Here is a 139,362-nt window from a genome sequence, read left to right as displayed (position 1 = left end):
TCTTGTTGCCCAGCCTGGAGCGCAATGGTGTGATCTCAGCTCACTACAACCTCTGCCTCCTGGGTTCAAGCGATTCTCCTGCCTCAGCCTCCCAAGTAGCTGGGATTATAGGCGTGCACCACCACACCTGGCTAATTTTGTATTTTTAGTAGAGACAGAGTTTCACCGTGTTGATCAGGCTAGTTCCCAACTCCTGACCTCAAGTGATCCACCTGCCTCAGCCTCCCAAAGTGCTGGGATTACAGGTGTGAGCCACAGTGCCCAGCCTGGTCCATTATTTTAATAACTATTTACTAGATGTCTGCTGTATGGTTCATGGACTTAGAGGATTTTAGAGCTGGAAGGTGTCTTAGAGAACACCAAATATAATCCCCTCATTATATTATATAATATTATTTTTATTTTTTTATTTTTTTGAGACAGAGTCTCACTCCATTGCCCAGGCTGGAGTCCAGTGATGCAATTGCGGCTCACTGCAACCTCCGCTTCCCAGGTTCAAGTGATTCTTATGCCTCAGCCTCCCGAGTAGCTGGGACTAGACAGAATTTCATTGTTGTCGCCCAGGCTGGAGTGCAATGGTGCGATCTCGGCTCACTGCAACCTCCGCCTCTGGGGTTGAAGCAATTCGCCTCAGTGTTCTGAGTAGCTGGGATTACAGGCACCTGCCACTACACTAATTTTTGTATTTTTAGTAGAAATGAGACACCTGCCACTACACTAATTTTAGTAGAGACAGGCACCTGCCAGTACACCAATTTTTGTATTTTTAGTAGAGATGGCGTGGCGTGGGAGTGGGGTTCACTATGTTGACCAGGCTGGTCTCAAACTCCTGATCTCAGGTGATCCACCTGCCTCAGCCTCCCAAAGTGCTGGGAATACAGGCGTGAGCCACTGCACCTGGCCAAATCCCCTTACTTTATAATGAGGAAGCTGACAACTTGATGGGATCTGTAACAGTGCAGTGAACACATGTATGATATAATCATGCTCGGCAGAGATTTTTTTCTAATTGATTTTTTAATAGTATTTTTTAAAATATTAAAGCAATACAAGCTCAGTGTTAAGAAAATGAAAAACCAGAAATTAAAAATAACCCATAATACATATTCCAAAAGTGCTAACATGGTTTTAGACTTGATTTGCTTGTTCCTCATTTTAGTCCTTGCTAAGCAGATGTATTTATTAGGTGAATGGTCATATATTTATACATATGCACACTTATATACATACAAAATTAGTTGCTATTATATTCTTTTAAAAATATAGTGTTTTTTTTACTGCATATTGTGAATATTTTGTTTTATTAAAATTCTCTATAAATATTCTTTTTTTTTTTTTATTTTTTTTGAGACGGAGCTTCACTGTGTCACCCAGGCTGGAATGCAGTGGTGCAATCTTGGCTCACTGCAACCTCCACCTCCCGGGTTCACACGATTCTCCTGCCTTGGCCTCCTTGGTAGCTGGGATTACAGGCACCCGCCACTACACCTGACAAATTTTTGTATTTTTAGTAGAGATGGATTTTCACTATGTTGGCCAGTCTGGTCTGAAACTCCTGACCTCAGGTGATCCCTCCACCTTGGCTTCCCAAAGTGCTGGGATTACAGGCGTGAGCCACCGTGGCCGGCCTGTATAAATATTCTTCAGCGATGAAAATGACTATAATCAGTGAGTAATACTTTCTCACTGGGTATAAAATTTTTAGAAATATAATTCCAAAATAAAAACTACCTATTATCCCATCACCAAGAAATAACTATTATTAACACCTTGACTTGGCACGGGGTGGGGCATTTCTTTTAGCTCTGTTTGTGTGTGTGTGTATAATTGAGACAAATGGAATAGATGTTTTAAATTCTTGATACATTTTCCCAAATCGTTTTTGAGAAAGTTTGTTCTGATTTAAATTCACAGCATCAGTGAATGAAAATGGTTATCTCATGATATTCTCACCAACAATGTTTTTTAAATTTTTGCTAATTCAATAGTGGGAAAATGGCTGTGAATGTGAACTTATAAAAAATAAATATTGGTTGTTATGAAAATTATTGCTTCCTGCTGGGTGTGGTGGCTCACGCCTGTAATCCCAGCACTTTGGGAGGCCGAGGCCTTGATCACGAGGTCAGGAAATCGAGACCATCCTGGTTAACACAGTGAAACCTTGTCTCTACCAAAAACACAAAAAATTAGCCGGGTGTGGTGGCGGGCACCTGTAGTCCCAGCTACTCGGGAGGCTGAGGCAGGAGAATGGCATGAACCCAGGAGGCGGAGCTTGCAGTGAGCTGAGATCGCACCACTGCACTCCAGTCTGGTGACACAGTGAGACTCCATCTCAAAAAAAAAGAAAAAGAAAGAAAGAAAGAATATTGCTTCCTTATAATTATTTTATGGAGCAAATAAAATTAAGTATATAATACTTAGAAGTCTAGGTATCTAAGTTCTAGTTTATATCATGCATATCTTAAAAACAGTTCTGTAAGACTGAATTATATTACATGGAATCGAAAGAATAAGTAAAGGCAAGTCATAGAACCTCAAGTAAGACTTTTGTAGAGGACATGAAGCCACCATCTCTCTTGTAAGCTATTTGCTAATTTGTCTGTTTATTTCCTACTGTGTTCCAAAAAGGAAACAACTAATATTAATAGATTGATGTATACAGCACAATGCAAAACAGTCAGATCTTACCCGCAACTAGAATTTCTCAAATACTCTACTTGGGTATATTTTGAAACCTCAACTGATTTGGAGGGATACACATGAAAGGCATAATTCCTAGAACGCTAGAATTACAAAGCTAAGCAACTTCAGACAAAGTTTAATTACTACCTTCCTAAGGCGTCCCAATGCTGCTGTATGTACTCCTCCTGTTACTTTGCACCTAAAATTTAAAAAATAGATATTTATGCCTGTAAAGTTCCTAGTATGGATCATACACTACTGTTGAACTTAATACTGTGACTGCACTGTCTGCTGAAGGAAAAGGAAATCATATTTGTGGAATATACAGTGTTTGGGATAATTCCTAGTATTCTAGAGTTCCCAAGCTAAGCAACTTCAGATAAAGATTCCCTTTCTACCTACCTGAGAGGAGGCACACATGGTGCTGTATGTACTGCTCGGTGTGTAAGGCTACTGCTGGGATCTCTAGATAAATATATGAGACAATCTGGGAGAAGTAGAGCAAGAGTGTAGTAGAGATGTTTGGATTGGATTTAATAAACATTAAGACACATGGCAACAAATGCAAAATTCTGGACTCTATTACAGCTCGTGAATGCAATTTGATGCTGTCATTAGCGTTGCCCTCTGCAAAATGAAATCTTTTCTGACTGAATGTATTTTCTGGTCTGGGGCCATGACTTGTCAACAATTAATGCTATAATTGTTCTTGGGCCTTTGTGTTAAAAATGCACGATGATCTGGCTGGATGTGGTGGCTCACGCCTGTAATCCCAGCACTTTGGGAGGCCGAGGCGGGCAGATCACCTGAGGTCAGGAATTCGAGACCAGCCTGGCCAACATGGTGAAACCTCGTCTCTACTAAAAATAAAAAATTAGCCGGGTATGGTGGCACACGCCTATATTCCCAGCTACTCGGGAGGCTGAGGCAGGAGAATTGCTTGAACCCAGAGGGAAGAGGTTCAGTGAGCCGAGATGGTGCCACTGCACTCCAACCTGGGTGACAGAGTGAGACTCTGTCTCAAAAAAAAAAAAAAAAAAGCATAATGATCATGATAACGGGGGAATGGAATTAAAACTCTTTCCCTGCGTAGTCCCGGCTATTCCAGAGGCTGAGGCAGGAGAATGGCATGAACCCGGGAGGCGGGGCCTGCAGTGAGCTGAGATCGCACCACTGCACTCCAGCCTGGGCAACAGAGCAAGATTCCGTGTCAAAAAAAAACAAAACAAAAAACAAAACAAAGCACCTCTTTCCCTGACATTCAAGGCCTTAGCAGGGATCTAACTCACGTTTAAAGCTTAATCTCTTCCCTATGAAAAACTTTGCTGAGGAAAACTAGTTACTCAACATTCTCTCCCCACCACTATTGCTTTATTAGTGCTCACTGCTCCCTCTGGAATGCTGCTCTTACAAAGGTTGTCTGGCAGTTCTGTCAAGGATCATTTCAAATGCTACTTCCTCCATGATACCCCTCTTCTATGAACTCTTTTCTACTCTGATGAAGTTTCTTTTCTCTTTTTTTTTTAAATTAAAGATTTAAAAAAAAATAAATGCTTATTTTATGTACAGAGAACTGTCATGGTTTTTCATTAGGTAGATGCCTTGGATAATCCTTTGAAGGAACATCATTTAGTTTAACTTAATGAAACCGATATCCTTCACATACTGACAGAAACACTGGCGGCACATATTGAGGCCGTATTTCCAGATCAGACCATGCTGGTTTGAGCAGACGCGACAAGAGCCAGAACCCTGGCCAAATTTTTGCGGGTGGCTCCAGTACAGTTGTTGGTGACCCATCTTGCTCTTGCTCTCAGGAGTTTAATGAGGTAAAGGTAATTTTTTTTTTTTTTTTTTTTTTTTTTTGAGGTGGAGTTTCGCTCTTGTCGCCCAGGCTGGAGTGTGGTGGCACAATCTTGGCTCACCGCAACCTCTGCCTCCTGGGTTCAAGCCATTCTTCTGCCTCAGCCTCCCGAGTAGCTGGGATTACAGGCGCACGCCACCACACCTGGCTAATTTTGTATTCTTAATAGAGACGGGGTTTCTCCATGTTGGTCAGGCTGGTCTTGAATTCCTGACCTCAGGTGATCTGCCCGCGTTGGCCTCCCAAAGTGCTAGGATTACAGGCGTGAGCCACTGTGCCTGGCCTGAAATCTGATGTTTTATTCCTACAGAGCTAGAGCCATTTCCCTGACTAGTACAGCTTGGTCTCCTTTTAGTGCTTGGCTCATTTCATTTCATTTCATATGGCAGGTGCTCAAAAAGTATTTATTAAAAAAGAACTGAAAAGTCAGAGACAAACACAAAGAAAATATAAATTAGGTTATACTGTTAGAAAATAGTTTGAGATGTCTGATGACACAAAAATACTCTCTCAACCCTATTTTTCATTGAGAAAAATGCCTCTTCCCCCAAGTCATTTGTTTTATAGGTTAGGTGCTTACACTTTGAGATCAGTTGTCACTTGGTTCTTGGCAAAGAGAAAATAAGATGTTTTGAGAATTGACGGTCATTCCGGTTGAATATGGATGCCAAGTTTTCTTCTGGGTAGAAGAGCCAGATGGCATAACTGTGAACAGATAACAGCAGGATGAAAGCTATCCCTCTTTGATTGTCAGATACTTGGGTCAGATTTTCAGATGATACATAATTAGTGGACAGGGGCCCTTGGCCAATAGCACATCCATTCACATTTCAATTAGAGGTGTATGGTAAGGGTATGATATTATTGCTGGTATTATTTCTGTAGTTGAGCTAAGTACTGAAAAAGGGAGATAGCCCCAAGCCCAAAATGTCATCAGGCCAAAATGAGACTGGGTCACCAGCCTTCCAAATCAAACTTCAGGCTAATTCGATATGATTGGATGTGGTATTAGAAAGTCGGAATCTAAAGCTTGAAGAGTAAGAGAGGGGAGATGATCAGAATAGTGGAATACAGCTTTTGTTTTGTGTATTAAAGTTACGCTTCAGTCTCCTCTCAGAGTGCTTTTTTTTTTTTAACCTCTTTCACCCACTTTATTTGTCCTACATCTCAATAAGCAAACTTCCTGTGGAGCCATGTTTCTCTCTCCATTCAGAGACACGTTCCCATGATTTCTTTCTGCTTGGATTGTATGATTTACCTGGCTGGGCTCCTGTTCCACCAGATTGTTTCCCATAAAAATGCTGATAAACATTTATTTTTGAAAATATTTTCCAATTTTTTTTGTTTTTTCCTTAAACAAAAAGCCAAACACATACTTTCTCATAACAAGCAGACTAATTATGATTCAGACCTGTTTTGGGGGACCCATTAGTAGTCATAAAAATCAACTTACTGAGGCTGGGTGCAGTGGCTCACTCCTGTAATCCCAGCCCTTTGGGAGGCTGAGGCGGGTGGATCACTTGAGGTCAGGAGTTCAAGACCAGCCTTCCCAACATGGTGAAATTCTGTCTCTACTAAGAATACAAAATTAGCCAGGTGTGGTGGTGCATGCCTGTATTCCCAGCTACTTGGGAGGCTGAGGCAGGAGAATCACTTCAACCCGGGAGGCGGAAAATTGCCGTGAGCTGAGATCACACCATTGCACTCCAGCCTGGCAACAAGAGCAAAACTCCATCTAAAAAAACAAAAAAACAAAGAAAAGAAAATATCAGTGTGTTATAGTAATAGGTAAATATCAGTTCATGAAACGCCTGTTTTTGTCACTTATATGTTGTTATGTTCTATGAGGCAAAATAAAATTTTTTCTTTTTTTTTGGATGGAGTTTTGCTCTTGTTGCCCAGGCTAGAGTGCTGTGGCGTGATCTTAGCTCACTGACACCTCCACCTCCCAGGTTCAAGCAATTCTTCTGCCTCAGACTCCTGAGTACCTGGGATTACAGGCATGCACCACCATGCCCAGCTGATTTTCGTATTTTTAGTAGAGATGGGGTTTCACCATGTTGGCCAGGCTGGTCTCAAACTCCTGACCTCAAGTGATCTGCCCGCCTCAGCCTCCCAAAGTACTGGGAATACAGGTGTGAGCCACCATGCCTGGCCACTTTTGTCTTTTAAATTAGGTAGGAAAAGAGTTACACACACAAACACAAACCCATTTATAATGTTATTTATATTTACCTTTGCAGTTTTATTTTTACTTTTACTGGTGCTCTTTATTTCTTGGATTCTTTATTTCTTGGATTCAATTACTATCTAGTGTTCTTTCATGTAGCTGAAGGATTTCCTTCAGTATTTCTTTTTTTGTTGTTTTGAGATGGAGTCTCGCTCTGTCGCCCAGACTGGAGCGCAGTGGTGCGATCTCAGCTCACTGCAAGCTCCGCCTCTCAGGTTCATGCCATTCTCCTGCCTCAGCCTCCCGAGTAGCTGGGACTATAGGCGCCCACCACCACGCCCTGCTAATTTTTTGTATTTTTTAGTAGAGATGGGGTTTCACCATGTTAGCCAAGATGATCTCGATCTCCTGACCTTGTGATCTGCCCGTCTTGGCCTCCCAAAGTGCTGGGATCACAGGCGTGAGCCACTGTGCCCAGCCCAGGATTCCCTTTAGTATTTCTTATAGAGCAGGTCTACTAGTGATGAATTTTTTCAGTTTTTGATTATCTTTGTTTATTTGAATGTCTTAATGTCTCAATTTTCGAAAGCTATTTTGCTGGATGTAGAATTCTTGTATGATGGTCTTTGTTTCAGCACTTTGAGTATGTCATTCCACTGACTTCTGGCCCCTACAGTTTCAGATGAAAAGTAAGCTATTAATCTCTTTGAGAATCTGTTGTACATTATGTGTCATTTTTCTCTTGCTGTTCTCAAGATTCTCTCATTGTCTTTGACATTAGATAACTTGACTATAAGGTGTTTCAGTGTGCATATCTTTGAGTTTATCCCACTTGGAGTTTATTGAGTTTCTAGGATGTGTAAATTAATATTTTCCATTAAATTTGGAAAGGTTTTGGCAATCGTTTCTTCAAATATTATTTTTACCTGTTTTTTTCCCCTCCCTCTGTGGGACTCCCATTATGCATATGTTGCTTAATTTGATTACCTTAGTCAAAATTTTTATTACAGGCATAAGTACTCCTATAGGTGTATTCTTTAAGTGGAACTGCTATGTTATGGCAGTGACATTAAGAATTTTGATAAGGTTGGGTGTGGTGGCTCATGTCAGTCATCCCAGCACGTTGGGAGGCCAAGTCGGGTGGATTACTTGAGGTCAGGAGTTTGAGAACAGCCTGGCCAACATGGCAAAACCCAATCTCTACCAGAAATACAAAAATTAGCCAGGCATGCTTGTAATCCCAGGTACTAGGGAAGCTGAGGCACAAGAATTGCTTGAACCTGAGAGGCAGAGGTTGCAGTGAGCTGAGATTGCACCACTGCACTCCAGCCTGTGTTACAGAGTGAGACTCTGTCTCAAAAAAAAAAAAAAAAAAAAGAAAATAATTTTGATACATATTGTCAATTGTCAATTGCCTTCTCAAACCTTTATAACAATACATCTTCATACCAACAATGTATGAGCAAGCCCATTTTTCTTAGGAAATTTTTGGTTGATTACACTGAAGATGCTTTTTAAATACTAGATAAAGAACTTATTTTTAGTTGGCTAGAGTTCCTTAGATGTGGCTTACTTCCTCTCAGAATCTTCCATCAATGCTGCTGTTACCTACTCCTCTAGTTCCTTCTAGAATCATCCTTGAAAAACATTCATGAAGTAGGGGAACTACTGTTCAGTAAACTGAGCCCACTGCCCTCTCATGCAAACTGATACAATGAACAGCCAGAGAAGCACACAGTGCTGGCCGTCTTTCTCATTCTCCTCAATCTCCAATGCCTCAGAATTAGTAGTTAATCCTTTTATTCAAAAATTGCCATTGGAAAGACACAGTGCTCATGCTTGTAACTCCAGATCTTTGGGAGGCCCCAGCAGGAGGATTGCTTGAGGCCAGGAGTTTGAGATTGGCCTGGGCAACATAGTGAGACTCTGTCTCTATTTTTTTTTTTTTTTTTTAATTGACATTTGAGTAAAGGAAAGCAACAGGAGGAGACTTGGCAGGACCTATCCTATGCTGTTACAGTTTTTTTCCAATTATCCAATTGAGTAAAGTAGTATATCACATCATACTGTGTGATATGGTTTGGCTGTGTCCCCATCCAAATCTCATCTTGGCTTGTAGTTCCCATAATCCGCACAGTGGGCGGTAATTAAATCATGGGGGCGATTACCTCCATACTGTTTTCGTGATAGTGAGTGAGTTCTCACGAGATCTGATGGTTTTATGAGGGGATTTTCCTGCTTTTGCTCAGCACTTCTCCTTCCTACTGTCACATGAAGAAGGACATGTTTGCTTCCCCTTCTGCCATGATTGTAAGTTTCCTAATGTCTCTCCAACCCTGTGGAACTGTGAGTCAATTAAACCTCTTTCTTTTATAAATTACCCAGTCTTGGTCAGTTTATAGCAGTGTGAGACTGGACTAATACACTGTGTAAATATGTAAGGTCTCGATATGTATTAGACCATTCTTGCATTGCTAACAAGGAATACCTGAGACTGGGTAATTTACAAAGAAAACAGGTTTAACTGGCTCATGGTTCTGCAGGCTGTACAAGCATGGCACAGACATTGCTTGGCTTCTGAAGAGGACTCAGGGAGCTTTTATTCACAGCAGAAGGTGAAGTGGGGACAGGCACTTCACATTGCAAAAGCAGGAACAAGAGAGGGGGGCAGACAGTTGCCACACTTTATAACAACCAGCTCTTGCAATAACTCACTATTGAGAGGACAGCAGCAAAGGGATAGTGCTTAGCTATTCATTAGAAATCCACCCCTATGGGCTGGGCGCAGTGGCTCACACCTGTAATCCCAGCACTTTGGGAGGACAAGGCAGGAGGATCACCTGAGGTCAGGAGTTTGAGACCAGCCTGGCTAAATGATGAAACCCCATTTCTACTAAAAATACAAAAATTACCCACTGCATGTGTGCCAGGCTCCTCTCATAAATATGTATAGCTTTTCACCCAAACTTGCTCAATATGTATGATACTAGCCCTGTGAGTCATAAAACCTAATCTGTCCTTTCAAGAGGGAGCACCTTTATTTGACACTGGGGACTTTCTCTTCACGGCTTGGAAATCGATGTGGCCAATAAAGCTCTAAAATAACAATAGTAATATGGCTGGGTGTGGTGGCTCACGCCTATAATCTCAGCACTTTGGGAGGCTGAGGCGGGTGGACTACTTGAGGTCAGGAGTTTGAGACCAGCCTGGCCAACATGGTGAAACCCTGTCTCTACTAAAAATACAAAAAATTAGCCGGGCGTGATGGCGTGCACCTGTAATTCCAGATGCTCAGGAGGCTGAGGCAGGAGAATCACTTGAATCTGGGAGGCGGAGGTTGCTGTGAGCTGAGATGGTGTCACTGCACTCCAGCCTGGGTGACAGAGTGAGAGTCAGTCTCAAAATAAATAAATAAATACATAAATAAAATAGTAATAAAAGTAAACACACAAATAAAAGTTATGAAGGAATTTTTCACCCTCCCAGAGTTTTGGGATTATAGGCATGGGCCACTGCACTTGGCCCAGAATTTCTTTACAGAAAAATTTACTATCAAATGTTTTCATGGAAGTAGTTTTCCCTGAAGAAAGAAGGAAAATCAGCTGGGTGCACGGACTCATCCCTGTAATCCCAGCACCATGGTGGGAAATTGCTCGAGGCAAGGAGTTTGAGACCAGCTTGAGACACATAGCATGACCTCATGTCTTAGGAAAAAAAAAAAAAGAAAGAAAGAAAATCCTCCAATGGATTTTAGTTGAAAACTTGGCGGGGGCGGGAGGGGGAAATACGAACATCAGGACCAATGTCCACTGATGCCATCCTGAATAACCAGGCTGTATTTACCAGGGCAAAGGGCTTTGGCCCTAGACAGCTAGCTTTGAACTAGCTTTGGGCCCCAAGCCTGCCATCTACTAGCAGTGTGACCTTTGCAATTGAGATTTTTGGTCTATAAGGAAAGGATAATCATCCTGTTACCTTAGAGTTATGATATGGTTTGGATCTGTGTCCCCACCCAAATATCATGTCAAATTGTAATCCCCAGTGTTGGAGATGGGGCCTGGTGGGAGGTCATTGGATCATGCTGGAGGATTTCCCTTCAGTGCTGTTCTTGTGATAGTGAGTGAGTTCTTGCAAGATCTGGTTGTTTAAAAGTGTGTAGCACGTCCCCCCGCGATCCACCTTCCTTCTGCTCTGGGCATGTAAGGTGCCTGCTCCCATTTTGCATTCTGCCATGACTGTAAGTTTCCTGAGGCCTCTCCAGAAGCAGAAGCCACTATGCTTTCTGTACAGCCTGCAGAACTGTGGGCCAATTAAACCCCTTTTCTTTATAAATTATCCAGTCTTATCACAAGGTCAGGAGTTTGAGACCAGCCTGACCAACGTGGTGAAACCCCATCTCTATTAAAAATACAAAAATTAGCTGGGCGTGGTGGTGTGTGCCTGTAATCCCAGCTACTCAGGAGGCTGAGGCAGGAGAATCGCTTGAACCTGGGAGGAGGAGGTTGCAGTGAGCTGAGATAGCACCATTGCACCCCAGCTTGGGCGACAGAGTGAGACTCAGGCTCAAAAAAAAAAAAAAAAGAAAAATGTATCCAGTCTCAGGTATTTCTTTGTAGCAACGTGAGAACAGACTCATACAAGTTATATTATGAAACTCAAAGGAGAGAATGCCCACCAACCATCTTGCATGTGGTAGTTGCTCAATAAATGTTCATTCCTTTCTCACTTTTTTTTTTAAGCCATGGGAGTTTCCTTCATTCCTGCTAACTTTGTCACTCTTTTTTTTTTTTTTTTTTTTTTGAGATGGAATCTCACTCTGTCACCCAGGCTGGAGTGCAGTGCCGTGATCTCTGCTCACTGCAACCTCTGCCTCCCAGGTTCAAGCAATTTTCATGCTTCAGCCTCCAGAGTAGCTGGGACTTCTGGTGCCTGTCACCACGTCCAGCTAATTTTTTGTATTTTTGATAGAAACGGAGTTTCACCATGTTGGCCAGGCTGGTCTTGAACTCCTGACCTAAAGTGATCCACCCGCCTTGGCCTCCCAAAGTGCTGGGATTACAGGCATGAGCCACCAAGCCCGGCCCAAAGTTTGCCTCTTTTTGCTTTCAGCATTGGTAATGTAAAACATTTCTCCTAGGGTTACTTTAGTTAAAAAATAATCTTAAGCTTGAAACTTGTATTAGAACAATCTATGTTCTATTTGATCATCTCCACGTCTGTAATGCAACCAAATGGGTTTACTGCTGATAAAAGTTAATGGACAGAGGCCGGGCTTGGTGGCTCACGCCTGTAATCCCAGCACTTTGGGAGGCTGAGGTGGGCTGATTGCCTGAGCTCAGGAGTTCGAGACCAACCTGAGCAACAGGGTGAAATCCTGTCTCTACTAAAATACAAAAAATTAGCTGGGCATGGTGGCAGGTGCTTGTAAGTCGCAGCTACTCGGAAGGCTGATGCAGGAGAATGGCTTGAACCCAAGGGGCAGAAGTTGCAGTGAGCCGAGATAGCACCACTGCACTCCAGCCTGGGCAACAGGGCCAGACTCTGTCTCAAAAAAAAAAAGAAGTACCCAATTCTCTATCCCTTTATCCACTAACTTTCTTTCTTTCTTTTTTTTTTTGAGACAGAGTCTCGCTCTGTCACCCAGGCTGGAGTGCAGTGGCGCGATCTTGGCTCACTGCAAACTCTCCCGGGTTCACGCCATTCTCCTGCCTCAGCCTCCCGAGTAGCTGGGACTACAGGCGCCCGCCACCACGCCCGCCTAATTTTTTTGTATTTTTTAGTAGAGGCGGGGTTTCACCATGTTAGCCAGGATGGTCTCGATCTTCTGACATCGTGATCCGCCCGCCTCGGCCTCCCAAAGTGCTGGGATTACAGGCGTGAGCCACCGTGTCCGGCTGAGCCTTGGATACTTCTGTAATGTGACTGGCGTCAAAATTATTTTTGGCATCAGATTTTTTCCTTTTCTTTTTTTAACTGTAGGTAACACTGGTGTTCTAGAAATTCACATACACTGAACACATACACACACACACACACACACACACACAAAACCTGTCTTGAGAGAAAGCTTATCCATCCAGCTCTTTCTGTTTAAATTTTCTTTGCTCCTGATTCAGTTCTGTAAATATAGATTTATATTTAGCCACTTTTTGACTCTCCATATGTTCCTTCTAAAAACATTTCCTATTAAGGAAATTTACACAGTTGTTCTCTTAGAGAACTGCTGAGTGAACATGACTCTATACAGGTATGTGTTAGGTTTGTCTGCTGGTGGCATCGTGATTACTGAATCAGGAGTCAAGGAAGGCCCTGGAAGGAGGTTATCCTGCCACACAGCTCCCCAGCGCTTCTGGAAACCTTGTTGCTGATGTCTGGAGAGGGTCAGAAACGGTGTCTGTGGAGGCTGATTTCATACCCCTGCGTGTTCAGCTTTTTCCCACCTTCCTTCTTTGGCTAGATGTGCTCTGTGGTGTGGAGTGGGGACTGGACAGCCAGAGGAGGGGTCAGTCAGGTCACAGCACCACAAGGAAGAGGATGAACGGGAAGACGAAAACGAGCCCTCGTTAGCAGGGAGATGCGCCAATGCTTGGTCTCCCTGGGTAGGGAGAGCCTTGAGTTTCCAGCCCCAGCTGAGAGCCTTGGCTCCAGACCTGTCCTTCTTTTTATTTTATTTTATTTATTTTTTTGAAACGAGGTCTTGCTCTGTGCCCAGAATGGAGTGCAGTGGCATGATCATAGCTCACTGTAGCCTTGACCTCCCAGGCTCAAGTGATCCTCCCACCTCAGCCTCCAGAGTAGCCGGGACTACAGGCGTGTGCCACAATGCCTGGCTAATTTTGTTTATTTTTTGTAGAGACAGTGTCTCGCTGTGTTGCCCAGGCTGGTCTCAAACTCCTGAGCTCAAACAATCCTCCCACCTCTGCCTACCAAAGTGCTGGGATTACAGGCGTGAGCCACTGCACCCACCATGCCCTTCTTTAAAGGAGCCCATTCCAGCCACCCCAGAGGCCTCAGCTGCTCCTGCTCTCTATGAAGCCCCATTTGTTTGGCTGAAGCAGAGGCAAGGAGAGCGGAAAGGTTGCTTTCGGAGTCAGTGGGGCTGCCTGTGGAATCTCTCCGCCGGCCTTTCGGAATCACTCTCTGCTTCAGTTTCCTCATCTCTAAAGTGGGGTTCACATGCCCTTCTTTGCATCGTCACAAATGTGCATGGCACCAGCTAGTGCTCAATGAATATGGTGGTTATACCTCAGTCACTGGCCCCTGGGCCCCGCTTGGCCACCTGTCTGTGCCTGGGCCCTTTCTTGTTTTCCTCAATTTAGCATCATCTTAACAGCACATCTTGGATTCTCTTTTGATTCTTTTTTTTTTTTTTTCTTTTTTATTCTCTTGTCTCTCTTTGGTTTTTATTCTAGTTGATTTGCCCCAGTAGATGGTGAGTTCTGCTTCTTTCTTCCTAGAAACTTTGTGTTTCCATGGTAGCTGAATGTTACCATATTTACTTGAGCTAAAAACCCCTTGAAAAAAAAAAAATCAGCATGACCATGGGGAGGACATCAGGTATTCTTTGCTTGGGATGTTAAAGAAACCGTCCTGTAGCCTTCATCAGCTCCAGACCTGTGAGGCCCGGGTGAGTTGAGGAGTGCTGCTTCTCCTCAACGGGAGCTCTGTGAATGCCTCCGGGCCTCTCTGCCCTGGAGCATGCATTGGCAATAAATTCCCTATGTGTGGCTCAGTCCAGATCTTTCTGCCTCTAGGACCAGGCCTGTGGGCAGAACCTGCACTCTCCTCTGCTCCTCCATGCTATCGGAATTACATGGGAGGCCTGCCCTGATCCAGCGCTGGGTGAGTCACCTTAGCATTCTTCAGAGGTCCATCTGCCTGCAGATATAAGCCTAGCCCTCCAGCCTCTTCTCGCTCAGTAAATAGACGGAATGTTTCTGCCTTCAGCTTCAGTCGTTGTTTTATTTCTCAGCTTGTTTAGAACCCAGAGAAGATAAAATGAGAGGCTTTTTACAGGTGCTCCCTCACAGACCCTGCCAGTACCGTAAGTAAATGAATGAAGCTCGTGGGGACAAGACAACAAGGAGGGGAGGGGACAATGGCACACTGAGGGGAGACCATAATGTCCAAAGGGGGAAGAGCCGGCTTGGCTCTAGCTCATTGCCATCTTGTGGGCATTTGGACCCATGTTTGCCAGATATTTCAAAATTTTCAAAGAAAGCCATTTCAAATAATTATCTCAATTTTACTATCTTGATTTTTATCTGACGTCTTGCTCTAGTTTGAATGTGTTTCCCCAAAAGGCATGTATTGGAAACTTAATCCATAATGCAACAGTGTTGGGAAGTGGGGCCTAATGGAGGTGTTTAGGTCATGAGGCTCCACCCTCATGAATGGATTAATAATGATTATAAAAGGGCTGGAGGGTGCAAGTTTGAACTCTTGCTCTCTCTCACTCCTTCTTTGTCTTTCCTTCATGGAATGACGCAGCAAGAAGTTTCTCCCCAGATGCCAGCCCCTTGATCTTGGACATTCTAGCCTCCAGAACCAGAAGTCAATACATTTCTGCTCATTATAAATTACTCAGTCTCAGGTAATTCTTTTATAGCAGCGCAAAATGGACTACGATACATCTCCCTACTTTCAAATGTTGACGCTAAACTAAAAAACAAAACACCATGAGAGTCAAGTCTGCATGGGACACACAAAGCACATCTGTAGATCAAGGCTTTCTGGAGGCTGCCAGTTGGGGACACTGCCTCCATCCTGCCCTGGATCCTCAGCACTGCATCCTCCCTGGTCACATTAGCATGTAACTCCACTCCCACTCCTGTACATACCATCAGGAAAAGAGCTCCAAATGCCCTGTGTCACCTGGGAAGAGGCACTGCTATAAATACATGAGCTCTTGGAATTACAAGCTAGCATTTTCACTTGACTATTTACTATTCTCCCCTTGATATTGTCTTTTGGTTTGACTTACTTAAAATGTACCCTCTTTTCTAATTACACACAAATTAATCTATAAACTATGAAAAGGCAAATGGCTCCTTACCTTTTCTTGGAATCATCAAAAGATAAGACAGTCAACAGCTTCTTCCCCAGACATGTACTACACCTATGAATATTATTGAATTCTAGGTTAATGAAACACAAATAATGAAAGGAACTACAAATTCTTCAGCATCATTAACTCAAAGGTATCTAATAAGTCAAATTCGCATTTAAACACTTTTGGAGTGAGGTGGGCAATAATTTGATGTGATGTAACATTCATTCATTCATTCATTCATTTATTCATTCATTCAACAAATAGGTTTCCAGCTGTTTCCAGCTAAAAGCCACAGATGTGACTCTAAAACCCAACAGAACACAAGTCTGGAAACTTCTCCCCTAGCTGCTGCTTCTATTTTGTTGTAGAACAAGAGCATCAGGCAAGGCTGCAGTTGTCCAGGAGCTGTGATCAAAAATGTGATTTCATCAGCAAAATGAAGAATCCAAATGTAACTATTTATGCTGCACATTCCCCCAAGGTAGCTGAGCAGTTGTCTTGTTTTTTCTCTCTGCAGTCAGTTCTTACGGAAATACTGAGAAGCTAGAGAAGAACTTAAAAAAGATGGTGGTGAAAACAGTTATACCAAGACTCTGTCTATGGTTGTCTTTCTCTGGCACCAACTGGAGCTTTATTCCTTAAGGCTTTTTGAATATCCTTAAGCCAACTCCTCAGCTGTATGGTAATGTCTTCAGGGCAGCCAGCCTCATCCTTGAGGGCACCCAGGGTCTGTGACTCACACAGAGAGTTGGGTAGTGATGATGCAAAAATGGCTCTCCTGCAGGATGTAAGTTGTTAGTGGAGTTTGGGTAGTTCAAAGCTTTCATTCTTCTGTTTGACTTAATCTTAAGAGTTATCTTGTGCCCCTTCCCCCTTGCTCCTGGCCGGTCAGTTGACAGTTTCTCTCTTCTGCCTGGCGGCTTTTGCAGTTTCTGTTCCCTTGTTTGAAATGCCTTTCCCTTGACCCTTCAAGTGGCTGTTTTCTTCTACTTTTTAAAATTTCCATTTAAATGTCACCTCTTCAGAGCCCTCTCCTTTCCCCAGCTCAAATGGTCTGCCCTTGTGTATTAATGGAGACAGGCTATATGCTACAATAGTGAATAAACTCCAAATCTCAGTGGCTTAACATGACAAAGATTGATTTCTTGCTCATGTCACAATCCACTGTGAGTTGAGCAACTCTCCTCTAAGCAATGACTCAGGGATCCAGCTTCTCCAGTTTGCCCACCTCTGAGGGCATGCAGATGGGGAAGAAAGGGCTCTTAGGCAGGGGCATTACGGCCTACATCATACTGGCTAGGACCCAGGCATATGGGCAAATGGCCTCAAGTTATTTCAAAGGAGGGGTGAAAAACCAGTTTTCTTCTACATTGAATTTTTTTTTTTTTTTTTTTTTTTTTGAGATAGGGCCTGGCTCTGTCACCCAGGCTAGAGTGCAGTGGTGCGATCATAGCTCACTGCAGCCTCAAATTCCTAGGCTCCAGTGATCCGGCTACCTTGGTCTTCGAAATTGCTGGGATTAAAGGCGTGAGCCACTGCGCCCAGCCAGTTTTTGTTTTTTCTCCTAATAAAAATTTTACTTTATTTTCTTTCTCCACTTTTGAAGAATAGATTAATTCACTTAATTTTCACAGCAAAGATAAATAGTAATATAATGATCATTTTACAGATAGGACATTGAGGTTCAGAAGGTTAGGTGACTCACCCATGGTCACCCAGCTAAGAACTGGGATTAGAATCCAGGACACCAGCCTCCAAAGCCCACTTTGAACACACTCTCTATACTGCTTTCACGTTAAAGATAACAAGAAAACTGATAGCATGTCAGTTGTCTATTTACAGTCAGTGATAGGAAGTCAGTATTATAAGTATTCTTATTATTTAGTCCTTGAACAACAGTAACTTAGACAAGAGATAGTTTTGCTAAGAAGGCTAAGAAGCAGTGTAGACTAGTGGTTCTTAAAATATGGTCTGCAGCTTCTGGGGAACTCTAACACCTCTCTAGAGCATCTATGAGATTGCAACTATTTTTGTAATAATACTAAGATGTTATTTGCCCTTTTCATTCTCATTCTCCCGTGAGTATACTGTGAAGTTTTCCAGGGGCTCCCCGATATGTGATGATGTCACTGCTGTGATGTTAATCCATAATGGAGGTATGGCTGCTACCTTTATGTAAAATAACAAATAGTTTATTATTTTAAGTTTTAACTTCTAAAAACTTAACATTTCTAACACAATAAATATGAATGGTTCATATTTTTTTAAGGAGTGCAATAATTTTAAGGAGTGTAATAGATCCTGAGACCAAAACATGTGAGAACTGCTGCTGGGTTAGACAGTGCAAGGAAATGTGTTTTCTGATATCAGCTTAATCTCTACTGTATAGCAATTAAGGATCTCAGTTTAAAAAAAAAATCTTTAAAAATGTCTGTGTCTCAATTTCTTTCTTTCTTTCTTTTTTTTTTGAGATGGGGTCTTGCTTTGTTGCCCAAGATGGCATGCATGGGCGTGATCTCGCTCACTGCATTCTCCACCTCGTGGGTTCAAGCAATTCTCCTACCTGAGCATGCTGAGTAGCTGGGATTACAGGGGTGCACCACCACGCCTGGTTATTCTTTGCATTTTTAGTACAGATGGGGTTTCACCATGCTGGCCGGGCTGGTCTTCAACTCCTGACCTCAGGTGATCCACCCGCCTCAGCCTCCCAAAGTGCTGGGATTACAGATGTGAGTCACTGTGCCTGGCTTTCAATTTCTGTTTCCTTTTTTTTCCCTTTTTTTTTGTTTGAGACAGAGTCTCGCTCTGTTGCCCAGGGCTGTAAGTGCAGTGGTGCAATCTCGGCTCACTGCAAGCTCCGCCTCCTGGGTTCACGCCATTCTACCTTAGCCTCCCGAGTAGCTGGGACTACAGGAGCCCACAGCATGCCCAGCTAATTTTTTGTATTTTTAGTAGAGACGGGGTTTCACTGTGTTAGCCAGGATGGTCTTGATCTCCTGACCTTGTGCTCTGCCTGCCTCAGCCTCCCAAAGTGCTGGGATTACAGGTATGAGCCACCACGCCCGGCCTCAATTTCTTTAAAGTGAGATTATAGCACACTTTTAATACTACCTATATTATAACATTGAATAAAAGATTAATTTAAAACATCTCATAGTAACCTGGATTAGAATCAAGAACTCTAAAAAACTCACAGAGGAGCATTAATAATAAATTCAAAAATTTCCTCAATTTTCTGTCTCTTTTCCCTAATTCCATTCTTTCTCAAGAATATTAGGAAAATGGGTCCAATTTGTTATCAGCACAAGATTCAATCACTGAGGTCTTCTGTTTATTGGAGATTAGTAGTCTAATCAATTTACCTTCATTGATTTACTCAATTAATGAAAATTGGGTACAGGTGAAATTCCACAGCAACAAAACCCATTCTAACTGCCTGCTGTGTGAACGAATAGCTCTCAAACTTGGCTGATGGTTGAATGTGTTGTCCTATGTCGTTGTCATTATGGTAAACTTCAGTTTAAATAAAATCAAGTGGCCACTTTCTTCTAGTTCATTGCAATAGCTATATGTCATAATAACTTGATATTAATATTCATGTTACCTTATATAAAAAAATTGCTGTGTGGCACAAAGTAGCCCATTATCATGCATGATTAAAGGCTTGATAACAATGGATTCATTTAAATTATTCCAGCTTTTTGGAAACTTAAGATTCTAAATAGTAAATTAAAAAAACAGAGCCAGGCGCAGTGGCTCATGCCTGTAATCCCAGCACTGTGGGAGGCTGAGGCGGGTGGATCACCTGAGGTCAGGAATTTGAAACTAGCCTGACCAACTTGAAGAAACCCCTGTCTCTACTAAAAATACAAAATTAGCTGGGTGTGGTGGTGCGTGCCTGTAATCCCAGCTACTCCGGAGGCTGAGGCAGGAGAATCACTTGAACCCAGGAGGTGGAGGTTGCTGTGAGCTGAGATGGCGCCATTGCACTCCAGCCTGGGCAACAAGAGCAAATCTCTGTCTCACAAAAAACATAGTAATAAAATAAATAAATAAATAAACCAGGTGAAATTATCCCATACTCTTGTGGATTAATAGTGGCTAAGTGCTATTGAGTAAGTAATAACTCTGTGCAGGTGTACACATGGTGATTGGTATGTTTCAATGCATTCACTACCACTTCCCAATACTCCAAAGATGTAGGCATTATTATTATTCAATTTTTTTTTTTTTTTTTGAGAAGGAGTCTCCCTCTGTCACCAGGATGGAGTGCAGCGGCAGGATCTTGGCTCACTGCAACCTCCAATTCCCTGGTTCAAGCGATTCTCCTGCCTCAGCCTCTTGAGTAGCTGGGATTACAGGCATGTGCCACCACACCCAGCTAATTTTTGTATTTTTGGTAGAGACAGGGTTTCATCATGTTGGCCAGGATGGTCTTGATCTCCTGACCTCGTGATCCACCCACCTCAGCTTCCCAAAGTGCTGGAATTACAGGTGTGAGCCACTGCACCCGGCCCTATTATTCAGTTTTTTACAAAAGTGAAGAAATTGATCTTTGCAGGATTTAAACTCAGTATGAGTCAATAAACCCGGCTCTCAACCACTATCCTATGCTTTTTTTTTTTTTTTTTAAAGACTGTGTCTCACTTTGTCATCCAGGCTGGAGATCTCGGCTCACTGAAGTCTCCTCAACCTCCCAGGTTCAAGTGATCCTCCTGCTTCAGCCCCTCAAGTAGCTGGGACTATAGGTGCACACCATCACACCTGGCTAATTTTTGTATATTTTTGTAGAGACAGGGTTTGCCACGTTGCCCAGGTTGGTCTCGAACTCCTGGGCTCAAGCAATCCACCCCTCTTGGCCTTCCAAAGTGCCAGGATTACAGGCGAGAGCCACTGTGCCCAACCTATCCTATGCTTTTAAAACAAATCCCTAACAGTTATTTTATTTTATTTTACTTTATTTTATTTTATTTTATTTATTTTATTTAGAGATGGGGTCTTGCTATGTTGCCAGTCTGGACTCAAACTCCTTGGGCTCAGGTGATCCTCCTACCTCAGCCTCCTGAGTAGCTGGGACTGCAAGTGTGTGCCATCACACCGGATCAAATTCAGAGTTTTGAAATAGAAATCTCCTCATTACAAGTTTATCCTCATTTGCTTGTCTTTGCTGTTTTGGTTTCTGACTATTGCGGGTTGAATTGTTCCTCCCTCTGCCCCACTCCCTGAAAAGATACGTTGAAGTCCTAAACTCCGTCTCTGTGACTGTGACCTTATTTGCAAATACGCACATTTGCAGATGTAATCAGGTAAAGATGAGGTCATACAGGATTGCGGTGGATCCTAAACCCAGTGACTAGTGTTCTTCTACGGAGAGGGAGAACTGGTGACACAGACACATAGGGGTAGGACTGCCTTGTGAAGACGGAGGAAAATTGGGATTAACGTGACATCAGCTAAGGAACACCTAGGGCCACCAGAAGCTGCAAGAGGCAAGGACGGATTCTGTACCGGAACCTCTGGAGGGAGCATGGCCCTGCTGACACCTTGATCTTAGACTCCCAAAGCCTCTAGAACTGTGAGAGAATCATTTTTTTTTTTCCTAAGCCACCCAATTGGCAGTCCTTTTTATGGCAGCCATGGGAACTAATACAATGACTTTCTAGGCTGCGGTCCCACATGAACCTACAGTCCAAGAGAGACCTTGACTTTTGTATCCCCAGGGAGACAGCAATCAAATGAACAGATGACCTGAGCACACTGAGCTTATAATTTAGTCTGGGTTCTTGAGTTATTTTGGTGGTTAGTTTTGGAGTGAGATCACTGTGAGTCATAAAAACCATAATAATGAGACTGCCTGAAAGTTTCTGGAACAAGGTAGAATATTAAAAAAAAAAAACAGCAGGCTTTTGAATTGAATGTAATGATGACGACAGTAGGTTTTTAGGGGAGGGTGGTAGAGTGATCATCTGCAAAGGCTGGGCACTGACCAATGGGAGACATGGTAATATCTCCATTTTGCAGATGAGAAAGATGAGGCACAGAAATGCTAATTCATTGGTCAAGATGGTCCAGCTAGGAAAAGACACAGCCAGGAGTTACATCTAGTTCTTTGACTCCAGGCTGGTTTTCTTCATTCTTGTGCTATAGACTGTGTTACTCTATGGTATGTGCTGCAGTGTTCAAGGAGTGTGTGCATACATCATGAGTTAGGTATTATTACCAATTCCATTTTACACTTGAGGAAATGGAGGCTCAAGGAGTTTTAGTGCCTTGCCCACGGTCGAATGGTTAGAGAATAGCAGATGTGGGACTCAAGTTCAAGTCCTGCAATCTCAACCTCCCCACTCCTTCCACTACACTGTTGTGACTGCTGACCAGAGGACTTGGCTTGTGTGGAGTTGGTACTCTTGAACATGTTGAATCTGAAATCACAGTAAAATGGTTAAGTAGGCAAAAGTGCAGGAAAAAAGAAAAGCAAGCCTTCTGAGAAGCTGCACTAGCCTAGGAGAAACCTAGAGGTTGAGTGGAAGTAGTGGGAGCGGGGGAAGGGGGTAAGACTGGAAACTGGTGGCCCAATGTCATGGGAAGGAACCCTGCAGACAGAAGGGCCTCTCGGGTCTAGTGCCATAAAGAAGTCTGGGAGGTCCAAGACAGTGGCAAGACCTGGTGTTGGCCAGGAGTAGCTCATCTCAGTAGGGCGCAGAGAGCAGAGACAGACTCCAGGCAGCTGACTGAGCAGTGCAAACCCAGAGGCAGTAAGCTTGGATCACTCTTCAAATCCTGCTTGTGACGGAAGGAGCAAGTCAGCACGGTAGAGAGAATGAAAAGAGTTCGAGTCTTCAGCTAACAGGGGACTCTCATACACATGTAAAGGCAAAAAGGAGATGGTGGTGGGAACAAATTAAGGGGCAAATCTCCTCAGGACTGGAGAGGGGACAGAACACTCAGGGTCATTTGTGGTGGTGGTGGTGGTGGTGGCAGGGGCAGGCAGCGTCTGCTTTTTCGTCCTGGAATGGACAGAAGGATAGAGCCAGAGATCATGCTTCCATTTTACAAACATGCATTGATGTTTGTGCTAGCTCACTTCGCTTGCAGACGGCAAGTGTGGTGAGGGGACTGATGTCTTTGAAATACAAGCCATCTGTTAGGATCAGGTTGTTTGGCAAATAGGATGGAAGTCAGCCATTATCAAAGCAGGTCTGAGGAACTTATAGAATGTTTATATTCTGATTACATTACTTCCTAAAAACAAAAAACATCCTTTTCACTGGGACTCTGGTTGCGTGTCATAGGCACTCCAGCCAGCTTAAACAAGAAAGGAAAATGTCTTGTCAGGTTAACCTGGGTTCCCATGGGACCTGAGAGCCCGGGTGCAGTCAGCAAGGGCTCAGGACAAGAGAGGCATCAGGAAACTGGCAGCTGGCAGCTCAGCCCCAAGTTTCTGCTGGTGTCTCTGTAGAATGGTTTCTTCACCTATACTGCACAGTGAAGATGGCCCATACAGGCATGGCTTTATATCTGTCCTTTGCTCAAGGGACCAGCCCAGACTGGATTGTTTTTCTTCAGGAGACAAAAAAAAAAAAAAAAAAAAAAAAAAAAAAGGCTGCTCAAATGACAGCTTAAGCTAATTACAGAATTTAATGGCTCAAATAACTGAAAATTCCAGGACAGCTGGATCCAGGTGGTCAAACATCATCAGGAGGGAGCCTCTTTCCCCACCAGCTCCTTCGCTGGCCACATTTACTGCTGGTTTTGTTCTCTTGGGACCAGATGACCAATAGGACCTCTAAATTTCTATCCTTCCCCAACAGGCTGGTTCTCTGAGTCTCAAGCCTCAGAATGGGCTCTGGTTAGGCCCAGCTTTGGTTACCTGTTCATGTCTCACCTGCCTGTGGCCAGGTGGAAGGAATGTGTTCATATTGGCCAGGCCTGGGACATGTGCCTGATCAGGTAGTGAGGGCTGAGGATAGACCCAGTCCAAACACATCACAGTGTAAGCAAATGCTCTGCAAAACATGTTTGTTGGGTGCAGTTCTAAGTAGATAAGTTAACTCATTTTAATCTCAGGTTATCTTTTTACTAATAGAATAATATATTGTTGTTTACTAATATAATAATCATATTATCCCTATTTTATAGATGGGGACATTGAGACACAGGTTAATGCATTTCACCCAAGCCCTCATAGCTAATAAATTGCAGAGCTGAGTTGATGCAGAACTTAACTCCAGAAGCTGGGCTCCTGACCATCAGCAGAAGAGAACTGCTGCTGCCAGGAAAATGAGAAATAGATGCTGGGCAGGCAGTAACAACAGATGTCTGACAGCCACTCTGCATTCTCCTTCTGCAGAGAGAATTACGTACCCAGTGCAGAGTTGGGTATCCACCCTGGCCTAAAAAGGGAACACGCCTAGGGGGGACATAGGGATCAAGCTGTGCCAAGGTAGTAGCAAGGTGGCTGCTTCTACTATGACCTCGGACATGCACTAGTTCCAGAAGATAGGAGGGACAAAGGCCTAAGTGTCCTTCTACCATTATTTTTGCAGTCAGGAGTCATAGGATTGGGAAAAGTCCATTTCAGTCATTCAGATAAAAGTAAAAATCACCTTTTTTTTTTTTTGAGACAGAGTTTCACTCTTATTGCCCAGGCTGGACTGCAATGGCACGATCTTGGCTCACTGCAACCTCTGCCTCCCGGGTTCAAGGGATTCTCCTGCCTCAGCCTCCTGAGTAGCTGAGATTACAGGCATGCGCCATCACACCCGACTAATTTTGTACTTTTAGTAGAGATGGGGTTTCTCCATGTTGGTGAGGCCGGTCTCGAACGCCTGACCTCAGGGGATCCGTCCGCCTAGGCCTCCTAAAGTGCTAGGATTACAGGTGTCAGCCACCTCGCCCAGCCAAAGCACTATTTTATACACTGTTACATTACGATTAAACTGCACTTCAGAATTACAAATAATGCAGAAAGTAAATCTATCTTTTTGCATATTCCCAACAAGACTGTCAGGAGAGGCCAGGCTCAGTGGCTCATGCCTGTAATCCCAGCACTTTGGGAGGCTGAGGCAGGAGGTAGGGGGAATCACTTGAGGCTAGGAGTTCAAGTCCAGCCTGGGCATCATGTCAAGATTGTCTCTACACAAAAAATAAAATTAGCCAGGTGTGGTGGTGGACACCTGTAGTCCCAGCTACTTAAGAGGCTGAGATGGGAGGATTGCCTGAACCCAGGAGGTCCAGGCTGCAGTGAGCCGTGATTGCACCACTGGACTCCAGCCTGGATGACAGAGTGAGAAGACCCTGTGTCAAAAAATAAAAAAATAAAAAGACTGTCAGTGTTCTTTTTTTTTTTTTGTTAGACAGTTTCTTGCTGTGTCACCCAGAATAGAGTGCAGTGGTGTGACTTCAGGACTCATTGAAGCCTCCACCTCTGGGCTCACATGATCCTCCCACCTCAACCTCCCAAGTAGCTGGGACCACAGGTGTGCACCACCATGCTCAGCTATTTAAAAAAAAAATTTTTTTAGACATGGGGTCTTACTATGTTGGCCAGGCTGATCTTGAACTGGGCTCAAGTGATCCTCCCACCCTGGCTCCCAAAGAGTTAGGATTAGAGGTGTGAGGCACCACACTCAGCCGACTATTCTGAACAATACATAATCTGCCACATACCAACTTGTTTTTAGGATTAAAAACTTATTTTCAAATATTCACACTGGACCACTGGCTTATTTTGATAAAAACAGAGCTCTGCTTAATGGCTACACTGCTATGCAAGTTGCATAAGTTCCTCAGTATTCCTTTTGGTGCTTCCTGAGCCATCTGATACAACTTAGAACATTGGGAGGACAAGACGGTAAATGACAGCTCCTAGAGAACCCGTAAGTAAATATAATGAGGCACATGTTCTATGTTAGAGCGCTGGAGAGGTGGGGAAGGTTTTGCTTTATTTTTTGAGGTCATATGCATGATTTCGGCAGAAAGGATGGAGAATAGGAAGAAGAAACAGAAGCGGCCCAAGGTTCCAGGACAGGCTTCAGGGATGAGCAGCCTGGGGTCTAGGGAGGTTTAGTAATTTCCCAAGGTCATCCCACTTAAAGAGTCAGAGGAAGAATTTAAAGTTTCCATATTTGTCTGTCCCCAAAGCCCGTACATATTCTTTCTTGTGCCCAATGCTGGTTCTCCCTGCAAAAAGGGGCAGAGAGAGAGAAAATAAGGGCAAGAAAGGGAGGTCTTAGATAAAGTGAAAGCTGAGAGGCAAGCGCAGGAGGTAAGAGAGAAAGTAAATACTAACAGAGAAAGCGAGAGGACCAAAAAAGAAAACGAAAAAGGAGGTGAAGACCCTCATTGGTGGTCTTCCCTTGTTACCCTCGAAGCCGCAGTCTCCAGCCTTCCGATGGAAGATTAATCTGGAGGCCGGGGACGCCGCCTACAGGACGGAAGAGGCCGGGAGAGGGAGGTTCAGGCCCCCGCCAGGCTCCCACCGCGGGCAGCAGACGCGGGCCCCGGGGGAGCTCTTAAAAATATCTGCGCTCCGGGCGGTAGGGGTTGGGGAGGTGGCGGCGGCTCACGCCTGTAATCCCAGCACTTTGGGAGGCCGAGAAGAGCTATCACTGGAGGTCGGGAGTTTGAGGCCCGTCTGGGCAACATGGTGAAACCTCGTCTCTACTAAAAATACAAAAAAAGCCAATTAGCCGGCCGTGGTGGCGGGCGCCTGTAATCCCAGCTACTTCGGAGGCTGAGGCAGGAGAACTGCTTGAACCCGGGAGGTGGAGGTTTCAGTGAGCCGAGATCGCGCCACTGCACTCCAGCCTGGGCGACAGAGCAAGACTCCATCTCAAACAAACAAACAAACAAAAAATCCCACAAAAATTTCTGGTGTAGGCCATTTATCCCAGCTACTCGGGAGACTGAGGCAGGAGAATCGCTTGAACCCGGAAGGCGGAGAATGCAGTGAGCCGAGATCGCGCCCTTGCACTCCAGCCTGGGCGACAGAGACTCCGTCTCAAAAACAAACAAACAAACAAAAAATCAGCGCTCGGGGCCCCCTTCCATGGCCGGCTCTCGGGGCCGGGGCGCGGGTAAGGGAGTTTCCAGCTCGCTCTAATGTGCAGCCGCGCTGAGTGCGGCGGGCGACGTGGGGCCAGGGGGCCCTGGAGGAAAAGGAAGCCTGCCTCGGGAGGATGCCGGCCCCCGCGCGGTCCCACTCAAGGGGACCCACTTCAGCCGCGCTCTCTGCCAGGGCCTGCGGCCAGGGTGCCAGGCCCTCGACACCTTCCACGTCCAGCGTGGGTCGTCACGGGTAGGTGCGCCTCGGCATCGGGAGGAGGGAGACTGGGGCACTGGAGTCTGCAGCGCCGCCCGGGGCAGGGGCTGGGACCGAGCGCGCGCCCGCAGCTCCGCGCTCCCGACTGCAGCCGGAGCCCGCCGCGTTCCCCGACCCATTTAAAAAACTTAACACTCGGGCGCCACGTGTTCACTTCCCCCACCGCGCTTTAGTTGAGAAGGGTTTTGTGACTTTTCCACTCGACTGCCGCCAAGCAGGCTATTACGCCGCTTCGGACCCCATAGTGGAGACTCGGGGACCAGAGTGACCACGCATTCTTCGGAGGTAGCTTTCTTCATCACCCGCTAACCCGCCACCTTTAAAAAACAGGCACAAGGCGCAAGCGAGAAAGTCAGAGGCAGAGAGCGCCGGAGCACATGCTAGAAAGGTAAGGAGCACATTCAGCGCCAGGTGGGTGGCTTTTCCCTCCGGCTGGGAGAGCCCGGGGCACCCCACGCTCTCCCTGCGCACCCGCGGCTGCTCGGCACCCCGGTCTCGCTCTCGCTCCTGCCCCCACAGCGCTTCCCTCGGCGGCCGGGGAAACGGATTAGGTCGTCCGTGTACTTGGGGATGCACGCGGGAAAACCTCGGTCCCCCCTCCCCGCAACGTCACTCCTCCCCCGCGCCACGGCCCGGCTCCGCCCTAGGCTCCGGGGGCACCTGCAGGGGGCGGGGTGCCGGGAGACCGGAAACGCGTGGCTCCGGGCCGGGGCGGCCAGCCTCCGCCTCCGCCTCGCGGGCTCTTTAAGGCCGGCGGTTTCCGCAGCCAGCCCTGGGCGGGGAAAGCTGAGCGCGCGGGCCCCACTCGGGGCCGCCTCCCGAGCCGTAAGTACCGGCGTGGCGACGCCTCCGCCCGGCCTGGGCGAGTCCTGGGCGCTCCGCCGGGAAGCTCACGGCGCCCCGCATGGCTGGGGGGTCCTGAGAGGCCCTGTGCCCCGCCTCGCCTGGTCTCCCTCTCACCCCTGAAGGGATGCCGCAGCTCCGGGGCCCGCGGGCAGGAAGGGCGCACTGGTCGGCCCGGGGAGAGGGGTGAGTGGGGGGCAGCTCTAGGGGGACCTCGGGGAGGCCTCCGAGCTCCTGCTGACCCCGTGAGCCACTCGGAGGCCCCCAGTGTCGCTCCAGTCCCGGGAGGACGGAACTGCGGCGACCGTATATTTCTGGCTTATCAAACCGCTAACACCCAGTTTAAGGGCATGTTCGGTCCCATTGTTATCACTGTTGAAGCAGCCGATGGAGGAGGGGAGGTGGGTGGCGAAACCGTAACAAAAGAACCCGGGCCGCCCGGCTGGCTGCAGCTGCAGTCCCGACTCCCGGGTCTGGATTGGAAGCGCTGCGTTCTCCGCTGCCCTGGGGCCCTGGGCGGTCACCGCCAGTTCCACCGCCTGTGCAGCTCTGAATTCACGGAGTGGTAGCAGTGCAATGTGTAGGGTATTCTGCGGAAGTTGGAATGTTCTGGGCTTTTTTTTTTTCCTTCCCCGAAGACATCCGTTGACACAAATGCCGAGCCAAATCTCACTCAGGTTCGAAAGAACCTTGCAAAAGAAATTGGACAAAGGCTTCCTTCACCTGTTTCTTTTTTTTCTTTTAAACTTGTAAAACAACCGTAAAAGCATTTGGAGTTAGTTAAGAGATAATGTATCTTTTGGCCAGAGCGTCACCCAGGATTCTTTTGCACGACAGGTCTGAGCAGAGGGCAGGGTGCAGGCGGAATGGCCCTGGTGCCCTATGAGGAGACCACGGAATTGGGGCTGCAGAAATTCCACAAGCCTCTTGCAACCTTTTCCTTTGCAAACCACACGATCCAGATCCGGCAGGACTGGAGACACCTGGGAGTCGCAGCGGTGGTTTGGGATGCGGTAAGTAAGCCCTGTGGGACCTCTGAAAACGTCCACACTTGCTTGTAAGACTGACTTTTTAAATTTTTTTAAAACAGCCTTATTGAGATGTAATTCACATACCATACACTTCACCTTTTTTTTTTTTTTTTTTTTTGAGACAGAGTCTCGAGTCTCGCTCTGTCGCCCAGGCTGGAGTGCAGTGGCGCGATCTTGGCTCACTGCAAGCTCCGCCTTCCGGGTTCATGCCATTCTCTTGCCTCAGTCTCCTGAGTAGCTGGGACTACAGGCGCCCGCCACCACGCCAGGCTAATTTTTTGTATTTTTTTTTTTTTAGTAGAGACAGGGTTTCACAGTGTTGGCCAAGATGGTCTCGATCTTTTGACCTCGTGATCCGCCCGCCTCGGCCTCCCAAAGTGCTGGGATTACAGGCGTGAGCCACCGCGCCCGGCCAGCTTCACCTATTTAAAGTGCACAATTCAGTGCGGTTTTAAAAATTTAGCATATTCCCAGAGTAGTGCAACTATCACTGCTTCAATTTTAAAACGGTTTTACTATGACTGCCATTCCAAACCGGTATCCCTTACGTCACTCCTCTTGTCCCCCCACATAGATTACATTTTTAAGGTGAGTAAATGAAAGCTGAGGAAAGTTAATGACTTGCCAGTAATTACCCACTGGGTAAGAGAGGATCGGAAGGAAAGCTCCCAGCTGCTTTGGACACGAATTATCTCTCTCTCTCTCTCTCTCTTTTTTTTTTTTTGAGACGTAATCTCTCTGTGTTGCCCAGGTTGGAGTGTAGTGGCGCAATCCCGGCTCACAGCAGCCTCCTCTTCCTGGGGTCAAGTGATTCTCACACCTCAGCCTCTGGAGTAGCTGGGGCTACAGGTACGCGCCACCACACCCGGCTAATTTTTGTATTTTTTGGTAGAGATGGGGTTTCGACATGTTGGCCAGGCTGGTCTGGAACTCCTGACCTCAAGTGATCTGCCCGCCTCAGCCTCCCAAAGTACTGGGATTACAGGCGTGAGCCACTGCCCCCAGCCGAGTTAGTCTCTTTATTCACAGAGTATTGTAAAGTGGCAGAGCCCAAAATGAAGATTATGTGTTTTAAGTTTTCCATAGTTATAATCGTTAAAAAATTGTAACTGCTTTTTCACTTCTTCCTCTCGCAGCACTGTTCTGACTTGTGCCCCTAGCATCTAGCCCAAACCTAGGACTCAGTGGGAACTCAATGTTGAATGCATGATTGGCATAAATATAGTTTGACAGTTTTAACATTGTTAGGGATGTTAAACATGTAGGAATAAAAATCTCAATATCGTAGTAATACCACTTCTAGGAATCCAGTCCAGGTAATTACATGAAAATTACTCTGGTAATAATAAAGATATAGGCCTGGTGTGGTGGTTTGCACCTGTAATCCCAGCACTTCGGGAGGATGAGGTAGGTGGATCACTTGAAGTCAGGAGTTCGAAACCAGCCTAGCCAACATGGTGAAACCCCATCTCTACTGAAAATGCAAAAATTAGCTGTGGTGGCTGACACCTGTAGTCCTAGCTACTCGGAAGGCTGAGGCAGGAGAATCGCTTGAATCTGGGAAGCGGAGGTTGCAGGGAGCTGGGATTGCACGACTGCACTACAGCCTGGGTGACAGAGTGAGCGTACATCTCAAAAAAATAATAATAATAATAATGATGGGAAGTCTCCTAAATGCCATGAGGAATTGCCAGTTATACTCACAACATGTGGCTGTGAGAAATAAATTATAGTAAAAGTTATGTTAACTTTATATACTTCTTTCTGTAGGGTCATAAGCAAATGCTAAACCACACATCAGGTATCCAAAACTTTGGCCAGAACTTACCTTCTGATGCCCAAAATGTATGGTGAGGGCCCCTGTGGGGCGATGACCGTCAGTGACACAGCTCAGAGAGCCTTGGGCAATGTGTTGCTTTTTCCCTATGGGTGAAGTTGTGGCTTTGCTGACTTGAGTTTGGTTTAGGAACTGGGCGTTCCCTTGAACAAAATCATAGAAATTGTTCACGTCAGTTCTTGCAGAATAGTTGTGTAAACTTCAAGTGTAAAAGTGCCGTGATACAGTAAAAAGTTAAGTTTTCCAGGCTGGGTGTGGTAGCTCACGCCTGTAATCCTAGCACTTTGGGAAGCTGAGGCAGGTAGATCACTTGAGCTCAGGAGTTCAAGACCAGCCTGGCCAATATGGCGAAACCCCATCTCTACCAAAAAAACTACAAAAAATAGCTGAGTGTGGTGGTACATGACTGTGGTCCCAGTTACTGGGGGGCGCCGAGGTGGGAGAATCACTTGAGCTTGGGAGGCGGAGGTTGCAGTGAGCCGAAATTGTGCCACTGCACTCCAGCCTGGGTGACAGACGGACTGAGACTCTCATCTCAAAAAAAAAAAATAAATAAAAAAAATAAAATTAAGCTTCCAGATCCAGCAGGACCCCATTTAGTGTGGGCATCGTCTCTGGGCATTGCTGTGGGACCCTGTGCTTGCTCTAAGGGGGAGGTTACCTTGCTTCACCAGCTAAGTTCCTGTGTGTGTTAAATTGGGAATTGAACCTCGAAGTGGGAGAGGTGTGTGTGTAGCTGACCTGAAACCCTGCAGCTACTCAAGCACATGTTGACCTTAATCGTCATCACGCTGTGTTTTCACTCAGGCCATCGTTCTTTCCACGTATCTGGAGATGGGAGCTGTGGAGCTCAGGGGCCGCTCTGCCGTGGAGCTGGGTGCTGGCACGGGGCTGGTGGGCATAGTGGCTGCCTTGCTGGGTGAGTGTCATGCATTGACTCCTTAGTGAGTAGAACTCATTGAGAGGTGCATTTGCTGTTTTCTTAGCACAAAACTCATTGTGGGTTTTCCCCTTACTGGGTTATTATCTTTTGCTTATACTTATGAGTTGTGGGCCAACTGCTGGGGCTCTTAACTCCAGTGAGGCTAACAGGCTAATTTCACTCTCTCTCTCTCTAATTTCTCTCTCTAATTTCTGTCTCTCACACACACTGTTATTTATACTTCCCATGGGAGATTGCTCTGCTCCCCTCAATTCTGTGATGCCAATAGTACGGTCTTAAAGTGAGTCGATTCCAGGAGAATAATCTTACCCATGCATAGAGTTTTTTCACGTTAAGGGGCTTTCTTTCCCATAGACTATCAGATTTAACCCTGTGAGGGAGATAGAACAGATACTCTTTTCTTCATTGCTGAGGGAACTTTCTCTTGTAGGGAGGTTTAGCCCCCACTATAGTTTGTACTGACTTCTTATTTTTAAAATTGTATGAACAGCATACAGTTCTGACTTGATATCAAGGCTTGTCATTTTAAAATTTGGTATACAGACATTAATTGAGGCCTGGAGCTGGAGCATTTTTAGGCTTCATTGTTATTTTTATTATTGACTATTGACTCATTTCTATAACTTCTGACATATATAGTTCAAGCTATCTAATCATAAGGATAGACCAGCTTTCAAGATTCCATGTATGATATTTATCACTTCCATATTGTCACCTGGTGCTCTTGTTAAAATGCAGATTCTGATTTGGCAGGGCTGGACTAGGGCCTGGGAACCTGCATTTCTAACAAGCAGTAGAAATGTCAGTAGTGATGCCGACACTGCTGGTTCTCAGACCACACTCGGGTAGGAAAGATCCAGGATTCTAGAGTATTCTAAACCCATCACATTGTCTACAGATATTTGAGGACCAGCTGAAGCCCCTCTTTTGTTTTGCCTGTTTTCCAGAAACCCAATTCTTTTTCACTATTCCTTTTTCTGCTTAGCTGTTACTTTCCAAAATTCGATAGGGAGCATGGGCAGGGGTGGTGGTTAAAAGTCTGTATAAATTGACGGAGATGTCCGTCTTCTTCGACCACAGCACTTAAGTCATCAATGAAGCCCTGGCTGGTACACTGCCTTTTATTCTTTTCAGGTGAGCCTTATAACATCCCCATGTATGTTAGGTATTATTTTTAATTTTCATTTTTCAAACAAAGCTGGAATTCTGGGAGATTAAGCTACTTTCTGAAGTCCTGATCCCTGGAGATCTGGGACTCAAAACCAGGCTTGTTAGACACAGTTAGTTATTTTATTTTATTTATTTATTTTTTGAGATGGAGTCTCACTCTGTTGCCCAGGCTGTAGTGCAATGGCACGATCTCGGCTCACTGCAGCCTCTACCTCCTGGGTTCAAGCGATTCTCCTGACTCAACTTCCTGAGTAGCTGGGACTACAGGCGCGTGCCACCATGCCCGGCTAATTTTTTATTTTGGTAGAGACGGGGTTTTACCATGTTGGCCAGGCTGGTCTTGAACTCCTGACCTCAGGTGATCTGCCCACCTTGGCCTCCCAAAGTGCTGAGATTACAGGAGTGAGCCACTGCGCCTGGCCTATTTTATTTTTTTTCTGTAATTCCAACTTCTCTCTCTGCTGATACGAGAAGAGTTGCATAAGGGGAAATGAAGTGTCTTCTGTTTCCTCCTGACAACCAGGGCTTCATGCAAAAACTATTGGCTGGTGTATAGACATGTTAGTGTAGCAAAGTGCATAGGCTTAGTTATACTTGGTTTTGACTTTTCTTTTCATTCTTACTAGTTTTGTGACCTTGGGCAAGTTGCTTAACCTCTAAACATTGATTACCCATCTGTACATTGTGCATAATAGTAATATTTACTCCACAGTGAGGAACCAATGAGATGTGTGTGTAACATCTGCTGGCTCATTGAGTGACACAAAGGAAATGCTCCACGAGTGTTGATTACTTTCTGAGTACTGCTTTTTCTGATCTAGCAATCTGGATCTCTGAGGTTGGGAAAGTCAGAATACGGTATTTCAGATACCACCATGAAGCAAAGCATGCTTCATGGCCAGGCTACACTGTGGCCTTGTGGAGTCCTTTCCTGCCCCACTGCAAAGGGTTAATTTCTGCCTTCTTTTCCCCATAGCGCTTGGAATACCCCCGCCTCTATCACAGCTCTGTCACATTTTATTGCAGGCAGGTGTTTCATGTGTCTCTCTCTCCTGGCAGGCCAAGGCTCCTGAGGAAAGGGACCATGTTTCATTGTGTGGCCTTGGCCCTTGGACAACACCTACCACTCAGTATTTACTCAAATAACTCTGGAATAAGAGATGAACAAACTAGATTGAAGGCTTTTTGAAAATCACGGAAATTTATTCTGATTCAAGCAGCAGAGACAGAGAAATAATTTTTAAACTTATGAAAATATTTTTGTTATAAAACTGATGTAACTCTATTACAAAAATAAGCTTAAAGAAAAGGGAAAAAAACTCACCAGTGATTCGAATTATTCATGACTCTGCAACATAGTTACCATTAGTATTTTGGTGTGTTTTGTCTCTCTCCATCTGTATTTTTAATCATCGTTGTAATTATGATTATATATATGTGAATATATATGTCTGTGGATGTGTGTGTGTGTTGTGTATCTGTATACACACACCTATACAAATGATGTTTTCACATTATGTCATAAGCATTTCTCTGCTGCTGTATGATTTTCATACTCACTATCTGTAGTCGCCACAAAGTATTAGGCTGGAGAAGTTTTGCTGTTGGAGCCTGAGGGTAACAAGATGTTAATCTCTTCAAAATAGAATCAGTGAGTACTAAAACAGGTAGCGATTTTGAAATATCAGGAAGAGATTAATTATTATTCTTTTAAAAGTAGCTTCCCTTTTTGTAACCGTAGTCATTTATTCCTGAATTTGGGGAGAACCCACCACAAGCCTGGCGGTCCACTGGTTGGAGCAGTAAACAGGCTGGCAGGTGTCCCTGGAAGCTTACGTTCTGAGTTTAGTGGGTAGAGGTAAAGAAAGAACACACACACACACACACACAAGCAGTGCTATGTAGATATTTATATAGGGTGATGAGACTTTCCTGTTAAACCAGCTGCTAATTCCTGAGCAGTTCCTGTGTTCTGAGGACTGTGCATTACACCCTTTCATTCTCACAGTGACCCTGCATGGTAAGTAGGCCTTACCTACTTATAGTGCCCTTCCATTGGTGAAAGGAAGGCTGCTTGGAGGGTAAGTAACTTGCCTGAGGTCACAAAGCTAATGGATTGTGCTTAGAATTTGAATCCAATCTGACTCTCAAACCCTGGTTCTTAGTTTGAAAATCTCCCTGGCCTTAATGCTACTTGGAACCATAGTAGTCCCCCCTCATCTGTGATCACTTTCCCCGGCTTCAGTTACCCACTGTCAGCCTTGGTCTGAAAACACGTGACTAGAGTATGATATTTTGAGAGAGAGAGAGAGAGAGAGAGAGAGAGAGACAGAGAGAGAGAGAGAGACCACATTCACATACCTTTTGTTGTTGTTTTTGAGACGGAGTCTCACTCTGTCACCCAGGCTAGAGTGCAGTGATGCGATCTCGGCTCACTTCAACCTCCGCCCGCTCCCTCCCACCCCCCACCCCCGTTCAAGCAACCTGCCTTAGCCTCTTGAGTAGCTGGCATTACAGGCACCTGCCACCATGCCAGGCTAATTTTGTTTTGTATTTTTAGTAGAGATGGGATTTCACTCTCTTGGCCAGGCTGGTCTTGAACTCCTGACCTTATGATCTACCCATAACTTTTATTATGGTATATTGTTATAATTATCCTGCTTCATTATTTATTGTTTATCTCTTACTGTGCCTAATGTAGAAATTAAACTTTACCATAGGTGTATACATATCGGAAAAACATCTTATATACAGGGTTTGTTACTATCTGTGGTTTCAGGCATCCACTGGGGGTCTTGGAACATATCCCTTGCAGATAACAGGGAACTGCTGTATCCATAGAATAAAAACACCCCATCTTGAAGATAGGAGGATTCTGTAAATTGGGATGGGGTCAGGGAATCTGAACTTTAAAAGCTTCCCATGTGATTTGATGCCCAGCCAAGCCTGTGGACCACTGTCTTGAAATATAATGCTCAAGAAGATCCTATCTTCAACTTTTCTGTAATTCGAGTGCAAATCTCAGCTGAACTTTTGGCTTGTGTGTTTAACTGAAAGCTGGATATCTGTCCCTGGCTATTTCCCAGCACCTCAAATGGTATCTGTTTAAACCCAAACTCTTCTCTTTCTAAACGCGTTCTTCCTCCTTTATTCTGAGTTGGCATCGCCTTCCAAGTAGTCACTGCCCCCGCAACTCCTTGACTCCCCTTCTACCTCCCCTACCCCTTGGAGTCCCACTGATTCTGTCTTTTAACTGTTTCCTGGATCTATCTCTCTCTGTCCCCTCCCACTGCCTGGCTTGAGCTCTCATCATCTGTCACCCGCCTGCATGACCACATCACTCTTTCACCTGGCCTATCTGCCTCTGTCTTTTTAAACCTACTTTCTCAATAGCTGTTAGAGTGGCCCATCTAAAATGCAAAATCGATGGCATGACCTGTGCTTGAAAGCTTCTTTGGCTTCCCACTGCCTGCCTGCAGGCTAAATCCCAGCTGTCTTAGTAAGGCTTTGTTATCTCATCCTGTCTGACTCTTCAGCCTCACTTTTTCTCAGCAAGATTGCAGTGCATGAAGTTCCTGGACACACATCCTGCTCTGGCCTGTCCCATCTGCCTTGGATGCCCTTTCTTCACACCTTTCCCTTGGTTCATGCCTCATCTTTTAAGTGTAAGCTCAGATTTCCCTTCCTTTGGGAATTTTTCTTTGACCTCTGCTCCTCTTGAAGAATTTCTCCTTTGTAATTTCCTATGCACACTCATGCTTCTATTATTTTTCTTCCCACACGGCATCACAACTGTGTTTATATGTCTCTCCCGTGTGAGACTTTGAGTTCTGGGTAAGGACTTTCTTCCTCATCTTTGTATCTCTAGCACATAGTATGTGCTTGAATGTTTGCATAAATAAGGTGTTATAAAACTAAAACAAAAAGTGCTGACATGTTTATACATTCTTTTCCCATTACTAATTGACAGCATACTGTGTTGTCTTATTGGGTCAGTTTCCATTAGTCTTTTCTGAACTAAATACTGTCTCACCCTCCTTACCCAGCATAAATCTCACGGGCAGTCATTTTATCACCATCTTCATGTACGGTTGACACCGACACCCTGCCTTTCCTTGCTTCAAAACAAGCCAGGTTAACTGCAGCCTTCCACTGTCCCCGGTCTGTGCCTCTGTGGCTGAGAGGGACTGAAGGAAATGCTGCTGCTGGGTTTCACTGTATTTTTTTTTTTAATAGGAAGTTTTACTCTTGTTGCCCAGGCTGGAATACAGTGGAGTGATCTTGACTCACTGCAACCTCTGCCTCCCGGGTTCAAGCCATTCTCCTGCCTCAGTCTCCTGAGTAGCTGGGAGTAGAGGCACCTGCCACCACACCTGGATAATTTTTTTATATTTTTGGTAGAGACAGTTGGCCAGGCTGGTCTCGAACTCCTGACCTCAGGTGATCCACCCATCTTGGCCTCCCAAAGTGCTGAGATTACAGGTGTGAGTCACCGCACCCAGCCGGATATTCTATTTTTAAAAAAACATCTTACTGCCTATCTCTCACTTGAATGTAAGTTGTATGAGGGGAGAGGTTTCTGTCCTGTGGCTGATGGTAGTCATTCAGATATGTGTGGAATTACAGGGAGTGGTCAACTGACATTAAGATCCTATTCAGACTTCTGGAATACCTACCAGATTAGAAGTAGTCTTTGAAATGCCTGGGACAGACATTAGAGAAGGCCTTTATGAGCTGGTAAAATGAATACTGAGGTGATGTGCAGATGACTCAGTCACTCCAATATTGCCTGCAGAGTGCTCTGTGTACTGTTAAGAAATTTCAGAGATACAGTTCTAACTCAAACCCTGGAAAAGGCTGTCTGCATTTTTTTTTTTTTTTAAGAGATAGGGTCTCGCTCTGTTGCCCAGGCTGGAGTGCAGTGGCATGACCATGGCTCATTGCTCACATGACAAAATACCAAAAATAGGGAAGGCCTGTTTCGTGAGGTTAAAATTTTAAAAAAGAATGATAGGGCTGGGTATAGTGGCTCAGGCCTATAATCCCAGCACTTTGGGAGGCCAAGACAGGTGGATTGCTTGAGCCCAGGGGTTGGAGGCCAGCCTGGACAACATGGCAAAACCCTCTCTGTATATTTCTAAAAAAAAAAAAAAAATCATAGAAGAGAGAAATTGGCTATTAAGAAATCCCAGTCCACCTCTCCTTAGGCTGTTATGAAGCAGCCAATCTATATGTGTTTATGTAATACATATATAATCACTGAAAAATTACTGAATTGTATGACAGTAATGTAAGTGAAAATACTTGTTCTTTAAGTGCTAAGTTAAAGTTGCTCTTTTTTTTTTTCCTTTTTTTTTTTTTTAAAGACAGAGTCTCACTGGGTTGCCAGGCTGGAGTGCAGTGGTGCGATCTCAGCTCACTGCAACCTCCGCCTCCCAGGTTCAAGCAATTCTCCTGCTTCAGCCTCCTGAGTGGCTGGGACTACAGGCGTGCGCCACCACTCCCAGCTAATTTTTTTGTATTTTTGGTAGAGATGGGGTTTCACCATGTTGGTCAGGATGGTCTTGATCTCTTGACCATCATGATCCGCCTGCCTTGGCCTCCCAAAGTGCTGGGATTACAGGCATGAGCCACTGTACCTGGCCTAAAGTTGTTCTTTAAGTGCAGCCTTGACCTCCTGGGCTCCAGCGATCCTCCCACCTCAGCCTCCTGAATAGTGCCACCATGCCTGGCTAATTTTTTTATTTTTTGTGGAGATGGAGTCTCTCTATGTTGTCAGGACTGGTCTTGAACTCCTGGGCTCAGGTGATGCTACTGCCTCAGCCTCCCAGAGGGCTCAGATTACAGGTGTGAGTCACTTGGCCTGGCTGTCTGCAATTTTTATTGTCAGAAGAGATGAAAACTATCATTGAAATCTGCCCATTGGGCAATACACTGTCTAGCAATGAATGGTCAAAGTGGTAGGTTCAGGCTTCTAAAATTCAACAACTTGAGCATTTTCATCAGTATCTCATACTAGGACTGTAAATTTCAAATTGAATTACTGCCCTAATTTATGTGTCAAGATAAGAAACACTGAGTTTCAGCTGCCACTGAAATAGTGCTTACTACAGCTAGTCTGGAATCTTGTGGGAAGATTACCTATGAAGATTACAGACTGAAGAAGGATGCAAATGGAAAGAATTTTATGAAAGATTGAAACATAATTTTAAATTTCAGAATTTCTGGGGCCAGAAGTAAAGAGTATTACATGTATTATATCTTTCCTACAACGTAGATGAGGTGGATCCAACCTGATCTTATGTGCTTGTTCCACCTTAAGGTTGTCTTTTACCCACATTGGTTCAAAAAAAAGGATCTTTTTGTCAACAATCCATAAGAAACAGTTTAACTTTCTACACTGTGTGTAGAAACTTAGCATTAAGAACAAGCATTTTAACTTACAGTACTGTAATATACTTAAGTAATTTTTAAGCTTACTATTTTTCAATAACTATATACAGAAAACATGTAAGTTGGCTGCTTCATAACAACCTAAGGAGAAGTGGACTGGGATTTCTTAGTAGCCCATTTATTTCTTCCATGATTCTTTTTAAAACTGTAACCTTACAAAACAACCTTTCCCTGTTTTTGGTATCTTGTTGTCTTTGCAATAACAGTCTGCTCCCAGATTTTTTTTTTTTTTTTTGAGACCGAGTGTTGCTCTGTTGCCCAGGCTGGAGTGTATTGGCATAATAACAGTTCACTGCAGCCTCAACCTTCCACGCTCACATGATATCCCACCCGTGCCTCCTGAGTAGCTAGGACCACAGGTGTGCACTGTGCTTAATTAAAAACAAAAATTATTTGTAGAGATGGAGTCCCTTGTATTACCCAGGTTGGTCTTGAACTCCTGGGCTCAAGGGCTTCTCCCACCTCAGCCTCCCTAAGTGCTGAGATTACAGGCATGAGCCACCCTACCTGGCCTGCTCCCAGATTTTTCATTCTTGGATTCCATGTTACCCTGCGGCCAACTGACTTAAAGATAATGACCTTTGGGAGGCCGAGGCGGGCGGATCACGAGGTCAGGAGATGGAGACCATCCTGGCTAACATGGTGAAACCCTGTCTCTACTGAAAATACAAAAAATTAGCTGGGCATGGTGGCAGGCACCTGTAGTCCCAGTTACTCGGGAGGCTGAGGCAGGAGAATGGCGTGAACCCAGGAGGCAGAGCTTGCAGTGAGCTGAGATCGCGCCACTGCACTCCAGCCTGGGCGACAGAGCAAGACGCTGTCTCAAAAAAAAAAAAAAAAAAAAAAAAAGATAATGACCTAATGAATAAAGTATGGGCCAGCTCTGTTGGCAGAATTCAGAAGCATCAGCCGTGTCACTGCTTAATTCTGCATTTTTTTTTTTTTTTTGAGATGGAGTTTTGTTCTTGTCACCTAGGCTGGAGTGCAGTGGCGAGATCTCAGCTCTGCAACCTCCATCTCCCAGGTTCAAGCGATTCCCCTGCCTCAGCCTCCCGAATAGCTGGGATTACAGGTACCCGCCACCATGCCTGGCTAGTTTTGTATTTTTAGTTGGCCATGTTGGCCAGGCTGATCTCCAACTCCTGACCTCAGGCGATCTGCCCGCCTTGGCCTCCCAAAGTGCTGGGATTAAAGGCATGAGCCACCGCGCCCAGCCAATTCTGCAATTTATGGGCACAATTTTAGCAAATAGCAGGTATGTCATAGAGGGAAATCCAGAGTCACTTTTGCCAGTAGTTAGTGCAAAAGGAGTTATGAGTCATTTTTCTATTGCAGCTGTCCATGAAAGGCATGATTGATATTCTGCGTATCAGATGCAATATTTAAGAGACACTCTACATTTAACTTGACCCCCTCTCTACCTAACAGAGCTCTACTGATGTGCACATCACTTTTTCTTTGTCCCACATTGTAGGTGCTCATGTGACTATCACGGATCGAAAAGTAGCATTAGAATTTCTTAAATCAAACGTTCAAGCCAACTTACCTCCTCATATCCAACCCAAAACTGTTGTTAAGGAGCTGACTTGGGGACAGAATTTGGGGAGTTTTTCTCCTGGAGAATTTGACCTGATACTTGGAGCTGATATCATATATTTAGAAGAAACATTCACAGATCTTCTTCAAACACTGGAACATCTCTGTAGCAATCACTCCGTGATTCTTTTAGCATGCCGAATTCGCTATGAACGGGATAACAACTTCTTAGCAATGCTGGAGAGGCAATTTACTGTGAGAAAGGTTCACTATGATCCTGAAAAAGATGTACATATTTACGAAGCACAGAAGAGAAACCAGAAGGAGGACTTATAATTGGCTATAATTTATAAGAATGCTGTCATTGAGTGTGTCACTTAAGGTCTTAGACTGCAAATCTAAACATATTTAATGAAATGTCTTACTGTACAAAAAGTCTAAAGCAAAGGTTCTCAGGGGAGAAAGCACATGTGCAGTTTTAAAACAAAGCAGTGCTTTGTCCCATTGCTATGAGTTTTAGTCATATTTACTCACACTGAAATCCAATTAACATTAAAGGATTAAGTGTGAGATTTTGGTTTATGCTATTTCTGTATCTCATACTACTCCCTCTTAATAAAGTTTCCACTGATGACATGAAGGCTGGTATAAAGATGTCTTTAAATGAGCAAGCTTTCTTTGGTAAGATTAAATCTTAACAAATTATTTTTAAAACCTTCTGATATATACAATGTTTAGCCAAGTTTTCTAATTTTCTGGATGTAAAACAAAAGGTTTAACATACATTCCTTGAGCTGTTAGTGCTATTGAAACCTTTTGCCCTGTTTAGATCCTAAAAACTTTTAGTTGGTTGAGTAGGATATGAGTTTTTTTGAGTCTCATATCATACTTTTTGCCTTAATTTCAGGTTTATATATGTTAATAAAGGAATTAAATAAAAATGAAATTTCAGTTACTTTTTGAAAGCACCTGAAATCTGGCTGGGTGCGGTGGCTCATGCCTGAAATCCCACCACTTTGGGAGGCTGAGGTGGGCAGATCACCTGAGGTCAGGAGTTCAAAAACAGCCTGGCCAACATGGTGAAACCCCATCTCTACTAAAAATACAAAAATTAGCCGGGCGTGGTGGCAGGCGCCTGTAATCCCAGCTACTTGGGAGGCTGAGGCAGGAGAATCACTTGAACCTGGGAGGCAGAGGTTGCAGTGAGCTGAGATTGCACCATTGTACTCCAGCCTGGGGGACAAGAGCAAGACTCCGTCTCAAAAAAAAAAAAAAAAGCACCTGAAATCTTGAATAGGTTGTCTATTTCAAGTCAAAAGCTGAGGTGTTCCCCTTCTGCTTTACCCTTGCTCAAATGTCTTAATGCAGTTCTTTCCCGAGCTTTCCTTGCTTCCTTAACAATGCATAGGATGACATTAGAAGTTTTAAATCTCATCCCTCCCTGAGAGGTTAGCTTCCCACATATAAGCTCCTTTTGTATTGTACTTGTAATTGCTCATTCAACATTAGTATTGCCCCATAGAGTGTAAGCTTCTTGAGGGCCAAGAATGCTTCTGCCTCTTCCATTGTTGCTTCCCGAGTACCTTCTGTATATTTCATAACCAAATAATGAAAAAGATATATTCCATTTAAAGGACATTGACTTTGGGTTAAATGATTGTTATACTGTTTGATGATTATCTTTGATACACTTTGACATCTCACATACACACGAACTTTTCTTTTTACAATGCAAACGTTTAAACAATAGCTTAACTTTAGACTGCAAGAATATTATAATCTCAATATGGTATTTGGTACTAGAGATAGAGTTCTTTTATAAAATCTTAAAAACAGGACGTTCTCTTCCTTTTGATCCCAGAGGTGAAAATATTCAGTATGTTGTTTTCTACACATATTGAAATAGCAGTTTCACTTTAATAAAGATGGATTAAAAGTTGTGAGCATTCTGTGATATACTAGTTCAACACAATTCTAATACACATGAAATGGAAATATCCATTGCTTACTGAATCCATAAAATGTCAGTGCTGCACCATGAATATGAAAGATGGTTTAAAACAAAACCTGGCAGTATCACCAACACTATAATGGCAAGCCAGTCACACTTAGGTATGTTACCGGAAATGCATATATTAGTTAGAGTTCAGTTTCTTTAAGATCCATAACTTTGGAGATGGGTGTTAACATGGATGGGGCAGGGTGGGTTAGAGGTGGGAGCTTCAATAATATGCCTGGGTGATCTACCAAATGAGGTAAGCTATTATTGGGTTGTTTTCCATTTTCATAAAACATTAAGAATCAGAAAAATTTGAAAGCAGCTTTTTTCCTTTGACCTACAAATTAGAAGCACAGGCAAGAAAAAACAAAAATCAGAAATAGTTAGGTTGTCCAAGTGAAAAATCAAGTGATTTTCTTGGCTTGGGGCTTAGAATGTTGTTGCAGGTCAGGTTCCTTGGGGAAATAGACTCAAAGATTGAGATTAGGGTGTGAAAAGTTTAAATGGGGACACTTTCTCCAAGATCAATATTCTGACCTTGGAAAGCAGACAGACTGGGAAAGAGGAAGAAATTGGGCTGGATGTAGTCAGGAAAGTCCTCAGCGAATTCTTTAGAGTTGAGATGGTCCTGCAGTTAAGCCATAATTAAGGCAGGTGATGGTCCTTTATGACCCTGCGTGGACTGGTGGATACAAGGGTCATAACCTGAAGCTGAAGACGGTACTGGAGAGGGAGTCTGTTGGGAGCCATCAGCCATCAACATTCCCAGAAGCTGGGGAAATGAGTGTTTCAGGTGTGTGTGTGTGACAGAGAGCGAGCGAGAGCGTATCTGGGCAGCACACGACAGTGTCCACTATCAATGTCAGTGAAGTTGGGATGTATTTTTTACTTAAATATTTTATCCCATAAATGCACATTTTAAGTGTGCTTGTTTTGTCCTCAAGTTAAAGATAGAAACCTAATCCAAACCTATTTTACTAAGTCTTGATTCTCACTCACATTGCCCAATTTCTTTAAACAGTTATGCATTTAAATAATCCAGTGGGTGTCACTAACTTTTCCCCCAATTAATACCAAATACTGCTGCCAAGATGCTATGTTAAAATGTATGTACGATACAAGGTTCTTGGAACCCCACTATAAAGAATGCTGTTTTCCAAGTAGATTATCACTTAAAGGGTAGTTTGCTTTAGTTCATGGTAGATAGCCTGGATACCATCTTCAAATAGTAGTTATCAAAATGCTTTTATCTGTTAACACTAGATTGCAAACTCAGGGCAGAATAACATCATTTGGAATGTTTTATCTTAGCAAATACAATTTATGCTCCTAGAAGGCAAGGATGATAGCACATGTCCATATATCGTTTTCTTTTTTTTTTGAGATGGAGTTTTGCTTGTTACCCAGGCTGGAGTGGAGTACAGTGGCGTGATCTTGGCTCACTGCAGCCTCTGCCTCCTGGGTTCAGGCGATTCTTCTGCTTCAGCCTCCTGAGTAGCTGGGATTACAGGTGCCCGTCACCACGCCCAGCTAATTTTTTGTATTTTTAGTAGAGATGGGGTTTTAATTATATTGGCCAGACTGGTCTTGAATTCTTGACCTCGTGATCCACCCAGCTCAGCCTCCCAAAGTGCAGGGATTACAGGTGTGAGCCACCATGCCTGACCTTATATTCTGTATTTCAGGTGGTAACATGGTGCCCTGTTCATAAAGGGAGTTCACACTGACTCATGAAAAATACACATTCTTTTACAGATGAGTTACCATATGCCTAATTTATGTGCTTTATTTCTCCTTGCCCAAGGTATAGGAGAAATAAATTTGCAGGAATATTAAAGTATCGAGGCATACTTAACAAAATTACCATAATGTAAAAGATTCACAAAGATTCACCTCCAATAATAATACCATTTAATTGCTGTTTATGGTAAGCATTTACTGCCAATTCTTTAAAAATGAACAAAAATAAAATTTTAAAGTACTTAAAAAAAAATCACTATATAATGTATCCCAGTACTGTTAAGTGGCCCTAGGTATAGGACTTCACTTAATAGTTGGTAAAACAGACTTGTAATTTGTGTTAGTGTTAGACAAACAGTCACAACCTCACTGCTCCTCAGAATGTCTCTCTAGAGAGAAGTAGCTTTCTCAAGGTCTTTAACACGAATGTAGTGAGTATAGAGAACCCTGCTCTGGGAAACTGGAGACTTTTATTGTCTTAGCACTGACATAAACAGCATGACACTGGATAGTCCTTAGTTCTGTTTTACCTTAAAACGTGAAGTTTTTTTTTTTTTTTTTTTTTTTTTTGGAGACAGGAGCCTTGCTCTGTCGCCCAGGCTGGAGTGCAATGGCACAATCTCGGCTCACTGCAACCTCTGCCTCCCGGGTTTAAGCGATTCTCCTGCCTCAACTTCCCAAGTAGCTGGGATTACAGGTGCCTGCCACCATACCTGGCTAATTTTTGTATTTTTTAGTAGAGACGGGGTTTCACCATGTTGGTCAGGCTGGTCTAAAATTCCTAACCTCAGGTGATCTGCTCGCCTCTGCCTTGGCCTCCCCAAGTGCTGGATTACAGGTGTGAGCCACCGCACAAGACCCAACTTGAAGATTTAATTGTTAGCTCTTTCTGCTCTAAAATCATGTTACACCTTTCCTTCTACAACCAGAGAGGAGTTAAACATTTAGTAACACTAGAAAAGATGGCATATTGAAAACTTGTTTCTTTGCTGAGAACAGTTGTTTCTGAGGATGAGATTAGAAAGAAAACAGTATTAACAGAGATGAGAAAAGGAAAGTCTTATTAAAGTCTGTGCCACTTCTAATTTTAATTCCAGAAAAAAATGCCTAGACTGTAAAGTTTGACATAAAAATAGTAATCAACATAACTTAATAAAAATTGCTTAGCAGATACCTAATAATCATTAGGAAACAATATCCAAATATGAAGAAAACCATAATTCAGAAATAACTTTTACTTCTCAGTATTCTGGAGATATAACTTGTGTAGACCTAGTTACCAACCTGTGTATATCTGTAACAGTAAAAAATTTCAAACAGCCAAATGTCCCCAAAAGAGGGTACTGGTTAAACTATATCTGTACAATGGCAGCTGTTTATAAACCACTGTTTGTAGCTACCTTTTGTGTAAAAAAGGGAGAGGGAGGAGAGAACATACATTATATTTGTGTATATATGCACAGACTGTCATGAAAAACATAACACAGAAAACTGCTTCTTACAGTTTGCCCTTTTGCATGTTCCATTTTTTTTTTTTACAAGTGTACATATTTCATAAAGTTTGAAAATAATGACATTATAAAGCAAAAATTTATAGGTGAAATATTATAAGGGCCTAGTACCCAGAATATATAAGGAACTTAGAACCCAACAATAAAATTTCAGTGAACAAAGGACTTGAACAGACATTTCTCCAAAGAAGATACACAGGTGGCCAAACACAAGAAAAGATGCTCTACATCATTAGTAATCAGGGAAATGCAAATCAAAACCACAATGAGAGACCACACCCATGAGGACGGCTATAATTTTTTGAATGGCAAAATAAGTGTTGTTGAAGGTGTGGAGAAATTGGAACCCTCATACGTCAATGGTGGAAGGTAAAATGGTACAGCGGCTGAGGGAAAGTTTGACAGTTCCTCAAAAAGTTAAATGTACAATTTCAATATGACCCAGCAACTCCACTCCCAGGTATATACCCCAAATAATTGAAAACAGGGACTCAAATACTTGTACAGGAACATTCATAACAGCACTATGAACATTAGCCAAACGATAGAAACAACTCAGCTGGATGAATCGATAAACTTATGGTACATATCCACAATGGTATACTTACTATAAAAAGTATACTTAGCTATAAAAAGGAATGAAGTACTGCAAACATGCTACAATGGATCAACCTCAACAACACGTTAAAGAAGCTAGACCAAAAAAGTAATACACATATTGTATGATTCTCACATGAAATATCTGGATGTAAATCCATAGAAATAGGAAGCAGATTGGTGGTTGCCAGGGACAAGTGGGGAGGAGAAAATGGAGAGTAACGGGGCTTTATTTTGGAGTGATGAGAATGTTTTGGAGCTAGATAGAAGTGGTGGTTGTACACCCTTGTGGATGTACTGCCACTTAATCGTTCACTTAAAAAGTTAATTTTGTTATGTGAATTGCATCTTAATTAAAAGCAAGGATAACATTCAATCCTGGACATTATCCTTCCTTTCCATTTAGTGTCAGGCCCCTGTTAGAATTCTCGTCCGGTTTGTTCAGTGCACTTAAGATGTGGAGAAATTAGAATGCAGTTAAGAGGGAGGATAAAACTGATTAAGGTAGTGCTTTTCTAGGTTTCCCCTAAACAATTTAACAGGTGGATAGTGGCACCACTTACAAGATGGAAAAACCAGCTGAAGGAAGATTTGGGGGAGAAGTTAAGAGTTTTATCTTGGGCCTGTGTTTTGCAACCAGAGTGTGAAAGACATGTTAACTCTTCAGTGGAGAAGCACTAAAACTAGAAATGGATCAGAATTTTCTCTTTGGATGTGACTTCTCAAGGACGGTCTTGTCACTTCAGTGCCTGGTCAAATGACAAAGATGGGCAATCTTTTCCTGAAGGTCCAACCACCTGAACATGGCAGGGTGACCTCAGATTCCGATTTGCTCAGAACAACCCTGGTTCATGCCTATTGTCCCCCATGTAATTAATACCACTCTCAAAAATGTCTCATTTTGTGCAATAAATTATGTAATCATTGTTGTAGAAAATAAATGAAATTAATTAATCCTTCCAATACAATGGCAGGTATAGCAGGCTTGAACACATCTTGACAGTGAAGAAACATACGAATATGCAGCTGCTTATTTTCAGATGTCTCAGAACTTATTTCAGAAGTTAATAGTCTAAGAGGTAATTTTATTATTCTTACATCTTAAGCAAAGATTAACCATATCCCTTCCCCTTTCCTTCCAATTTATATGATCAGAGTTTTAGAATTGCAAGGGGACCGGAGAAGGTATATATTCCTATTGTCCTTTCAGTGAACACATGTGTTTTATGACATCAGAGACAGCTGGTCATATGTCTCCATTGGTCATCTCGACAGTAACATCACCAAATCCACAAATAGGCACTGTTCAATCTTACTGAAAAACAGGTTTTGTCCTGAAAATTAGGGATCCAGTAACTGAAGGTATGTTCTTGTTGTCTGAATTAGTTTTGTTGCCTTCCATCACAAGCTTGTAATATATTCTAACTTTAAGTCCAATAAAACATGGCTTCACTCTACTAGCAAAAAAACCCAACAAAATATCAAGAGATCCCATTCCCAAAAAAAGAGACTTACAGAGTTTTTAAAAGCATGTTTATGTGACTGCACATAAATGTTTGTGTAAAAAGAGCATTGACAGTTGATACCACAAAGATTACAGTAAGAAAAAGCACTTTATGACAATATTTCACAAATTCACAAGGATCACTTTAATATACAAAGCAACTGCTACCATTCTGAACACAAAGCAGCTATTATGTACATAGTGTTAATAAAATGCATTGTAACTCAGTACATTTTTTTCTTTACACATAAAGCACAAAAAGATTTAGGTAAAAAAATTAAAACAGGGATGTTTCTAGAATGTAGGGAATTTTATTAGAAACGTATTTCCCTCATTATTTATTTATTATTTCAACTCCAATAGAAACATCAGAGTTAAAAATCAATACCCTGTTTTGTGCTGACAGTTTTGGGGGAAGTCTTTACCCCAATCCTCAAGGAAAAACCAAAAAGCCAAACACCTTTCTAGGAACTTCCCTGATTATTTTGCTTTTAAAAAGTTTCAAGTGATATATCTGGGTTAGAAATAATTCCTTTTGTAGGGAGTGGGGGAGTTACAACTGACATGTGGACAAATCAGTCAAGGACAACTTTACATGGAAAACTGCTAACTAGCACTCTTCATTGCCACCCCTAATAAATCTATACTCAAAAAAATGTTGACAAATTATTTCCCACTTTTAATATAAATAATTTTATTACATACACAAATTGGAGTGGCACTTGGATAAAAATACATCTATAAAGCATTTACCAATTCAATTTTAAAAACATAAGAAAATAAAACCTCCCAAACACAATGATAGATCATTTCACTTGGCCAACAAACATAAAATCATTATTTGCAGAGATTTTCTTCCTTCCCTACCAATTTTTAAACTATCTCAGATTTACTCTCACATCTCTGAGATGCTTCTCAGACAAAAGCTTCGAAATGCCATACTTCTATAGGCAAGTAATGTTAGGTCAAATGTGAATTTCCTACTCTTTGATAATTTTCAAAGACATTTCCAGAAGATTGTTCATTTCCTTTTACTTGCTGGTGAGAATAATTAAAAATGTATCATGTCATACCCAGCTGGGACCTGCACCCACCGTACCAGAATGCAGACAGGTCAGTATTTTCTTTCTGTGCTAAAACTGCCTGTTTATAATATCAACTTGCATCACCGGCTTTGTTCTATTTTATTTATATATTTTTAAAATTTTTCTTTTTTTAAAAAATAAATTTCAAGCTAAAACACCTGAAATATAATCCCTCCATTCAAACGTTATCTGGTCCCTCTTAAAGTCGGTCTGCCCCCTGAGGACACATACAAAGGCTTAAGCTACATTCACTAATCAATAAGAACTTATCATAAGCAGATGAGACAGATGGAACTTCAGCACCCTGTTTATTTGAAAATTTTCCATACTGACTCAGCTTCATGATATGTTCAGCCCCTCAAAGATTAATGCCTCTCCTAGCCATTGATTCTACAATGTCAAGGAAACCAGTTCCTAGTACATACAGTGACTGTGTAGTCAACTTAATAGTCAACATTATTACATTAAGAATATTCAAGATGTATGTAAGCCACCCAACAAAAAGTTCTAGTTGTGCTTTGTACAACTGAGTGAACAAATTTATCTCACAACTCTTCACCTTCAGGCTTACTATGCACACTTTACTTTATCCTTCCTCATCTGCAATCAGTCAAATTTAGGCAGCATTTCTTTGATGTTAACAAAGCCATTAAAAATGAAAATAATTCAGTAAAATGATTACATGTGGTCTCTGTGAAGACAATTGCTCTAAAAAGTCTTGTACTATTCTAGACAAATTAGTGGACATTTTGGCATACTATGTACAGTATTAATGTGATGAGGATAAAGTCTCATTAAAAATTGAAAATAAGTATTATTCACTTGAGTTATTTTCCCTTCAATCTTTATCCAAGATGAAAAAGAATAAAACAAGGTTTGAGCCCGTCTTTTAATTAACTGGGCTAGTCATATCTAATTTCCTGATATTCTTCTTTTACAGCTGTTTTTAAGGCTAGCTTTTAGGTGCTAAAATATTTTAATTAATGAAAAACTTCCATTTAAAAAGTCACATGATTTGAAGAGAGGAGAAAGACTAAAAAGTTGAGAATTACTTGATGAGGGAATTTCTTAAGTTGCTAATACCCAAACTGGGTCATTTTAAAAAGTGCAAGTTACACCAGACATTTACAAAGGACAGAATGTAAATATATTCCAAATAAATATACAACTTTTCTATTAGGTCCATGGGGGAAAAATATACCAACAGCTTTCAGGGCTACAAAGGCAACAAAAATAAAGCCTCTTGAAAATAACTGAAAAGGTATGTAACACTATTCTAAAACCCACTTTAATTCAAGATCTTAACTTTAAGATATATTAGCCCTATTTAATCCTGCAAAATGAAGCAACCGTGATCTTCAAAATAAACAGAGACCAATTTCTGGTAATAGCTGACTATAGCTGATCATAGAATTAAAAACTTGTTAAATATGAAAAGAAATCTAGATTGAAGTCACTTCAAGTAAGTAAAAGCATCCTGGTTTAAACAAACATATTTCCTCCTAAGCCTTTGTATGATTCCACATGTCACTCCAAAAGGTCAAAATGATAGTAGGGATTTGTCCTGAGAGACAAACTTCAGCCAGATGACATCTGATGGAACAGGCTGCCTGACTGGTATTGTGCTTTCAGAGACTAGCACTGCTGCTGACCTACTGTCAAAACACATTTTCTGACAAAACCCCTGCTCAAATGAAATGCCAAAATTCCTCCCCCAGGATGATTTTTGAAAAAATCAGTGGTTCCTTTAAAAAGCTATCTTCAAAATGTTCTTACCACTGTTATAGCTGCCACAGACAAATCATAAAAACCAAATACTTTTGGGGGAGATGCTTTCAAGTGACTAGTAACATATTTAAAAGTATCAAGCCAAAGAAAACTAATAAAAAATAAAATACTTGGAAGAAGATTAGAAGATAAAATCAATTGTTGAGTGCTGGAGTAATGCAGTCATAGAAACTACCAGAAGGGATGCAACAGAACACACAAAAATGTAAAATTTCATCTGACCTCAATATACTATAATACTCAGCATTCCTGACTTAAGAGCTCTCAGAGCTTTAGATTATATACTGTATGTATATATATATATATGTACACATATATTATACAAATGCCACCCCCCCAATAATATCTAAATGAAGAGAGCACCTATGACAATATTATGGTTGCCAATATGGTACTTGAGTTTGAAAAATAATGAACTTAAAATTGTATCTGATAGCAATTATTTAATAATGAACACACTGGATCTAGCCCTTTCTAAGCCACTTTTCAGTTAAACACTATCAAAGCTTGAAAACTCATAAGAGTAATATATCAAAAATAAACCCCTCCCCACTTCATTTTTATTAGAGTTAATCTGTCCTATAGATAAAAGTGCCACATGGCCCTATATTTGCAAAGTGAGCAATATGAAACTTGCTATTTTCTAGGCAAATCAGTAGCATATATACAAATTCCTATGATGACATTTTTATTCCCTTTTGGCCAATATAAAGAGAAAAACATTTATTACTGGTAATGTGGCCACATATGTTCTTGGCTACAAGGTTTTTAAAAATTATGTCATTTTCTTAATAAAGATTCTCAAAGTTTCATGCTTACAAACAAACTTCCCCACCATTCTTGCATTAAAAAAAGAAAAAACCTGCACAAAAGATGCTTGATTTTTATCTTTATAAACTGAAATCTTCAAGTCTCACCAAAGGTCTAAAACAGATTTAGCAACAGGATACATTTCTCACCTCACCATTAAGTAACTGACTTCAAAACCAGTGCAGTCATCCTCAAGGTATGAAGGACAAGGTCTTTATAACTTATAAATTCATCCAGCTCACATGAATGTGATTGCCTTGATTTATCAGGGACTAAGAGGGCCACCAACTTCCCAGTAAGTAGAAAGCCTCAACTTTGGAAAAAAAGCTTTAGAGAATACAAACTGCTAAACATCAGGCAATTTTTCATTTATAACACTTACGACATTCAAAATGTTCAATTCGACATTTTGACTCAATAAATAATTCCAACTTGTGAACATACTGTGACTTTGCTTGATTTCTGTTAAACCAGTTTTTTAAAATGACATATCTATGCTGTTACACAATTTTTATGCTATAACTTTCCCCATTAGCTCAGCAGGACAAACATCAAACTTTATAGTTGTTTGAAAGCCTTCTTGAGAATCTGGTGAACTGTCCAAACATAAAGACTAAATCACTCAATTCTTAGAATGATGCTCCTTCATAAACTCTGTTCATCCTTGAAAAAAGACAATGGTTTGTTACAAACAAAAATATACCATTTACAAATGTAATTAAAATCTTACTTTTTAAAATGGATCTAGCAATTAACACTTAAATCTTCATATTTTGTTATTAAACAAGCTTGACTTTCTTAAATAACTCTTGACTAAATAAAAAACATTAGTTTTCTAAGTGTCTCAACTCTTTTCTAAAAGGAATTTCCTTCCCAAATGAGAAATTTTTTTATTTTTATTTTTTGAGACAGAGTCTCACTCTTGTCGCCCAGGCTGGAGTGCAATGGTGCTATCTCGGCTCACTGCAACCTCTGCCTCCCAGGTTCAAGCGACTCTGCTGCCTCAATCTCCCGAGTAGCTGGGATTACAGGCGACCGCCACCAGGCCCGGCTAATTTTTTTGTTTTTAGTAGAGATGGGGTTTCACCATGTTGGCTGGGCTGGTCTTGAACTCCTGACCTCAGGTGATCCACCCACCTTGGCCTCCCAAAGTGCTGGGATTACAGGCGTGAGCCACTGCGCCCGGCCCCAAATGAGAAATTATAATCTAATATTATGTCAGTTTCCAATTTTTAAAATTCACCTTAGTCTTTTTTTTTTTTTTTTTTTTTTTTTAAAAGAGTAACAGATTTATCAAGCTTAGTGAATGAGTAATAATTAAAAGTGGTATTGAAAACAATGTATGATATACACAAATACAGACTTTTAATCAGGAATTAAAATTATAAAATGACAAAGGCTATACAGCATATTGGAAAGCTAAAGCAGAACTAATAACTACTCTTTTTACAAGAGAACAAAAAATGTTTTGTAAGAATGACAATCCAAATATTGCAGTACAGCAGTCATTCAAATATGTCTGGAAATAACTTTCCTTGTGCACATCTAACACTGTACTTTTTATATCCTTACAACTTCTTTCATTTAAAAAATTCAGTAGAGATTCTCTGTTAAATTGTTAATATGGAAAAGATTTAAAATCAGTATTTTTCTACAACATGTAACATTTCATAAACAAATATATATCACTGCTTTATTTGACATCTTGAAGGCTTTCTTGGTGGTGATATAATGTAAGTGCAATGGGCAACAGTAAATTAGAAATATCTTTTTATGTAAATGAGTGACAATATAAATATTTTTGAAGGTGAGGACAATAACATTTATTTAAAAATCTTGTTATATAACTCAAGGGATTGGTTTACTGATCAGCATTTTACTAAGGATTTAGTACTAACTAAAATATGCTTTGTACTTTTATTTACTTTGATTTAAAATTCAAATACCATGCTTTTTCATTCAGTTGGTTACTTCTTTTAATGTATTCAAAAATGTTGAACACATACAGAACTGAATTAAGAAGCAACAACTGTCCTATGGAAGAGCTGTATTAGTACAGAATGCTTTTAAGAACCAAGGACAAATTTTCAGTATTGAAGAAGAGAACATACATAGAAAGCACTCCAAATTCATTTCTAATTCCTTCAATACCATACTAAAGTTCTTTTTAGAGGGTATGTCTCTTAACAGTTTTACATAATTCACAATGAGAATGTGAAAACATGTCAATTTGGCAATCAACACTTCTTCATTGCACCTTACTTACTTTATGCATGCGGCCCACACATTACTTCAGCTCAAGAGGCTGGGGTAATTCTGTCCCTAAGGCAATCAAGGAGCTCAGCACAAACCTTGAAATCATTTTAAAAAAGATTTTCTTTTCCTCATTTCTCCCATCAATTTACAAGTAAACAAATTATTACTTCTTGAGGAGGGTGGGGGTTGAAAAGCAGAAGCCTCTTCATGATTCCTGGCGTTGAAAATTTCTTGAGGGGAGAAGTGGAGGCAGGTGTTGGAACATTCACAGTTTAATGCAAAAGCACAAATGAATGAAATTCTGTAGTTGCTTTCAGGCAGTTTTGCGCATAGAAAAAAAGAAATGTTTAGAAAATAAAATGTTTATTTTGTCTTTCAGGTTGTGGCCAAGCCAGTCCATTTTCCACCTTAACAGGTGAAAATTTAAATCCCAAATTAATCTGATTTGTGGCAGTAAAGGTCCTTAAGTGCTTTTAGCTCCTCAATCAATGTCTTGTTTTGATTTTCAAGCACTGCCACTCTGTTTTCTAAACATTTCACATATTCTTTCTTCTTTCTACGACACTCTCGAGCTGCTTCCCTACAAGCAAAAGATGGGAAAAATAATGCAAATGATTTCCACATATTTATTTTGGATTACCTTTTTTTTTTCTTTTTTAAAGAAATAGCTCACAGCAACCAACATTTTAGTATATATTAAGAATTGGAAAAGATATACAGAATGACTTGGAAATTACCTTATATTAAAAATTTTAATCTGGCCAGGCGTTGTAGCTCACGCCTGTAATCCCAGCACTTTGGGGGGCCAAGGCAGAGGGGGGTCACCTGAGGTCAGGAGGTCAAGATCAGCCTGGCCAACATGGCGAAACCCCTCTCTACTAAAAACACAAAAATTAGCAGCATGTGCCTGTAGTCCCAGCTACTTGGAAGGCTGAGGTGCGGGCATCGCTTGAACCTGGGAGGCAGAGGCTGTAGTGAGCTGAGATTGCGCCACTGCACTCCAGCCTGAGTGACAAGAGTAAGACTCCGTCTCAAAACAAACAAACAAACAACTCCATAAACAAATAAGACCTAAATGACCACTTAAAAATTATACCTCTCACTATTAAGATATTCTGCGTAATTCCTGCAAAACTTGAAATTCTATCCATATCAACAACTAAGAAAACATTAAAGCTAAATTTCAATGTGTAACAATCCTTTAAATAGAAAATCTTACAAACTAATCATTTCAGGGCATTTAAAAAATCTAACAGTCTCTTCAATAAATGGTGCTGGGAAACCTGGATATCCACTGCAAAAGAATGAGGTTGGACCTCACCTTATGTCATACACAAATATTAACTCAAAATAGATCAAAGACCTAAACATAAGACCTAAAACTATAAAACTTCTAGAAGAAAACACTCTCTGACATTGGATTTGGCAGTGATGTCTTAAATACAATACCAAAAGCAGAGGTAACAAAAGCAAAATAGACAAATAGGGCTATATCAAACTAGGAAACTTCTGCATATCAAAAGACATAATAAATAGTAAAAAGGCAACCTACAGAATGAGAAGAAATATCTGCAAATCATGTATCTGCTAAGGGGTTAAGATATAGAATAGGCAAGGTGTACGGCTCATGCCTATAATCACAGCACTTTGGGAGGCTGAGGTGCGAGAAATCTCTTGAACCCATGTGTTCAAGACCAGCCTGGGCAATATAGTGAGACCCTATCTCTACAAAAAATATTTTAAAAATCTAGCCAGGTGTGGTGGCACATGCCTGTAGTCCCAGCTGCTCAGGAAGCTGAGGTGGGAGGACTGCTTGAGCCCAGGAGGTCTTAGGTTGCAGTGAGCCATGATCCTGCCACCTGCATTCCAGCCTGGGCGACAAACCAAGACCCTGTCTCAATTAAAAATTAGTTAGGTGGTGTGTGTCTGTAGTCTCAGCTACTCAGGAAGCTGAGGTTGGAGGCCGGGAGGTCGAGGCTGCAGTAAGCCATGATCATGCTGCTATAGCACAGCTTGGGAGACAGCTAGTAAGACGCTGTCTCAAAATAAAGGAAAAAAAAAAAAAAAAGATCTAGAATATATAACGAACTTTTGAACTCAACAGCAAAATAACCCAATTTAAAAAATGGGCATAGGGACTTGAACATAGATTTCTCCAGAGATATATAAATGGCCTATAAAAAGATGCTCAACATAGACCAGGCGCGGTGGCTCATGCCTGTAATCCCAGCACTTTGGGAGGCTGAGGCGAGTGGATCACGAGGTCAGTTCAAGACCAGCCTGGCCAACATGGTGAAACTCCATCTCTACTAAAAATACAAAAATTAGCTGGGCATGGTGGCGGGTGCCTGCAGTCCCAGCTACTTGGGAGGCTGAGGCAGGAGAATCGCTTAAACCCGGGAGGTAGAGGTTGCAGTAAGCTGAGATTGCGCCACTGCACTCTAGCCTGGGCAACAGAGCAAGACTCCATCTCGGGGGGAAAAAAAAAAAGATGCTCAACATCACTAATCATTAGGGAAATGCAAATCAAAACCACTAGTTATCACCTCACAACCATTAGGATGACTACTATCAAAAACCACCACCAGCAGAAAATACCAGTTGTTGATGAGGATGTGAGGAAACTGGAACTCTTGCATACTGTCGGTGGGAATGTAAAATGGTGCAGCTGCTATGGAAAATGGAATGGAGGTTCCTCAAAAAATTAAAAACAAAATTTACCATATGATCCAGCAATTCTACTTTTTCCTACATATCCAAAAGAATTGAAAACAAGGTCTCAACACCTGTGTTCATTGCAGCATTATTCACAATAGGCAAGAGGTGGAAGCAGCCCAAATGTCCATCAGCAGATGAGTGGTAAGCAAAATGTGGTATATACATACAATGTAATATTAATATTATTCAGACTTAGGAAGGCCCTCTGCATGCTAAAACACAGATGAACCTTGAGGGCATTATGCTAACACAAGCTAGTCTCAAAAAGACAAATATTGTGTAATTTCTCTTATGAGGCATCTAAAGTCAATGATATTCATAGAAACAGGACTTAGACTGGTGGCTGCCAGGGGCTTGGGGGAATGAGGAAATGGGGAGTTGTTGTTTAATGGGTATAGAGTTTCAGTTTTGCAAGATGAACAAGTTCTGGAAATCTGCTGCACCACAATGTGAATGTACTTAACACGACTGAAGTGTATACTTAAAACTGATGAAGATGGTAAATTTTGTTATATTTTTTACCATGATTAAAAATAATATTATTTTAAAAATCTAACATAGATTAAAAATAATTAAAAATTATTCTTTAGCAAGTTACTCAATCTAAACCACTAAATTATTTTTTTAGCTCTGTGTGGTCAACGGCCACAATCTTGTTACTTAAATCTTAATTTTCTGACTGTAAAAAAGACATGGTAGTATTTTCTACCTCAAAAGGTTTGTGAGAACTGGTGCGGTGGCTCACCCCTGTAATCCCAGCTCCCAGCACTTTGGGAGGCTGAGGCAGGCAGATCACTTGAGGCCAGGAGTTTGAGACCAGCCCGGCCAACATGGCGAAACCCCATCTCTACTAAAAATACAAAAACTAGCTGGGGATGGTGGCAGGTGCTCGTAATCCCAGCTACTTGGGAAGCTGAGGCAGGAAAACTGCTTAAACCCAGGAGGCAGAGGTTGCAGTGAGCCAACATAGCGCCACTGCACTCCACCCTGGGTGATAGTTTCCGTTTCAAAAACAAAAACAAAACAAAAAGTTTGTGAGGATCAAATGAGTTAATATATGTAAAGCACACAATATAATGCCTAGAATGTTGAAGATGTGTTAGCTATTATTATTTTTAGGTAACTTAAAATGGTAGTATACTGCAATTCCATTGATGTCTTCATCCTCATGTAGCCTATCGATTCAGAAAAAAGTACCATTTGCTTCTATTTTTCATTTTTATTTTTGAGATGGGGTCTTGCTCTGCTGCCCAGGTTGGAGTGCGGTGGCACAATGAGGGCTCACTGCAGCCTTGACCTCCCAGGCTCAAGTGATCTTCCCATCTCAACCTCCCAAGTAGCTGGGACCACAGGCAGGCACCACCATGCCCAGCTAATTTATTTTATTATTTTTTGTAGAGACAGTGTCTTGCTATGTTTTCCAAACAGGTCTTGAATTCCTGGACTCAAGCTATCCTCCTGCCTCAGCCTCCCAAAGTGCTGGGATTACAGGCATGGGCCACCGCACCCGGCCTTGATACAAATTTTAAGTAAGTACGACTGATTTGCTAAAGTATGACTAATATGCTAAAGGCTCTAATAGGAACGGTGGATAACATGTGAGATCAGATGGGTTATTTCAGTAGTGGCATGGAAATTATGAAAAGGAATCAAATGGAAATGAGACAAAGAATATGTCTGATGTACTCGTAAGTAAAACTGACACAACTGAGGAAAGAATCAGTGAACTTGAAGACAGAACAACAAAAAGCTGTGTGACAGTCTCCAACATCTTAACATATTTATAACTGTAATCTCAGAAGAAGAGGGAGGACAGGACGGAAAAATATTTGAAGAAAATATATCTGAGAATTTTTTTGTTTTTTGAGACAGAGTCTTGCTCTGTCGCCAGGCTGGAGTGCAGTGGCCCCATCTCGACTCACTGCAACCTCCACCTCCCAGGTTCAAACAATTCCCTTGCCTCAGCCTCCCGCGTAGCTGGGATTACAGGCACACGCCACCACGTCTGGCTAATTTTCTGTGTTTTAGTAGAGATGGGGTTTCACCATGTTGGCCAGGATGTTCTCCATCTCCTTATCTCACGATTTGCCTGCCTTGGCCTCCCAAAGTGCTGGGATTGCAGGTGTGAGCCACCACACCCGGCCGATAATTTTCTAAAATTAATGACAGACACCAAGCCACAGACAGAAGAACAATAAGTAAGATAAATATGGTGGGGATGGGGGAGGAAGGAGGGAAGGGAGGGAAAAATCCCTAGGCATATTATATTTGAAATGCTGAAAATCAGAGGCAGAGGGAGAAAAGGAACATTATATACACACAGATTTCTTGTCAGAAACCATTTAAATCATAAGAAAATGAAGTGACATCTTTTTTTTCTTGAGATGGAGTCTCACTCTGTTGCCAGGCTGGAGTGCAGTGGTGTGATCTGGGCTCACTGCAACCTCCGCCTCCCGGGTTCAAGCAATTTTCCTGCCTCAGCCTCCCGAGTGGCTGGGACTACAGGCATGTGCCACCACGCCAGCTCATTTTTTGTATTTTTAGTAGAGACGGGGTTTCACCATGTTGGCCAGGATGGTCTCGAACTTCACACCTTGTGATCCGCCCACCTCGGCCTGAAGTGACACCTTTAAAGTTCGTCACTTCAAATAAAAAATGATAAACCCAGAATTCTATACCCAGCAAAAATATCTTTCAAATATGATGATGAAATAAACTTTCTCAAACAAAACTAGAGGGAATTCATTGCCAGGAGATCTGTTTTCTAAGAAATGTAAAAAAGAGTTTTTGCGGCAGAAATATAATAGATTAAAACATGGATTTATATAAGGAAATGAAGACAATTGAAAATTAAATATATAAATGTAAAATTAAAAATTTCTACTTGTGCCATAGTTTGCCAATCCCTGATCTAAACCATTTAAAAGACATGTAGCTCGGTAAAAAGGCAAGAGCTAAGTATATGCCACCTACAAGAATCCCACTTCAAGTATAAACACAGAAGAAAAAGGATGGTGAAGGATATATTATGCAAATACTAATCCAAAGGAGGCTGGCAATGGTGGTTCACGCCTATAATCCCAGCACTTTGGGAGGCTGAGGTGGGCGAATAACTTGAGGTCAGGAGTTTGAGACCAGCCTGGCAAACATGGCAAAACCCTATCTCTATTAAAAATACAAAAATTAGCTGGGTGTGGTGGCGCACACCTGTAATCTCAGCTATTTGGGAAGCTGAGGCATGAGAATCACTTGAACCAGGGAGTTGGAGGTTGCAGTGAGCCGAGATTGTGCCATTGCCATTGCACTCCAGCCTGGGCAACGGAGCAAGATTCTGTCTCAACAAACAAAAAAACCAACCAACCAAACAAACAAAAAACCCAACAACCCAAAGGAAACTGGGGTAGTTTTATTAATATCAGACAAAACAGACTTCTGAAGAAGGTATTGTCAGGGATGAAGAAAGATATTATATAATAATAAAGAGGTCCATCCTCTAAGAAGACATAATTCTAAATGGGAGACCTAATTCTCATGTATGAGGCCAAAGCTAATAGAACTGAAAGGAGAAATGAACAAAGAACTGAATACCTTAATACACTCTCCTCTCAGTGATGACAGACTAAGTAGAGTCTCAGAGATGACAGAACAAGTAGAAAATTAAAAATGGTATAGTACACCTGAATGACATAATCAACTACACCTATTTGACACTGATATGATACTTGATAATTTAAGAGAATAAAAATAACACAAAGTATGTTCTTGGGCCATAAAACACCTGGGAAGATCCTTGATTATTTGGAAATTGAATATTAAACATTTCTAAGTCTATAGGTCAAAAAAGAAGTCTCAAAGGAAATAAAACAATTTTAAACTGAATGCAAATAAAAATATGACAACCCAAAATTTGTGGGACACAGCTAAGCCAATGCTAAAATGGAAATTTACAGCCCATACTTATGTTAGAAAAAAAGGGCTTAAATCAATTATTTATATCAAGGGTTGCCAAACTTTGCTTCCCTGCTTGTTTTTGTAAATAAAGTTTTACTGGAACACAGCCATGCTCATTTGTTTTTGTATTATCCATCGCTGCTTTGGTATTACAACGGCAGAGTTGAGTAGTTGTGACAGATCACTGGGTCTGCAAAGCCTGAAATATTTACTCTCTGGCCCTTTACAAAAGATTTGCCAAACTGATCCAACTATTGTCTTAAGAAACTAGATACCTGCAGATGTTTTCTTAGAAACTGAAATAAGACAAAGGTATATATTAACAGGAAAAAATTTACAGTTAATGGAGAAAGAAACTATAAAGAGAACAATTAAAAAAACCAAAGCAAGAGAAAATAATAAAGATTAGAGTACAAATCAATACAATTCTTTTTTTTTTTTGAGACGGAGTCTCGCTCTGTCACCCAGGCTGGAGTGCAATGGCCTGATCTCAGCTCACTGTAAGCTCCGCCTCCCGGGTTCCCACCATTCTCCCGCCTCAGCCTCCTGAGTAGCTGGGACTACAGGCGCCGCCACCTCACCCGGCTAATTTTTTTGTATTTTTAGTAGAGACGGGGTTTCACCGTGTTAGCCAGGATGGTCTCGATCTCCTGACCTCGTGATCCACCCGCCTTGGCCTCCCAAAGTGCTGGGATTACAGGCGTGAGCCACCGCGCCCGGCCAAATCAATACAATTCTAAGGAGAAAACTAATGAAACTAAGAATTTTGGTTGCTTAAAAACAATCAACAAAATTGATAAACCTTTAGCCAGACTAACTAAAAGGAAAGGAAGGTGGCTGGGGTGGGGGTGGCGAATAGAGAGAGAGAGAGAGAGAAGACAAAAATTGTCAATGTTAGGAATGAAGGGGGGGACATCCCTACTGACATCCCACACAGTAAAAGAATAATTAACACTACAAACAACTGTATGGTCATGAATTTGATAACTTCCAAGAAATGGACCAATGTCTTAAAAACACAAACTTCCAAAACTCACTGAAGAAGAAATAGTCTGAATGATCCCATTATCTATTAAAAAAAAAAAAAAACTTCTCAAAATAGAAAACTCCAGGCCTATGTGGGTTCACTGGCAATTTCTACCAACCATATTAAGGCTTAAATAATACAAATATTACAATCTCTTCCAGAAAAACAGAAGGGAAGGGAAGACTTCCACCTCATTTATAAGGTCAGCATTACCCTAATGACATGAACTCATGACAAAGAAACTAAAGTCCCATATTAGCCATAAACGTAGATGTAAAAATCCTCAACAAAATATTAGCAAATTGAATTCAGTAATGTATAAATGATACTTCATGACCAATTTGGGGGTTCATCCCAGGAATGCATGCGTATCTCAAAATTGGAGTATGAATGTAATTCACTCTAATAACTAAGTAAGAGAAACGACATAATCACCTCAGTAGATTCTGGAAAAGCATTTGACAAGATTAAACAACAATTTATGATGAAAACTTTCAGAAACTAAAAATCAAAGAGTTTTTTAAAACATGTAATAAAGAGCTTTTACAGAGACCCTACAGCTATTACATTATTTAAGGTCCCCCAAAGGTGTCCATGTACTAATCTCTGCAGTCTGTGAGTATGTTACCTTACATGGCAAAGGGGAATTAGGTTGCAGATGGAATTAAGGTTGTTAATTAGCTCATCTTAAAATAGGAAAATTATCCTGGGTTACCTAGGTGGGCCCAGTTAAACCACAAGCATTCTTAAAAGTAGAAGAGGAAAGCAGAAGAAAACGTGACTACAGAAGGACAGAGATACACTATGTTGAAGATGGAGAAAGGGGGCCATGAGGCAAAAATGTGGGTGGCCTCTAGAAGCTAGAAAGGGCAAAGAAACACATTTTCACTTAGAACCTCCAGGAAGGAATGCAGTCCTGCTGACACCTTCATTTTAGCCCAGTGAGACCCAATGAAGGCCTCTGATCTTACAGAACTGGAAGACAATAAATTTGTGTTGTTTAAGCCACTAAGTTTGTGGTAGTTTGTGACATGCAGCAATAGAAAACTAATATACCCCCTAAGATCAAGAATAGGGCAAAGATGTCCTCTCTCACCACTCCTATTCAACATCACAGCGCAAGTCCTAGACACTGCAATAAGGAAAAAAAAATTAAAAGGCATGCAGATTAGAAAGAAATAATTAAAACTGTCCATATTTGTAGGTGACATGATTATTTGTGTAGAGAATCCCAAGGAATCGACCCCCCCCACAAAGCTCCTAGAACTAGTAAGTAAATTTAGAATGGTCATAGGATAAAAGTTAAATATATAGAAGCCAATTTTATTTCCATATACCAGCAATGAACAATTGAATATACCATTTCAAATAGCAAATGTCCCCGCCCCCACCCCCCGAAAAAAACCAGAAAACAATTTATACTTGGGTATAAATCCAGTAAGATATGTACAGTATCTATATGCTGAAAGATAAATTAAGATTATATTGTATTCATGGAATCAAAAACTAAATATTGTTAAGATGTGACTTCTTCACAATTAGATCTATAGACACAACACAGTCCTAACCAAAATTCTAGCATGCTTTCCGTAGACATCAACAAGCATATTATAAATATATTAAAATGCAAAGGAACCAGAACAGCCAAAACAATTTTAAGAACAAAGTTGGAGGACTCACACTATCAAATTCAAGACTTACTATAAAAGTACAGAACTCAAGGCAACATGGTATTGGCTAAAGGACAGACACAAAGATCAATGGAAAGATATCCCAGAAACAGACCCACAAAAATACGGTCAATTAATTTTTGAAAAAAAAAGCAAGGGCAATTCAATAGAGAAAGAATAGTCTTTTAAACAAATGATCTGGACAAATGGATGTTCCTATATTAAAAAAATGGATCTTGACACATCCTCATACCTTATACAAAAGTAAACTCAGGAGGAAATTACAGATCTAAATATAAAACTCTTAACATAAAACATAACACTTTTAGAGGAAAACAAAGTCTGTGTGATACTGATTTAGGCAAAGAATTCTTTTTTCCCTTTCTGGTTGACATAAAATAATTGTACATATTTATGAGATACAGTGATATTCTGGTATGTGTATATGGTATATAATGATCAAATTATGGTAACTAGCATATCCATCACCTCAAACTTATTTTGTTGGGTTCTGAACATTCAGAATCCTCACTTCTAGCTTTGTGAAAATACACAACAAGTTGTATTTAACCATATTCACCCTATGGTGCTACAGAACACCAGAACTCATTCTATCAACCTAGATGTAAGTTTGTATCCATTAACCAATCTCTCCCCATGCTTCCTATCTCACCTTCCCTTCCCAGGCTCTAATACCCACAATTTTACTATCTACTTCCATGAGCTCAAAAAATTTTTAGCTCCCACATGAGTGAGAAAATGTGGTATTTATCTTTCCATGTTTGAGTTATTCTGCATAACCCATAATGTCCCCCAAGTTCATCCATATGGCCACAAATAATGAATTTTCATTCTTTTTAGTGGCTCGATAGTATGCCACTGTGTATATATACTGCACTTTTCTTTATCCATTGATAATGTTGATGGATATTTAGGTTGATTCCCTATCTTAGCTACCGTGAAGTGATGCAATACTGATTTCCTTTCTTTAGAATAAATACCCAGTAGTAGGATTGCTGGATCATATGGTGGTTCTTTTAGTTTTTTTGAGAAACCTCCACACTATTTTCCATAATGGCTGCATTAATGTACATTCTGACCAACGCTGAGAAAATTCTAACACAAAGAGTTAGAAAGAGTTCACCTTTTTCTGCATCCTCATCAATGTTTGTTACTTTTTGTCTTTTTGATAATAATCATTCTAACTAATGATACTTCATTGTGATTTTAATCTGACAATTAGTAATGTTGAGCTTTTCAAATATATTTCTTGGCTATTTGTATGTTTTCTTTTGAGAAATGTCTATTTATACCTTTTGCCCACTTTTTAATAGGATTTTTTTTTCCCTGTTAGGTTGAGTTCCTTGTATATCCTGTTTATCAGTGCCGTGTCAGATGAACAGTTTGTAAGTATTCCTCCCATTCTGCAGGTTGTCTCTTCACTCTGTTGTTTCATTTGCTGTTCAGAAGCTTTTTAATTTAGTATTTCCACTTAACTATTTTTCTTTTTGTTGCTTGTGCTTTTGGAGTCTTAACCATGAAGTTTTTGCCCAGTATAATATCAGGAAACATTTCCCCCATGTTTTCTTCTAGTAGTCTTTAGAGTTTGGGGTCTTATGTTTAAGTATTTAATCCACTTGGAGTGGATTTTTGGGTATGGTGATAGGTAGGTATTTAGTTTCATTCTCTGCACACAGATATCCAGGTTCCCCAATACCACTGATTGAAGAGAGTGTCCTTTCCCCAATGTACGTTCTTGGCACATTTGCTGTAAATAAGTAGATTTATTCCTGGTTCTTTATTCTGTTCCACTGGTCTATGTGTCTGTTTTTATATCAATACTATGTTTTGGTTACTACAGCTCTGTAGCATATTTTGAAGTCAGGTAGTGTGATGCCTCCCATGTTGTTCTTTTAGTTCAAGAATGCTTTGGCTATTTGGGCTCTTTTTGGTTCCGTAAGAATTTTAGGATTCTTTTTTCTATTTCTGTTACAAATATCATTTTATTTTGATATGGATTGCACTGAATCTGTAGATTGTTTTGGGTGGTATAGTCATTTTAACAATAGTAATTCTCCCAATCCATGAGTGTGGAATGTCTTTCCATTTGCCTTCCTTGATTTCTTTCATCAGTGTTTTGCAGTTTTCAGTGTAGAGATCTTTCACCTACTTGGTTATTTATTTATTTTTTGGCTATTGTAAATGGAATTGCTTTCTTCATTTCTTTTTCAGCCAGTACATTATTGATGTATAGAATTGCCGCTGACTTTTGGCCAGGCATGGTGGCTCACGCCTGTAATCCCAGCACTTTGGGAGGCCGAGGCGGGCGGATCATGAGGTCAGGAGATTGGGACCATCCTGGCTAACACAGTGAAACCCCGTCTCTACTAAAAATACAAAAAATCAGCCAGGCGTGGTGGTGGGTGCCTGTAGTCCCAGCTACTTGGGAGGCTGAGGCAGGAGAATGGCATGAACCCGGGAGGTGGAGCTTGCAGTGAGCTGAGATCACACCACTGCACTCCAGCCTGGGCGACAGAGTGAGACTCCATCTCAAAAAACAAAACAAAAAAAGAATTGCTACTGACTTTTGTACGCTGATTTTGTATTCTGCAACTTTACTGAATTTGTTCATCAGTTCTAATAGTTTTTTGGTGGAGTCTTTAGTTTTTTCCATATATAACATCATTTCATCTGCAAACAAGGGCAATTTGATTCCTCCTTTTCCAGTTGGGATGCCCTTTATTTCTTTCTCTTGATTAACTGCTTTGACTAGGACATCCAGCACTATAGTGAATAAGAATGGTAGAAGTGGGCATCTTTCTCTCATTCCAGTTCTCGGAGGAAAGCCTTTCAGCTTTTCTCCATTCAATATGATGTTAGCTGTGGGTTTATCATACATGGCCTTTACTATGTTGAGGTATGTTCCTTCTTATGCCTAATTTGCTGATTCTTTTTATCAAGAAAGGATGAATTTTATCAAACGCTTTTCCTGTGTCTACAGATGTGATCATATGGCTTTTTTCCTTCATGCTGCTGCTGTGATATCATGCAATAACACACCATGAGCATATGCAAATATGGTCCAACAATCATACTTGAATCCCTGGGATAAATCCCATATGATCATGGTGTATTATCTTTCTGATATGTTGTCAGATTAGGTTTGCTAGTGTTTTTTTGAGAATTTCTGTATCTATGTTCAACAAGTACAGTGGTTTGTAGTTTTCTTTTGTTGTGTCCTTGTCTGGTTTTGGTATTAAAGCAATGATGGCCTTGGAGAATTAATTAGGAAAAATTCTCTCATCTTTAATTTTTTGGAATAGTTTAAGGAGAATTGGTGTTAGTTCTTCTTTATAAGTTTGGTAGAATTAGGCAGTAAAGCCATCTGGTCCTGGGCTTTTCTTTATTGGTAGACTATTACTGATTCAATATCATTACTCATTATTGGTCTGTTCAGGTTTTCCATTTCTTGATTCAATTTTGATTATATATGTCAAGAAATTTATCCATTTCCTCTAGGTTTTTCAATTTGTTGGCGTATCATTGCTCATAATAATCCCTAATGATCCCCTATACTTCTGTGGTATTAGCTGTAGTGTCTACTTTTAGTTTTTAATTTCATTTATTTGGATCTTGTCCCTCATTTTTTCTTGGCTTATCAATTTTATCTCTTCAAAAACCAACTTTTGTTTTCTTTTTTTTTTTTTTGAGACAGGGTCTCACTCTGTTGACCAGGCTACAGTGCAGTGGCACAATCATGGCTTACTGCTGTCTCAGTTTCCTGGTTCAAGCGATCTTCCCACCTCAGCCTCCTGAGTAGCTGGGTCTACAGGCTTGCACCACACCATGCTAATTTTTGTATTTTTTTTTGTAGAAATGAGGTTTTGCCATGTTGCCCGGGCAGGTCTCGAAATCCTGAGCTCAAGAATCCACATACCTTGGCCTCCCAAAGTGCTGAGATTACAGGTGTGTGCCACCATGTCCAGCCCTGTATTGATTCTTTTAGACTTTATTTAATTTAGTTCTCTGATTTTTACTATTTCTTTCTCTCTACTAATTTTGGGTTTGGCTTCTTCTTTTCTAGTTCCTTGAGGTGTATTGTTAGGTTTTTTATTTGAAATCTTGCTACACGTTCCTGATATAGGAATTTATTGGTACAAACTTCCCTCTCAGCACTGCTTTTGCTGTATCCCATAGGTTTTTATATGTTGTGTTTCCATTTTCATTTGTTTCAATAAATTTATTTCCCTCTTAATTTTTTCACTGACCCAGTAGTCATTCAGGAGCATGCTGAATTTCCATTTATTTGTACAGTTTCTGAAGTTCCTCTTATTACTGTTTAATTCCATTGTGGTCTGGAAAGATACGTTATGTAATTTTGAGTTTTAAAACTTTGTTGAGACTCGCTTTGTGGATATATGGTCTATCCTGGAGAAAGTTCTATGTGCTGACGAGAAGAACAGAATCTGCAGCTTTTGGATGAAATGCTCTGAAACTGTTAGGTTCAGTTGGTCTACAGATCATCTTAAGTCTGATGTTCATTGATTTTCTGTCTAGATGATCTGTCAAATGCTGGAAGTGGAGTTTTGAAGTCCCCAGCTATTATTATATTGGGGTCTATCTCTTCCTTCAGCTCTAATGTTCACTTTATATATCTCATGCTCTGGCATTGGGTGTTACATATTTATCATTTTACGTCCTCCAGCTGAATTGATCCCTCTATCATATAATGACCTTCTTGCTCTCTTTTTATGGTTTTCAACTTAAAGCCTATTTTCTCTGATGTAAGTATAGCTACTCCTGCATACTTTTGGTTTCCACTTGTGTGGAGTTTTTACCCCCATCCTTTTATATTCAGGCTACATATGTCTTTACAGGTGATGTGAGTTTTTTGGAGGAAATACACAGGTTGACTTTTTAAAATCTAACTTAGCCAGTTTATATCTCTTAATTGGGGAATTTAAAATTTATATTCAAAACTGTTATTGATATGTGAAGGCTTATTCCTGTCATTTTTGTTTGCTGATTATTTTGTATATTCTTTTTGTTTTTTTTTTTTTTTTGAGACGGAGTCTCGCTGTGTCTCCCAGGCTGGAGTACAGTGGCGTGATCTCGGCTCACTGCAAGCTCCGCCTCCTGGGTTCACGCCATTCTCCCGCCTCAGCCTCCCAAGTAGCTGAGACTACAGGCGCCCGCCACCACGCCCAGCTAGTTTTTTGTATTTTTAGTAGAGACGGGGTTTCACCATGTTAGCCAGGATAGTCTCGATCTCCTGACCTCGTGATCCACCCGCCTCGGCCTCCCAAAGTGCTGGGATTACAGGCTTGAGCCACCGCGCCCGGCCTATTCTTTGTTCTTTTCTTCCTTTTTTATCTTTATAATTTGGTATTCTGTAGTGCTAACATTCGGTTCCTTATTTTTTTTCCAATTGCATGTTTACTTTACCAGTGAGATTTATAATTTGTATGTTTTAATGATACAGCAGGTATCATCCTGCCACTTCAAGATGTAGGATCCTCTTACACATTTCTTGTAGGACTGGTGTAGTGGTGATGAATTTCCTCACTTTCTGATTGGGAATGACTTTATTTTTCTTTCATTTCTGAAGGACAGCTTTGCTGGGTATAGTATTCTTGGCAGGCCGTATTTATTTCCCCCTTTTAATAAAACTTTGAATATTATTATACCACTCAGAAATGTAAAATTTCTGCTGAGAAATCGGCCTTTAATCTGATTCCCTCATGTGACTTGGTATTTTCCTCTTGCTGTTTTTAGAATTCTTTTTTCTTTGTCTTTGACTTTTGAGTTTGAAAAGAATGTGTCTTAGAAAGGCCTTTTTGGATAAACTGTTTTAGTACATATGAGCTTCCTGTATCTGGATATATATTTCTCTCTCAAGACATGGGAGGTCTTCAGTGATTATTTTGTTAAATAGGTTTTTGATGCCTTTTCCTATCTTTTCTCCTTGTGGCACTCACAAAATTGAATTATTTGTTTGCTTTATGATGTCCTATGTAGGTTTTCTTCATCCTTTTTAGTGTTTGTTTGACTGGGTTATTTTAAAAGACCTGTCTTAAAGTTCGGAAATTCTTCTTCTGCTTGATCTAGTCTATAGCTGAAGTCCTTGACTGTTTTTTATTAAATTCTTCAGTTCCAGAATTTGTTTTTTCTTAAAATATTTACCTCTTTAATTTCTCATTCAGATCATGAATTGTTTTCCTGATTTATTTGTATTGTCTATCTGTGTTCTGTTGTTTCTTGCTGAGTTTTCTTAAGATCATTATTTTCAACTCCTTTTCAGGCATTTTATTGATTACCTGCTCTTTGAGATCTGTTAGTGGAAAATTATTGTGTTCCTTTGGAGGTATCATGTTTCCTTAGTATTTTATGTTTCTCGTGCCCTTATCTTGGTATCTGTGCAACTGCTGCTTTATCCAATTTTATGGACTGGCTTTTGTAAAGAAATACTTTTACTGTAGATGTAGCTATACTGTTAGCTGGGTAGGGTACTCTGGATTTGATTCTAGGTGGCTTCAGATGTGTTGTCTCTGTATGATTTCTTTTACTGTCATCAATGGTGGTATCTATGATTCTCTCAGGGCATCTATGATTTCTTCAGTGGCTTAGGCTTCGGTTGTCAGTGGAGGCTGTGATAAAGCTTTGCTGAGGATGGGGATGCCAGGTTGGCTGGTATGTGGACACAAAGGTCTTGATGGTGGCAGCAGGTCGGGGAGGCCTGTCTGCAGGCCTCTGGGTGGCACACGTGATAGCGAGAGCGAGCTGATCCTCATGACTCCAGACAATGGGTGCTGGTGGGCAGGACCAACCAATCCTCAGGCACCCCAGATGATGCATGTGGGCACCAATGGGCCTGTCCATAGGCTCTTAGACATGTGTAAGTGGGCTGGGCCTATCCAGGCAGAAAATTCATAAATACAATACCACAAGCATTATATACAAAAGGACAAAACTGATAAAATGGGCCTCATCAAAATGGCAACCTTTTGCTCTGCAAAAGATAATGTTAAGAAAATTAAAGAAAAAGCTATAGACTGAAAGAATGTACTTGCTCTGACAAAGGATTTGGAAAAAAGGTCACTGAAAACAAAAGAAAGCAAACAATAGAAATGACTAAAAGATCTAAGAAGACATTTCATCAAAGAAAACATATAGATGGCAAATCACATAAAAGTCACTAGGTGAAGGCTGGGCACAGTGGCTCACACCTGTAATTCCAGCACTTTGGGAGGTTGAGGTGGGTGGATCACCTGAGGTCAGAAGTTCAAAACCAGCCTGGTCAACATGGCGAAACCCCATCTCTACTAAAAATACAAAAAATTAGTCGGACATGGTGGCAGGTGCCTGTAACACTGGCTACTCAGAGAGGCTGAGGCACGAGAATGTCTTGAACCCAGGAGGCAGAGGTTGCAGTGAGCTGACATCCTGCCACTGCATTCCAGTCTGGGTGACAGAGGGAGACTCCATCTCAAAAAAAAAAAAGTCACTAGTGAAGTGCAAGTTAAACCACAAGATATCCATTATACAACTTCTAGAGCTGGGGGACAAATAATAAACCTGACAACGTCAAGTTTTGGCAAGGATACAAAGCAACTGAACTCTCCCTGGTGGGAATACAAAATGGTACAGCCATTTTGGAAAACAACTGGACAGTTTATTTAAAAGGTTAAATATACAGTTAGTTACATTCCACGCAACCAGCCTACTCCTCTTTACTCATGTTAATGGATAGTTCATATAAAAACCTTTATGTGTTGACAGTAACTTTATTTCTCTAAAACTGGAATTAACTGGGATGAAATTCAAGGTGAATAAACAAAGCACAGTACATCAATAAAATGGAACCATCTGGGATAAGTCCCAACTACTGATTCATGCAACAAAATCAATAAATCTTGAATGCATTTTACTAGATGAAGGAACCAGATCTAAAAGGCTACAAATTATAATTTAAGATTCCATTTATAAGAGATTATGGAATAGGCAAAACTGTAAGGGTAGAAAACAGTTCAGTGGTTTTCAGGGTGTGGGAGAAGCTGACTTCAAAGGGATATAAGAGAATACTTAGTATTATATAACTGTTAGTTAACTAGTGTAATTGTTCCTTATGGCATTGTGGTGACAGATACATGACACTTCATCTATTAAAACCCATAAAACTATACAGCACAAAGAGTGAACTTATGTACATTCAAATTTAAGGATAAAAGCTTAGGGATGTCAGAAAATCCCAGAACTGAAGATGGTGACAAATCTAACTGTACTATAATCATATGATATAACCTCACTGAAAGGGGTAGAGAAAAAAGGAGCAGAGTGAAGTAACTTTAGAAAACAGCACTTTTGCTAAATACTATTAGGCCAAAACCAAAAAAAAGTGTATATAAATACTGCACTGTAACTGGTAAACTTGTTTCTCACAAGGGTACATATTATCAGTTCTTACAAGTTTTCTGTATGTATAGTAGATTTAAACAAACATATAAGCCAAGTTTCTGTCAGAGAAAGAAGTTACAAATAGGCAAAGAGAAGTCTACAGTGAGCCATGTGGTTAAAGCTTAGAATCAGATATGTTACTGCATATTCATATTTATTTTAAGTATATAGTTGTCCCTCAGTATCTGTGGGGGATTGGTCCCAGGAACTCTCATGAATATCAAAATCCACAGATGCTCAAGTCCCTTATATAAAATGGCATTATATTTGCATATAATCTATATGCATCCCCCTATATACTTAAAATCATCTCTAGATTACTTATATTTAGTACAATGTAAATACTATGTAAATAATTTTTATGCTAAATTACTTTATTTGTATTATTTAAAAAATTGCTATATTATTACTTTTTTTCTTCAATGTTTTAAATCTATGGGTGGTTGAATCCACAGATATGGACTATGGAAAACAAAGCCAACTATATATAAAGATAGAGAAGTAAGAATGTGTGCGTATATGAAGGTGTGTATATATATGTATGTATTTTTTTTTTGAGACAGAGTCTCGCTCTTTTACTCAGGCTGGAGTGTAGTGGTGCCATCTCAGCTCACTGCAACCTCCACCTCCCAGGTTCATGCAATTCTCCTGCCTCAGCCTCCCGAGTAGCTGGGATTACAGGCATGCACCACCACCCCAGCTAAATTTTCTATTTTTAGTAGAGACAGGGTTACACCATATTGGCCACCATTTTCTAATAAAGGAACTATGGATCATTGGAAAAACAGCTCATTCCAAGGCTAGGGAAGGGAAAACACAAGATGAGAACTTGGACAATCTTGCAGTCTCAGCAAGTAAAGATGTGCTTAAAAAGAAAAAAATGGGGCATGTCAAAAGGACACAGAAGACACTTATAAAAGATGCCAGTGGCCAAAGCTAGAACAATATGAACAAATAATAAATAACAATAGTACTGGATTATAACTCCCAAAATACATGTCTGTATTGATAAAATAATGTGGAGAAGAAACAAATCTTGTTTATAGAATTCAGTTGTTAAGCTGTTAAATATAGAAGGGATGGGGATATAGAAAATTCCCATCAGAATAGCAAATAGAAATAATTACTGTAGACAAGATTTACTGATGAATTCTAAAATTGGTGGGCAAAACTTTAAAGAGAAAATAATGTATCTGCATAGCCTCCCAAGTATTTCTTCTAAAATACACCTAATTACTGTGGTGGTTTTAACATATGACTACAAATTGTTTCATATTCTCCCTTTTAGGAGGTGGAATTTAATTCTCCTCCCCTTGATTATGGGCTGGACAAAGAGAAAAATGGTAGCTCAACAGTGGAGACACCTGGACAGCACTTTAACCAAATGATCAAAGTTAACATCGCCAGTTATGTATGTGCTCCCTGATGTGATGTTATGAGAAGGGTACACTATACCTCTGTGGAATTTCTCCCCAAAACCTATTATCTCAATCTATCCATAAGAAAACACTGGACAAATGCAAATTGAGGGATATTCTATAAGAAAACAGATCACTGCTCTTCAAAAGTGACAAGGCCATCAAAGACAAGGAAACAGAAACTTTCAGACTGAAGGAGACTATAATTAAATGCAATATGGTACCCAAATTGGATTATATAAGTAAAAAAACTGGGGAAATAAAATGTACGATTCAGTTAATGGTATTATACCAATGTACTTTTATTTTTGATAAATGTACCCTGGTTATGTAATATACTAAGATTAGAGGAAGCTGGATGAAGGGTATCTGGAACTCTGCAGTACTATTTTTACAACTCCTTTGTAAGTTTAAAATTACTTAAAAATATATTAAAAATGTATATTTACCTTTCTTTGTACTGGTTTGAGTAAAAAAACTGACTTTAGAATGTTAACATTTTAGATGGTGAAATTAGAAGTAATTAAATTTTTAGGTAATATTTCTTAATTTACTTATAATGAACATGTTTTACTTGTGTAATAATAATAAATAAATAAAAACTGATAGTAATGTACATACTCTTTGGTAACCTGCTGTTGTCCGAGAACATCTTCCCATCTTAATAAAAATACATCTTTATTTACTGTTAATGGCTAGATGTATATAGTTGAATGGATATATTTTAATTCGTATCAAATATACTTTTTTTAGAATTTTTCAAATTTTTTACCCTATCCATTTTCTAAGAATCTGCCTATTTATATCCCTCAACTCATTAGTTTTCTGACATTATTTGTTAAAATGTTTGCTACTTTTCTTTTACTTTGCTAAATAGGGGGTTTATAGTTTCATACGATCACATTCATTTAACTTTTTCCTTTGTTACTTCTGCCTTTAGGGAATCTGCTTTTAAAATCCCCCTCCAATGTAAAGTTACATAAAGGCAAAGGTCACAGACTGCATTACTTTCACAATTTTTCACTCCCCATTCCTGTAGGAAGAGTTCATTTCCACTACACTGACTTCGGGCTTGTCCTTGCCTGTGCTGTGGCTGACAGAGCACAAGTAGATGTAATGTTCACCACAATCAAGCAAATGTTTTCAAAAGCATTGCCCTTTTCTCCAAGAGGTGCTGCTCTAGCCCAGGATCCTAGACTCAGATGGGCATATGAAGGAGAGTCACAACAACTGACCTGCAGCTGCCAAAATGTAACACATGTAAGGAAGAAATTTTAAGACACTGAGATTCGTGGTTATTACTGTAGCAACACAAATTAATAGAACAGCTGTCTACACTTTCTTTCAGAATGTTTACCACTTATCTTCATCTTGAAATAAATGCCAATTTGGATAGTGACGAATTTTTTGGATTACAATCTTTTCCTATCAAAGTTTAGTTTAAGATAGGCTGTGTTTGATGTGCATAAGGGGCATTCATCCTAGTGAGCATGCTTAGGAAGAGTGTGCTTCTCTTAACTTTTCCACTGAAACAGTCACACTAGAAGAGGAAACCAAATATGGAGATTCTGGTGGTGCAGCAAAACCACTGCTGGAATAAATTTCTTTTAAATCTCTTATTTTACCTTAAAAATAAGGTTTATTTCTCTCAAATATTTTAGCAAAATGAACATTCAAGGAAAGCACTCCACATTCACCTCCTAAGGCTACATACACATCCCTAGCATACTGCCATGTGCTCTGGTTTGAGAGGCACAGCAGAAGATGGCTGCATACTGGAATCAGTGAAGTAGCATGTTTACAGCCTTTGGTGCCAGATATGGGTTCAAATTTCAGTTCTACTAATCTCATAAAGTGTGTGACCTTTGGCAATATATTTGATTTTTCTCTGATATTTACCTTCTCCTCCTCTAAAGTGGGGATAAGCTTCTACCTCACTGTAGGTAGAATTAATAAAATAATATATACTGGGGCTTAATAAATAGCACTCGGCAGAAAGGTAAAAGCCAGAATATATAGAATTAGGAGGTATCAGCATATAAAGTAATGCCTGAAATACATGGATATGGATGAAGGTTCAAAGGAAAAATTTGAAAAGTAGTCAGAAAACCAGGTGAAGCCAGCCAAGGAAGAGTTTAGAGTAATGAGAAGTCGACAGTGTCATACTCCATAGAGTTAAAATTAAATGAAAGAAAATACTAGATTTGCCAAGTGGGAGGGAATTTGTACCTTTTTTTTTTTTTTAGACGGAGTCTCGCTCTGCTGCCCAGGCTGGAGTGCAGTGGCCGGATCTCAGCTCACTGCAAGCTCCGCCTCCCGGGTTCACGCCATTCTCCTGTCTCAGCCTCCCGAGTAGTTGGGACTACAGGCGCCCGCCACCGCGCCCGGCTAGTTTTTTGTATTTTTAGTAGAGACGGGGTTTCACCGTGTTAGCCAGGATGGTCTCGATCTCCTGACCTCGTGATCCGCCCGTCTCGGCCTCCCAAAGTGCTGGGATTACAGGCTTGAGCCACCGCGCCCGGCCGGGAATTTGTACCTTTTTATAGACATATGAGGGGTATGCTAGTCACAGAAGCCAGATTCCAGTGAATGGAGGCTGAAAAAGTGGAAGCAGCAGTAATCTGGTAAGGAAAGGGGAAAAGAACTATAGCAGAATCAATAGGAAGTTTCCTTTTTCAAGAGTAGGGTAACTACATCTAAGCAAAGTAATGTTATGAAAGAGTCCATGGTAAGTCTCAGGCAAACAAAGGCTGGTAGCAACTGTAGTTACGTGTGGCCTGTTCCTAACTTGTTGGTGGCAGTGGTCCTAAATCTGAAAGAAAAGTAAATAGAAGAAAAAGGAAATTTGGTCTGCCAGTCAACGCAGTGAAACATTTTTTTTTTTTTTTTTTTTTTTTTTTGGGATGGAGTCTTGCTCTGTCGCCCAGGCTGGAGTGCAGGCGCGCGATCTCGGCTCACTGCAAGCTCCGCCTCCTGGGTTCACGCCATTCTCCTGCCTCAGCCTCCAGAGTAGCTGGGACTACAGGCGCCTGCCACCACGCCCGGCTAATTTTTTTGTATTTAGTAGAGATGGGGTTTCACCATGTTAGCTAGGATGGTCTCGATCTCCTGATCTTGTGATCCGCCCGCTTCGGCCTCCCAAAGTGCTGGGATTACAGGCGTGAGCCACTGCACCCGGCCAACGGGGGGAAACATTTTGTTCCACAGAGCGAAACTACATAGACATAAACAGAAGTCCTTCTGTTGTGTTTTATAATCAAAAGGATTTATTTTCTGATTTTGCTCCTATGTTTGCTTAGAACTGTTTTCTTTAGTAAGCAGTGTTGTCTTAAATATTACTACTCAGCCTTTGCTTGAGACTTCTTAATCAGACTTGCTTCTAATTTTAAGTTAAGAGTTTCCTTATAACCGGCCGGGCGCGGTGGCTCAAGTCTGTAATCCCAGCACTTTGGGAGGCCGAGACGGGCGGATCACGAGGTCAGCAGATCGAGACCATCCGGGCTAACACGGTGAAACCCCGTCTCTACTAAAAATACAAAAAATTAGCCGGGCGCGGTGGCGGGCGCCTGTAGTCCCAGCTACTCGGGAGGCTGAGGCAGTGGAATGGCGTAAACAAGGGAGGCGGAGCTTGCAGTGAGCTGAGATCCGGCCACTGTACTCCAGCCTGGGTGACAGAGCGAGACTCCGTCTCAAAAAAACAACAACAACAAAAAAGAGTTTCCTTATAAACATTTTTAAAAACTGAAAAGATTTTTTTATTTACAGATTTTAATTTATATTTTAAAATATATTTAAATTATGAATGCAGCCTTTATGCTTCTGTTTAGTAAAACCTAAATACTCAAAATCACAGACGGATGGAACACAAATAAAAGTCACTTCAGGGCTGGGCACCATGGCTTATGCCTGTAATCCCAGCACTTTGGAAGGCTGGGAAGGGTGGATTCATGAGGTCAAGAGTTCAAGAGCAGCCTGGCCAAAATAGTGAAATCATGTCTCTACTAATACAAAAATTAGCCAGGCGTGGTGGTGGGCGCCTGTAATCCTAGCTATTCGGGAGGCTGAGGTAGGAGAATTGCTCGAACCTAGGAGGCAGAGGTTGTAGTGAGCTGAGATTGTGCCACTGTACTCCAGCCTGGGCAACAGAGCAAGACTGTCTCAGGAGGGAAAAAAAAAAAAAAGTCACTTGGCTTGTTGTAACTCTTTTTCTAATATCAGAGGAAAATCTCTGCCAGACAGATTTTTCTGAGTTCAGATATAATTTACTAACATTGTGACAGCTAAGAATATTTTAGGAACAAAAAAGCTGATCTGAGCTGTAAGTGAAATTGCACACACACACACACACACACACCCATTTCAACAGAGCACTACAGTTACAAAGTGCTTTCAAAGGAATTATCTTACTTGACTCTTAAAACAATACTTTGGGTGTGTGCTGGAATCCCATTTTGCAAACCTGAGGTATAGAAGGTTAATACCGTCTCCCAAAATGGAGGGACAGGGCTAGGACTTGGAAGCCCTGCTTCTTTCACTTTATCAGTGTTTGAAGTATCCTGGGATGAACAGTGAAATACTTTCATCAATTTCAAACTTTTTAAAACTTTACATACCCTATTTTCATTTTCTTCTGTTTGTCTCGGTCACTTCTATATGAAAGTTCTAAACTAATATTTAGTAACTTGTTTTTATTGTTTTTGATGGCAAAATCATTTATAGCAATGAAGTTACTTTCTGAGAACTGCTTTACCAACATTTCATAGATTTTGAAGGTAGTAGTTTTTGAAGACTGTATTTTAAGATTTTTTTCCATAATGTGGTATTCTTAGAATATATTTTTGAAGAATATTTAGGTGTTAAAATGTTATTATTTTGAGTAAAGATATTATTCATTAAAACATGAACTGGCCACCATACATTTACTTTGTATCAAGTAAATTTAATATAGACAAAATTTAACACACAGTTAATATACATATGTGAAACTCTTGATCTTCTTGAACAATACTATATATGAAAAGAAACCATTTTGAAATAACCTGGCAAGCTGGTTGGAGTGCAAACAGGAAGGTTGTGCATTAAATCTCCTGTGGGGAAACTGCATGAAAGAAAACTACTCCATGATCAAAGATTGACCCATAATCCTGTAGCTATCTTATAAATGCAGCTCATTAAATAAAGTTTAGCAAGATCCATTAATTCTGCTGGAAAAAAAAAACCCAATGCAAAGATCCTATTACCAGTAGATGTAAAGATACACATCCAGTAGAATGTGACGACACACTTAATCCACAACAATCTAAGTAAATGCAGTATATGTACCTGTTCTTCATTAGACGAACCTCTCTCTTTCGTGCTGCTTCTTCAGCAGGCTGTGTAGGAAGTGCTGGGGAGGATGCCATAACAACTCCAGGGGCAATAGTGCTAGTGGGTGCTGTGCGAATCTGGTATGTTTGTACATCTCCAGAGGCAGCTGAAAGAAACAGTGATTATGGTGTAAGACAGAAACACTGCAACTTGATTCAATTATGTGTATCAATCATCAATCTAAGCATGTATTCTGGACTAAAAGGGAAACAAAAAAGAAAAGATGATTCTCGCTAAAGTGTTGAAAGAATCAGCACTCTTTGCGCCACTACTAAGAAATAATTCCCAATGTAATGTATTTATTACAGTAACCTATGTCTGCTGGATCTTATATTTTATTTTTCATTTGAATGCAGTTCTATTCTGTTGTTAACATGCTTACCAACCTTAAGTCTAAAAGGTAAGTGGGGCACAGCTTGGATGATCTTCCTAGATAGAGTATAGTCCTCAATGTCTTCCTTTGATATTGGTAAATTCATATTAAAAAATTTCAAGTAGACTCTTGCCACGACATAAAAACGACCATGATTTTTCATAAAATAGCAAAATGAAAAAGAAGATAAAGCATTATGGTCAACTATTATAGATTCTGAATTAAAACAAAACTGAAAGTATGAAAAAGTGTATCACCTGATGCCAATTATATTATTTGAAAACATATTGTTTTAATGTAAATGATAATGACTAAATAAACTGAAGTTTTATTTTTCTGATTCACCATTTGTAAAAACAAACACAATCACTATTTGTCAAACTGCTTCTAAAAACAGTGTAATAATATGCTCTCCTAAGGAACCTAATGTTACTTAAAAAATTTGAAGGTCTTTATTAAATTATTAATATTAATTATTAATATCAATTAAAAAGTATGCTTTGAGTGGAAAAGATTTATATACTAAACATGTTACCATCTTCAAACTGACGTTCAGAATTCAAATTCACTGACATCCTGCTTTACAATTTTTGAGTACCTGCATGTAAAGTGAAAAGGTGTTTTACTCTCATCAATAAGCAAAATAGTATCTTTTTCAAATACTTGCTTAATAACAGAATATATTCTGTAAACATTAGGGCTCTTTAAATAAGTTATGACTCTCTCCAGTTGGTGTTTCAGGATTATTCAATTATCCATGGTGAAAGGATAAAACTGTCATTACCTAACACAGGCAAAATACATTATCATTTATAAAAATATTTTCAGAAACAGATTTATTATTATTTCCTCAATCAGCAAATTTCTAACCTGGCATTAACTATATTCCTGAAATATTCAAACGAATCCAAAGAAAAATGGTTAACTGATATCCATAAAGATTCCTGAAATAGACAGAAAAAAAACAATTAAACTAAAAAAAAAAACAAGAAAAACCCCAAAAAACAAAAAAGCAACTTCTATAATTTGTCAAGAATTTAACAACTACTTTTTCTCTAAAGAACAGCATAAGATGGTATAAGATTTTGTGGAATATAATGTTTTCATTTGAAATAAAAACTGGGTCAAGTGCAGAGGCATCCCAACACTTTGGGAGCCTGAGAAAGGAGGATTCCTTGAGGCCCGGAGTTCAAGACTAGCCTGGGCAACACAGTGAGACCATGTCTCTAGAAAAAATAATAATAATAATAAAAACTGATGATCTCAGAAGATTTAAATTTCTTTTGAATAAAAAGCAGAGAAACAGAATCCTGAACTTCTAAAGACTGTTTTCAGAGATTTAGTGCAACTCTTATTTTACACATGAAAACAAAACAAAACAAAAACAATAAAAAATAAAAATAAAACACTTTTCTGAGGCCCAGAGGAGCTTTTACTCAAGGCCTCATAGCAGATTCATGCAGTTAGATATAGAATCCATCTTTTCTAACTCCTGATTTCCTGGTCTTTCCTTCTAACCTGTCCTGTTTCTTCTACCCCAAATAGTAAAGATGTTAAAGGTAGATGCAATATTTTAAAAACTGAAAATAGTTGTTTTTATGCCATGACATTTTGGTCCAATTGGAATAATGGAAGAGTTCATGGAAAATACTATCTATATTGAAGAAATGTTAACTACATTTGAATGGAGCTTTGTAATATGATACTTACTTTTTCTGTGAGTTTATAAAATTTTAGTATTTTGAAGAATTTACCACACCTGTGAATTCTGAAGTCCCTTACCTTGAACAACAACTTGGTTGCTGGGCACTAAGATCTGCTGTCCATCAGTGGTCTGTGCATACTGTAGAATGGTAGTACCCGGCTGAGTGGCGGCTGCATTGGTCATGGTTAATGTTTGCAGGCCCTGTACCCCATCGGTACCATTGTTAGCCAGTTGTATTGCTCCTCCCTGGGTAATGGCAACTAAAATCCAATGGATTTTATTGTTACAAGTTTAATACCATATAAGACTTTTAAAACACTAAGTCCAATGTAGAATAATTTGTAAAATAGTCTAGGAGAAATTATAGCAAATAACATCACCAAGAAGTGTCTGATACATTCAAGTAACTTGCTTCTCAGGAAACCCATATTCAATTTCTACAATAGAAATGCACTCTATGAACTGCATTCTAATTTATAATAATAATGCCTGTTAACAATTTTTTAAATGGAAAAATGTTAAATTCCTTCTGAAGTTATCTGGTTCTGCAGAGGTTCCACTCTGTGATCCTTTGTTTTATTTCAGCATTAACTACATAATGTATTAACACTTGTCCCACTAATAAATAAATTTCTGGAGAGTAGGAATTTTCTTATCTACTTTCATACACTTAGCACAGTGGCAGCCATGAAACAGGCACCCAATAAATGGTTGTTTTAACATATAACTAATAAAGCAGTTCATCAGTGCATTCTATTCCCTAACTCTTGTAGAAATTCATTAATGGTATCTAATCTACTGAATGAAACAACTGAAATATCCTATGGAACTTAATTATCAACAGTCTCTCATGGAATTTTAAAATCAGAGCTCAAGGTCATCACTTAGAAAAAAAAATCTTTTACTGTCAATTTCTAAATTATTTAATACATATCCAAGCATTTTCACATGGAACCCGTTATTTACGCCCTAATTAGCCATACCTGCCATTCATTTGTTAAACAATAAATCAGTCAACTTTTGCTCATACTAGTAGATATTTCACTTTATGAAAAACTAAATCAACTTTATGCTACAGTACATAGAAAAATTTAATTTAAAAATTAGATTGTTTATTTGGAAGAAGGATTTAGATAGGTGGCAATATCCTCTCTAGACAATTCACCCTGTAGGGGGTCAAGCTTTTCAGAACGAGAAGGACAGAAAATCACAATATCACATATAAAACTGTACAATTGATTTTAACTAAGAAAAAAGTAAACAATGCAGGAAAGTCAACATGTCTGATTAAGCATGTCCATTAGAAGGGAATTAGTTTGGGATCAGTTATCTACCAGCTATGGGATATAACATCCTGAGTCACCTGTACATGGGAAATTGATTATCTATTGCCTAATCAAGAAATAAGAAGAGTTAATGGCTACAGTGTGATAAGTTTAGCAAAATGATACTTGTGAAAATTAAGACGCTGGCATATACACTGGATCTAGTTTAGCGAATCCCAGAAGTTTTACTTCTCTTAGGCAGGGAGAAAAATGAGTAAGAACTATTCTAAGATTAATTTTGCATGATTACTTGAAAGAATCAGAAGGTTAACAGAAACAAATCACAATTTCTCATTTAGAGTTAATGAGTGAATTCTACTGTATTTAACATACCACTTTCTTCTTGGCTACAGAGCAGTAAACTCAAGGTGGGAAGAAGAAAGCAGAAATAGTAAACCATGTATGACAAGACTGAGTTGTAGTGTGAGTTCCATCACTGAACAGTTTAATTTTTTTCTTTTGAGACAGGGTCTTGTTCTGTTTTATAGGCTGGAGTGCAGTGGCAAGATCTCAGCTCACTGTAGCCTCCAACTGCTGGGCTGAAGTGATCCTCCTGCCTCAGCCTCCCAAGTAGCTAGCACAGGCCATCAGGCCCCACTAATTTTCTAAAAACATTTTTTTGAAGAGATAGGGTTTTGCTATGTTGCCCAGGCTGATCTTGAACTCCTGGCCTCAAGCAGTCTTCCCACCTTGGCCTCCCCAAGTGTTGGGATCACAGACACGAGCCACTGTGCCCAGCCATCACTAAACTGTTATTTGATTCTGTTATCTCTTCTCTAAAAATAAAAGCATCTGAGTTCTAGCCACTAAGTACAATTTTGTAAATATCAAATGAGGTCATGTATATGAAAATACTTTGGAAAATGAAGTCTAATCCTACTGGTTTTTCTCTATAATATTTATGTATATACTTTATTATTCTCAAAATATTTGAGATAGCTTTCAATAAAACACAATTCATTAAAACAAAATTAAAAAGATAGAAGTCAAGTAATGGATGTATCCTTAGTTATATAAAACAATTGTAGAAGAAAATCTAGACTAAGAAAGTAATACAATTAAACAGAAAGTTAGCTAAGAATCTGAGTGGCCGGAATAAAGAGGGAAACATCATGAGTCATAGTTTTATTTAGTGAAACAAAAAAATTCAAGTTCAAAATGACAGATACAAGTTTTCTATCTAAGAGCAGAATCACTAATAAGACTTTACTATCTGGGACACTGAACCAAGTAACAGATAAATCTAGTAACAACATGAATTTAATAAAATAACCAATTTAAGGAAGGAGTGGAAATTCATGCCTCCACCTGGAAGGGTACTTGCAGAGGATATGCTTTAATTTGATAATTCCACTCTTAGGATATTTTCATAGCATTGTTTGAAACAGTAGAAATGTCCTAAATGTTCAACAGCAGAAGAATGTTTAAATAAGTGCTATATTTATACAGTGAAACACAATGCAGCTATTAAAGAAACAAAATACATAACTATGTGTGTTTATATACCTATGGTGAATTCCAACAACCATATGTTCATTTTATAAGAAATATATAAATGTTGCTGTATATGTATTTACTATATTGCTCGTAATGAAAATCAAGAATATAATGTTAAATCAGTTCCATCAAAGCCATGTGTGCATATACAGAGAGGACAGAGGATAAAAATAATGAACAAAGTTTATAATTTCAAAGTATTAATCTCTCTCTCTCTTTTTTTTTTGAGACGGAGTCTTGCTCTGTCACCCAGGCTAGAGTGCAGTGGCACGATCTCAGCTCACTGCAACCTCTGCCTCCCGGGTTCAAGCAATTCTTCTGTGTCAGCCTCCTGAGTAGCTGGGATTACAGGCATGCGCAACCACGCCTGGCTAATTTTTGTATTTTTAGTGGAGACAGGGTTTCACCATGTTGGGCAGGCTGGTCTTGAACTCCTGACCTCATGATCCACCGCTTTGGCCTCCCAAAGTGCTGGGATTACAGGCGAGAGCCACCGCGCCTGGCTTAATCTCTTAAAACTAGCAATTTTCAGCTGCTGGAGGAGAGGAGTGTACCAAATTAAACATCTGTGGGGGCGGTGGCACTTCTCTAACGTTCATTTCCCCTTTTCAGATTCTGATAGGCCTCTTTCCTAAAGAGCATGCTTCCTAGTTCCAGTGAGAATCTCTGTAATAGTGAATCTGTTACTGATGGGAGTATGTTGTATCCCTCAGGTATGCTGAAGTAGGGGAAAAATAAAGATCATGTATCAATGTCTTTGAATACACATCCTGAATAACTGAAAGCATCTGGTATGAGGCTATCAACTGAAAATCACACACACATATAGAGTTGTAGGTACAGAGTTGTACTTTATATCTTCCACAAAGATCTTAAGAAGAAAAAAGATGACTAAGCTAATTGAGCATAGTGGATAAAAGCTTAGTCAAAAATGCCTTCCCTCTACTTAGTCTCAAAAGGTTCAGCTTGCAGAGTTAAAAAGTTTGCTACTTGAGAACTTGTCTTTAATACAGTTGGGAATGCAAATTAGAGTTATGCAAACCAAGGTTGAACTGGAACTAAAAAATAACATGGGGGTCAAACTTTCATGCATATTTCTTAATTTTTAGATTATTTTTATAAATAGGGATGGGGTCTTCAACTCCTGGAGGGCTCAAGTGATCCTTCTACTGTGGCTTCCCAAAGTGCTGGGAATACAGGCGTAAGCCACTGTGCCCAGCCTCAAGCTTTTACGCATATTTCTGATACAGATTCCCTCAGGGCATTAGGAAACAAACTCAGTAAAGAAGTTTCAATGTGTACATTTAATTTGCAACTAAGATGGGTGGGGGAAAGGATATAAATGGGCAGCACTGGGTTTAATAAACAAATCCAAATGAAAAAAATCACTGAATGAATAAAGCACTTTGAGAGGCAAAAAAAAAAAAAAAGGTAAAAAGAGAAAAAAGTACCATTCACACAAATGCTTTTGATCAAACAAAATAAAATTCAAAAGGACCTTATAATAGATTTTGGTTAAAGATAAGAAGACAGACCTAAGTGCCAGACAGAGACATCATAGAAATGAAAACTTTGTAATTTTGTAAGAGCAATCGTTGCTTTATGCGGGCCAAAAAGTATATTACTATCTTTTCATATGAAAAGGAGTAATTGAATGTGCTGACTCAACCAAGCCATGCTCATCCCCACTTGAAACATTCTAAAATACAAAGATATTAAAATGCTATTTTCAGAAGGCAAGACAAACTATTAAAATGAATACAGAGATATATTCAAGGAATGATTTTTTTAAATCTAAAAAACTCATGTTTTTTCAACACATATGAGGACTAAAACCTAGGGTCTCAATTAGTGGTTCAAAAACTTCAGACTTTTCATGCATCTGCACAGAAACAAAAGGACATCTAAAAGGCTTATATACTTGACTAATCCTAACTAGAACTCTCTGAAGAAAAGAAAATACTACCATTACAGAACTTTGCATAGTGAAGAGTAAAGAAAATATAATAATGGCAGCAAAACTGAGAAGACTTGGCACTTATACGGTTTCTCTGAAGAGAATGCAGCTATTAGCTTTTCTCCTCACTTTTTGAAACAGAAATTGTCTATTACTCACTATACTGTCCACTGCTAGTTTGGTAAATTGGAGTTGGCACCGTTACAGTGGTGATGGCAGGTGCTGAGGTCTCCTCTTCCGACTTCTCTTCTTCAATCCTTGGCACTCCTGGTGCATCAGAAGATAAGTCATTCAAAATTTTCCTACAAAATTAGAAAACTAGAATAATTAAAAATATAAGTAAAATTTACTGGATAAATACAAATAATAGTTAAAGATGAGAAAACTGACGGAAAGCTGGTAGTGCTTAGGACAGAAGGTTTTTTTTTTTTTTTTTTTTTTTTTTTTTTTTTTTTTTTTTTGAGACAGAGCCTTGCTCTGTTGCCCAGACTGGAGTGCAGTGGCACGATTTTGGCTCACTGCAACCCCCACCTCCCGGGTTCAAGCAATTCTCCCACAACAGCCTCCCGAGTAGCTAGGATTACAGGTGCCTGCTACCACGCCTGGCTAATTTTTTTGGTATTTTTAGTAGATACGGGGTTTCACCATGTTGGCCAGGCTGGTCTTGAACTCCTGACCTCAGGTGATCTGCTCGCCTCTGCCTTGGCCTCCCAAAGTGCTGGGATTACAGGTGTGAGACACTGCACCCAGCCAGCAGAAGTTTAAAATATATAAATTACATGAATAAACTCTTCATGGGTCAGGGATTGATCTAGACGTCAAAATGAACCCAAATAAGTACAAAAAAAAAAAAAAGATGGATTCTCTTTAATATCAACATAAGGAAGGGTGCAATTAAGGGTAATAATAAGACTGACTACATTAAAAAAAATCTTTTGCATCTCAAAGAACACACACACACAGTCGGAAAGTAAAAAGTCAACAATCAATTAAGGGGAAAAAAGATCAAAACCTGATTTTTAAATTCTCACTTCTCAGATTGCGAAACAAAAAAGTTTAACAATATCTGTTAGCAAAGCTACAAAAAAACCCCCACACTCTCATACATTGCTGCTGGGAGTATGAAACTGGCACAACCCCGATATAAGGAATTGGTGATATTTAAGGAAATATAGGTGTTCATGCCTCAATCCCATTTCCAGGAATTCACCCCAATTCCAACAATATGAAAATAAACTCGCTTAAGATTATTTCCATTAGCACTGTTTGTAACTGCAGAATAGTGGAGATATATATCCAAAGTCTAAAATAGAAAAAATAAAAAATAAAAAGGAAAATAAATACTGGAAACACTCTATATGCCTATATATAGGCGAGTGGTTGAATAAACTATGGTACATCCAAATAATGGATATAGCATATCTTTTGTGTAAGGAAAAAAGGGAAATAAGAAAATATACATGTACCTGCTCATTTGTTCAAGAGAAAAAATCAGGATGGATAAACCAGAGAGTAATGATTTTAGCTATTTACTGGGGATGGGTAGGAAAGAAATGAAAATGACAGAAGGAATGGGGAGGCACTACTGAGTATACTTTTTTGTGCAATTCTGACTTTTGGTACAGTGTTATATGTTTCACTTACTAGGGAAAAAAAAGCAACAAGGATGAGTGGAGAAACTCTAAAATGGAACCCAAAAACAAAAGAACCATACCATATTTCAAGTGAACAACATAATCACACTGAAAGGCGGGGAAAAAAACCCCTAAAAACCCTAACCCAAGTAATTTTTGATATCTTAAATTTGTAACAAAATAGTTATAAACTCTGTCCCTTTATGCTATTATAAAAAATGACATCTTCCTATATCATGTGCTTATTCACATAAATTTATAGTTACTGTTTTATGCCTTTGTCTTTCAAATCACATAGGAAAAAAGGAGTTACAAACCAAAACTATAATAATCCTGGCTTTTATATTTACCTGGGTAATTACTTTACTAGTAGTATTTGGTTGGATTTGCTTCAGGATCAAATGTGTTATATACTAACATGAGATACATTTCAAAGTTAAAATCTAACACTAGCTGTACTTAAAATAAATTATGAATATAAATACATATAACATATACTGGTAATATAAGATTTCTTAGACCTCAAAATCAATTTATTGTTAGTCACTTAGGATTCTTAATTTAATTGTAAGGACAGAGAAAGGGGTTAGTTTAATAGCCAAGCGGGGGAAAAAACTACCCCTTTGAAAAACAGAAATATATAAAAATAAAAATAATTTACACTAACAAGAAGGAAGATAATTATGAGTCTGAAGTTTCTTAAACGCTCAAGTAAACGTGTCAAGATTTATGGAACTGTCCTTCCTGAGATACTTAATGTGGAGCTAATTTTTACACTAAAAAACGGTTTTGGTTCACCTTGGAGGCAAGGCATGGACTAGGCAACATCAATAACTGAACACAAAAATTACAGTAAACTACCCCTAAAATTAGGGGATGTTAGTAAAGCATCTTCCTGAGACAATTATCAAATTAATAGCTATCTGTTAAACACCATGGCATAAAAAATGGTTTGCAATGTGTTATTAAGCAGATAAATAACGGAGCCTCAGAGTTGGCTTATAACTAAAAAATGCTATAACCTTATCAAATGTATTCCACATTTTTCAACAGAAAGACAGCCAGCACAGTCTACAGAAACAGAAAAAAAAAAAAAATCAGGACTGGTGAGAGTAACAAGTGCTCTTCTTATTCTGTAGGATAAGCTTCACTTTATTTGAGACAAATAACTCAAGATGAAGAAAAGTAATCTATAAAGAACTGACCTGAGCAACTAACTGGTCTTCTGACATCTCTTTATCTGCAACTACCTAAGACTTTCTCCACATCTTAGATTCTAACTATTAAAATCCATACCTGTAAGAAGGCCTCCTTGAAAGAATTTCCCTTCGCTTTTGGGAATCAGTTACACTATCCACTGACTCCTGTGAATCTTCACTTTCTGCAATAGTTGAAATCTGAAAATAAATAAAAACTTTATCTTGATAATCAAATTTAGTTCCTATAAAATTTTTGTTAAACAGTCAAATACAAAAAGTCATATATAAACTTTATACATGCTTCAGTAGAAAAAAATCAGTTCTTATGGGAGACAACCATACCACTCTCCCCTTCCCTTTACTTACCCTATAAACTAAGATGAAGTTAGAGAACCTAAAATAGCTACAGTTTAATTTTTTTTCAGGACTCCATGTAATCAATCCTGAATGCATCAGTATTACTTATCAGTTTTTTCTTACATCTGTTGGAACAAAACTACCAACTAAAATAAGGTTTCTGATATAAGGGATAAAATGGATGGCTAAATATTTGGTACTAAGTCTATATAGTGACTATACAAATATTATTCTTTAACTTTATAAACACTTATGAATATATTTACAGTTATACAGTAAGACTGGCGATCCATCATCACATCCCTGACAGTTGTTCCTAGCAAGTTAGGAAAAACTCCTAACATGTTTCAAAGTTAGCATTCTATAATCACGTTTAAGTAAAAATTCAAGGTAAAGAACTATGCATTTCTGAGAAGAATCCCTAGACTGAAAAGTAATAAAGTGAATAAAAATTTTACATGGCATATTAATGATAGAAACTAGAATTTACAGATGACTATGTGCCAGGTGTTATGTGAATGCATTTACATATACTATATTACTTAATACTCATAGTAATGTAGGCACCAGATGGTACTATACTATTATATGCATTCCATAGATGGAAGAACTAAGATACAAAGTAGTAACTCACCCGAGTCACAAAGCTAGGAAGTAGTGGAGCCACTGTCAATATTTAGTACCTCCATTTTAGAGATCCTTACCAGCATCAAAATCCTGGTGGTTCCAGTCTCAAACCAGACTGTTCTAGTCTCAAACCAGGTTTGTCAGAAGCAGCAACCAGTGGCATTTTCACACCTTTTCTAGACTAGAAGAGTTCACTTACCTAAGTTGCTTGATTGTCAAATTTACACTGCCCACGTTTCTCTAATCAGCAGAAACCTTATGCTCTTTCCTGAACTAGGGACACATTATGCTGTCAGATTAAGAATTACACTTAACCAAGACAAAAGGGTCGATGTAGGTTAGCTCCATGTCAAAACGTATGGCAATGGCAGTAAGGAAACATATTCAGAGGTTCTTGAGAAATTCCAAGTGTACCCTATGTGTGGTCTGAGCCTAACGGTTCTCCCAAGTGGGCATTCATTTTGACAGGGCTTTGTGATATGCATGCTCATTTTAAAATGAAACCAGGTAAATCTAGTAACTTGTAGTAAAGCATACTTATAATGAAGTAATTTGCCCCATTCAAGCACTTTAAAGTCTACGTACAGTCTGAAAGACCTAAAAATCAACAGGCAACATATAATGAATTCATAAATGACAGATAAAAAGATTAGTAATGCTGAATTTAGTCTGTGATTCTCAGCAGAGTAATAATCCTGTAATTACTGCCAAAGGAGCACACAGAAAAGTTTCACGTTAATCAGTAGCTGCTGTAACTAGCCCACACAAGAGTCTCTGCACAAACTTTCTCATATATAGAAGATCAGGAACTATGAAAAGGCCCGAGCAAAGGATCAGAAATTCAAGGAATAACAAGACTGAACTCAAAGTGGATAGTACTGTGACAAGTGTTGTTTTCCTTCATTAATACTCCACTCAGAATTCACTTAGTTCCTCTTTGGCTCTTTCTGTGTTCACTGCTTGACTCTCACATGCCCCATCCTTACACCCTTCTCTTAAGGACATATAGTGATTAAGGAACACCCCCCGGCCCCTTCCAAGTTGGAACTCATTAAAACAACAACATCAAAACATGCCATATAAACTACCCACAGGATAGTTTTGAAATGAAACAAATTAATGTTGTTTTTAAATCTGTATCTTTTAATTTTTTTTTTTTTTTCTAACTCTGGATCTATGGCCCTTAATGGAAAAACAAAAAAAAGGTTGCCTTTCTCTGACCTATAAGATTTTGTCAATTCACACAGAAGGAATTAACTTATCACTATTTAGTGCTTGTAACTCTGTAAATGTAAAGAGAATTCAGACCACTGAAATGAACACAACACTTCCTCTTTGGGAATACCATCCGAAGACAAGTAAGCCATGAAGCCAATTCCTATGGAGTCCCTAATCTATCACTTAATCAATAATAAAAATACTGCCACAGGATATACCAACCCAAGAATGAAGTCTAATGTAAACTATGGACTCTGGGACATTATGATGTGTTAATGTAGGGTCATCAAATTATAACACAAATGTACTGGTCTGGGGGGGGTGGATGTTAAGAATAGGGGAAGCTATCCACGGAGTTGGGGGAGGGTGTACATAGGTAATCTCTGTAGCTTCCTCTCAATTTTGCTGTGAACCTAAAACTGCTGTTAAAAAAAAAAATCATACTGGACCCACATAACTGAGATCAATAAAACTCATGTCAAAAATCTATTTTACAAATAACAGAATAAAAACATACATATGAAAAAGTATATCCCAATTATAAACATCACATATCATCACCTTCCAATGATGGAACCCTTTCCTTTTGGTCTCATCTCCTATCACTTATTAACTTCTTTCTGAATTTTTTCAATAGGTCTTTAATTTTGGCTACTTGTAAGTCAAGAAATTTTCAAAAAGCTAAACTACCACTTGTAGATATAAAGTTTTAGGTCTGTATTTCTCAACTTTGGTTTATTTAAACACATACTACCTGTTTATATTGGAAAGGTGGAGGACTCTGTTTTGATTATTTGAAATCTTAAAATAAACTATAAAGTAACTAGAACCAATCAAAACAATGGTAATATTCGATGTTTACTAAAACTATACATGGTCCTCTGGAAACTTAAGTACTCTCCCTTGGTAGAGTTGACACTCATGGTTTGGATATAGTTTTTTTTTTTTTTTTTTTTTTAATTAAAATTTTTTTTTAAGGATCTCACTCACTCATCCAGGCTGGAGTACAGTGGTGCGATCACAGCTCACTACAGCCTCAAACTCACGGGCTCAGGACTCGACCTCCTGAGTAGCCGGGATAGCAGGCATGCACTACCACTCCCAGCTAATTTTTACTTTTTTTGTAGAGACAGGTTCTTGCTATGTTGCCCAGGCTGGTCTTGAACCCCTGGCTTCAAGCAATCGTCCTGCCTGGGCTGGGATTACAGGCCACTGCGCCTGGCCTTAGATACAATGTTTTACTCATTGGATCAGGAAGCTTACTGAAAGTCTAGATCAATGATCTTCAAACTCTTTTGATGTGCATGTATCTCTTATAAATAAGAAAAATTTTACATAGGCATACATTTTTCTTATTTCTAAATTTTAAGTATTTGTATTATAAAACAAGAGTTCTTAAAGAGATAGGATAAGCACAAATATTAAAAATTTATATATTTCTTAAAGATAAATAATGTAGTTTTTCAAGATAGTGAGAATGACATGATTTAATATGCTTCATTAAAAAATCATTTAACACTTTTTTTTTTGTTTTTTTTTTTAAGACAGAGTCTTACTCTGTCACTCAGGCTGGAGTACAGCAGCATGATCTTGGTTCACTGCAACCTCCGTCTCCTGGGTTCAAGCGATTCTTGTGCCTCAGCCTCCCGAGTAGCTGGGATTATAGGTGCCTACCACCACCCCTGGCTAATTTTTCCATTTTTAGTAGAGATAGTGTTTTGCCATGTTGGCCAGACTGGTCTCAAACTCTTGAGCTCAAGTGATGCGATTGCCTTGGCCTCCCAAAGTGCTGGGATTACAGGCATGAGCCACGGAGTCTGACTTCATTTAACACTTTATAACAGTCATTTAGAAATCAGATTCTAAGCTTGGGTTTTCTGAAACGTGATTTAACAATTGCTGGCATTGAAAAAGAAAACTCATGTAGATAACAAAACTAGGTGCGTTTGAGGTGTGCTTACTAAATAATCATTTTCATCTACCAATTATGCAAGCTTTCAATGAGATTTATCTAGTTTATTATTTTCATCTCCCTGGCTCTAAGTCAGTTTATTGCATGTTAATAGGAAGGGGTTACAATTTTGTATTTTTAACAAACAAGTTTGACACCTGCTGAAACTCTGGAAGACTTCTAAACAATTTAGAATGTTCTATTTCTAGGGTTTTCAAGTATTTAGATTTGAAATTTTAACACTTATGTTGTAAACTGCATCTCCAATCACTTCCTTCCTTGCTTACTCTATTCCAGCCATACCTTTCTGTTATTCCTCGATATCCCAAGTATACCCTCACTTCCAAACCTTTGGATCTGCGTGCCTTAGCCTCCTTCATTGCCTTCTGGTTTGTGCTGTGCTCCCTGAGCACATTACATAAAGTAGAACACCCTTCCCTCCACATCATTCTCCATCCCCTTCCCCTGGCTTTATTCATCTCTCTCGTACTTCTCACCTGACACACTTTATTTTTTCATAGTCTGTCGTTTTTCATTAAAATATGATCTTCATATTATTTGCTCATTGCTGTCTTTTATAGCAAATAGAACAGTGACTGGCACATAGCATGTCACCAATAAACATTTGTTTTATGAATGAAAGATAATTTAAAGCAATAATCTATTCTCACATCAAGAGAAATGTACCTCATATATTTTCGAAACTTTATTCTAAAATATTAATGAGATCTCCCATCTACAAGATCCTCTCCTTGTTTGATCATCTCTTCTGATAGAAACTATTTCCTAGTTGTTAACACTAATCACCATTAACTGGCTAAGATAACTATTAAAATAGATACTCCATAGTTTCGGCCTTTTAAAGAAAAAAAATTATATTTATATCTCTGTTTGTAGAATCCAGGGTTCAAAAAGTCCAACTTTTATTTTATAAATACATACTCTTAAATTAGAAGTACAGCTCACCTTAACGGACCTTAATGGAAAAATGTGTTCCTTAAAGATGAATACAAGCAAATAAAAAAAAAGAATATTTCTATAGTTAATGGCCATAAAATCTCCATGTCCAAATTATGTTGCCCCAGAATAAATATTAAAATCAAGAATACAATCAACAATAACACCTATTACAATCAAAAATAGTAATCTTAGCAAATGTTGTGGCTGTAACTTAATTTTTGTGTTCTTTATAGAAAGATCTTCTGTAAGTGAAAAAGAGAAAGGTAGATGTGCCCAAGGTCATTTGACTTATTAATGTCCAAACTGGTTCTGGAATCTAGGTCTCCTCACTAGCAAATCAAGTTTTTTCACTATTATCAAGAGGAGAATATGGCTAGGGAATTAGTAGTGACACAGTATGGACAATGGTAAGGTAGGACTCAATGGAATAAAAACTAAGGCAAAGGACTATTGCTCAGTCATTGTGATTTCACAGAAATATCAAGTTCTTAGATCTTTACATGCACAACACTATCTTTTACTTGTTAACAAATGTCATTCCCAGTGTCTTATGGAAATTCATACAACTGATGATTTCACACAAAAACATTACTTCTCCTCCCCCACACTCCCACTTAAGTGTCAAAGCGAACCAAAAGCACAAAGACAGAATGAAATAGAGGTGGGTAATAGCAGTTCAATGACTCAATAGTATAAAATGGCTGACAAATTATACTGAGGACATTAATAGAACGCTTCCAGGACAGAGACAGCACTTCTCCCCTCTACAAATATTAATCAGTTCTGGTTACCGTATGTAAAGAAAATATAACAGCTCTCACCCAGAAGAAAACAACCAGGATGGTGAAGAGGAAACAAAGTTATACCATCTAACAAATGGCTAAAGAAAAATAGTTTGTTTAGTCTGGAAATTTTCTTAAAAATAGGAAGGGTGCGGGGGATGGGGAAGAGGAAGCAGTCCAATAGAACAGGAATTAGACTTGCTAATCTAGTTTCCGAGAATAGAACCTGTGTTTACCTGGGATCTCTAGGTGAAAGTTTTAGAAAGATACATTTTGGATCATCACAGGGAAGAATATTTTAGTAATCATTCCTAACTGTAAATAGGTTACCTCAGGAGATTGAGCTTCCTTTCTCTGAAAGTGTTCAAGTAAATGCTGGACTACCATTAGGAAGAGGGGAGAAATGTTAAACAGAATTAAGCAACAGACTAAGGGCTGGCGAGGTAACAAGTATGGCCTAGACCCAGAAGATCTCTGAGGGTTTTGTTCAAGTGCTGAAATTCCATGTTTATAGAGGAAAAGGACAAAGACATAAAGAATAATTTCTCACCTTCCTTTCTAATAATAGTTCTCTCCAAATCTAGGACCTAGGACTCACCTGTGTTCCGGAGAAAAGTCTTTTTAAGTCCTTACAGGAAGACTGTGAAGCAAAAAATATGAAATGGGAGGCTGGGGTTATGGCCTACTTGAATGAACGTTCAAGTCTTTTTTTTCAATAAGCTCAATTGCAATGATCTATACTGCTCTCGGTTCCCTACAGTTAAACAGAGTAGTCACCTTCAAAGGTCTACAGTGCCTTTATTACCTGTGGATCAAACCCAAAGGAAAGATCTCTCCAAAGAATAAGATAACATGCATAGTATAATCCCTGACCCTCAAGATGTACCCTCTGAATATATTATTTAAAAGTTATACACTGTAACTGAAAACCCTAAGCACAGTTGATTTTACAAATGCTTTATGTAATTTCTAAGTTCAAATAATATCTTAGGTAAGGGTATTAATTTTTGATCAAGGGTTTATTTTTCTCCAATTGTAGATTCAGAAAATTCATTACTATTTTTGCATCTCAATTTTTCTTAACTGAGGTACCTCAGTCCTACAGTTTCTCCCAAACATTTCCACTTTATCTCATGTACTTCATTATTTTCCCCAATCATTTTTCTTCCGCAGCTTAAGAAATTAGTCATTTTCTTTTGTTTGTTCTTCTGTATATATGTTCCTACACATAAGGTGACTATATAGATGCAGCATATTCCTATACTGTGAATAAAATAAACTCTGAACTAGATGTGTCCTTATTTTCATAACTAGTGAAAGGAGAGAGATATGGCTATATACGATAGTTATTAAAATAAATGCAGAACTTTTTATACACATACCTGAACTGTTTGGACTTGTGGAGACTGAATAACTGATGGCTGGGCCGCCTGAATGACTCCATGGACTTGAACTGTCTGCCCATTGGGCAGCTGTACTAGAGTTACAGTTGGAGCAGAAGATGTTGCATGAGCTGCTGGCATAGATACCTATGGTGTTGAACACAGAAAAGAATTATCATCCCAGACACTCTTTGGCAGTACTCATGTTCAATAAGAAATAACATTTTAGAAGCAAAAACGTGACCTTTTTGCTAGATATGTATTTCCCCGATATGAAAGTAATGACTAAATTTAATATTCTTTAACAAAAAAACACTATAAAAAACACCAAAAACTATACCCCTACCCTTTTCAGCTGTTCCCAAGTGACAAAAAAAAAAAAAAGCTATTTCAATGTTATACCAAATATATAATACAGACTCTCAGAACATGAGGTATCACTTTATTTGTATGGCACTTTACATTTTCCCATCTGCTTTCATTTCCAATTTCTGATTTCGCTATTTGAAGAAAATGAAGACTCGGTGATAAGGATCTCCATTTTAAGAGCAAAAATAACTGCTCAACGAGATTAAGTGTTCACCCAAGGTCAACAGATATACTATCCTTGAAGAAACATAAAATTCTTCAGAATATGTTAAATAAGTCACATTCTAAAATCTAACTGCTCTCAAGCACGAGCAAACCTGACCTACTAAGTCTAGAACTAACGCAGTTTTAATGAGTCAATATCCAGGTTAAAAGGGTCCTTAGATCATACATGTCTATCAGATGTTATTTATTGCTCCTATGCTTGAACGCATTCAAGGATAGGAATTCTATTTGCTAATTCAGGAAACAGTTACTGGGGACCTATGTTCCAGGATTAATGTTAGAACTGAAACTACAGAAGTGAGAAAGAGAGGGGTTTCTGACCTCAAATAAATTATTGGGGGTATGTATGTGAAGGAATGGGGAAAAGAGACACAAGTAAATACAATTCAGTTTAGTAATGAGGTTTGCTAAAAGAAAAATGGACACACTGAGGAGAATTCCTCTACCCAACCTAAGAGAAGGGGAGGCTACCAGGTAAGAATGTGAATTTAAAACAAAAGAAAAAATTTAGAGTTGCTATTATTACTTACAGGGAAGAGTCAGAGAATTTCAAGCAGAGTGGAGCAGTGGCAAAAGCAAAGAGAAACAGCATACACGGCAGAGTGGGATAACCAGCAGCTCAGCACCAATGGAGCACATAAGTGTGTTACTGTATGATGTTTGAAGTAGGGAGAGAGAAAACAATGGAGGCAGGTGGGCCTAGAAGTGCTAGTCATAAAAAGCCTGTATTATGTCACATCAAAGAAATTGCATTCTATCCTGAGGGAACTGTAGAATCCACTGAAGGGCTTTTGAACTCCTAAATACCAAGGTGATGTTTGCTTTTAGATAGATCACTTTAGGCCAGGCGAGGTGGCTCACGCCTGTAATCCCAGCACTTTGGGAGGCTGAGGCGGGTGGATCACCTGAGGTCTGGAGTTCCGAGACCAGCCTGGCCAACATGGTGAAACCCCATCTCTACTAAAAATACAAAAAATTAGCCGGGTGTGGTGGCAGGCGCCTGTAATCCCAGCTACTTGGGAGGCTGAAGCAGGAGAACTGCTTAAACCGGGGGGACAGAGGTTGCAGTGAGCCGAGATCGCGCCATTGAACTCCAGACTGGGCAACAAGAGCAAAACTCCATCTCAAAAAAGAAAAAAATCACTTTAGTGGCAGTGTGAAAGATACGTATTTTGGGGGGAAAACTGGTGGTGGGGAGACCAATGAAGAAAGCCCATGCAGTAGTTAAGGAAAGATGATGAAGGCCAAAAGTAGGGCAGTTAGTAGTAGCAGAGATGGGAATGAGGGAAGTGATTTTATGAAAATTTGGAAGCAGTCCAGAAACGGCTTTATGAATGGTTAAAAGAGGTGACAGAGGAACTGCAGATGACCCACATTTCATGTCTGAAAGAGAATTGGTAGACTATGTCCTTAATTGAAAAAGAGAATGCAAGAAGTAAGGACAGCCTTTTGGGTGACTGGAGTTGTAATAGATGATGAGCCTAATCTGACATCTGAATTTCTAGAGATGTTTATTTTAGCAGGCAGTGAAATATTTGACTGTGAAGCCTGGGGGAAAGATCCCTATAAAAACAGAGTCTTTGGCATATAGGTTAAAACCAGGAGCTTCCATCTCTGGATAGTAATAAAGTCCTTCCTTATTAATCACTTTCTCTCTGGCCACTGTAAGTCTTGCTTAGTCTTATTTGGTTCTCAAAATGTGGTCCATGGAATAGCTTCATTAGAGTCACACAGGATACTCTGTAAAGTTAAATCTAACAGGAACCCAATCGTACTTCCCCTGACACTGAAGTTTGAGAACCATAACCTTACTCAGAGTATCTCATCTCAATTCCATATAAATGCTCTTCTAATATTTGAAGCAATTACTATGTTCTCTTTCCTGAGCCTTCTCTAGGGAAAATATACCTAGCTAACTCAATGAATAATTCCTTTTCTACACTAATAATTTTATATAATGGCTCCTCTCATTACAAATTTATAAAATACAGACATAAAAAATAACCCTTTATATTCCTATCACCCATAGCTAATCACTTTTAATATTTTTGCTGTAGATCTTCTAGATGTTAAGGCACATGTACATTCAATTGACTGACTGAGATGGAGTCTTGCTCTGTCACCCAGGCTGGAGGGCAGTGGTGTGGTCTCGGCTCACTGCAAGCTCTGCATCCCGGGTTCCTGCCATTCTCCTGCCTCAGCCTCCTGAGTAGCTAGGACTACAGGAGTCCACCACTACACCCGGCTAATTTTTTGTATTTTAAGTAGAGACGGGGTTTCACCCTGTTAGCCAGGATGGTCTTGATCTCCTGACCTCATGTTCCGCCTGCCTCGGCCTCCCAAAGTGCTGGGATTACAGGTGTGAGCCACCACGCCCAGCCCATACATTCAATTTTTATAACATGCTATCTTTACTCAGCCAACCCTTCTTTCTCATAAAACCATTGGAAAACATGCTTTACCATACCAAAAACACAAATTGTGAGAAAATGGAAGTAGAGTGAAAGGAATTCCCAGCATGACACAATACAGCTGACTCTGGGGACAACCAGAGTGGACAAAATAGTGTGACTCCAGAGATATGTTGAGGGTTATCATCATAAAGATGCCTACTGGCATTGCATCTTCTTCTTCTTCTTCTTTTTTTTTTTGTTGAGAGGGAGTCTTGTTCTGTCACCCCAACTGGAATGCAGTGGCGCAATCTTGGTTCACTGCAACCTCTGCCTCCCGGGCTTAAGCAACGCTCCCGCCTCAGCCTTCCGAGGTAGCTGGATTTACAGGCGTGTGCTACCACGCCTGGTTTTTTGTATTTTTAGTAGAGATGGGGTTTCACCATGTTGGCCAGGCTGGTCTTAAACTCCTGACCTCACGTGATCTGCCCACCTCAGCCTCCTAAAGTGCTGGGATTACAGGCGTGAGCCACGGTGCCCAGCCTAGCATTGTGTCTTCTTCTTTCTAGAGGGCAAAATGTACAGATGAGCCCAGATTCTTATGTGTTGCCCCTGTATTGATGGAAGTCCTGGCTCTCTCCCCTTAAGTCCTGCAGCCTGCCTCGTATGAGTACATTAAATGTATCTAGCTTTGTCTTATTCCTGAAGGCTGGAGGTAAACCCTGGTGGTCTTATGAGAAAACACAGAACAGCTCACTCCTTCTGACTATATTCTTGCTGGAAATCTAGTATCTGGCTCACACTATCTCAGCCAGACACCAAGTGTGATGAGCCCTCTATTTCCCATTATTCATTCTTGCTAGGTGACTTCTCTAGGAACTTTTAAACTCTTGGAGAAACTGAAGCTACATATATCAGAGTTTCTGTTAGGATTATATTCTCCTGGGAACCTTCATCTGAAAGAGGCGGTATCACACTATTACCTAGCAGGTCTGTATTTGCTATTTGTTTTTTAAGTTAACCACCTTTCTCATTCCTATCTATGTAAACAGCTGTTAATAAAATATCTGAGGAAAATACATGCAAACAAACACATAAGAATGAGAGAAAATATTCTTAAAGATAGGATGTTAAAGACAAAGATGAAATGAAAGTATCAGGAATTATATTTAAAATATACAGGAAACAAGAAAACTACTATCATCCTTAAAATTTCCTTACATGTCAATTTATTTGCTTATCCTAATTTTTAGTTTAGGTATATAAACTTAGGCTTTCATATTATCTGCATCCGCACTGCTGAAAAATAAATCTGTGTCATACAAAAAAAAAAAAAGCAGTTGTCATACAGAGCCAAGGTTTTCCTTCCTTATCTAAGAGCACCAATTAATTTACCCATAAGTTTAAAATGTAATTATTTCTGGGTCATTTCACTAAAAATACTGTATTATTGTTTAATAATACATTTTACTGTTGTTACTGAATACTATCATTTCTAAACATACGCTAATACTAAGTAAATAGGAATTTTGATATTGTAAGAATTATCTCTTGCTCATTCTATGTATATCTATGTAATAACAACTGAATTCTCTTGGAAACGTATTCCTCTAGGAAGAGTCACAAACTGGAATCTCTCCACGTATTTTATACCTGGGCTAATGTGGCAATCTGTGGCTGGGCTTGAACTGTCATTTGTTGGTTTTCAGCTTCTGTTACAGCTGCATCTCCACTCTGCTGGTTCTCGGCTCCAGATTCCATGGTCATTTAGTTACCTATAATAATATGGAAGAGTGTTACAAGCACCACAGTGCTTTGTGCTTTCATGACTTTAAAGGCAAATTTCAAGTTATAAATAGGTATATACGTGGTGGTTAAGTTACCAAGTGAACTCAGAAATCTAGTTAAAATATAATGTAGCTGAATTACTGTCAAACTTGTTCAAATATGCTGAGCTATAAAAGTTCTTGTCCTTTCAAAGAAGAAAAAAACATTTCTTCTCCCTTGGCTGTTTCTTCCCAATGAGATATTACCTTGTCTAGAAATAAAAGATTCTTCTCTTACATAAATCTCCCCTACTAACAAGGAGAGGTGCAGTGGTAGCAAAATTATAATTTTTCAAAACTATACTCATCGGGTACAGAGAGATGGCAGAGAGTGGAAGTGAGCTAATGATGACAGAGTCTATTAGATATTGGCTTCATAATACCTCCCATAAGGGTATTTCCCCCCATAAGAGGAAAGAAACAGGAATTGTAAGCTACTTCCAAAAGTGATTACTAGTGGTAGGACAAAATCAGTCCGTTTCAAGCCCAAATTTTTTTTAGAGATGAGGTCTCGCTCTGTTGCCCAGACTGGAGTGCAGTAGCGTGATCACAGGTCATCTCAATCTAAAACTCTCGGACTCAAGTGATCCTCCCACCTCATCCTCTGGAGTAGCTGAGAATACACGTGCATGGCACCATACCAGGTAATTTCAAAAGCCCAAGTTGTGGAATTTCAAGGTAGAAAGGTGGAATAAATGGCCACAGAGCCAAATCAGAGGTGCCAAACACGGAAAAAGTTAAGGCATTCTGATACCTTACCCTATGTATAGCATGCAACACTATACTGTACACATATATACATACACAGAGAAACACCTTTTATATTTTTTAATTGTAAAATTCTGTGTAAGGTAAAAATTCATATTACTTTTTGGGCTCTGCTTTGCTAAGCACTTAGTGTATCTGTTGGGTAATCTAACACTGGATGGCAGCAAAAGTGGAGTGGAGAGCAATTCCTACCAGCAGTAGCTACTGTAAATCAAGGTTAGAGAAATCTCTGTTAACTGGGGAAACAATCCTGTCTAAAGGATTCAGGAAAACAGGCAATGTTTCTAGGGCCTGTTATAATTCAGTGTCTCGCATCTTATCTGTCAAAACAAATTTGTTAATACTGACGGACTACCTTTAGTGATTCCACAAATAACACAAAAAGCCCACAACTTTTCCAGAATATATTTCATTTATTTTACAACTCTGAAACTGATCAAAACTATCACTGATCCTTGTGATCATTACACTCCATCATAATGTATTACATACTAATACATTTTGCTGTCACTCATAAGGTTCTATAAAAAGAAAGTGTTTTACAAGTGACAGTTTAAAAAATGAAAATGAAAATATCTCTGTAGAAATGAATATAAATAGTTTGGAAATATCAAAATCCACAAAACACAGATGATAAGGAAAAAGATCAATAGACTTGAATACATTATTTAAAATATTCATAAAGCCACCAAGACAAGTGCACTGACCATATAATCAATAGTAATATCCAGAGATGTAGTTCAATGGTATTTGCTGTAAAATTTTTTAATCATAGCAAAAAAAAAAAAAAACCCACCTGAAAACAATTATCCATCATTAAGAGAACCATTAAAAAATTGTAACAATGAAAAAATTTAATATATTGACATACTGTAAAATAGAGCCCCATTTATATTTTTAAAAAAGTAAAACAAATTGTTGTAAAGGTTTATGCATGCAAAAGGTGTGCAAGATTAAACACTAAACTATTAGCAGTAGCTCTGGAGAGAAATAGAATTTTGTAGAACTGTACAGAATGACTTTCACCTTTAACTCTAGACATATTTCAGTATTTTAATATTGACTGAAGTTTCTTTCTTCCCATGAGCATGGATTCAGGATTACTTGTACAATTAAACTTTAATGTCACAAGACATGTATAATATTATAAAATAATAAATCAAAACTATAATTTTGATACAAAGTTTTTAAAATCTCAGATACTTTTTATATGAAATTACCATTTTTGTTTAAATTTTGCCTATTTACCCTATATTTCTAAATTATAAAAAATAACTTAAAAAAGTATCAAATAACTCTGGTTATCACTGGTGATTAACTTACTGAGTTATATTTTGCAATCTTTTTATTTAAAAATAAAAAACTTTATTTTTAAACTAAAAATAAGACAGACATCAAATGTAACAAACAACAACAACAAAAGTTTACCTGGGCTGGGAGCGATGGCTTATGCCTGTAATCCCAGCACTCTGGGAGGCAGAGGCAGGTGGATCACCTGAGGTCAGCAGTTCAAGACCAGCCTGGTCAACATGGTGAAACCTCATCTCTACTAAAAGCATAAAAACTAGCCAGGCGTGGTAGTGGGTGCCTGTAATCCCAGCTACTTGGGAGGCTGAGGCAGGAGAATTGCTTGAACCCAGGAGACAGAGGCTGCAGTGAGCTGACATGGTGCCACTTCACTTCAGCCTTGGTGTCAGAGTGAGACTCTGTCTAAAAAAAAAAAAAAAAAAAAAGTTTACCTGTAAGTTATCCATACTTTTCATCTTGAAGAAAATGGCATATAAAAACAAAAAACTAATTTCAGTAACAATAAAATAAATAAATAAATACTCTCAATGACAGTACTGAGTCAAGGTAATAAGAGCAGACATTCACGGCCAGGTGTGGTGGCTCATGCCTGTAATCCCAGCACTTTGGGAGGCTGAGGCTGGTGGATCACCTGAGATCAGGAGTTCCAGACCAGCTTGGCCAACATGGTGAAACCCTGTCTCTACTAAAAATACAAAAAATTAGCCAAGTGTGGTGGCAGGTGCCTGTAATCCCAGCTACTTGGGATACTTGGGAGGCCGAGGCAGGAGAATTGCTTGAACCCGGGAGGCGGAGGTTGTAGTGAGCCGAGATCACACCACTGCACTGCAGCCTGGGTGACAGAGCAAGACTGTTTTACCAAAAAAAAAACAAACAAACAAACAAACAAAAAAAACAGTAGACATTCACAATTTTTTCTCCGTTTTCTCCCCCTGCAAACCATCATTTTATCTAGAATGAAGATAAATACAAATGTATCATAATACCTCCTTTGTAGACAGGGTATACACAACCATTTTTAAAGGACTTTATTTCAAGCCACATTTTTAAAGCTATGCTGTCATCTGGTATGTGTAGTTTTACTCTACCATTTGATTAAACACAATCTAATGCACAGATTGATCATTTATTTCATTTTTATTTACAACACATTGAGACTACTTAATTTTTTTTGACATTTAAGGTACAGAACACCATTACAACTTTTTGTTTTGGAAAATAAAATATTACTGTATTACAATAAAGGAACAAAGCCATTAGTGAATACAAGTAAATTTTCGTTACAAAGACATACTCAAAATGCTTTTCATCCTCTTCCCTCCACAACTGGATAATATTTCTTTTTAAAACAAAGTGTGATATTTCCAATGTATAGGAGCCCAATTTAAACAACTGGTGTTTTATTATCATTTCATTCAAGCAGCCTACCAATCCTTTTTAGGGTAGAGGATAGCCTTCTTAATTTTTATAATTTTTATCTTAAGTAGATACCAACAACTTAGGCAACAGTACAAATATAATAGTTCATCAGAAAAAGTAGGCCTTTCCTTAAAGTGCTGGTGAGAATTATTTTGGACTCTGAAAGTTTTTTGCTCTTTTTGTTTATACCCTCAGGTATAGAGAGGAGAGATGGTATAGTATCATGTGTAGAATTTTTAATTTTCCTATTTACCCAGTACCAGTCTAGCTGGCAGTGCCATAATCCAGACACATATGTGAGTTCCCAAGTGGTATGAAGGAGATTCTTAATTCACTAAACAAATGCAAAAAATAAATAATAAAAGACTGAATAATGCTATAAAATAAGAAAGAAACCAGATACATATGAACTCAGAATGTTACATGAAACATCAGGCTTGGAACATTAGAAACAGAATGTATCGTAAAGTCATAAAGTCACTTAAAATATACTATTGGCTTGATAGTTTTGTAATTCTTGTTCTTTCAATGATTCTGTTTTTAAAATTTATTTGGCATTAAGGTTTAAGATTTGGGGGTTTTTTGGATTTATCTTAAAATTAACATAAGACTAATCCTTTAGAAACTTTGAGCTTAGGTAACAAATTTTGAAATAGTGTTATGTTTAAAAGAAACAATTTTTTAACCAATTCACAGATATGTATCATTTTGCTATAATGGTCTCTGGAATTCTACCCCTTAATATAAAAAGTAAAAAGCCAAGTGATTCTGTAGTATTATTCATTCAATCTTTAGAAAAACAAAGAATGTTGTTCTAAGTAGGTGGGAAACACAGCCTAACACTTGATGACAAGCTGGATTTGTCACCAACTGGCATTGTCTCTAGTGGTTGTGAGACAAACTAAACTTTCTGTGTTTTAATTGCTCATCTGTAAAAACAAGAGGGATGAATTAAAAAATTAAAAGATGCCTTTTTTTTGTGTGTGTGTGTGACAGAGTCTCGCTCTGTCGCCCAGGCTGGAGTGCAGTGGCACAATCTCGGCTCACTGCAAGCTCCACCTCCTGGGTTCATGCCATTCTCCTGCTCAGCCTCCCGAGTAGCTGGGACTACAGGCGCCCGCCACCAGGCTCGGCTAATTTAACATTTATGGTAAAGGAAGTATTTCCTTTTATTATATACTAATACATATAGCAAAGAATGACACATTGAGTAAGAGGTCACCTAGCCTCTTGATCCTGGGCAAATACAGAGATATTCTCATCCATTTGTACAATAATGAGACTGTAATACAACCTGAGATTATTAGCAGCATTTTTTTTTTTTAAAAAGCTACAAGCCATACTTCTACCTAGTGAAGATTCTTAGTGGAGATTGTCTTTTATCTATTATGCTGCTCTGGTCATAACTGTTGTTACAGTTATTAAACAGTTAATTAACAGTCCCTTCACTTAACTTCTAAAGTTTTTTCTTTCCATTCTAGCCTCAAGAAATTTATCTGATTAGATTTCCCAATAGTAAAGGGACTCTCATATCCCATATTGTAACACTTTCATACCCACCCCTTTCCACAGTAAAAGCAGTAGTAGATATTAAAAAGTTTAAAATGTAGTTTAGGTAAACATCTCAGCAAAGTGTCAAATGAGTGCTTCCTCGGCATTTAGAAGAAGAGACTGTGTTCAGCAATAGTCAGGAGAATGAGAGAATTCCAAAGAGGCATTAAGGATGAACACAGTATTGATAAGTTTGGGAAGAACTTTTTCTACAAGAAAAATGGAATGAGCAAAGGTTTGAATTATAGCCCTGTACAGAAACGAGTAAGTTAGTGGCTGATAAGAGACTTTGTATAGAAAACAAGGAAAAAAGATAAATGATAATAGCCACTGAGAATAAAGCAAGGAACAGAAGAAATTTTAAAAACTCTACTTTTACGTAGCTTACATTCTAGTAAACAAGTAAAACACGTAAGTCAGATGATGGGAAGCATGTAGAAAAATAAAGCTGGGAAGAAGGTTGGAGGTTCTTAGTATTATAAAGGTTGACTATAGAACCCTTATTAATAAAGTAGCATTTAAATTCATCTACTCAAGACCCGCACAGAACTATACTGAATCAGGGACAAATTCTGGCACCACTGTTTCCTTACTTAACTACCTATAGCAAGTTAACAAAAATCTTCATCAAATTACAAATTAAAGCTCATAATAGAAAGCAAGCCCATACTACCACTTTTTCTTTCATTAAGCAAAAGGAAAGAATACATACTTTCACCTTAAAATATTTTGACCTTTAGGAAATGTCCCAGTCCTTATAATCATCAACATTCTAGTCCAAGTTTATGAAAAATAAACCCATCTTCCCCACAACCTAGTAAACTTTCTAAACTCCTAAATCTAGGGCAATTTTCATCCCATTTAGGATCAGAGATAACATTCAAAGAAATAAGTTGTGAATTTTGACTGTAAAGAAGAAATAATACATTAATAACTAATAGAACACATACTATGATTAAAAACAAAAAAATAGAATGACCTCAACTAGAAGTGAGAAAAACACATTTCCCTGCACACTAACAAGTGGGCAACTCCTCCTGAACTCTCAGCAATCAAAAATTCCAGGGATTTAAGGAAATCACATGGCAGAACTCCAAAGTCTCCAAGGTAACCACAGCAAAAGGCATTTTTGGGCACATGATTTTAAAACTGAATGACTATTTTGTTGTTACAGTCAGATACGTTAACTAAAAATACTCTTCATAAGTATATCTAGAAGTACCTACATGTGATACATAATTATTTCTAAATAGCTATGTTGTACCTATATTTAGTTTTTAGGGTAACTGAAAGCCTTGCTAATACATTTTTTTTTTTTTTTTTTTGAGATGGAGTCTCGCTCTTTTGCCCAGGCTGGAGTGTAGTGGCACAATTTCAGCTCACTGCAACCTCCACCTCCTGGGTTCAAGCGATTCTCCTGCCTCAGCCTCCCGAGTACCTGGGACTACAGGCGCATGCCACCATACACTCAGCTAATTTTTTGTATTTTTAGTAGAGATGGGGTTTCACCGTGTTAGCCAGGATGGTCTCGATCTCCTGACTTCGTGATCTGCCTACTCCGGCTCCCAAAGTGTTGGGACTACAGGCCAGGCAGGCATGAGCCACCTCTCCCAGTCAAAGCCTTGCTAATACATTCTTACACCCTTCAAATATCTTTATTTTCTAAAGTGTTATAATGTTCAGGTGCTACACAATAGACTTTAGCTTTCCAAGAATCAGTAACTATGTTACACTGTCTACTGTTTTCCTCTACTTTTTTTCCTGCACTTTTTTTTTTTTCTTAAGTAGGGGAGGGTTGTTAACCTTAAAATACTTGTCATTTATCTTTACCATATGTCCAATCTGGGAGAACTGAGATGTATCTAATCAATACTGGAAAATTAGCAATGTTCCAGGTTTCTGATGCTAATAATAGTCTATTGGTGTTAAATATAGCACATCTTCATTGAGACCAGACAGTCAAAAAAGCATATTCAAATGTCATATGCATATACATATATGTATATATGTACACACACTCCTCAACAGATCAACCTCAACTGAATAAACCTTAGACTAGATTAGACTGATCACACTGTAACAAAGGTTATAAATATTTTAAGGGGACAAGTTAGAGCAGGCAATGTGATAAACGAAAATAAATTGGTATCTTTATCAAGCTGAGTTTTCCCTGTGCTCCCACCAAGGTCCTTCTGCTTTAAACAGACAACAAATCCTCATTTCAGCCTCCAATCTAGACATTAGAAAGCAAGAAAAGTTATACATGAAGTCAACTCTGTGATCTGAATCTGATAAAATTTAAATTACTTATAAGACAAGAATAAAAGCATGAAAATTTGTTTACTTTTGTAAACTATGTATTAATAGAAAACACCAAAATAATCCAACCACCACCTTAACCACCAAAAAGAGGGCGATATATAGCAAAAAGGAATCTTTTTTCTTTTTTTGTGGGGGGCGGGCGAGGCAGTGCGGGGATGGAGTTTTGCTTTTGTTGCCCAGGCTGGAGTGCAATGGAGTAATCTCGACTCACTGCAACATCTGCCTCCGCGGTTCAAGTGATTCTTCTGCCTCAGCCACACAAGTAGCTGGGATTACCGATGTGCACCACCACACCTGGCTAATTTTTGTATTTTTAGTAGAGACAGGTTTCACCACGTTGGCCAGGCTGGTCTCAAACTCCTGACCTTAGGCAATCTACCTGGGTCGACCTCCCAAAGTGCTGGGATTGCAGGTGTGAGCCACCAGGCCTGGCCCCAGGAATCTTTTCAATATTATTTAAGAAAATAAATTCTCTGATTTATTTATTGGATTTAACTCAGAGAAACTGTTTAAGTTCAATATTTTGTATTTTATAATTGCAGTTTTGTAATTACCAGGGTATCTGAATGCCATCCTTGATAAATAAACTTGTTTTTAAAAAATGTAGCATACCCAGGCTGGGCGCGGTGGCTCACGCCTGTAATCCCAGCACTTTGGGAGGCCAAGGCGGGTGGATCATGAGGTCAGGAGATCAAGACCATGCTGGCTAACACGGTGAAACCCCATCTCTACTAAAACTACAAAAATTAGCCAGGCGTGGTGGCGGGCGCCTGCAGTCCCAGCTACTCGGGAGGCTGAGGCAGGAGAATGGCGTGAACCTGGAAGGCAGAGCTTGCAGTGAGCCAAGATCATGCCACTGCACTCCAGACTGGGTGACAGAGCAAGACTCCATTGCAAAAAAAAAAAAAAAAAAAAAAAAGTAGCATGCCCTATGACAAAGATATTGTTCTTGAAGGAAGTATTTAACAGATGTGTGTTAGAGAAATGCCAGCCAGGCGCAGTGGCTCACACCTGTAAATCCCTGCACTTTGGGGAGGCCGAGGTGGGCAGATTACTTGAGGCCAGGAGTTTGCGATCCACCCGGCCAACATGGTGAAACCCTGTCTCTACTAAAAATACAAAAATTAGCTTGGCGTGGTAGTATGCACCTGTAATCCCAGCTACTCAGGAGGCTGAAGCACAAGAATGCTTGAACCTGGGAAGTGGGGGTTGCAGTGAGTCGAGATGACACCACTGCACTCCTTCCTGGGTGACACAGTGAATGACACTCCATCCCCCCTAACCCAAATAAAACGTCATCTGATAAACAGAAACATACTGCACGGTTTGACAGCCATCTCAGAATATGTGACTAAATCTATAGCACCTTTCAACAAGAAGGGTGTAATGCTTTCTTAAAGTTTTTTTTGTTTGTTTGTTTTAAATTAAGTACTTGCAAAGTTTACTTGCCTTGTTTTCCTTCAGGTAAGACTATACTCAAGAATTTGAAACAAGTCTTCATGTATATGGCCACCAACAGACAGTGTTGCTTAGCAAAGCAGCAGCCATGACTATGCATTATTTTAGATAACATTTTTATCTCATATCTTTCCATTCCCCTTTCATTCCAAACACCCACTTAATGGGTGTTTCACAGCTTTTTACACTTTGAACATTTCGAAGAACTGATTTCACAGAAACCTCTATACATGAAGCATTACAAAATGGCTATTTGGAGCTCATTTTTTTTAAGAAAAAAGAGATTATATACTTCCTACATACAGTTACTTTGACAAAAACAATTTTTATGTTGACAAAGAATGAAGCTGTCTTCAAATGTTAGTTCTGCTTTGTAAACTAGCTCAATGCTGAAACTGTAAGGACCCAAAAGTTATTATGCCCCAAAGTTAAATACGTACAGCCTACTTACATTTACTTACGAAAACCAAAGTGATTATGTCAAAATCACTACATCCAAATGGGAGATGAATGTCCAAGTGTTTTTAAAATAAGTTTATGAAGTAACATTTGTTATTTTGAATTGTTATTCTTGGTGAATTATTTACAAATTGGACATGCAAGAGTGAAAATTCAGTTTTCTTCAGGTGAGACAGACATGTTATGGGAGGAATTATAATGCAGGAATTCTGATGTTAGCTAACTTCACAGATAGAGAACAAAAGATATTAAGAGATTTGTAAGGAAAGTTCAAGACTTCAGGGTTATACCAGATAGCCTCCAATTATAAAAAGTGAGGAGTTCTCTGTAATATTTGGCAATGGAACTATGCGGACTATTATGTAATATGCTAATTAGTTTGATTACATTTTGCTTACTAGTCAAACAGCAAAGGAAAAAGCCCAAGAACTCAAAGGTACCAAGGACATACTGGACTACATTTAAAAACCAACCATGGTTAATCTATAAAACTGACAAATGGCATGCAGACAACAGTACATACTTTATGTACAGGCTTTGATTTGTTTTTGTTTTTGTTTTTTTTTTTTGAGACAGGGTCTCACTCTGTCTCCCAAGCTGGAATGCAGTGGCATGATCTCAGCTCACTGCAACCTCCGCTTCCCAGGTTCAAGTGATTCTCTTGCCTCGGTCTCCCAAATAGCTGGGATTATAGGCACCCACCACCACACCTGGCTAACTTTTTTTATTTTTAGTAGAGATGGGGTTTCACAATGTTGGCCACGCTGGTCTCAAACTCCTGACCTCAGGTGATCTGCCCACCTCAGCCTCTCAAAGTGCTGGGATTACAGGCATGAGCCACTGCACCCAGCCTACTGTTGTTGTTTACTTTTTAATCTTAGGGTTCACTCTTGGTGTTGTACATTCTACGGACAAATGCGTAATGACATGTATCCACCATTACAGTATCATACAGCGTATTTTGCTTTATGTACAGTATTGATAAAAGACTTGCTTCAAGTTCAGGCATCTTCATCTTTAATCTTGAAAGAATCAACATAAAGTCCAACTGTCTATGTAGATGTACTGTTTATCACCAACCTGGTGGTGATTTCTGGTAAGGTCATTTTGATGATCACAATCTCATGCTATTTCTCATGTCTCAGAGGCTGGAAGTACTATCATAGTAAAGTATCAGAGTTAATAAAAACTCAAAGTAGAAAACCTTCCTTTTAAGCTTTGGACAATGAATCTAATTTCCTCAGTTAAAAAAAAATATGTTTGGTCAGGCATGGTGGCTCACACCTGTAATCCCAACACTTTGGGAGGCTGAGGTGGGCATATCACCTGAGGCTGGGAGTTTGAGACCAGCCTGGCCAACATGGAGAAAGCCTGTCTCTACTAAAAAAATGCAGAATTAGCCAGGCATGGTGGTGCATGCCTGTAATCCCAGCTACTTGGGAGGCCGAGGCAGGAGAATCGCTTTAACTCAGGAGGCGGAGGTTGTGGTGAGCCGAGATCGCGCCATTGCACTATAGCCTGGGCAGAAAGAGCGAAACTCTGTCTCCAAAAAAAAAAAAAAATTCACTTCCTTTAATCTGTACAACTCTAAAAAGGAATTGTTCCTAACTTTTACCTTTCAAATTTATGACCCTTTAATAGGGAATCACTCATTAAACAAATACTCTGTGCCTACTACGTAGTAACGCCTACAGAGCTTTCAGCAGAACTGAAAATTACTACACAGTAATAGTCCCATACTATGGGACTATATAGCATAATACATGTAAGAACCTTTCTCTGGAATTAGGCCAGGCAGAGTGGCTCATGTCTGTAATCCCAGCACTTTGGGAGGCCAAGGCGGGTGGATCACTTGAGGTCAGAAGTTCGTGACTAGCCTGGCCAACATAGTGAAACCTCATCTCTACTAAAATACAAAAATTAGCCGGGCATGGTGGCACATGACTGGAGTCCCAGCTACTCAGGAGGCTGAGGCAGGAGAATCGCTTGAACCCAGGAGACAGAGGTTGTAGTGAGCCGAGATCATGCCACTGCACTCCAGCCTGGGCAACAGAGTGACTCTGTCTCATTTAAAAAAAAAAAAAAAAAAAAGAACGAACGAATCTTTCTCTGAAATGCTTCTACATTGTTGGTGGTGTTAGTTCAACTATTGTGGAAGAGTGTGGCAATACCTCAAAAACCTAGAGGCAGAAATACCATTCAACCCGGCAATCCCCTTACTGGATATATACCCAAAGGAATATAAATCATTCTATTATAACAATACATGCATGCATATGTTAACTGCAGCACTATTCACAATAGCAAAGATATGCAATCAACCTAAATGCCCATCAATGATAGACTGGATATAGAAAATGTGGTACATATACACCATGGAATACTGTGCAGCCATAAAGAACGAGATCATGTCCTTTGCACGAACATAGATGGAACTGGAGGCCTTTATCCTTAGCAAACTAATACAGGAACAGAAAACCAAATACCGCATGTTCTCATTTATAAGTGGGAGTTACATGATGAGAACACATGGACACATCGGTAGGGGGGTGGACAACACACACTGGGGCCTGTCAGAGGTTTGGGGGTGGGAGGAGGAAGAGCATCAGGAAGAACAGCTGGCAGATGCTGGGCTTAATACCTGGGTGATGGGATGATGCGTAGAGCAAACCACCATGGCACACGATTACCTATGGAACAACCTGCACATCCTGCACATGTACCTCTGAACTTATTAAGTTGGAAATAAAAAAGAACCTTTCTCTCAAGAGCTTACAAAAACTAATGAGAGATAAAATATGTACTATATATGAAAGAGCTTGACATGTATAAATTATTATAACTAGTTTAACTATAAAATCCTTCCAAACAAGTACTTAACACCAGTAATTTAAAACCATAAACTTCTATTTGGAAATGGTAGGAATACAATGAATTGTGGAAAAAAAAGAAAGAATAGCTTCCTATTTGTGGTAATCTGATGCAGATCTGATTAAGAACATAATGAAATCAATGTATTTTTTCATGATCTTGGCTAGAATATTTACCCTAAGTGAGTTATTTATAAGTTTAAACTAGTATTACTTAAAAACAAAAATTTTGGCTGGGTGTGGTGGCTCATGCCTGTAATCCCCAGCACTCTGGGAGGCTGAGGTGGGCGGATTACAAGGTCAAGAAATTGATACCATCCTGGCCAACATGGTGTAACCCCGTCTATATTAAAAATACAAAAAAATTAACTGGGTGTGGTGGTGCGCGCCTGTAGTCCCAGCTACTCGGGAGGCTGGGGCAGGAGAATCACTTGAACCCAGGAGGCGGAGGCTGCAGTGAGCCAAGATAGCGCCACTGCACTCCCGCCTGGCGACAGACTCCATTAAAAACCAAACCAAACCAAAACAAAACCCATTAATAAAACAAAAACCCTGAAAACTTCACCAAGAGATAATGCAGTACTACAAGAGTGATGAAGACTACGCCTTACTTACTGTGAGTTTCTATACAGTAAATACATCACTTAAATTCTCCAGGACTCAGTAAATACATCACTTAAATTCTCCAGGACTACTCACTCCCCCTTCATAGGTAAATGTTTGTAACTGTGAATTTCCCAAATATGGTAGAGTGTATGAGTTATACACTACAATCACATAGTCATTATAATAAATTCTCCTATAATAAATAATAAATTCTTGATTCATAGTTACAATTGGGCCTCCGTATCCAAAGATTCAGCATCTGTGGATTCAACCAACTGCAGATCGAAGATGTCTGCGGGAAAAAAATCCCCAAAGTCCCAAAAGTAAAGCTTAAATTTGCTGCATGCTGAGTCCTATATTGAACCCATGAGAGTCAAGTGATGGGCAGGCACTGTATAAGGTATTATAAGTAATCTAGAGATGATTTAAAGTATATGGGAGGACATTATCGGTTATATGCAAATACTATGCCACTTAATATAAGGGACTCAAGCATCTGTGGATTTGGTACCTAAGGAGGTCCTGCAACCAATTCCCCATTGATACCAAGGGACAACTGTGCTTTAAATTAAAATGTTTCACTCAAAATTATTTCTCGATTTTCATCTTTGCTTCTTTCATCTGTCACTACAAACTGAAGGATATGGACACAGAATAAAGGGAAGGCCTGAGGTAGCTGGATTGTAACTTCAAATACACATTAGTAGCTTTAGTTATTTTTCATTAAATAATGGTATCTTGTTTGCCTGGGCTTTCACAGAGATCACGGAGATATTTTTTAAATGTTTATAATAATTAAACAAGAATTTATGATGTACAAAATATAACACCAAAACACAAACAATAAAAGAAAAATTAGATGAACTGGAAATCATAAAAATTAAAAACTTTTGTGCTTCAAGAGACACCATCAAGAAAGTGAGGAAAACCCACAGGAGAAAATTTTTGTAAATCACATATCTGACAAGAGACTTGTATCCAGAATAATAAACAACTACAAAAGCCAACCCAATTTTAAAATGTGCAGAAGATCTGAACAGAAATTTTCCCAAAGATATACAAATGGCCAAAACAGCACATGAAAAGAAGCTTCATATAATTAGTCATGAGGGAAATACAAATCAAAACCAAACTGAGCTACCTCTTTGCACTCAGCAGAATGGCTATAATTAAAAAAACAAAACAAAAACAAAAACCCAAAACCCCCCAAAACAGATAATAACAAGTGTTAATGAAGATGAGGGAAAATTCAAACCCTCATACACTGCTGGTGGTGCAGTAGATTGGAAAACAGTCCGGCAGTTCCTTAAATGGTTAAACACAGTTACCATAAAATTCCATTCCTGAGTATATACTCAGAGAAATGAAAGCAAGTCAACATAAATGAATATTTATGGCAGCATTACCTATAACAGTCAAAAAGTCCAAATGTCCATGTACTCCACAAATAAAATGCTGTATATCCATAAACTGGACTATTATTTGGCAATAAAAATGAATACTGATACATACTACAACATGAATAAACCTTGAAAATATTATGCTAAATAAAGGCAGCACATCACAATGGACAGTATGCTATATGATTCCACTTATACACAATGTCCAGAATAGGCAAACCTATAGAGGCAGAAAGGAGATTAGTGGTTGCCTAGGGCTGCAGGTATGGGGAGATTAAGAGATGATGGCTAAGAGATGTGTAGGTTTCTTTTAGGGGTAATGAAAATGTCCTAAACTGATTGTGGTAATAGATGCACAACTTTGTGAATATACTGAAAACCACTGAATTGTACACACCAAATGGGTGTATTGTATAGTATGTGAATTATATTTCAATAAAGCTATTTAAAAAACAATCTATGATGTCCAATTTTTAACAATAATACAGTCATGTGTCACTTGATGGTAATATGTTCTGAGAAATGCATCATTAGCTAATTTTGTTGCAAAAACAAAACCTACATGGTATAGTCTGCTATGTACCAAGGCTACATAGTATAGACTACAAACCCATACAGCATGTTATTGCAATGAATACTGTGGGGAAATGTAACACAATGGTAAGTATTTGTTATTGAAACATATCCAAATATAGAAAAGGTACAGTAAAAATAAAAGACGTAAAATATAAAAGATAAAAAATGGTACACCTGTACAGGGTGCTTATCACAAATGGAGCTTGAAGGACTGGAAGTTGGTCTGGGTGAATCAGTGTGAGAATGTGAAGGCCTACAACATTACTGTACACTACTGTAGACTTCATATGCACTGTACACTTAGGCTATACTTTTTTTTTTTTTTTCCTGAGACAGAGTCTTGCTCTTGTCACCCAGGCTGGAGTGCAGTGGCGCAATCTTGGCTCACTGCAACCTCCGCCTCTGGGTTCAAGCTATTCTCCTGCCTCAGCCTACTGAGTAGATGGGATTACAGGAGCCTGCCACCACACTCGGCTAATTTTTGTACTTTTAGTAGGAACAGGGTTTCGCCATGTTGGCCAGGCTGGTCTCGAACTCCTAACCTCAGGTGATCCACCTGCCTTGGCCTCCCAAAGTACTGGGATTACAGGCGTGAGCCACCGTGCCCATCCAGGCTACACTAAATTTATATAAACAAAATTTTCTTTCATCAGTAATACATTAACCTTAGCTTCCTGTAACTTCATATGCTTTTTAATTTTTTTAACTTTTTGACTTTTTTGTAATAACACATAGCTTAAAACACAGATACATTGTACAGCTGTATAAAAGTATTTTTTCTCTAAAGGGATTTTAAGTGAAAGCAAGTTTATTAATAAAGTAAAGCAAAAAAAGAATCTAATGCTTTTTCCTGCTTTTTTTTTTTTTTTACTTTTTAATTTTTTGTTCAACTTTATTTTATTTTTTTTGACACAGGGTCTCACTGTGTCACCCAGGCTGGAGTGCAGTGGCACAGTATCAGCTCGCTGCAACCTCTGCCTCCTGGGTTCTCCTGCCTCGGCCTTGAGAGGAGCAGGGATTACAGGCATGCACCACCAAGCCCAGCTAATTAATTTTTGTATTCTCTGTAGAGATGGGGTTTCGCCATGTTGCCCAGGTTGGTTGAAACTCCTGGGCTCAAGCAACCCACCTGCCTCAGTCTCCCAAAGTGCTAGGATTACAGGTGTGAGCCACCATCCGCGGTCACTTTTTAAAACTTTTTGTTAAAAAGACATTCACACACACATTAGCTTAGGTCTACACAGGGTCAAGATCGTTAATATCACAGCCTTCCACCTCCACATCCTGTCCCACTGGAATGTCTTCAAGGGGTAATCACTTGCATGGAGCTGTCATCTCCTATGGTAACAATGCCTTCTTCTGGAATACCTATAGAAGTTCTTCTTAATAGGTTTGTTTACACTAGCACGGGACCACTCTTGTATATGCAACCTGTCATTCACCAAAACGTTCTTACAAGGAGAAGGACTGGGAGTCAGGAAATCTACATTTCAGCCCAATTCATCATTTTATTCCTCTGTTTATACCTTATCTTCTCTTATGTGAAACTCAAAGCTCCCTGCCTCATACTCAGCATTCCTCATAATGTAGATCTATAATCTAATACTTTCTTCACCAATTTATGAGTATGTCAAGTTCATTATATGTCCATATCTTCATTTTGTTGTCCTTTCCACTACCTAGAATACACTCCATTCTATCTATACTTATCTAAGTTCTTTAGTATTCAACGTAAATTCTACTTTTCCCACAAAACTTTTCCTCACTAAGCCCCTTCTCTTCTGAACTCTATAGCTCTTCAAGATAGTAAAAATTATGTCATGTATTCTGGCACATATAAATCATTCTATCTTATACTATTTCATCATCCCCACTATACCATAAGATTCTTGAGAGTAGGAGCCATATAGTCAGGCTTTAGGCAGGCTTTATTGCTTATATCAACTAGAACAATCTTCATTTAATACCTAGGTATTTTTATAAATACCTAACTGAATAAATTTTCTTGTGATTATTTCACCAACTATAATAAAGTCAATGGTCAATAAATCTTCACTGAATAAATGATTGATAAATGGCAATACATAAAGTCAAGGTGTTACTACTGATCACAGTAAACGATAGAGCTACTACTGATACTTATTATAAGAAAATGACTCCCTTTCAAGAGTACAAATAGGGCTGGGTGCGGTGGCTCACTCCTGTAATCCCAGCACTTTGGGAGGCTGAGGTGGGCAGATCACTTGAGGTCAGGAGTTCGAGACAAGCCTGGCCAACATGGTGAAATCCCATCTCTACTAAAATACAAAACACACACACACACACACACACACACACACACACACACACACACACACACACATTAGCTGGGTATCGTGGCACGTGCTTGTAATTCCAGCTACTTGGGAGGCTGGGGTGGCAGAATCGCTGGAACCCAGGAGTCGGAAGTTGTAGTGAGCCGAGATTACATCACTGCTTTCCAGACTGGGAGACAGAGCAAGACTCTTCTCAAAAAAAAAAAAAAAGAGTACAAATAATTCAGAATAATCTACAATTTTCACTTCAGCAGTGAAAAGGTATTTCTGTGTCCTCTACTGCCAACTACTTACTTACACCAACAGGGATAACACCCCTCAAAAATAATGGTTAACCTTGGGTAAATTACAAACATTTTTAGTTACTTCTATACTGTCATACAATTATAACCAAAAACTTACAAGCAGATAACCAGATCCTTAGAAATTCACTTAAAATTGATGAAAGAAATGTCTTCCTTTCAGAGACGATTCACTAATCTTTGGGGAAAGACACATTCTATCATCATTGGTATATGTCAACTTTCAGATCCATTCTACTCCTAAACTATTTTATTAATAATTCCCCATTTAACTCTTTAATCAAATGTCACTTCTCTTCTTTCAGAAAAAACTCACCATCAATTCCTCAGACCTCATTCTCTCCAAACCTTGCCCCTTTTAAGATTATTTTTTAGAGATCCTAGAATCATTCGAGAGGGAGAAAACCGAAAGGGTGTTTTTCATCTTTGCTCATGCAGCTAGTCTCACGGTAAACTCCTTTATCACCTTATTTCAACCCTAAGAAAAGGCAACTTAGGCACTTAGTTCATCAAGGAGTACTACTGTTTATTTTCTATTTTAGAAGTTGAGATTGTGTATCTAGCTTCAAGAATTTTTTACTACATAGTAATTTTTCATCATTGGAGATGTATAATGCATGTATTAAATTATAGGTAAAAAAAATTTTTTTTTTTTTGAGACAGAATCTCGCTGTCGCCCAGGCTGGAGTGCAGTGGGCGATCTTGGCTCATTGCAAGCTCCACCTCCTGGGTTGGCGCCATTCTCCTGCCTCAGCCTCCTGAGTAGCTGGGACTACAGGCACCCAGCACCACGCCCAGCTAATTTTTGTATTTTTAGTAGAGACGGGGTTTCACCGTGTTAGCCAGGATGGTCTCGATCTCCTGACCTCGTGATCCACCCACATCAACCTCCTAAAGTGCTGGGATTACAGGCTTATAGGTAATTATTCATCACTGGAGAAACTGCCTTCTTATCTGTTGGAATCAATGCCAGAATATGTTTTTCTAAGCGACCCTCTTTCTGGTAGCCTAGAAGACAAATAAACAAACATCTGGGCAAAACATAATACAGGGTGAGCATCCCTAGTAAAACATCCAAAATCTGACACTTTTTAAGCACTGACATGATGCCATGAAAAATTCCACACCTGACGTCATGTAACAGGTCACAGTCAAAACTGTTTCATGCACAAAATTATTAAAAATTTTGTATAAAATTACCTTCAGGTTATGTGTATAATGTGTATATGAAACAAATTTCATGTTTAGACTCGAGTTCCATCCCCAAGATAGCTCATTATGTATGTATACGCAAATATTCTAAAATCTGAAAAAAACCCAAAATTGGAAATACTTCTGGTCCCAAGAATTTCAGATAAAAGATTTTCAACCTGTAAAATCTATTTTCATAGGGCTTTGTCTGGCAGAGCTTAAAAGGAGAGAGATGGCAAAACAAAAAACAACAAAAAATGACAACAAAAAACCCAGTAGATGAGATAAGAGTATGTATATATTAAGGGGAGTCAGACATTCTGAATGTGAAGAAAAACTAATGTCTATTCTTATTTAAGTTTTGTCTCAAAAACCTACATTTTACCGATGTGATAAAACCACACCTTCTACTTACAACTTCAGCAAGCTGACCAGTATCTGGCTCTTCTATAATGACTGAACTAGCATATTGGAAAGAAAAAAAACCAGGTTCACATGATCAGTTTGTTGCTTTAATGATCTTTGCCTCCACTCCAAGAGTCAATCTACTGACGATTCCACTACACTGTGGGAAATCATTTAACTCTGGTAGTCTACAGACAGGTATGTTCCAGATAAAAAATGTTCTGCCTTTACACATTTCAATGATCTACCCCACCCCCATCCCCAAATATGTGAAGAAAAACACTCTTGTAGGCCGGGTGTGGTGGCTCATGCCTGTAATCCCAGCACTTTGGGAGGCAGAGGTGGGTGGATCATGAGGTCAAGGAGATCGAGACCATCCTGGCCAACATGGTGAAACCCTGTGTCTACTAAAACACAAAAAATTAGCCCGGCATGGTGGCCGGTGCCTGTAATCCCAGCTACTTGGGAGACTGAGGCAGGGGAATCGTTTTAACTCAGGAGGCGGAGGTTGCAATGAGCTGAGATCGTACCACTGCACTCCAGCCTAGCAACAGAGCAAGACTCTGTCTCAACAACAACAAAAAGCACTTTGCAAACATTTTAATCATTTAGCAGGTACAAATAGCACATAGTAATATTTTATTTATGAGACAGCATCTTACTCTGTCACCCAGAGTGGAGTTCAGTGGCATGATATTGGCTCACTGCAACCTCTGCTTCCAGGGCTCAAGCAATTCTCCTGCCTCAGCCTCCCAAGCAGCTGGGATTACAGGCATATACAACTATGTCCAGATAATTTTTGTACTTTTAGTAGAGATGGGGTTTCACCATCTTGGCCAGGCTGGTGTCAAACTCCTGACCTCAAGTGATCCACCTGCCTCAACCTCCCAAAGTGCTGGGATTATAGACGTGAGCCACTGCGCCTGGCCAAATAGCACACAGTAGTACTTTAAATCAAATATTAGTAAAACCTCAAAACAGTATTCTTACATTAAAAAGTTTGGCATATATGATCAATGCATAAACACCACCTTGGGAATACAAAAAACGAACTATACCATGACAGTTTTTTTTTTTTTTTTTTTAAAGACAGAGTTTCACTTTTATCCCCCAGCCTGGGGTGCAATGGTGCAATCTCAGCTCACCGCAACCTCTGCGTTCGAGGTTCAAGTGATTCTCCTGCCTCAGCCTCCTGAGTAGCTGGGATTGCAGGTACCCGCCCCCATGTCCGGCTAATTTTTGTATTTTTAGTAGAGACGGGGTTTGAGCATGTTGGCCAGGTTGGTCTCGAACTCCTGACCTCAGGTGATCCATCTGCCTCAGCCTCCCAAAGTGCTGGGATTACAGGCGTGAGCCACGGTGCCTGGCCCATGACAGCTTTACTTAATGATGCTTTTTGCAAAGAGATTTGTGTCCTTGCTGCTAATTATTAATCACTTTTTGAGTTTAATCAACTTTAAAAAGTCATAGTGTATGTATTTTAAAGATAAATACAAACAGCACGTATATTTAAAATGTACTACAGCATTCAGACACGGTGGCTCATGCTTGTAATTCCAACTCTTTGGGAGGCTGAGGCAGGCAGATCGCTTGAGCTCATGAGTTCGAGACCAGCCTGGGCAATAGGGCAAAACCCTGTCTGTACAAAAAATACAAAAAATTAGCCGGGCCTGGTGGTGCGTGCCTGTTGTCCCACCCACTCAGGAAGCTGAGGTGGGAGGATAGCTTGAGCCAGGAAACAGAGGTTGCAGTGAGCCAAGTGTGCACCACTGCACTCCAGCCTGGGTGATAGAGCCAAATCTTGCTTCAAAAAAAAAAAAAAAAAAAAAAAAGTAAAGTACTATAGCTTAACACTGTTTCAAAAAGCTAGAGAAAAAAAAAGGTAGTAAAACTTATTTTGTGCTTTGGCTGAAATACGTATTACTTGGTCCAACCGGTTGACCAAAGGTTTACACAGGGGGAAAAATACCATTTATGCAGTAAAGTTTATCATCTCAGCAATCATATAGGTGAATCTCACTATTTTTAAATTTAGGTACAAAATATAAAACTCATAATTACATTAAGAAATACTAGAAAATCAAGGTAAGTTAACAAGTATGTAAAAAATAAATGAATGCAGGGAGAAATCTAATATAGTAATCAGCCTTACTGGGTAATAATATCCCATGAGCTGTCTGTTAAAAAAACGCAAAAAACACTGGACTATATGGAATGTTCTTTCTCATTAAGATAGAAAGCTACAAAAACCTTTTTGGCCAAAATAATAATTGAAATAAGTAGTCTGTTTAGAAGTGTAAGAACCTCAACAAAAGAGTTAAATTCACCTCGTGAGTTAACTCTTAACCTGGCTTGCTTGCCTCCTCATGTACATTTTGATCATTTTACTAAAACTTTTAAAAACTGGAGCTAAACAGGAAATGAGGACCTTTAAATAACAATTTCCTGTCACAAACTATTTTTCATTCAAATAAAAAGTTTTTCATTTAAAGAAATAAAGACAAGATGGCAGTTTCCCTTAGTTTAACAGGTCATGTAAGACCTAAAAGTAAAATCAGCTCACTAACTGGTTAATAAAGTCTACTTACATAATAAAATGCCTCAAATTGTATGTTAAAAAATGAAGAAGCTCTTTATGTGCTGATACAAAATTGCTAAGTTTAAGGCATGTTGAGTGGTGGGGGGAAAGCATGATATAGGAGAGTGTATACACAGTATGCTACCATTTGTACAGAAAGGGGGAGACAGGACATACATATTTGCTTGTGTTTGCATAAAACACCTCTTAAAGGACATATAAAAAAATGCTAACACTTAGGTAACAGGGCAAGAGAATGTAGGGCATTTTGCTGTATTATATATGTTTTGAATTACAGATCATCTGAATGAATTACTTATTCAAAAAACCAAATTGGAAATATAAAAAATATACTCCTCACTTCACCAAAGGTGATCCCTTTTTCCTTTGACTACTTTCTTTTGACACATAATTTGTCTTAGTCACTGTGTCTCCAACAGTTCCTGAGGGTAGAGATAAGACAATGTAATTCATCTTTGGATTTGTTGTAGCTTCTGATCCACTGTATTACATATAGTAATAATAAATAATTTAAAAAGTAACAGGCCGGCTGGGCGTGGTGGCTCACACCTATAATCCTAGGCATTCAAGACCAGCCTGACTAACATGGTGAAACCCTGTCTCTAATAAAAATACAAAAATTAGCTGGGCGTGGTGGTGCATGCCTGTAGTTCCAGCTACTAGGGAGGCTGAGAAAGAAGAATCACTTGAATCCAGGAAGCAGAGGTTGCCATGAGCTGAGATTGTGTCACTGCACACCAGCCTGGGCAACAGAGCGAGACTCTGTCTCAAAAAAAATTAAAAGAAAAAAACCTTGTCAACACTTGAGCACTTGACACTTGTACAACGCCTAGAACTTAGTATGTATTACTTTATAGTTAATCCCCACAATTCTGAGATAGTTATTCTACATTGATCAGAAAGGAAAGTGAGGTATCCAGAAGTTAAGATAACTTGCCTAAGGGCCCACAGGTAGGAAGTTAAAACAAAGCTTAAGGGACTAGCTATCATTAGTTGTAGCCCTAAGGTACTTTATGTTTATCTCACAATCTTATGAAATAAGTAGTAGTATTCTAATTTTACATATAAGGAAACTGAGGCTGAGAAAGATTAAGAAACTTCCTTTAGGACACAAAATTCCTTTAGAATAGGTACAGGAGAGTAGTGGCAATGCTTGCATTCAGACGTAGGCCTGTGATTCCAAACCTCATGCTCTTTCAACTACATTCTCTGTCACAGTGAATGCTAAATAAATATTTGAATTACCATAAACTGTTGTCTCAAGTGATACTGCCACAGAGATGAGTTCACACATGGGTAAGAAAAAGAAAATTCCTGCATTTTTCTATCTTGACATCTTACTACACTCTTAAATTTAGATTTGAGCTCTATTCAATAAAGAAGCCATCAAAGTTACATCATATATCAAGATATTTGCAAAACTATGTCACAAGCTGGCTGAAAACAAGTTTATGTAACTGATATCTGATAAGCTATTTATGGAATAAATGAAATTATAAATTTTGGTAATATACTGTAAGCATTAGGTTAAAAATAATAATTTTCCCTACTGTTATAAAAAGGAGAAAAAATTTAAAAACATACTTGGTTTTACTATAACCCCATAACCTTACTGTACCCAAACAACAAAACCAAATGTCTCAGAATGAGAGAGAAATAAAGCTACTTCTCTATGAAGAAACCAAAACTTCTAATAATGAGACCTAATCAGGCATATGAGTTTCAGAAAGTAGAAAAAGAAAGGTGCCATTTTTATGGATCAGGTTTCTAAGTTTCTTCAGGCTCTTCATGTAGGGGGGGAAAAATTCATTCAAAACAGGTAACACTTAAGTTTTAAATTCCCAAAGAAGTGTTCTTTTAACATTCTTCAAGCAAATTCTGTCAAATAATTTATTAGCTTTCTAAATGCAGGTGTTCATGGGGAAAAAAAAAAAGATTCAAGTGGATCCAGCTGTAATTTTTACCGATGGCTGGAACAGTGGAGAAGTACAATTTAGTCACATGTTCCAGGTGAATGTTCACAATATTAATGAATATAAAAGTTTGAAGTTCCACCTGGAATTGCTAAGAATCACAAATTATGAATGTATAAATAATAAAATACGCTGGGCAAGGTGGCTCACACCTGTAATCCCAGCACTTTGGGAGGCCGAGGTAGGCGGATCACAAAGTCAGGAGTTCGAGACTAGTCTGGCCAACATGGTGAAACCCCGTCTCCACTAACACAAAAATTAGCCGGGTGTGGTGTCCTGCGCCTGTAATCCCAGCTACTCGGGAGGCTGGGGCCGGAGAATCTCTTGCACCCGGGAGGCGGAGCTCGCAGTGAGCCAAGAAGGCCCCACTGCACTCTAGCCTGGGCAACAAGGGCCAAACTCCATCTCAAAAAAATAAATAAAAATTAAAATAAAAAATACAATTTAAAATATCTCTTGGGCAAGACTGAAGAAAGAACATATCAGTAAACAATTTTTTTTTTTTTTTTTTGAGATGGAGTCTTGCTGTGGCCTGGCTGGAGGGCAGTGGGGCAATCTTGGCTCACTGCAATCTCCGCCTCCTCAGCTACCCTAGTAGCTGGGATTACAGGTATACGTCACGACACTCAGCTAATTTTTGTATTTTCAGTAGAGACGGGGTTTCACCATGTTGGCCAGGATGGTATCGATCTCTTGACCTCATGATCTGCCTGCCTCGGCCTCCCAAAGTGCTGGGATTACAGGCGTGAGCCACCGCATTCGGCCATCAGCAAACAATTTTTTAAAAATCTCACAAATGAAGAGTCGTATATTCTTTTTGTTTGTTTGTTTTTGAGACGGAGTCTTGCTCTGTTGCCCAGGCTGGAGTGCAGTGGCACAATCTCAATTCACTGCAACCCGAGCCTCCCGAGTAGTTGGGATTACAGGCGCGCACCACCACACCCGGCTAATTTTTGTATTTTTAGTAGAGATGGGGTTTCATCATGTTGGCCAGGCTGGTCTTGCACTCCTGACCTCAAGTGATCTGTCCTCCTCAGCCCCACAACATGCTGGGATTACAGGCCCTAGCCACCGCACCCGACTTACATTCTAAACAAACAAACAAACAAAAATCTACTCAACTGATAGTGGCTTGCAGAACATCATAAAGGAAAAATGGTAACTCACCATTATCAATATTACAATTTTTTCAGTGTTTGAAAATAAAATCATTTTCCCAATCTTTATAGAAAACCTCCCTTTACCGCATCTTCTTAAGTTTCTTGTAAATGACAAATTGCTAACGTGGTCTTTTAAAGAGAAGCAATACAGCAAAGCACGTTTTGGAAAAGTGACTAGGATACCGAAAAATAAGACAGTGCTTCTGGTGCCAATCAGTATTTGTTCCTAACCAGAAGGTTTGTACGTGTCGATCACAATGCAATCATACAGTGACAGACAAGTATTTTTAAAACAAACTTGTTCGTCTTTTGCACCACCTAAAATAACTGTTCGGGGCTTTACTTTTAAATCAGGAAATGAGCCATAAATGTAAAATATTTCAATAGGCAGCAATCAAAAGTATCTTCTACTAAACCTTCACAAGGCAGACGCCTGCTGAGGTTAGAATTATAACTTGGGATGATATTACAAACTTAAATAGGTCATACCGCATGTCCTTTAAAAATTCTTTTAATTTTTAATGTGTCAATGATTTTTCTGCTGTCCTCTTTTCCCAACAGGCGAAGAAAAAATACAGCTTGTGGCTTAAATTGTCAATCTCAAGACGGGGGTTACCTACTGCATGAGAGAGAAATAATGGATACTTTAAAGTCTATTTTTAGAAGTAGTATTAAATCTCTCATTAAAGTTCACGAAGAAATTCGTGGGAAATATGGTAGGGGGAGTGGGACAGGGTGAGGGGAGATCCAGATAACCCAAACGCGGTTCGCAAGGTTGCACCCCGCGAAATGATGTAAAACAAGAGTACATCGGCTGATAATTCGTTTCAACTAAGTGTTTCAGAATGATAGACCTCGAGTAATGATTACCTTATTGAAAAGGGTTAAAACCGAAACTGTTTTCAAACGCCAGCTTCCCTTTTATAAGATCCCAACAGTTTAAAAAGTTATTATAAATGTTTTTCTTAGCACCCTGTTTCTCCCAAAAAGCATGCATTTCCATGACTACTGACTTAAAAAAAAAAAAAAAAAAAAAGCAAGGGGGTGAAGGAGTAAAAAATTTCCCCCCAAAACACAAGCTCTCATCTCTCAACTAAGCAGCACAGGGCAGAAAGCTGCATTTCCTCAACGGTGTGGGAGCGGAGGGGAAAGGGCATGAATAAGAGAAATAAAAGCACGGGGAGAACCAGGTTTCAGGCTTTAATGCACAAAAGGTGGAGAGAAAGTAGAGTCAGACATTGCAAAATCTCCCCGCCTGCAGAAGCCAGGCATGGCAGACACCAGACCACTTTCCTGGGAGGCGGCAGGGCACCCATTCACCTCCTCTGCCTCAGCTGTAAAGCATCTTCCTCCTCCACCCCACCGGCACCTGGGCGGCGAAACTGGAGGCCAGGCCAGGTCGGAGCCGAGGGGGCAGGGACAGACAGCAGAAGCCGGACAGAGCGAGAGCAGCGCGAGGCAGCGCCCGGAAGCCCAGCGACAGGCCTGGCCTCCCCAGGGAGCCGAGCTCCGGGCTCCGCTCCGCCCGGCCCGGGCAGCAACGGCAGGAACGCGGGCGCCAGCTCGCCGCGGCCGGCCGCCACACCTGGCCGCCGGCTCCCACCCGCCCGCCGCCGCCCGCCGCCCGCCGCCCGCGCCCGCCGCCCCTTCATAGGCGCCGCCGCTGGCAGGCAAAGTCAGCGCTACCGCCCAGCCGCCGCTGGCTCCAGTCCGCCGCCATTATTCTTTGTTCGCTGCGAGCGGCGGCGATGTTGTGGGGCTCGGGCGGAGGCTCCATCTTTACCGCGGCCCCTCCTGCGAGGGGAAGGCCCCAAGCGCGGGTGTCCGGCGCCTCCCCGTCCCCCCTCCGTCCCCCCGGCTCTCTCTGGCTCCTGCCTCCTCCTCCTGCTCCTCTTACCGGTGGTACAAGCTCCTCCGTCACTGCTTTCGTTCACGGCCCGGATCTCGCTGGAGTTTTATTCTCTCCCCCACGTAACACACCGCGTCAAACTACACCTCCGCCGCGTCACTCACCAACACTCCGCTTCTCCCAGCCGCCCGGGCCACAGGCAGCAGCAGCCGCCGCCGACTGAGGAGCCGCAGCCAGGGAGCCAGCCAGCGCCGCCCAGTGCCGAGTGCGCAGCGGCCGCGCACGGAAACAGCCGAGCTGGGCCCGGAGCAGCTCGAGCGGCCCCGCCCCCGCGCTGGGGACGGAACTTGCCGAAGGCCTTCGGGTTTCTTCGCGCGAGGCGGACGAGTTCCGCCGGGAGAGGGAAGGCGAAGGCGGGCTGAGCCCGGCGGCGGGAGGAGTGGTCTAAACCCCAGCGCGGCGTTCGGATCGATAGAGCTGGCGGCGGAAATTTGAAGGAGGAAGCGGGGTTTGTGTGTGGCCCAGTAGGGGAATTCCTGAGGGGTGTCAGCGACTTGGTGGAAACCCCCACGCAGGCCTGCCTCTGTGGCGGTGAGCGGCGGGCTAAGAAGGCGGCTGCGGCTGCCCCGGCTCTGGTCTTGACCGCCGCGAGCCCCGGGAACTTTCCGACGCCGCCGGGAGACGGGGGACCGCGGGAGCCGTACGGGTTGGGGAGGAAGGTCTGCTGCGCCTCTGCCAACGTCCCGGCGCCTGGGACCCGGGGACGTCGTGGGACCCCCGTGGGGACGGGTTTTCCTTTCTGAGACTCCGCAGAGAAACCTGGCGGCCGCCGGCGGAGCATGCTTTTCTGAGGGGCTTTGGCCCCGGTACTGTGGCACCTCTCGGGGCTCTGCCCGGGCCGTCGCTCTGCCCCGGCCGTGGCTGACGTCGACGGCCCTCGGAGGCCTCCGAGCCACAACCTGCCGGGACCGCTGGAAATATGCCCCATCCCACCTGCCCGCCCTTCTCCAGACAACATCCTGTGTGGCTTGCTTTCTTCAGCCTGTTTTCTACAGCAGGGATTCGCACCCACTGCACCCTAAACCCAGCAGGGGGACTTCCGTGGCTGGAAACTACTGAACTGCTCTCTCAGAGGTCGCCCAGGACCACACCACTAGGTCCCCATTCTCCCTGATAGTGAACTCTGCGCCCCTCTCCCTGGGGTTTCAAGTCTTTTTTTTTTTTTTTGAGACGGAGTCTAGGTCTTGTCGCCCAGGCTGGAGTGCGGTGGCACGATCTCGGCTCACTGCAGCTTCTGCCTCAGCCTCCCAAGTAGCTGGGATTACAGGCACCTGCCACCACACTTGGCTGATTTTTGTGTTTTTAGTAGAGATGGGGTTTCATCATGTTGGCCAGGCTGGTCTGGAACTCCTGACCTCAGGTGATCCACCCGCCTTGGCCTCCTAAAGTGGTGTGGTTACACGCGTAAGCCAGCGCGCCTGGCCTCAAGTCTTAATCATTATTTTTCTGTCCTTTAAAGGACACGTGTCTTTAGGAAGCAGAGAGTGTTCAAATCTGGACTCCGCCCATTACTCCTCTTGTAAAGAACTGTCCTTCCTGGTACTCCAGGTACCCTACTATTTTCTCATAGACTGCCCTTAACGAGTCTCCTTTCCTTCTGTTACTCTCAACATTTCCTTCTCTACTGGCTCTTTCTTACTAGTATTTAAACATGCTTAAGTCTCTCAATTCTTTAAAAAGATTTCTCTTCTCCCTAAATTGCTCTGCAACAACTCCAGCTGTCTCTTACCCCTGGACAGTCTCTCACATCCCACCTCCCAGCCCTCTCCAGTGTCCCCACTGCTCACCTGAAGTGGTTCTGAATTGTCCACAGACAAGCTTCATGTCTGTAAATGCAGCGGATCGTTTTCAGTCCTCATTTTACAAGCCCTCATCCCAGTATTTGACACGATTGACCACACTCTCTTCCAAATACCGTCTTCCCTCTGGTCTTATGTCACAGGTTTCCTCTCTACCTGAGTTTTCTCTTTAACAACCAGCCTCTCCTTCTTGATCTACCTCTTGCACATTGGAATCATGCTGAGCTGAATGAACCCTGGCCTTCTTACTGAGTCTCCCCATACACTTTCCTAGGTGGTCTTATGCTCTCCCAGTAGTATCAAATACCTTCTGTCAAAGACTCTTCAATCCATAACCCAAGCCTAGGTCTTGCTCTGGAACCCTATATTCATAGTTCCAACATACTGCCTTTGGTACACTTTTCATTTGGATGACTTAGGGCATTTCAAACTCAGCCTGTGTATCATAATTCCTTCGAAATGCTCCTCCCATAGTCCCTGGTTCAGTAAAGGGTATCTTAACATCTACTCAGTTCATGCAAGAAACCTAACACACCTCCAACACACAGCAGAATCACCTACATCTGTCTGTTCCCTGGAAAATTGGATTTGTGACCTCTCTGTTCCCATGACCATTTTTTCATTCCCATTTTAGTCTAAACCACTGTGGTCTCTTGCTTGAAGTCCCACAATAACCCATTCAGGTCCTCCAAAACTGCTCTTGCCTCATTCCAATACATTTGCCATACTGCTGCCAGAGTAATTTCTTAAATATAAATCTGATCATTGACCTGCTTAAATTCCTCCAGTGGCCTCCCTTTGCTTACCACACATTGTCTAAGCTCCATTATCTTGTCTTTCTCTCCAGCCTTTCCATCTGTCCCCTTAGCTACCTGCACTCCTTGCATAGTATTTTAATTTTTTCCAGGCTCTCCTCTTTTTATTCCCTACTGTAGGCTCTCACTTCAGGGTATTTACGCATGCCCTTCCCTTCCCCTGGAATTCTTTTCTCTCACCCATTCCTCCTACCTAACTGTAATTTATCACTTTCTTTTGCAATTCCTACTTCTCATTATTTAGTTCGTGTCCATGTAGTTGTGCAGGTAGGGACCACATCTCTCTTGTTCACTACCAGCTTTTCCTCTCCCTAGCAACAACACAATGTCTAGAATATAGTGGTACTTGTTAAATATTTATCGAATAAATAGTGAATTTCTGAGTGGTCCCGGGCAAAGTTTCTCAACATTTGAGTTCAAATCCTGGCTCTCAGTGAGTTCAGGTTTCCGTAATAAAGTACCATGTGGACTTGGTGGCTTATAAACAACAGAAATTTATTTCTCATAGCTCTGGAGGCTGGATGTCTGAAATCAGGCTGCCAACATGGTCAGGTTCTGGTGAAGGCCCTCTTCAGGGTTGTAAATGGCTGTTTTTTCTCTTTATCTCACAGTGCAGAAAGAGAGCAAGAGCTCTTGGGTTCCTTTCATAAGGCACTAATCCCATTCGCACGGGGTTTACCTCCCAAAGGCCTCATCTCCTAATACCATCACATTGAGGGTGAAGATTTCAAAATATGAATTTGCAGGAGATGGGGGTGGGGGTGAATTCATTGCACTGGCTCAGCCACTTATTAGCTAATGACTTTGGGCAAATTGTTCACTCTTGTGCCTCAGTTTTCCCATTTGTAAAACAAAGATGATAATAGCACTTACCTCATAGTGTTATTGTAATGATTACATGACATAATACCTGTGAAGTATACTTGGAACAATGTTTGTACTTGGAACAATGTTAGGAAAAATGTTGCCTATTACTAGCTTTTATTTGGATATCATCCTTGTGTCAAATACGTTTTCAAAATTGGGTTCGTCGGCCAGGTGCGGTGGCTCAAGCCTGTAATCCCAGCACTTTGGAAGACTGAGACGGGCGGATCACAAGGTCAGGAGATTGAGACCATCCTGGCTAACATGGTGAAACTCCATCTCTACTAAAAAAATACAAAAAAAACTAGCTGGGCGTGGTGGCGGGCGCCTGTAGTTCCAGCTACTCGGGAGGCTGAGGCAGGAGAATGGCGTAAACTCGGGAGGCGGAGCTTGCAGTGAGCTGAGATCTGGCCACTGCACTCCAGCCTGGGCGACAGAGTGAGACTTTGTCTCAAAAAAAAAAAAAAAAAATTGAATTCATCTACTGCTCTTCTTACCGTGGCCTTATACATGGTATCAAAACTTTGGAATTATTTACTCATAACCCATAATTATCACCCAGCAAATATGGTGAGTTTTTATTTTAAAATGTCCTCATATTCATTCTTTCTTTTTATATACACTGACCTTCATTTAGACCCTTATTATCATTGATTATTTTGCTAACTTTCTAGGTGTCTTCTAACTGGAGGCTAGCTTCCCCTATTCACTTGGGCCCTTACTGTCAGACCAGTGGGCCTCAAACAATTATTAAAACATGTATTCTTCTTGACTTCTACTCTAATGGCCTCCGTTCCCACCTAACTTTGTTCATTCATTTATTCAATCATCCATTCATTCCAATGCAAGTTATTTTACTACTAACAATTTGGGGTATACTCCAGATTTTCAATCTCTCTACTTTGACATTTCTCTCTTGAGTATTCTTTCTTCGGATATACTCTAGTATTTTCAACCTCACTACTTTCTGACATTTCTACTTTCAGCGTCCAAGTTTTGTCTCTGGGATTTGGAAGCCACCTCCATTTTAAAATGAATTTTTTTCAGGATCAGGCTCTCCCTGTGTTGCTCAGACTGAAGTGCAGTGGCTGTACACAGGAGCGGTCATCGCATGTGACAGCCCTGCACTCCTGGGCTCAAGTGACTCTCTTGCCCTCAGCCTCCTGAGTAGCTGGGACTACAGGCAACCCCCTATTTTTGACTCAGTTTTCCAATTGCAAAATGTGGTCAATATCAGGGAGATGAAGGAGGAACGCACATGGATGTAACTTGATAGAGTATAAGAAAAGTATCTTGAAAGAGGTCCAGAATGGGGGAAGGTCCCATAAGATGATTATAAAAGGCTTCAAAGAGAAAGTGGTATTTGAGAGCTTTTCTGTAATCACAACTTCCTCTTCCTGTTATTTTTTGCCCTTTCTGCTGTCGAATATAATTTTCACCCTCATTGTGAACTCAAGTTCCATGAACCCTGCCTAGCCTAGTTCATCACCTCCTGTGATTTGCTTTCCTACCTAACCCCAAGACCATGGTGACCTATTTCATTTATTCTAAAAATATCTGTGGAGCACCTACTTTGTGCCAGGCATTCTTCTAGAGACTGGGGAAATTATGAACAAAACAGATTGTCTTTCCTCTCACATGTTCTAACATTTTCAGCCTCTCTACTTTCTGACATTTGTCTTTTTGCTCACTCTTTTGTGCCGTCATGCACTCTCGTGATTATAAGTACTATGTCTATGTTGACAACTCTCAAAATTATATCCTCTCCCCAAATCACTTTCCCAAACTCCATACTCATTTAAAATACCATGTTTTCATATTTCCACTTCGACGTTGTCTTAGCCTCTGTTCTCCCAGATAGCATAGCCTGAGGCAAAAGGCTCTGTGCTGTTATTTTATTAGGGAGTACAATTCCAAGAAAATGAGTATAGGGAAAAGGAGTGAATTGGGGCAGGAGGTCAAGATTCAGTCAAAGGATTGCTAACACTACTGTCTCTTCCTGCTCCCCCGGCCAAACACACTTACTTTAATTTTATGGGGGCACCAAGCAGACACTCATGTGATATGTGACCTGACCAGGAGGCAAAACGCTGCCAGGTCGTTTCTGGCTGAGGTTGATTGGCCAGTGGCCCCACAGCCAAGCGAGGCCAAGATTATCTGAGGTGCTACAGATGTCTACTAGACATCTCAAACTCAGTGTGTCCAAATGGACCTAATTGTCTCCCTCACATCTGCACCTGCAGCCCTTTGCATCTTAATGGCCAAGGTTAAAAATCTTGGCATGGGCTGGGCGCGGTGCCTCATGCCTGTAATCCCCGTACTTTGGGAGGCCGAGGCAGGTGGATCACCTGAGGTCAGGAGTTCGAGACCAGCCTGACCAACATGGAGAAACCTCATCTCTACTAAAAATACAAAATTAGCCGGGCATGGTGGCGCATGCCTGTAATCCCAGCTACTTGGGAGGCTCAGGCAGGAGAATTGCTTGAAATCGGGAGGTGGAGGTTGCTGTGAGCCAAGATCGCACCATTGCCCTCCAGCCTGGGCAACAGGAGTGAAACTCCATCTCAAAAACAAACAAACAAACAAACAAAAAACCAAAAAACCTTGGCATGATATTAGTGACTTCCTTTTTCCACATTTATCAGGAAATTTTGTTGACTATACCTTTAAAATATTAATATATCCCCAAACTGACTACATACTACCATTACAAGTGAGCCTAATAACTTCAGCTCTTGCCTGGATTACTGCAATAACTTAAGAAATTTCCCTACTTATTTCCTTTCTGGGCACCAGCCACACTTCTTCCTTGGCACCCTAGGGCTTTTCCCATGCTTAGAATGCTTTTTCCAAATATGCAGAGAGCTATCTCCCTTGCCTCCTTCAAATCATTGCCAAAATGTCACCTCACTGAGACCTTAACCACACTACTTAAACTTGCAACTTGACCCTCACCTCAGCCACCCCACTACACATCCCAGTTTTCTGAAATCCCCTTACCCTGTTAATCCTTTTTTTCAGTGGGACCTATTACCTTCAAACATACAATCTATTTTACTACTTTTTATGTTGTCGTTGACTGTTTCCCCTGCTAAAATACAAGTTCTAAAAAGCAGTATTTTTGTTTTTGCTCACTGATGTATCTCAAACATTTGGAATCGTGTCCTGACATAATATGTGCTCGATATATATACATACTTGTTGAATGAATTTATAACTTGCCTGTCTTCAGTCTCAGGTGGTTTTACACTGTTCAGATTTATTTTCTTGATTATTCTTTCAGTTAAGGCGAGGAGGGAGATATATTATGGGTTTCTTATTTATTTGCTAAGATGTCTTACAGTCTTAATATAATAGATATCAATATGTAAATACTTCTGGGTGAGGAATTAATTGAAATCCTCAGTATCCCTCTATTTATGATGGCTAAAAAAATGTGAATGACCCAAATGTCCCCATTACTGAATAGTTAACCACTTAATTCGTTTTTGTCTCTTTTGTATACATGTACCCGCCTTAACTCTTATAACTCTACTTATTCATTTCATGTATACTTACACATACTCTTTATTGAACCATGAACTCTCAAAGGCAAAGTTGTGTTTTGTTGAACTTGTATCCTAGTAACTGTCATGTAATAGTAGGTGCTCAGTAGTGTCTGTTGAATGAAAGAGTGAATGAATGGTAACAGTTTCTCCAGCACTGGTTAAGGGAATGTACTCCACCCTGCTGATTCAAGCATCAGATCTACTCAGAAATTCTTCCCCAGCTGAGAAGTTGGGGATGCTGAGACTCTTCACAGTTGAAATCAATGTGAAATCAATGTGAAGGGAGCTGTTATCAATGCTCACTAAGTAATCTTGTGGTTTTATTTTATTATTTATTACTTATTTGTTTATTATTTTTGAGACAAGATCTCGCTCTGTTGCTCAGGCTGGAGTGCACTGGTGCAATCATGGCTTACTGCAGCCTCTATATCCTGGCTCAAATAATCCTCCCACCTCAGCCTCCTGAGTAGCTGAGATGACAGGCACACACCATCATGTCCAGCTAATTCAATCTTATGTCTTTAAAGATAAATATGCTCACAACTCCCAAGTCTTAAATCCAAGCTTGTATTCCAAGTACCTCAGCATCTTTAGTTGTACGTTTAATAGACCTCTTCATTTGATCATATCCAAAACAAAACTCAGCATACCCCTTCCCCTCAAAAGCTTTCTCTACCTACAACCTTCTTTATCTCAGTTACTGGCAACTCCATCATTTGATTGCTGAGGCCAACTCAGCAACTCTTTTATATCCCACATTAAGTTTGTCATCAAAACCTGTTGCTGTCTCTTCAAAATATATGACCACTCTCCCCAACTCCACTGATAGCAGCTTGGTCCAAACTACTGCCATCATTGACTAGAATTTTGTATTAGCTATCCTTAACATTCATTCTATTCTCAACACAGCAGCCAGAGTGATACCTTTAACAGTATAGAGCAGACCATATTAAGACTGTTTAAACCTTTCTACAAGCTTCCTATCTCACTCGGAGTAAAAACAAATATTTTTACAATTAGTCCCTGTACACCCCCCTTACCTCTCTGGTCTTACTTCCTGCTGTTATTCCCCTCCATTCTCTGTTCAGTCACATTGGCGGCCTCCTTGCTGTTTCTCAAACACTTTGAACACACTCTCTCCTAAGAGACTTTGCCCTTGCTGTTGTCTCTGCCCTGAATGCTTCTTCCAGATATCCATGTCTTCCTCGACTCCTCAGGTCTTTGCTAAAATGCCCCTGTTTCTGTGAGGCCTTTCTTTACTACTGTGGTGGAAATTGATCACCGAACAACTCACTTCTTTGCTCTTTTGCTCTTGCTATTTTCCTTTACTACTTATTTTTCTCCATTGCACATACCACTTTCTCTGCGCTATATATTAACTTATTTATTGTGTTTATTGTCTGCCCCCTCTAGGGCAGGGACTTTTGTCCCTTTTTTTTTTCAGTACTATATCCTTAACATCTAGAAGAGTGTCTGGTACACAGCTGGCACTCAAATATTTGTTGAATGAATACAATTGAAATTTTGGATGTAATCTCCTGGATTAGCATAAGCAGGTCTTTCTTAGACTGATCACCTGTAGGTGCATCTATAAATATTGAGCTTCTGTATTACAGCCTGAATCATGGTGGCTCCACCAAGTTAACATCTTCTTGTGGTGCCCGATTTCTACGTGGCTACACTCTGCCATTTCTGTCTGGGTTCCTTGTAACCTGAAAGAGACGTAGACCTCTTTGAAGCTTTCTGGTCTTCCCATGTCACAGAGTCAGAACTGGAGAACTGATCAGTAAGATTCTGGTAGCTTGTAATTAGCACTTCAAGGGCCAAGTGGTAGGATACTAGTGCTGCTGCATATTCCATCTTCTCTGCAACTGAAAGCAATGCCATGTAAACAAAGTCAGGTGGTCTCTTATTATCTTAGAAATTGCAAAAAGTCCAGTGTCTGGCAACTAAAACCAATAACAGTAACAAGCAAAGATTTATTGGCTGGGCACAGTGGCTCAAGCCTATAATCCCAGCACTTTGGGAGGCCGAGGCCGCCAGATCATGAGGTCAAGAGTTCAAGTCCAGCCTGGCTAACATGGTGAAACCCTGTCTCTATGGAAAATGCAAAAATTAGCCAGGCATGATGGCACGTGCTTGCAGTCCCAGTTACTTGGGAGGCTGAGGCAGGAGGATCTCTTCAACCCAGGAGGCGGAGGTTGCACTGAGCCGAGATTGTATCACTGCACTCCAGTCTGGGCGACAGAGTGACTCTGTCTCAGGAAAAAAAAAAAAAAAAAAAAAAAGATTTATTGAGTGCTTGCTTTGTGCTGGCACTCTTCCAAACACCTTTTGATACATTACCTAATTTAATCCTCACAACAACCCAGTGAGGGAAATATTAATATTAGCAACATTTTACAGATGACTAAACTGAAGCCAGAGAGGAAATATGTCTGTGGTCTTAGAGCCAGTGAGTGTCAGAGTCAGAATGTGAATCCAGGCACATTCTAACAGGCTTTAGAGCCTGAACTCTTAACCATTGTGTTCCACTGCCTGCTTACAGAATGAAAAGGGGAGAAGAACTTTACCTTGAAAAGAAAGCAAAATAATTATGACTCCATCATGGTAATTCTGTCATTCTAAAAGCACCTTCCTAACCAAGCACTTTCTTCTGGTATCGACCCTGTTGCCGTTTCATGCATAATACAAGATTTAGGCTGACTGGCCTCCAAGGTACCTTGTCACTCTCCCTAGTCAAAGGAGTGGGCTCCTTGAAACACTGCCAAACCCTTCCCGTGTATCTTTGCTTCACTAGCTCTTGCTCTTTAGCTGAGCTCTGAAGGGTGTGTCATTAACTCATGAGAGCCACACATAACTCCCCAACGCCGACACCCTAGTCTGGTTTAGGTCCCTGGACTCTACGTTTTTATTTCCGTCAAAGCACCTATCTTGTCATTGTTTTGTTAATTGTCTGTTTCCCTGCTGAACTAATCTCTGTGAAGACAGAGATTGTGTCTGCCTTATTCATTGCTGTACCCTTAATACCTAGCATGGTGTTTGGCATGTTGGAGGAGTTTGTTAAAATTTTTTTGAATGTTCCATCTGGACTTGGTAAAAAAAAATTTGAATGAATTTAAGTGGTATTTCTATAGCCTATCTGCAATTATATCCAGGTATTAAGGTGAATTTTCTTGTGGCTAGGCTAGCCTACCTTTTTAGAAATGGAAGAGATGATTTTCTTTCAATCTGCCTTCTAGCTGTTGGGTTTTCGTGTTATGGTATCACTGCCAATGCCAAAATGCTAAGTTTTCAATTAGTGCCACTGTCTGCTTCAGATACAGCTGACATTCAACTGTTCTGTGATGGATATTTTCCTACGGTCTTTTACATATATGTGCTAATTTAAATTCAGATAACTTCTCTGAGTTTCAGGTTCCTCAGCTATAGAACCAAGTTACTTAACTGGCTTCCACAAGATCAAACTTGTAAGTTTGGGAATTGGGGTCTGAATTTAGAACTTCCAATTCTAACCTTAGCTTTTTTGTTCATATATGATGTTGCCTTCTGATTCCTACCTTTGATTCTTCTCTACTAGTCCACAGGTAGCACCAGATTACTAAGTAACCTGCACATTTCATAATCTTGTCATATGCATTTCCTTTAAAAAAAAAACTTTTCCTCCTCTCACTTATTTTTTCTACTTTTATTTTCTTCTCATTCCTATTCTGCCTGCTCTCCAAAACAGTGACAGCGTTTACGAAAACATTTCTGAGGCCTGTTCTAGTTTCTTTCTTTCTTTCGAAATGGAGTCTCGTTGTGTCGCCCAGGCTGGAGTGCTGTAGCGTGATCTCTGCTCACTGTAACCTCCACCCCCCAGGTTCAAGTGACTCTGCTGCCTCAGCCTCCCAAGTAGCTGTAACTACAGGCGTGCACCACCACACCCAGCTAATTTTTGTATTTTTAGTAGAGATGGGGTTTTGCCATGTTGGCCAGGCTGGTCTTGAACTCCTGACCCCAGATGATCTGCCTGCCTCGGCTTCCCAAAGTGCTGGGATTACAGGCTTGAGCCACCGTGCCTGGTCCTGTTCTAGTTTCATATGTGGATTGAGGGCTTTATTGAGATTTGATTATTTCTTTTGTTAAAAATTTAATTTAATTTAATTTTCGAGACGGAGTCTCGCTTTGTCGCTCAGGCTGGAGTGCAGTGGCATGATCTGGGCTCACTGCAAGCTCCGCCTCCTGGGTTCACACCATTCTCCTGCCTCAGCCTCCCGAGCAGCTGGGACTACAGGTGCCCACCACATGCCCGACTAATTTTTTGTATTTTTAGTAGAGACAGGGTTTCACCATTCACAGGATGGTCTCGATCTCCTGACCTCGTGATCCGCCTGCCTTGGCCTCCCAAAGTGCTGGGATTACAAGCGTGAGCCACCGTGCCTGGCTGAGATTTGATTATTTCTATGCTGTTATTATATCTATATCAGAAGTAGATGTGAGAAGAGTCTCAAAGATTGGAACCCAGGACATACACTATTTGGATTCCTGATTAAACAAGATGATTGAACACATGCTTTTTACTCTGCTCTTTCCTGACACCCCACAGTAAGGAATAAGAAAAGTATAAAACCGGTTGGCGCAGTGGCTCACACCTGTAATCCCAGCACTTTGGGAGGCCAAGGCAGGAGTTCGAGACCAGCCTGGGCAACATGCTGAAACCCCATCTCTACTAAAAATACAAAAATACAAAAATTTGCCAGATATGGTGGCACATGCCTGTAATCCCAGCTACTTGGGAGGCTGAGGCAGGAGGATCGCTTGAACCTAGGAGGCGGAGGTTGCAGTGAGCTGAGATTGTACCACTACACTCCAGCCTGGGTGACAGAGCAAGGCTCTGTCTCAAAAAAAAAAAAAAAGAAAAGTATAAGACTTTATGTAGAACAATGCCTTCACCCCCAAGATGTCCATGTCCTGATTCTTGGAACCTGATTCTTGGATAGGAGATACTTTCCTCGATTAGAATATGAATGTGTTTTATCTCATGGCAAAAGGGACTTTGCAGATTTGATTAAATGAAGGAGTTTGAGATGAGGAGATTAATTTGGAGGTTTTAGGTGGGCCCAATGTGATTACAAAGATCCTTATAAGGAAAGAGGGAGGAAGGAGAGTTAGGATTTGCTCCCCTGC

The 139,362-nt window shown here is 40.2% G+C and overlaps 2 protein-coding genes and 1 pseudogene across 19 annotated transcripts; 1 reads left to right on the top strand and 2 right to left on the bottom strand.

The window, feature by feature from the left end:
• Positions 1 to 3,710: 3,710 nt before the first annotated feature.
• On the bottom strand, positions 3,711 to 4,504 carry LOC108581505 (annotated as a pseudogene).
• Positions 4,505 to 27,049: 22,545 nt separating this feature from the next.
• On the top strand, positions 27,050 to 74,122 carry METTL21A (methyltransferase like 21A). Of its 9 annotated transcripts, XR_004176631.1 has the most exons (6): positions 27,784 to 27,916; positions 28,772 to 28,947; positions 31,610 to 31,721; positions 47,726 to 47,830; positions 64,915 to 64,966; positions 73,303 to 74,122. XR_004176631.1 is itself a non-coding variant. In XM_021923913.2 (5 exons), exons 3-5 carry the CDS (start codon positions 28,801 to 28,803, stop codon positions 41,238 to 41,240), a joined length of 657 nt encoding a protein of 218 aa, XP_021779605.1. In that variant the 5' UTR covers positions 27,050 to 27,067; positions 27,422 to 27,479; positions 28,772 to 28,800; the 3' UTR covers positions 41,241 to 42,844. The 9 variants fall into 9 exon arrangements, 7 of the variants coding, with proteins under 7 accessions (XP_021779605.1, XP_009181156.1, XP_031507346.1 ...); XM_021923913.2 differs by lacking the exons at positions 27,784 to 27,916; positions 47,726 to 47,830; positions 64,915 to 64,966; positions 73,303 to 74,122 and adding exons at positions 27,050 to 27,067; positions 27,422 to 27,479; positions 40,843 to 42,844; XR_004176632.1 differs by lacking the exons at positions 64,915 to 64,966; positions 73,303 to 74,122 and adding an exon at positions 54,574 to 54,685.
• On the bottom strand, positions 48,268 to 127,434 carry CREB1 (cAMP responsive element binding protein 1). 10 transcript variants are annotated; one of them, XR_004176628.1, is made up of 10 exons: positions 127,156 to 127,393; positions 100,404 to 100,525; positions 95,767 to 95,913; positions 94,983 to 95,024; positions 88,587 to 88,687; positions 85,816 to 85,958; positions 80,955 to 81,137; positions 78,755 to 78,905; positions 54,205 to 54,774; positions 48,268 to 52,601 (listed from the first exon to the last, which is right to left on the bottom strand). XR_004176628.1 is itself a non-coding variant. In XM_009182895.4 (10 exons), the coding sequence occupies exons 8-10, from the start codon at positions 79,745 to 79,747 to the stop codon at positions 54,630 to 54,632; spliced, it is 336 nt and encodes a 111-aa protein (XP_009181159.1). In that variant the 5' UTR covers positions 79,748 to 79,770; positions 80,955 to 81,137; positions 85,816 to 85,958; positions 88,587 to 88,687; positions 94,983 to 95,024; positions 95,767 to 95,913; positions 100,404 to 100,525; positions 127,156 to 127,434; the 3' UTR covers positions 48,268 to 54,629. The 10 variants fall into 10 exon arrangements, 6 of the variants coding, with proteins under 6 accessions (XP_009181159.1, XP_031507344.1, XP_017802368.1 ...); XM_009182895.4 differs by adding an exon at positions 79,708 to 79,770 and having other exon boundaries at positions 48,268 to 54,774; positions 127,156 to 127,434; XR_002516253.2 differs by lacking the exon at positions 94,983 to 95,024 and adding an exon at positions 79,708 to 79,770 and having other exon boundaries at positions 48,268 to 54,774; positions 127,156 to 127,402.
• Between the last annotated feature and the right edge of the window lie 11,928 nt (positions 127,435 to 139,362).

Source organism: Papio anubis, chromosome 10 (assembly GCF_008728515.1).
Source record: "Papio anubis isolate 15944 chromosome 10, Panubis1.0, whole genome shotgun sequence".
NCBI classification, from domain to species: domain Eukaryota; kingdom Metazoa; phylum Chordata; class Mammalia; order Primates; family Cercopithecidae; genus Papio; species Papio anubis.
Note: the sequence above shows the minus strand (reverse complement) of the source record. Positions and strands in the feature narration are given on the sequence as shown.

Excerpts from the sequence above, each read along its gene's own strand:
- METTL21A (XM_031651487.1), top strand. The coding sequence starts at position 28,801 with ATGGCCCTGGTGCCCTATGAGGAGACCACGGAATTGGGGCTGCAGAAA. Across the intron at positions 31,722-32,825 it reads CATAGTGGCTGCCTTGCTGG|CACTTAAGTCATCAATGAAG; the intron begins GTGAGTGTCATG and ends CTTCGACCACAG. Across the intron at positions 32,880-40,842 it reads CTGCCTTTTATTCTTTTCAG|GTGCTCATGTGACTATCACG; the intron begins GTGAGCCTTATA and ends CCCACATTGTAG.
- CREB1 (XM_031651484.1), bottom strand. The coding sequence starts at position 100,517 with ATGACCATGGAATCTGGAGCCGAGAACCAGCAGAGTGGAGATGCAGCT. Across the intron at positions 78,906-80,954 it reads CAACCAAGTTGTTGTTCAAG|CTGCCTCTGGAGATGTACAA; the intron begins GTAAGGGACTTC and ends TGTTTCTTTCAG. Across the intron at positions 54,775-78,754 it reads GTTCGTCTAATGAAGAACAG|GGAAGCAGCTCGAGAGTGTC; the intron begins GTACATATACTG and ends TTTTGCTTGTAG.